This window comes from Nansenia antarctica (assembly GCF_963989245.1).
Source record: "Nansenia antarctica genome assembly, chromosome: 2".
NCBI lineage: Eukaryota > Metazoa > Chordata > Actinopteri > Argentiniformes > Microstomatidae > Nansenia > Nansenia antarctica.
In genome coordinates this window covers 27,830,992-27,975,170 of record NC_137675.1, presented here as the reverse complement: position 1 = coordinate 27,975,170, position 144,179 = coordinate 27,830,992, and the positions used below count along the sequence as shown (strand labels likewise).

Sequence of the window (144,179 nt, the reverse complement as noted above, 5' to 3'; positions counted from 1 at the left end):
TATTCATTAGCGAACCAGTAGAGGAGCTTCAGACCGTGTCTGGGCCAGGGACGACCAAACTTAGACTGTTTCAGCTCCCCAATAGTGTTTAGTGTTTGAACCATGGTACACCTGAGAAAGAGACAGAAAGACATTGATGGGAGATGAGAGGTGAGAGGTGAAATATACAAGTACAAATACACAGAGCAACAAATAAAAAAGGTTGATGCTTATGAAGCCTCCCCTGTATGGAAGCAAACTCCGACTCTGCTATGTGGTCGCTACTTTTATGGCACAGGAGGCCATCTAGGAACCCAGAACATCTAATCTCTCGATTGAGATTCTGAGAATGAAGGATGTCAAAGCATGAGTTAGCTGAAAAGAAACAGATAATGCTATTCATAGAATGGTCAAGCAGGTTTCTCCGCATTTTTATTCTACATTATGTTGGCAGCAAATCAAGAGTCAGATGAGAACAGTGTGATTGTCAGAGATAAGCTGACTTAAGTATCCAGGAAACTGAAACAGAAATAATCCAATGAATATGAGAACAGAGGGCAAAATTAATCATTTGTGGTGATAGAGTTTTGATAGATTGGTAATGATTTTTATATATTTGTATGTTTAGAAAAATCACCACAGAGAACGTTTATACATTCTGCGGAGTGTGGAAAGTTGAGAAAAATGTGTATCAACCAACAGCCAAGTATTGTAGTTTGGTTTCATCATACTATCATAGTATTCAGCCAAGAAAGGACCTTTGACGTTCCTGCTTCTGGACTAATTCTACAGAACTTTTAAGCGTAGAAACATTAGATCACTCACAAACACATATAAACATTAGATCACTCACAAACACATAGAAACATTAGATCACTCACAAACACATAGAAACATGAGATCACTCACAAACACTGCTTGCAAAGGTTACTGTACCACCAACATACACCCCAGCACCCCAGCACCCCAGCACCACATACACATACACCCCAACTTACCCACTGCCTACCTTCACCAGAACAACACCACACACAACCCACAGACTCCAGCCAAACCAGCCGTCTCTGCCAGCACCATCCGCACCAACACCACTGGGTCACAGGGAAGTACTGATCACCCGCCTGACACCAAAATGCACATTTCCACAAACCCTGCACCCCCTTCCTTCTCTCACTCTTCTATCCTTTCAGGCACAACGGTCAAATCCAGCTCTGACACCCACCCAGGCTTCCAGACCCAGGAGCAGAGCCCGGCTGTCACCATCACAACACCCCAGCACCAACCCCAGGTTCCAGCTCAGTGACCCCAAACCCCCAGTCCCGGGCCCCCACCCCCAGTTCCAGGCCCTAGGCGTGAGATCCTGCCCAACTCCAGGTCCCCAGCTCCAGGCCCAGTCCCCTACCCGCCAACACCCAGCCCGGAACAAGCTGAGAAGATGCAGGGAGTTTTTCCTGGATGCACTGTGTACAGGCTTTTCGCCCCTGCTTGCCTGCCGTGCGCTGGGCTCCCTGGGCCTCTCCTCAGGGGCCCCCGGCCGGCCTGCATGCTTGGTCTGCTCCGTCGCTGGGGCACCTGATCCGGCTAGCCTCGTGCGGGGCTACGGTAGTCTGAGCCTGGTGGACTGGGCCGGGTGCACCGGTGGTGGGGCGGCTGGGGTCCCCCGGGGGGAGTTGTGGGGGCCGCGGCTTTGCACTGTTGGGCAAACTGGTAGTAGTCGCTCTACGACTAGAGGGCTGCAGGGGAATTTTCCTGGATGCACAGTGAACAGGTTTTTTACCCTTGCCTCCTCCCGACACTGGAACCTGAACACTGAACACTTTACTTAGTTTAATGTAATGTTGGTTGTTGTTGAATGGAATGTTTGAAATGATTGTACACATGGTGTTGAGTTTTTATAAAAACCCAATAAAAACACCCAATCCCCCACCTATCCAATTATAGCCACCAAGACTTAACAGCCTGTTTGTAGTTTGCTGATGTAGTTTGTAGTTATGATGTATTTATAAACTCTATAAACTCTGTATTTATAAACACTTTCAGAAGTCATGTATCATAAGCTTCAAGCCTTTACTCAAAGTATATTGGTTTAAAGGGCATCATAATCAACCTCAAGCTAGGTAATCCGTTTTGTATGAGAGCATGGCAATACTCTTGGGGGGATTTTATAACATCTAACATTCATTATTCAGTTTTACAATCATAAATTGAGTTATGGAGACACCACAAAGCCAAAAGCAATGCACTTTCACAACAGTATCCAGCCTACTGCAATCTAGAAGATTTACTATACCTTTATTTGAAGCACTGATGTCATGATTAATGTCGGTAATGTATGCATGTTATTTAATTATCTTGTATCCACCTAAGGTGACTAAGAGTAGCCTGAGAACATTGGAATGCTTAGAAGTTAGTGACATTACATTAAATCCATGACAGGAGCCGATCAAAATCCTAAACTGCTTTCCAAAATGTGCATTTCATGGACAAATTCATGTTTGCAAAAAAACCAAACATGAAAATAAAATGTCCACATCATCTTCAATGCAAAAACAATAATTCCCACATAAAATGTCTAGGTGCATTGATAATGTATATTTGAAATCTTAATCTCAAAGACCAACGTTAAGAATATTAACCTTTTTTCCATGATGCATTGCTGTATTTTACCAGGACAAGCAACTAATCCTGCTGATTTGATCAAGACAATTTATTAGCTTAGTCTGTTGGGTCAAGCTGCCATAGGAGCTCTCCCCCTCCTACACCCCAGAGCCTCAACCTTGATATGAGCTCATCAAAACAAAAAACGCTGCAATACCTTGCCATCACAAGGACAGAACGTCCCCGCTCTACAGTCATGTGTGAGGAATAGAAAGCGACAAGGGATTTCCCCCTCTATCTATTGTTTTATTCAGCCCTACAAAGCTCAAACTTATTTGACAGCAGATGGAGATCTCAAAGCAGACATTTCTGATACAGATAATGAAACTTTGTATTGTACAACTGAAATGTGTTTAATGAAGAACTGGATGAATTAACATAACGAGGAACAATCCGTGTCATTTGCACACACACAAAAAACAAAGAAACATACAGAGACAGAAGACATTAGCAGCAACATTCCTGGTGGTGCCCCCCCAAAACACAGCACAAGCATTACCCTCTAAAAGTAAATGTCACAAAATGTACAAAAACCAACAAAAAACCCCACACAAAAACACTAAAAAAGCCAGTCTGTTAGCTTGAAGTTCACGCCCCACACGAAAGGAGACGCAACGTCATCTGCCTCTGCAACAACAGAAATAGCATTATTAATACAACATCATACAATAACCTTTCCTTGTTCCACACCCTGCTGGGCATGCTGTGAAAATTAAATGGTTGCCCGAATTAGGTACAGCTCCCCAATGCATTCAGTTATGCATAGAAATGATCAGTATGTCACTTAATTAGCACGGCATCTGTACATCTGACATTTGCATTGGCTCAAGTGTGCATCAACTTCACACTGGGATATTTAGTCACTCACATTTAAAGTCATAAAAGCATCTTTGGGTTTAAATTAATCACAGGCCCAGCTCACTAGAGTACCGACCTTTATCCCAGTCCTCCTCACATTTGGTGTTTGGTATCCAGGTGCTGACAGGGACGTGCCACTTGCTCTTCACCTCAGCACTGTCCACTATTAACCAAAGAACCTGGTTAGACTCACTACAAGGAGCAAATGGGTTTTATTGACAAAGATAGTGTCATTGAAGATACAACAACATTTAAATCTTACGGTATTCGCTATTCACAGATCTCCTGTCCTCACAGTTCAGGATGTGGTGTGATAGCTCATGTTTGGGCATCAGGTGGCGGGCATTGAAAGGGCAGGTTTTCAATTTATTGGCCAGTTCTGGGTGATTCTAAAAAGACGAAAAATATGCTTTACGAAAAAGAGCATATTTGAGAACATCTCATTTGAGATTTCAATGTCTGCAACGGCAGACTACTCCTACAACAGTTATTCCACGACAAGCACTACAGTTCTTACCTTACTGCACTTGATCAGATGGTATGGGAAGCGGCTGCCACGGATCTGGTGGTTCTTGTCATATGGACACTGAAGGAGTTTGTTTGGGTCACTGGCATCTTTTATTTCTATGAGCAATGGTAAGAGAAATGTGAATGAGAAATCAACATCACTCAATTCAAACGTTGGGTAAAGTGTGGTTCTTTTTAAATATACATATAGTATATAAGATAGGAATATGTGAAAAAGATAGGAAGGACATCCTAAGAAAATCTTTGTCTTTTTCAATATTTTAACATATGGACATTTGATTTTAATTTTAACAATATTGAGAGATGGTGGCAATATAACTAAACAAATAAAACTTGAAACATCTTCAGTCTTAAAATTCAGGCTATAGTTTTATGTAATAAAAATGAATAGTTTAAAAGATAAAGTTGAATTTCATCATGTGTGTTCCATTTCTGCATAGCAGTGACACCTTGTTAGTTCTAGATTCTATTGATATAAATTCCAGTAATTAGCATGTATATGTTAAGAGGTAAACCTTGATAACTTTTGAACCATACATGATTTTCTCATGCAATTCTCTATGTGATGGACATATTTATTTTAATCTAAAGTGAATGCAAAATTATTTGTGTGGACACCCTACATAGGGTGTCCTAACTTTTTCCTCAGTAGGAATTGGCATCTTTGTTCATATTTTGTTATACATGAGAGGTTACATTTTCATTGTTTTTGTTTAAATTACATCACCTTTATCTATAGATATTGTTTGAAAGATCAAATATTGATGTAGTGTTGATATGATGCGTTTTGTGTAACTATATGCAAATGCTGTGTGTCTATCGAATATAGCAATACTCATTGTTTGACCTTAAGCATACTTTAAGTGTGTCCACTCTCAGGACATAAACTGACCACTCTTAGTCAACATGCTTTTCTCTGTAACTGGACCTGAGCCAAATATAGAGACCACGGCTAGTGGGGACCAGTATAGGTTACCAGTGGTCAGCAGGGTAGAACAGCATGGACACAGGATGGAGACTTATATGGGAACTGATGTCAGTATGTTTGGGAACGGTCGGTCAGCTGACTGAGAGTCAGGTAACTGTTGCCGGGACGACTAAACCGTTATGGTATGGAAAAGAGGCGAAAGCCACATCTAACTTTAAACTGTTTCCTGTGTCAGCGGAAATCTAGGATATAAGCCCACTGCAAAATGTCATTCGGTGTGTGTCTCTCCTCTTGGCTTGCTGTGATGAGAGGACAGGACACCCAGCGCTGTATGGAATAAACTTATATCTTAATTGTCTACTTGAGCAAATCTATCATTAACTACTGAATGGGGAAAGCATCTCGGCCTGCCGCCCTCTTCTGAATATTCACCCACTATCAAGTGTCCTAATTTTTTCACACTGTAAGATCTTAAGGACTTTCAAGAGATGAGTGCAGGAATATTTCACAATGGTTTCTTAAAGCTCGTGTTTAGCCTACCAGTGTCTTCGAAGCGTTGCAGCTCCTCAATTGTAGCAGTGGTCTTCGTGGGAGTGCAAGTTGATCCCAATGTGAAGGCCATGCTGTTAGCCTTATTGCCCAATAAGAGAAGAAAATGAAATGAGCAGAAATTAGTGATGAATTCGTTAGCTGAAAAAAGAAAAAAGACATAATATGAAAGAGCTATGCTAGCAAGCTAGGCCTAGGATCAAATACAACACTTACTTTTATCCTAAAACGATCCCTGGCATTCATGCAGCAGCATTCAAATACTATTGTTTGGAATGTGCATCCAAACTGACATTGGTTATGGTTACGCTGATAGTTTTAAAAAAAAGTATATCAAGCGTTCTGCGTTTCTCCTTCCCCCAACCTTCTACTGCGTCACTCTCAGCTCCAGGTCCATGCATCCACGTGGCAAACGTTGAAATAATCTGAGTCAGTGCGTTAGCGAACTCTGCCGTTTTTGCTTTATACCAGGGGCGGATTTAGGATCGTAGGAGATCCGGGGCTTAGCCCAGAGAGAGAATATAATGTGCGCGCGGAGCGCTGCGAATTTTTTTGCCTTCAACCTTCAACTTACCACCACCTTAAAGCGGACAAAAGGCACTGGAGAACACATATACATTCACACCCTTTAATGAAGCAAACTAATTGTGGTGGTTCTGGGCACAGAGGGAGGTCAGCACACGTAGCTCCCCCTGTCAGTCACCATCATTTATATTTGTATAGAATTACATAATTGATGGGCTGAGGCTAGTTATGTTACAGTATGTATATCAGGGCAGACTCTGTGCTCACCACTTATATTGTATTTAGAGTCTTGTCCTGTGTTATATGACGATATATTACATGTATTGTTGGCCTGTGTATAGTACTGTGAAATCAAATCCCCCCTGGGACATTAAACAAACTTAGTTAGTTAGAGTTACATCTTAGGATAGATTTGAGTCATGTTCTGTATACATACATACTACCATAAGGGCATACTTAATGTGGTTACTCCATGTTTACTAGCTGTAACATTAACGTTACATCATTCTTTTTCACTTGTTACTCAGTCAACCAGAGTGCAGATATCAAAGACTATCAGCCTGTTATTCACTTTATTTGAATAAGTATTATAAGTATAATATTACTTTATTGGAATAAGTATTATCCTTTGTTTGATTTCTTACCATGTACCGTAACAGTACCTTGCTATGTTTCATTTTCATTATAACATAACGTTATGTTATGATAGCCAGCTAGCATTAGCAAACCGGAAAAGTAGTGTCAGTGAGTCAGTCACCTTTCTAATAAGATTCACAAACCTGAAACATCATCTATGTCATCACTGCTGGTGAAGTCATTGTTGTCAGCTGCTGATACGGCTGCTGCAACAGTTCTTGGCGCTTGTTTTGTTGAAAACAACTTTGGGATATCCATCCTTACAATTGTGCAAGTCAGGCACTGATTGAGATCACTTCTTCTTCAGGGCAGGGCAGGCTACGCAGTATGCAGGCTAATGTCGCGCAGCTGCTGCCTCTCTGTTGGACTCCGGTACTGCACGTTACTCACGAGAGTTTTTTTTTTTTTTTTTTTTTTAAGTAAAACATTCGGGGCTTTTCAGAAAACATCCGGGGCTTGAGCCCCAGTAGCCACCCCCTAGCGCCGCCCCTGCTTTATACTGTACCATACATCTATAAATCAGCAATGTGTTAATAACATCATCTCACCTTTACCGAAGTCCACCAGTCAGCGAGGTTTTAGAGAGTCAAATTGACTCTGACAAACATACGACTAATGAACGACTGATAATAAATGACAAACCGGACAGTAAAACCCAAAAGAACAATTCAAAATGGGTTGACTGAAGTCGAGCTTGGAACTGTCCTTAGAAATGCTGGTTCATAAATTAATTTAGCACACAAAATTATACTGTAGCTAAATTGTTATATTTCGTTATTATCAGGCTTAACCACGTGCAATACTGGTGTCTCTCGAGCTACGTTACGGGTTAATACAGGGTCAATTCAGGGTCGTTACGGGGTCAATTTAGACAATTATCCCATATAGTAGAGGCTGTTAACAACTTTTGACTTCAGTTCATGCAACAAATGTCCCCTTTGGCATGCAAGTAGGCCTACCTTATGTTCCCAGAGATCTCCAAAACCACAGACCAGTGACAACTGCAGCTGTGCTGGATGGTGCTGTACTTGTCCAAAAGCTTCGTCCTGGAAGTGCCGTGACCATTGGACACTACTTTACAGATGTGTTTGCACCTCATGGTTTGCTTAGGTTGCACCTGATTGGTCTAAATATAATGCTACTAAAGGACACATGTAACATTATGCAAGTAACTGGACCTCTTAAAACAATTTAAAATAAAATATTCGGAAAATCACCTTGATGACACTTAATTTCTAATGGAATTTGCATATTTTACCCCAGATTGTCATGCTAAGAAGAAAACTATTGGGTTTTCATCCTTGAAACCTATTTCATTGGATTCCCTGACCCCACAAATGTACAGTTTGACACCAAATGGTATATTTTAATTACTTGAAACACACACACATACCATGATATAAGGCTTTGTAAAAGTCTGACCTCTCCTTTGGGCCTGCAAGGGCATGTTCTCTAAACAATGGGGGTTTTATGACAGCCAAATGGCCAAACGCACACACAGACACGCACGCACACGCGCACACACACACACACACACACACACACACACACACACACACACACACACACACACACACACACTTTTTCTCAAAACACCCAGAGTTTTAGAGACACACATTGATCAGCTCCTTATTAGGGCAAAGGCTGAGGAGGAAGGGTCATCATTGGCCAGAGAACTATGAAACAAGCTTGACCAAATACTGTGTTGTGGTTGGCTCAAATGTGAGAGGAAACAGGTATAAAATCCTGGGAGGAAGCTACGTTCAGTCTCTTTGTTCCTGACCCACCCAGATGACCTGCGTTGACAACTATGCTGTGTAACCTGTCTTTTTTGAATAAATAGTCTTAACTTTGCTCAAGAACTTTTCCTCATTTTTGGCAATCACCAGAGAACAGATATATACCACAATAGCTATAACAGTTATGTTGTATTGTAAGTGTATTCATCCGCTGAACAGTTGTTTATTGGTTGCTAAGCAACGGTAAGAATGTAACTTTGATAACGGTAATATATACAAACGCGGAGTAATATGAAAAGACGTGTCAACATTCCATTTAGCCGTGCGTTCATGGATATTGGCACGGCTGGAACGCAAACTGACCAATAGAGATAATGGACCGGATCTATCCGTTGTATAAAGTATCTTATCGGATTGGACTAGCCCTATATGGTAAACATTTACACTCACATTTACACTCACTCAAATTCATACTTTTATCAAATAGATATTTCACTAACTGCATTGGAGTATTCACACCTAAATGATGACATGTCTTAAGGAGAAATCATGATTTGCCATGCATCTCTAGGCTATGTGGCAAGCCATAACTCCACCAGAATATATTACAGCAACAATTTTCGGGAGGGACATTTGTGGGAGGTGGGGGACCGTTGGGGTAAAGGGAGATTGGGAAGATTACTCATAGTAATTGCTGATTTTTAAATCCAAACTTTTGGAGCGTAGAGCCAAAAGAATAAAAGATGCTTCACTGTCCCATTACTTACGCAGTCCAACTATTGCATATACATGCAATAACATGCACTAATCGGTATGCTACTCCTGTAATAATTCCTCCAGAGATGCCATCATGTAACATGTAACAGTTGTTGAGGTGAGAAACCCTGGGTCTAGCCACTGTTGCTTCCCCACAGCCACGCCCCCCCCCTCTGCTGCCTTCTGGGAAAAAGTATCGATGCAAAAGGCATTTCTCTGATTAAATCTTACCAATCTTCCACATTGGTTGCTCGGAAAACCGACATGTTGCAACAATTTTTTAATTTTTTAAATGTAACCTTTATTTATACAGGTAAGAAACACATTGAGCCCCAAGGGCTCATTTTCAAGTGTGACCTGTTCAGGCATACAACATCCACCACAAACAAATACAATACAAAAACCTGGCCTACTTAGTCTAAAAACTACACTAAAACTACACAGTCTAAAACAAAAACTAGTCTAAAACAGTCTAAGATAATCTAAAACTAAGCTAAAACTACAAAAACCTAAAACTAGACAGTTAAAGATCTAGGGACAGGGAGGGGTCAGTAATGGGCAAAAGGGAGGGTCAACTTAATAGCAAGAACAGATCATGGACTCGCACTGTATGCCTCTCAGCAAGAGCTTGAAACTGGAGAGAGGGATCAGCTGAGACAGTTTCAGACTCTGCTGTAATGAATTCCAAGAGGAAGGGGCTGCAAATGAGAACGCCCTTTTGCCTTTCATGGTCCGGACCAAGGGGATGGAGTATGTGATGATGTCCTGTGTGCGAAGGCCGTAGACAGATTGCTTGCGTGACAGGTGGTTAGAAAGGTAGGAGGGGAGCAGACCAAGGATGGATTTGTAAATGAAAGTATACCAGTGAAGGGTTCGGCGGATAGAGAGAGATGACCAGTTAACCAGGGAGTATAGCACTGATAGGATGCGTTTTACATTGTGCTTAGGTAAACCCTGAATACTTTATCATTCGTGATTATCAGCAAGTTGTAACATCTGACTATTGAGAAGTGAGCCAACCTCTCTCGCTGTATCAGCACAAACTGCAAACAGGCTTTTCTGTAATTGGACCTGGGCCAGATTTAGAGAGCACGGGTAGTAAGACCAGTATAGGTTACCAGTGGTCAGCAAGACAGAACAGCATGGACACAGGATGGAGACTTATTTGGGAACTGTTGTCAGTATATTTGGGAACGAACGGTCAGCTGACTGAGAGTCAGGTAACTGTTGACCGGAACGAACAAACCGTTATGGTATTGGAAAGAGGCGAAAGCCACATCTAACTTTAGTGGCAAGGTACAGCTGTTTCCGGAGTCAGCGGAAATCTAGGATATAAGCCCGCTGCAAAGTGTCATTCGGTGTGGGTCTCTCACCGTTGCTTGCCGTGTGTTGAGAGGCTGCCCGGCGACAGTGAATAAACTTGTATCTTAATTGTCTACTTGAGCAATCTATTAATTATTCACTTAACGGGGAAGGAACAAATCTAGGTCGCCGCCCTCTTCTGAACATTCACCTACTATCAATTGGCGTCTTCGAACAGGATCAGCTTCAAAAGGTAGGAAATATCTAAACATATTGACTGCCTTCCCAGCTGAACAAAAAACCTGTAATTTTTTTCCTTGAATGAAGGAAAGGGGAATGAATTTGATGAAGGGGGGGCTAATGACTGAATTGGACTAAATATTAAAGTTTGAGTATTGCTGTGTGCATAAAGGTCATTTATTCACATATAGGATAAAACGTTATAAAAAGGACAGAGCTGCTAGGTGTCACTCTGGAGGAGATTAATACTGACACTGGATATTGATTAATTCATAGAAGAATTGATTAAACGGAATTGGGCATTCCGTGGGTTTTTATTTATGTATATCTGTAAGGTACAGAAATAAAGTATTGTGGTTATCTGTATGGTACAGAAATAAGGTATTGTGTCATAGCACAGGATTTGAAATAGATGCAGAAGTAGAATGTTGATTAAGATGGTTAAATGAATAAGGTATTGACACGAAAGTGGTTATGGTATGTAATTTGAAGTATGATTTAAAGAAAGTGTTTATAAGAGGTCTAGTAATGTGGGTATATTCTGTAGAGAAACAGGATAATGAAAGATAAAGATCAGCGGTAATAAGACAGTTGTAGGACGATAAGAATTTGAAAAGATATGGTATTTGTGTTAATGTTACAGCGCAACAGATTTGAGTGACAAGATTGATTTATTGAGACAGGAGAGAACAGATGAGACGTGGATTTAAATGACCTTGATGAGACGCAATGCAACAGACTGAATTAAAGTATATAGTAATAAAGTAATAAACACGAATTGGGTAACTATAACGCTCTAACGAGACAATTTAGATAGAATAATTCCTTTTTACTAACATTGTGTGCAGTATAATTAATCAAACATGGGTAATCAAACTTCTAGGACGGCAAATTGTGAGAAACGGATTATTAAGTATAAGTCGGTCAGGGACTTGCCAAGAGGGGAAAGACAAGACATTAAGAAACTATTGGAAATTGATCCACACATAATTGATATTCCGATAAAATACACTGATACAGTGACACCAAAAGGATGGATTTTACTTAAATTAGGACCATTCTATGCAGAACCATTTCTAACAAAGATTGCGGAATGGAGTGACGATAATTTCCCAAGTATCGGGAGTTTTGAAAAGAATAAACTAAAGATTATTGACGAATATTTGATATCAAACAAATCGATTGCAGATCCTATATGGGATATTGATTACATGAAAGAAGTCTATCAAGCATGGGTAATAATGTCTAATCAATGGCCTGGTAATATTGTCAGAAAGCAGGAACACAATAGGTCTAACCCTATACCCAAGACACAGGAGGTACAGAGCGTGTCCCCTCCTATAAGGGCGTCTCCTCCTGTACAGGCGGAACAGGCGGAGCAGGCTGTGACACGCAGCGTGATCCAGGTGCAAGCGCCACTGCTAACTATAGAGGAGAAAGTCCTGTATAAACCATTAACCCTGACTGAGGTATCTGCGATCATAGGTGACGCACCCAGACCCTTGATTAACCCAAAAGGATTCATAAATTGGTATAAAACAATGTTGCTACATGGTAATTTGAATGGCACGGATTTAAGATACATTCTGATCACGTTAATGCCAGATGTTGAAATTGATACTTTGATAAATGCTTGTGAAACTTTGAATGAAAATAATGATGGGCCATGTAGAGGTAAAACAATTACAGAACGATTCCCATGGTTTAATAAAGAACACAAAGTGACTCACATTGAACAATTAACCAAATTTCTAAACGAACATGCCAGCCAAAACCGTGATATCTCACAAATTCTGAACTGTAAACGTAAGCCTAATGAAACAATGTCTGACTTTGTAATCAGATTCCAAAATACCTGGAGAGAAAAGGCGAATTTGGAATTAGAGGACAAACCTAACGCATTCTTTACAAACATGATTCTAGATGGTATTGGAGACGATGCAAAGAACTTCAAATTATCAACACCAGACATTTTCTCAATGACACCAGCATTGATTGAAAAACGAATAAGGGAATTAGAAGCTTTGGGATTGTTTAATAAGCGACACCAACCACAAGTCTTGGAGCTTGCGCAATACACGGACCTAGAGGGATGGAATGAATACTAAGCATTATGGGTAATGAAGTCTTACGTGAAGCATGTAGAGTGATAGAGTTATAGGGAAATCATTGAGTTAAGTAATAATAATCCTTGTATTGATTAACATATTGTAAACAAATGATAAAGAGTGAAATGAATAACTATTGTATTTTCAGGACAAGCTAAATAGCTTAGCACCAACAGCAAAAAGCTGCACCAGAGACGACACTCGGAACCTACACTATTAATAGAACTGCCCTTGCAAACAAGACGCAGCTCGGTGACACAGAGACACAGACACGCAGAGAACACATAGAAGTGTTAGACATGAAAATGTAGTTGTCTCTTATTGTAATTATCATACAATTCTGCATTGACTCAGCAAACGTAACATTTGAATTTACTTAGTGAACAGAGATATAGACCATGCATTGATGACTAGTTGATGTTCACACAAGCAAAGAGGAATATGTGACATTTGATTGGAAGGTAGTCCCAAACAGACAGAACCAAGAACATTGTGACAACTCTTGCCAATTCTATCTCCTGACAGAACCAAGAAAATGCAGAGAAACTGAGCGACGGACTAAAAACGGGGGCGCTGCTGAGGGCCAATCTAACAGAAGTGGGGGCTGAAATGACAGTGAACGATTGACGGATGAGAGAAAGGGGAAACCACAAATGATAATTCTCTGTGTAACTGTAAATGAAAATGTTGTTTTTCTGTTTAAAAGCGGAAACATGATAATGACATGACAGACTACAGACTTTGATAAAGCAATTACACATACGAATATGACAGTACTTCACACAACCAACAGTGTTAATCGGCCAACAGCTGAATGCACGAGCATTACACATTAAAGCAACATTTATGATAGAAAACCATTCACACTGACTCAAGAATGTCTCTGATAAATCTACTAAAACCAACGGGTGATTGACTGAGAAATATTTGATTATAAGAGAGGGATAGAACATTTAAATGTTCACAGCAAATTTAAACCTTAATGCAAAATAAGCTTATAGTGTACATAGACCAACGGGGAAGTATTCAAGACATCAGTTATGATTATGATCAGAATTTTTTAACATACGGGTAGAATAGAACCTATCTACCTCATTAAAAGTATGCTTAGTGGAATTGACTCAGATTGCACATTGACAGTGAATAAACTAAGTATTGAAGACTGATTTGGATATTAAAGGGACGGTTCACGGGTTTTCACAACACACGTCCTAGTTTGATACCCATGGCATGAACCTCAAATGACAAATCCTTTTGTTTCCTCTAGGAGCATTGATGAAGGACGAGTTAACCATTTTGAGAGAAACTAAATGTCTGTCTACCTGTACTTAACGATTGTGCAATCCCTGTATCTAAAAATGTCTCAGCAGGCAAGTGCATAACTCACTAGATGGGGGGGACCACAGGGAGCCCAACCCACTCTCAACTCTGACGATGAGAACCAAGCAAAGGGGAAAACACGTATTATGACAAACGATTACTGATTCCAGTACCATAATGATGACTATCTCTGCTATTAACAATTATTCTTGATGTTGTTGTGAATTAAGATTGAAACTAGGACAAGAGATACCGGACAGACGATGCGTGCCGAGAGAAACCGTGTGATCCTGGCCTCGTTGTGCATAAGATGGATGGCCACAATTTTATCGGTTCTGTATACGCTCTGGGTGTTAACTAACGAAACAGACTTTACTTTAACTGAAGACTCTGACACTAATCTTGTTCGCATGCGTCGTGACATCCAGGGAGTTAAACCGAATAGCGCACTAGACTCAGTTGCAGGAGTTTGCCAGTTTGTTGACAATTGTTGTACGTATTCACCACAACAGGATTAAACCTTTAAGATCAGACAATGGGGACATAGAACAATAGGGGAGAGAAAAGTAGGGGGTAAGGATTTAGAGTTTCAATAACACTGTTAAAACATTTGAGAAAGCATCATGATGGTGAATGAAATAATTTCTACTGTGAGTCTCTCAATAACACAGCAACAATACAAGAGGACGACAAGGCGAAAGACAACAATGTTCCACCAGCATCTCAGATAGTGCCTCATTGCGACCGGAAAAGCATGATGGTCCCTCTGTTGAAGATCGACCTAGGATATCGAAGAACCAAGACACCTAAAGAAACTGATTGACGATATCCCTATTTGTTAAAAATGTATAATTATGTAACAAACTATGGAAAAACATGTGATTTGAATTAATGATGAAAATGATACCTACTTCATTTGTAATGAGTAGTTAGACATAGTAATGAGAAACCTATTTGGATATTTTCTCCTTTAAACAACAAAAGGTTTTTATCCAAAGAAGGTGATTATTCATCAGAGTAGTTTTAACCACAAAGTGACCTTTTACTCATGCCAAGTCAATTGTGGAATGAGATGTTTGTTCACTTTGTCAGGCCACATGACTGGGGACTTGCATTTGTCCATGGGAAAAGTCATTTAATGACGATTCCGGGGGAGGAATGCAGGATCTCAACCATGGGGAAAGAAAGAGAAATAATTAAAGTTACTGTCCATTAGAGGAGAAAAAAAAAGAGTGGGCTGATAGGATGCGTTTTACATTGTGCTTAGGTAAACCCTGAATACTTTATCATTCGTGATTATCAGCAAGTTGTAACATCTGACTATTGAGAAGTGAGCCAACCTCTCTCGCTGTATCAGCACAAACTGCAAACAGGCTTTTCTGTAATTGGACCTGGGCCAGATTTAGAGAGCACGGGTAGTAAGACCAGTATAGGTTACCAGTGGTCAGCAAGACAGAACAGCATGGACACAGGATGGAGACTTATTTGGGAACTGTTGTCAGTATATTTGGGAACGAACGGTCAGCTGACTGAGAGTCAGGTAACTGTTGACCGGAACGAACAAACCGTTATGGTATTGGAAAGAGGCGAAAGCCACATCTAACTTTAGTGGCAAGGTACAGCTGTTTCCGGAGTCAGCGGAAATCTAGGATATAAGCCCGCTGCAAAGTGTCATTCGGTGTGGGTCTCTCACCGTTGCTTGCCGTGTGTTGAGAGGCTGCCCGGCGACAGTGAATAAACTTGTATCTTAATTGTCTACTTGAGCAATCTATTAATTATTCACTTAACGGGGAAGGAACAAATCTAGGTCGCCGCCCTCTTCTGAACATTCACCTACTATCAAGCACACAGTGATGTATAAAGGGTTTACAGCCTGTAATGAATCTTAACGCGCCAATATTGTATCCCTCATAAAATAGTTGAAGTGTATCTGTGAGACAATGGGAAGTTCTCTGTGAGTCACAATGGGGAGGACACTGATGGTCTTTTCACATGACATCAGCTTCTGCGTGGAAAACACCGTACCAACTAGGAGGGTGCAGTGTTTTCCCAGCAACAAGCCTTGGATTACAAGTGACCTAAAGGCCCTCCTCAATGACAAGAAGAGGCCCTTCAGGTCTGGTGACAAAGAAGTGCGGGTGCAAAAGAAGATTAAGGAGAAGCTGAAGGAGAGGCGTTGGAGGAAGTTGGAGGACAGCCAGTAGATTAACACATTTTACATTTTTACATTTTGGGCGTTTAACAGACGCCATTTATCCAAAAGTAAGTGAATCATCTATCAGTCATCTGTCCCTCTAACATAAGAGGCGTGGAGCAGCGTGATGAGGAAGGAAATCTTCATTTACATTTTAGGCATTTAGCAGACGCCTTATTCCAAAGCACCTTACAATCAATACATTTGACTAAGCAAGTGAATCATCAATCCACCAGTCGTAGCAGGAAGAGTAATCCAGCTCAGGTCCGGGGCCAGTCTCTGTGATAGAAGGAAAAATCTTCTTCTATCACCTTCTTCTAAACCTAGACTTTCTTATTTCATTTTTTATATAAATGGTAATGGTAAATGGACTGCACTTATATAGCACCTTTTTTGCTGCTCCAAAGCTGCTCCAAAGTGCTTTACAACGGCCTCTCATTCACCCCATTCACACACACACACACACACCAATGGCGGCAAGCTGCCATGCAAGGCGCTGGCCCGCTCACTGGGAGCACTTTTGGGGTTCAGTGTCTTGCCCAAAGACACTTCGACATGTGACCAGCCGGGGCTCAAACCACTGATCTGCCAACCTTGTGATCATTAGACGGCGACTCTATCTCCTGCGCCACAGCCGCCCCAAACACTATAGACACTGGAGAAACAGAGAAACAGTACAAGGGGGGCAATAGAAGTTTTAGGGGACACGGTAAAGGGGAAAAGCGGGTGTCTTCAGGAGGAGCAGTGCTGGGGGGGCAGTAGATGTCTCAGGAGGGGCAGTTAAGGTGTAACCTGAAGAGATGGGTACAAGTGGGCTAGTGACCCGTGGGAAATGGACCGAAATGGAATGTTGTCTAACAGGTTTGACTTGGGGGGCTCGTTGTCTTCCTTCCCCTAACTCCACCAACCAAACTTTCCACCTTTATCTTTACTACCATTATCTCACTTTCTTTCAACTACCCAGCAAATCTATCTATCGGAACATCTTTAAACCTTTTCCACTAAGGCCTACTAAAATAACACTTAATAACACACAAGTCTCTAATGGAACTTGTTTCACCTCATATTTAATGAGAATTCATTTCAAACAACTTCAAGAATAAACTGGACTGCTACAACAGTGGATACCCAGCTAGCCTACTCCTCTAAAGCTCTGCATGGCTTTAAATAAATCAATAAATGCTAACTGCAATTGTAGTGGAATTTAAGGCTTTTCACAAGTCTTATACGATGGAAAATAGGGAGGAAAGAGAGCAGGATGGCAGAAAACCGTGAAGCCTAATTCCTCCAGAGATAACATCCCTGATGTAACAGTTGTTGAGGTGAGAAACCCTGGGTCTAGCCACTGTTGCTTCCCCACAACACCAGCTATCACACTTGAGGTGGTGGAATTGACATTTTCAATCGTCAGCACACAAAAACAAGTCTTGTGTCCTTCCAGGCTCCCCTATCTTTTGAATACCTTGCCATCAAGCTACCTAGGCCATGAAGAAGACGGGCTGGGAATGTGATGGAGGAAATATACAAGATGGAGAGGTTCACACACATATAGAGGGTGAGAGGGGAGGTGTTTGACTCGAAATGGGCAAAATGGATTGAGTACAAGAAGGAGGAACAAGTGTAACATTAAAAAGACACCATTAATATGGAACTCAGGTATGATAATGCTGAGTAAATGAGAGGAAGCCCACATGGCACAATATTATTATTTTATTATTATTTAGTTTGTCCTTTATCCTATAGTTTTTTCTGTGAATTGATGAGTGTTATTGTTGTTGTGAAGTTGTGATTTTTTTGTATTTGCAGAAAATAATAGAAAAAAGAAAGAAAAAAAAGACAGGCTGGGAAGGTCGCCAGAGACCTCAGACACGCTGTGTTGCCTCTGCTGCCTTCTGGGGAAAAGTACCAGAGCATCCAGAAGAACGAGATCCAGTTTCTATCACCATAATATATGACAATTGACCGCACCACGCAGAACATAACATAACTTATAAATAATAAGTCTCTTATCTCTCACTGAGGCATTTCGACGCATTATCGGCGTCCCCATCTCTTAGATTTAAATATTGTTTATGATGATGGTTCACCCCTAGAAAATGCTAAATTATTTAAATATCTTGGTCTCTGGGTTGACCCTGAACTCTGTTTCAAGCCACATATTGATAATCTTGTTAAAAAAGCCTATGGTTGCCTTGGTTCTTTATATCGTTCTATTGATTGCTTTACTTTTGAAATCAGGAAAAGATTAGTTTCTCAGCTTATTTTACCAATTATTGATTATGCGGATATTGTGTACCAGGGTACCTCTGAAACCTGTCTTCGTCCCCTAAATGTCTTGTTCAACTCCCTCTGTCGTTTTGTTCTCAGATGTCATTATTTTACACACCACTGTCTAATGTATGATTCACTCAACTGGTTTTCACTTGAAGACAGAAGGCAATCTCATTGGTTACAATTTATTTATAAATGTATTTACTTTAAATATCCCATGTATTTAAAAGTTTACTTGGTCCCCCGTAGTTCTCCCTATCCACTCAGACAACATCAAAACCTCTTTTTCTGTGTTCCCAGATACCGAAAAAAATTAGGTCGTAAATCATTTGCCTACAAGGCCCCTAGTGACTGGAACAATCTCCCTTCCCCTTTAAGGTCCCTCACATCCTTTCAATCCTTTAAATCATCTTTACTTTCCTATTTAAAAAAGCCCTGCTCATGTTATTAATTATGTGGGGGGTTTGGACCGGCTAGTTTTCAGGTTGTTTGTATTTGTATTTTCCTTTAATGTGCTTTCTGTTGTTGCCAAATTCGATTACTTGCTGATGTCTTCTGATAATTATATTATGTATGTATCTGACTGTTGCATCTATATATTGCGGCTGGGTTGTAGTGGTGGGTTGTGGAGTGATGACGGGCTGTGTGTGTGAGTGTGTGTGTAGGTGCTTTGTATTGTTATTTGTTATGTGTTACGATTATGTTTGTATCGTCATGTGAGGACCCCCTCGAAAATGAGAAGATTCTTCTCAAGGGGCTTACCTTAAATAAACAATCTCAAATCAAATTTCTCTGATTAAATCTTGTGGTTGTGCCACATCTTGTGCCAGACACATCCGGTCTGGTAACCCTAACCGGTAGATTGGCACCAATATCCTACCCCATTGGTTGAAATTCTTCCAACTGTAAGAAAATAGTTGTTGTTATCTATTACTAGTAAAAACTTGAAAAATAGAAGCTGAACCGTTCACAGGCGTGCACGCTCTTGCTGTCCCTATCTGGAACATACCCGTTGGCATTTTCTACTTCTGTGTTAATACTGTATTACTTTTGTTGTTATTAGTCATTACTGCTGCTACTTACACTACACTCTTATGGACTACTATTGACATATGTTAATCAATGATTTAATTTGATTTGATGAATATTATTGTTATACTAACCTTTGCATTTATGACATTCTTTAAAATGCATGAAAACACTTGGTAAGTTATAATAATAACAATAATAACGTATAACACTAACGACATGGCTATCAGATACAAAACTTAAAAAATAAGCCTGGATTTTTATTTAACGACATTGATGGAAAACCCCCCAGGTGAGCACAGACCCATCTCAAGCACGTGTGTATATTAATACAGTCGTGGCACTCCGCTCTCTCACACACAAAATGACAACATCATGGGTTTGCACTGTTTTATTCTCAACTTTGCATTGGACCATTTGGCAGAACGTGAGCGTTTTTCAAGAGCACAAAACATGTGAAAAATAACTACATTGTCTATAAATAAAGCACTTTGTGAAGCTTTCTTTAAACAACAGTCAAACAGTGGAGATTAGGAAACATGATCCTGTTGACTGTGGCAGTTTGCTCAAATTCCATCTCCAACAGCTGTGCTGCCACCTGATGGAATATCTTTGACATTACATCCCATAGATGGCTACATTCCTTGAAAAAAAAGATGTCTTCTCCCATCCCTTGTTCACTGCCATAACAGACCACAAAACAACATGAACGGTGAATATAAAAACATATATAAAAACATATACAAGCATAGAATGAATATAAAAGCAGGGGAAAACAGTAAAAAGAAAAGTTAAAGATAAAATACAATAACAAATAAATTTAAAAAGGGAAACAATGTACAACCTCTGCCTTCACGGTTAGTAACCGCTATCCATCTTCCGGCAGCGTCAGATCACAGTATTTTTAACCAACTGGATTTGTAGCCTAACTGTCATCTGTCAGGGAGCCTGTAGCCTATCCTGTTCAGCTTTAGTAGAGAATAGTAGAGAATTAGACCACAGCCTAGTAAGTAAGTCTACAGTATGGTACAGTATTTATCCCAGAAGCCATTGCTCTGTACATCAAAGCCATCAAGTACAGTGTCGGTGGGCCTTGACTCCATGTGGACGGGACTAGGGCTCTCGTCGCCATATCTGATTGCTCTATTCTGGGTGACATAGCCTGCCTGATTCAGGAAGTCCTCCAGCGATAGGTTGCGGATGGACATGAGCAGACCCCTGGTGATGCGGTAGGTGTGGTCTTCATCAAACCTTGTCAGATCCTCATGCTGGGTCACATAGACCTTTTCCACCTGCAGGTCCTGGCGCAGGCTGATGATGACACGATCCATATTGCTGCCATCCCTTTTGCTGCCAGTGTCGTCCTTCCTGACATATGCAGGGAGTTGATGGGATGCTCCATGGTGGAGGTTACCCACTTCATAGTAAGTGCCTTCTTCAGGGAGCAACTTGATACAGACCTCCTTGTTTTCACACTCCAATCTATTCATGAAGTGATGGAAGCCAAAGTCTCCAATATTTGGATGGTTCTCTATGTCCATCTGATTGTTGTTGTCAAAGTTGATGTATTCATTAGCGAACCAGTAGAGGAGCTTCAGACCGTGTCTGGGCCAGGGACGACCAAACTTAGACTGTTTCAGCTCCCCAATAGTGTTTAGTGTTTGAACCATGGTACACCTGAGAAAGAGACAGAAAGACATTGATGGGAGATGAGAGGTGAGAGGTGAAATATACAAGCACAAATACACAGAGCAACAAATACAAAAGGTTGATGCTTATGAAGCCTCCCCTGTATGGAAGCAAACTCCGACTCTGCTATGTGGTCGCTACTTTTATGGCACAGGAGGCCATCTAGGAACCCAGAACATCTAATCTCTCGATTGAGATTCTGAGAATGAAGGATGTCAAAGCATGAGTTAGCTGAAAATAAACAGATAATGCTATTCATAGAATGGTCAAGCAGGTTTCTCCGCATTTTTATTCTACATTATGTTGGCAGCAAATCAAGAGTCAGATGAGAACAGTGTGATTGTCAGAGATAAACTGACTTAAGTATCCAGGAAACTGAAACAGAAATAATCCAATGAATATGAGAACAGAGGGCAACATTAATCATTTGTGGTGATAGAGTTTTGATAGATTGGTAATGATTTTAATATATTTGTATGTTTAGAAAAATCACCACAGAGAACGTTTATACATTCTGCGGAGTGTGGAAAGTTGAGAAAAATGTGTATCAACCAACAGCCAAGTATTGTAGTTTGGTTTCATCATACTATCATAGTATTCAGCCAAGAAAGGACCTTTGACGTTCCTGCTTCTGAACTAATTCTACAGAACTTTTAAGCGTAGAAACATTAGATCACTCACAAACACATATAAACATTAGATCACTCACAAACACATATAAACATTAGATCACTCACAAACACATAGAAACATTAGATCACTCACAAACACATAGAAACATGAGATCACTCACAAACACTGCTTGCAAAGGTTACTGTACCACCAACATACACCCCAGCACCCCAGCACCCCAGCACCACATACACATACACCCCAACTTACCCACTGCCTACCTTCACCAGAACAACACCACACACAACCCACAGACTCCAGCCAAACCAGCCGTCTCTGCCAGCACCATCCGCACCAACACCACTGGGTCACAGGGAAGTACTGATCACCCGCCTGACACCAAAATGCACATTTCCACAAACCCTGCACCCCCTTCCTTCTCTCACTCTTCTATCCTTTCAGGCACAACGGTCAAATCCAGCTCTGACACCCACCCAGGCTTCCAGACCCAGGAGCAGAGCCCGGCTGTCACCATCACAACACCCCAGCACCAACCCCAGGTTCCAGCTCAGTGACCCCAAACCCCCAGTCCCGGGCCCCCACCCCCAGTTCCAGGCCCTAGGCGTGAGATCCTGCCCAACTCCAGGTCCCCAGCTCCAGGCCCAGTCCCCTACCCGCCAACACCCAGCCCGGAACAAGCTGAGAAGATGCAGGGAGTTTTTCCTGGATGCACTGTGTACAGGCTTTTCGCCCCTGCTTGCCTGCCGTGCGCTGGGCTCCCTGGGCCTCTCCTCAGGGGCCCCCGGCCGGCCTGCATGCTTGGTCTGCTCCGTCGCTGGGGCACCTGATCCGGCTAGCCTCGTGCGGGGCTACGGTAGTCTGAGCCTGGTGGACTGGGCCGGGTGCACCGGTGGTGGGGCGGCTGGGGTCCCCCGGGGGGAGTTGTGGGGGCCGCGGCTTTGCACTGTTGGGCAAACTGGTAGTAGTCGCTCTACGACTAGAGGGCTGCAGGGGAATTTTCCTGGATGCACAGTGAACAGGTTTTTTACCCTTGCCTCCTCCCGACACTGGAACCACTGAACACTTTACTTAGTTTAATGTAATGTTGGTTGTTGTTGAATGGAATGTTTGAAATGATTGTACACATGGTGTTGAGTTTTTATAAAAACCCAATAAAAACACCCAATCCCCCACCTATCCAATTATAGCCACCAAGACTTAACAGCCTGTTTGTAGTTTGCTGATGTAGTTTGTAGTTATGATGTATTTATAAACTCTATAAACTCTGTATTTATAAACACTTTCAGAAGTCATGTATCATAAGCTTCAAGCCTTTACTCAAAGTATATTGGTTTAAAGGGCATCATAATCAACCTCAAGCTAGGTAATCCGTTTTGTATGAGAGCATGGCAATACTCTTGGGGGGATTTTATAACATCTAACATTCATTATTCAGTTTTACAATCATAAATTGAGTTATGGAGACACCACAAAGCCAAAAGCAATGCACTTTCACAACAGTATCCAGCCTACTGCAATCTAGAAGATTTACTATACCTTTATTTGAAGCACTGATGTCATGATTAATGTCGGTAATGTATGCATGTTATTTAATTATCTTGTATCCACCTAAGGTGACTAAGAGTAGCCTGAGAACATTGGAATGCTTAGAAGTTAGTGACATTACATTAAATCCATGACAGGAGCCGATCAAAATCCTAAACTGCTTTCCAAAATGTGCATTTCATGGACAAATTCATGTTTGCAAAAAAAACAAACATGAAAATAAAATGTCCACATCATCTTCAATGCAAAAACAATAATTCCCACATAAAATGTCTAGGTGCATTGATAATGTATATTTGAAATCTTAATCTCAAAGACCAACGTTAAGAATATTAACCTTTTTTCCATGATGCATTGCTGTACACAACAAGCAGGAGATACTGGTGGCCTTCTACCGCGGCGCAGTGGAGAGCATCCTCACCTACGGCATCTGCAACTGGTTCTACAGCTGCACAACAGCGGAGAGAAACGCGCTACAGAGAGTCGTGAGAACAGCACAGAAGATCACCGGCGCCCCCCTCCCCTCTCTGGAAGAGCTGTACAACACACGCTGTCTCAGGAAGGCCTCCAAGATCTCCAGGGACCCGACCCACCCTGGGCACGTACACTTTATCAGGCTGCCCTCGAAAAGGAGGTACAGGACCCCGGCCGCTAAGACAAACAGACTTAAGAACTGCTTCTACCACAGGGCCGTCAAGGCCCTGAACACAGCAAAGGCCTAAGTTCTGGGCCCAGGACAGTCTGAACGGATTGTATGGCAGCTAGTGCTGAGGCACAAACATGTACATTTCAAGCCTGCAAACTGTGACACTTTAAATAACGTGAAAAAATACTTTTGTGCAATATGACAACCCTAGTTGACTATCTGTGCAGTATAGTACAGTGGATTGTGTACATAGCCTTTATTTATGTAAACCAGCTTTTTTTTTTCCTTTCCTAACACCAGGGGAGCCACCCCTCCTAAATTTCGTTGTTTGGTACCTGTACTGTAGCAATGACAATAAAGTCCATTCATTCATTCATTTTACCATGACAAGCAACTAATCCTGCTGATTTGATCAAGACAATTTATTAGCTTAGTCTGTTGGGTCAAGCTGCCATAGGAGCTCTCCCCCTCCTACACCCCAGAGCCTCAACCTTGATATGAGCTCATCAAAACAAAAAACGCTGCAATACCTTGCCATCACAAGGACAGAACGTCCCCGCTCTACAGTCATGTGTGAGGAATAGAAAGCGACAAGGGATTTCCCCCTCTATCTATTGTTTTATTCAGCCCTACAAAGCTCAAACTTATTTGACAGCAGATGGAGATCTCAAAGCAGACATTTCTGATACAGATAATGAAACTTTGTATTGTACAACTGAAATGTGTTTAATGAAGAACTGGATGAATTAACATAACGAGGAACAATCCGTGTCATTTGCACACACAAAAAAAACAAAGAAACATACAGAGACAGAAGACATTAGCAGCAACATTCCTGGTGGTGCCCCCCCCCAAAACACAGCACAAGCATTACCCTCTAAAAGTAAATGTCACAAAATGTACAAAAACCAACAAAAAAAAACACAAAAACACTAAAAAAGCCAGTCTGTTAGCTTGAAGTTCACGCCCCAGACGAAAGGAGACGCAACGTCATCTGCCTCTGCAACAACAGAAACAGCATTATTATTACAACATCATACAATAACCTTTCCTTGTTCCACACCCTGCTGGGCATGCTTTGAAAATTAAATGGTTGCCCGAATTAGGTACAGCTCCCCAATGCATTCAGTTATGCATAGAAATGATCAGTATGTCACTTAATTAGCACGGCATCTGTACATCTGAAATTTGCATTGGCTCAAGTGTGCATCAACTTCACACTGGGATATTTAGTCACTCACATTTAAAATCATAAAAGCATCTTTGGGCTTGAATTAATCACAGGCCCAGCTCACTAGAGTACCGACCTTTATCCCAGTCCTCCTCACATTTGGTGTTTGGTATCCAGGTGCTGACAGGGACGTGCCACTTGCTCTTCACCTCAGCACTGTCCACTGTTAACCAAAGAACCTGGTTAGACTCACTACAAGGAGCAAATGGGTTTTATTGACAAAGATAGTATCATTGAAGATACAACAACATTTAAATCTTACGGTATTCGCTATTCACAGATCTCCTGTCCTCACAGTTCAGGATGTGGTGTGATAGCTCATGTTTGGGCATCAGGTGGCGGGCATTGAAAGGGCAGGTTTTCAATTTATTGGCCAGTTCTGGGTGATTCTAAAAAGACGAAAAAGATGCTTTACGAAAAAGAGCATATTTGAGAACATCTCATTTGAGATTTCAATGTCTGCAACGGCAGACTACTCCTACAACAGTTATTCCACGACAAGCACTTCTTACCTTACTGCACTTGATCAGATGGTATGGGAAGCGGCTGCCACGGATCTGGTGGTTCTTGTCGCATGGACACTGAAGGAGTTTGTTTGGGTCACTGGCATCTTTTATTTCTATGAGCAATGGTAAGAGAAATGTGAATGAGAAATCAACATCACTCAATTCAAACGTTGGGTAAAGTGTGGTTCTTTTAAAATAATACATATAGTATATAAGATAGGAATATGTGAAAAAGATAGGAAGGACATCCTAAGAAAATCTTTTTCAATATTTTAACATATGGACATTTGATTTTAATTTTAACAATATTGAGAGATGGTGGCAATATAACTAAACAAATAAAACTTGAAACATCTTCAGTCTTAAAATTCAGATAGGCTATAGTTTTATGTAATACAAATGAAAAGTTTAAAAGATAAAGTTGAATTTCATCATGTGTTCCATTTCTGCATAGCAGTGACACCTTGTTAGTTCTAGATTCTATTGATATAAATTCCAGTAATTAGCATGTATATGTAAAGAGGTAAACCTTGATAACTTTTGAACCATACATGATTTTCTCATGCAATTCTCTATGTGATGGACATATTTATTTTAATCTAAAGTGAAAGCAAAATGATTTGTGTGGACACCCTACATAGGGTGTCCTAACTTTTTCCTCAGTAGGAATTGGCATCTTTGTTCATATTTTGTTATACATGAGGTTACATTTTCATTGTTTTTGTTTAAATTTCATTACCTTTATCTATAGATATTGTTTGAAAGATCAAATATTGATGTAGTGTCCTAATTTTTTCACACTGTAAGATCTTAAGGACTTTCAAGAGATGAGTGCAGGAATATTTCACAATGGTTTCTTAAAGCTCGTGTTTAGCCTACCAGTGTCTTCGAAGCGTTGCAGCTCCTCAATTGTAGCAGTGGTCTTCGTGGGAGTGCAAGTTGATCCCAATGTGAAGGCCATGCTGTTAGCCTTATTGCCCAATAAGAGAAGAAAATGAAATGAGCAGAAATTAGTGATGAATTCGTTAGCTGAAAAAAGAAAAAAGACATAAAATGAAAGAGCTATGCTAGCAAGCTAGGCCTAGGATCAAATACAACACTTACTTTTATCCTAAAACGATCACTGGCATTCATGCAGCAGCATTCAAATACTATTGTTTGGAATGTGCATCCAAACTGACATTGGTTATGGTTACGCTGATAGTTTTCAAAAAAGTATATCAAGCGTTATGCGTTTATCCTTCCCCAACCTTCTACTGCGTCACTCTCAGCTCCAGGTCCATGCATCCACGTGGCAAACGTTGAAATAATCTGAGTCAGTGCGTTAGCGAACTCTGCCGTTTTTGCTTTATACTGTACCATACCTGGAAGCATAAAGTCCTCCAGGACCGAACGGACAGAGTCAAGGATAGTGCACAATATATTCCATAGGAGAAACAGGGTTCTCATGACGCTAACAAGTACGAACAACTGACAAGGGAACAGGGAAAATGGACACACCTAAATACACATACAAACACTCACAGGTGACAATGATAATGCAATTAGTCCAGGGCTGGAGTAATGCACTTTGACCAGCAGGAGGCATCGGAGAGGTATCCTCGCTGACCCCCCTCGTAACAATACGGTACATGTGGGAAAACTAGGGTTAGGATTAGGGGTATGGTTAGGGTTAGGGTTAAGGTTACGGTTAGGGTTAGGGTTAGGGTTAGACATGCCAGCATGTACCAAGTCACCCTAGCACCTAACCCTAACCCTAGTTTTCCCACATGTACCGTATTCCCACATGTACCGTAAAATACATACTGTATTTTCTGTAGATTTACATACTGTTCATATGAAACACACAAATCTATGAATGCCCAATACTCTACAGTGATATATTCTGAGAACAGATACTGTAAGGTTTCTAAAAAATGTGCTTTGGTAGTTGTGAAAAAAAAGAACATTCTCACACACTGAACATTGTGTTTTCAGTTGTTTTGTTGTAGTCTGTAATGATGCGTATAGTGTTTACATTTTTGCAGGCTTTGAGCAGCTGTTTTGGTGTGAAAGTTTGAGTTTTGAAGAGAGAAGGTGTGGTTTTGATTATGTAGCTTTAGAAAAGTGTGTTGTGTTTAGAGTTTTGGGAAAATGGAGGAAAGTTTTGTGAAATGTGTTTTAGCAATTGAGAAAAACTGTAAATTAAATTGCCTTAAATTGCCATAGGCAGCGTCTTGCGCAGTGAGGATTTGTGTATTGATGTGAGGATGGAATCCTATTGATCATCAGATAGTGCCTGTCCCAAATCATGCTCCCAAGCCGCTTTAATGCTGTCCAGAGGTGGACATGTCAACATGGAATTGTTCCCACACAATGTGGACTGTGCACCTCTGGGTAGCGGGCCAAAAGAGAGAAATGTGTCATGATTAGCGTCAGGTTCTTCAGGAAAACACAGTAAAATAGAGCGCATAGTGTCTGACCTGTAAGTATTGAAACAAAGTCGTATTTCTCAGACAACTGGTCGAAATATAAAACAGTTATCTTTAAACGGGTCTTTAAGCCATCTGATGCCTTTCCTGAGCCAGTCTTGAAAGACTGAGTCGTGTCGGGAATCGCTAACCCAATCTCTAAGGAGTTTGAAATACGCTCATGGTCAGAAAGTCTCTTGTTAAAAAAAATGTACATTTAAAATGTTCAGTATGACACTCACAAGTCCAAGAAATTAACCCTATACAATGTTTCCTTGCATTACAGGTCTGACACAAAAGAACATGAGCAACAACAAAGGTGGGCTCTTTATTATTCATTTGGCACAACTCTATATTATTGGGTATTGTGTGTGGATTGATAGAAAATTATTAGATTATTATAATAATCCACTGTATGCTGTATGTATCTGCCCTACCCAGTGCAGTTCATTTAATTCTAATTGGTGTAAGATTACTGATTGAAGACATTGTTTTTAACACGGGATCGAGATGGAATCACATTACAAATCCAAGATCAAAGACATAAGGTACATTTCATTAACTGTGTGTATGTAGTGCCTCTACATACCAAAATCACAAGGAGTATGTCATGTCCTTTGATCCTGCTCATAACTGTAACAAAGTAACTGTGTTAATAATGATTGTATTTTTCTTTTTTACACTTTCTGACCACAGTTCCAAGTATGAAGCTTGCAAGGCTGAATACGCTTCCTTCAAGGAGAGGTACTGTATGTCATGTTGAACTACAACAAAATGGAATAAAAAGTTGTAATGTATCGGAGGTGGTTTGGAGACCACACCCATTTGACAAGTAGGTTGGCCCCTCACACTGACAGCTCGGCTTTAGCTTACACGTTTGTGCAGATAATGGGTGTTGAAGTGTAACATTCTAACAACATTAGCTAGTATTGTATGGCGATGACATTAGTGTGATGAGTATAACCTTGTATGATATCTGAATACATGCCTTGGCTAATACCTAGGCTTTAGCTTAGCAAGTTTATGCATATCTTCCATGTATGAGACATGGGTTTAAACCACGGTTGGACACATTAAGAAAATAGCGATACTGCATACAATGCATGAGACACTTATTCAGTACATTATGGTAACGTTTGTTGGTTCTTGTTTATGGTTGTCTGTATTTCTCTTCTCTCAAGAATGGCAAGTCAAATGTCCTCTGAGATACAGAGCAGAGGAGATTTGTCTGAAGACCTCACAGACCCCTGCAGAACTTCACAACTCAGACATTACTATGACATTCTGAGACTACAACAATGGCCAAAAATCAGGGATGAATTAAGGTCAAAGGCTGAATACCGCCACATTGCAACTTGGTTAATTCAGGTAACTCAAATGATAATTTTTAACAAGATAATTAATTACCTGTATGATAGCTGAAGTAAGAGGAGACCAGTGACACACACACCATATTGTACTTATTATGAGACGCTTTCTTACAAACATTCATATAGCAAAAACTAAAAAGTGAATTTGAAAAGCATCTCAGTATCCATCTTTTGGACATCATGAGTTTCAAGGCAAGGCAAGGCAAGTTTATTTGTATAGCACATTTCATACAACAGGGGCAATTCAAAGTGCTTTACATACATTAGTTAAAAATACAGCAAGAGGAGCATAGTAAGAAAATAAAAATGACAATGAAAAAAGACATTGATAGAAGTGTTTAATCATAACTGATGCAAAACATTAAGGTTTTTAGCTTAGATTTAAATATTTTAAGGGTTTGGGCCTGTTGATTTCTTTAGGGAGTTTGTTCCAGGAGCATGCAGCAGCGTGACTGAAAGCTGCTGCACCGTGTTTCAAAGCTAAATATTCAAGACATTGTTTGAGTTTTTCTAATAAAGTCACTAGATCATCTTGAATGTTTATATGATCTCTTGATAGAACATTTTTGAGGATGCAAGAGCTGAAATGGAGGAAAAGAAAAATATGATGAAACAATTTTTTCCACTCAGCACAGAACAGAACCCCAAAAAGGTAGGCCTTCACAATAACAATTTTGTTGGCTATTCACACTCAATTTAGCCCCTGCTGTTTTGGCATTTTGTTGTTTAAATGCGTTGAGAGGTATTCTTTTTGTATTATAGGTATCAGAGTATATGCAATTATCCATCCAAAATCTTCAAATCGCAATTTTTCACAGCCAGAAAGATGATAATGTTAAGGTAATGTATCCAAATAATACATTTTAATTGTGCATGAATATTGAATTGTTCAATATATTATTTGCCAAGACCATGACTTCTGTTTTACACGTTGTACCTCTGCTAAATACAGGTTCACCTCCGGAAATACCAGCATGAAACCTATCACGACCAGGACACTTATGGTCATCTAGCTGCTGAGTGCTTCTGGTTGGGTAGTTTGATGGCTCTGAACAACCCACCTCTACAACCTGACTGGAAGAACTGGGCTAAGAAACAATGTTTTCCACCAAACGTGACTGAGGCTAAGGTGGAGACTGAGCCAATGGAGCAACAAGATGTTGCATTTTACTAAAAAAAAAAATAGTAAAAAATGGAGATGACATAATTAATCATCCCTTGTGAAGAGCAGCATTACGTACAAACAATTATTAAATCATAGTGATTCATTCAATTATGCCAATAATCAATGTCAAAAGTAGTCAAGGGTTGTTATAGTACATAAAGGGGCCCATTCACAGTGGAGATACAGTAAAGGGAATTTAGTTAAACACTGTGCACCTCTCCTGTTCATTGGTAAATGTTTTTTAGACTTAAATGTTAAGTGTGAGTTGTGTGTGTAGGGTGGGGTTTGACTGAAATAGTGGTGTGTCCGAAGATGCTTGGAACAGTGACTTAGTTCAGTTTTGGCTATGTCGTCACTGCTTGTGGTCACTGCTTGCGATCCTGCCTTGTGGTGTTGTCTAGCGCAGTCTAGTGGTATGTTGAAAAATATTAAGTACAATATAGCTGCAGCTACAGTATACATAACTTCTTTATCTTGTCTTTTGTAATAATGAGAATGGGTCAACTCCAAATCAGGCACAACATGTATGATTAAGGCTGATCTTATCCAGGGACTATGGGGGTGTATATACGTTTCTCTGACACATTTACATTGATGTGATTTTTTTTTTTTTTTTTATGTGCACTGTCCCACTGACTCACTGTCAACTTAAGTGTTAAACAAATACATTAATCCAGCTGCTTAGAGCTAGCATAACGTTTGAAAGGTAAATTTGATTAGACATGTGAACATGATGTGTTAATGTGATGTGTTGATTTGTGTCCTTTTTAAATCTGTCTTGTTTTCACAGAGGGAAATACATAATTATTGGAATGTTCCCTTACAGTGCAGTATATACTGTCTGTCTATTCTTTGTAAAATATCAACAAATAAAGTATCTGAGACTCTGAAGAGGATCATTGTTTTTTAATCTAAAGATGCAAAAATATCCTCTTACACATACAAGGAGTGTATGTGGGTTATTTGTCTCAGTTGAACCTAGCCAGATATTATCCTATGCAAGTCTGATGGACTGCAAAGAGTCCAAGACTTTGTCCTGTAGGCTATCAAAATAAAAAGACAGTTTCAAATAAAATCCTTCTTTCACTCACTCTATAGTCTGGTGTCTGACCTGTAGAGGGACCAGGACTGTGGTGGAGAGAACCCTCTTTGAACCCAGCCCTGGGAAGAGAAAGAGGGGCAAGAGTGAAACCACAGGGCCTATATGGGCCCCTGCCAAGAGAAAAAACATTAAGTGTGAAGGAGACCTCCTGGGAGTCCAACAGAAACAAGGGATTGCCTTGTGATCCTGCCAAACAGAGAGCATTGTCAACACAGATCCCACACCTCTCAAAATGCAGTTTAACAGAAGCCAGTAAAGCTTTAGATCAGCAGGAAAGTCCAAATGTCCTACCTCATCACAATGAAAAGGATGTGAATTACTATCATTATAAACACATCACCCTGCAGTATCTTCAGTTGAATTAATGAATGGATTTAATCTAAACTATGTTTTTAGGGCATTTCTGCTTTATGGGATAGATACAGTAGAGATTGACAGGAAGGACGGGTGAGAGAGCGAATGAATGGATTTAATCTTATATGTATTATTAGACACAAAGCATCAGGCCAGTTAATCCCACCATTGTGAGTGACGTCATGTTACAGGCACTTTTAATCACACATCTAGTCTGCAATGGGTTTTAGATATTAGCTGTGGTTCACAGCAATTTTGCGATTGTTTTACTTTCAAGACATAATAAAGTTGTGTAGAACGGGCCAAAGTGATGTAATAGTTTGTTTTGTTATACACCACATGCATTTGTTGTAATATTCTATTCAAGTGTCCCAAGATGTGATTGTATATTTCTTACACAGTGGCACGTAGGTTTGGAATGACTAACTTGTTTAGCACATCTGTAGGTGATAGAAAGAAGAAATGAACCATGTCACACTTAACATTTAATTGAATGAATCGTTTAATCGTTTAATGACCAAGGTCGGTGGAATTTGTTGTCGGTACAGATGGAAAAAACTCAAACAGCAGTGTCAAATACATGAAACATACACACATTACACATGTTACACATGACAATCACAAAGGACAATGTACACACATAACCATAAGAAGAAATCATAGTCAATATTTACAACTATAAAGTGCAGTACATCTGGCAGGGTTCGTGCAGTGAGTCAGGTGTTGAGAGTCCTTATAGCAGAGGGGAAAAAATGGTTGCCCCATTGCCTAATCCTTGTGAGAAAAACATTGTTTTAACATGCTGTTACATAGTAAATGCTTTATGATTTGAAGCAGTTTAGAGGTTTGTTACTCAAATAATGACTCTTCCTTATTCCACAAAAATAACAAAGTGCATAGTGTATGTCATGGGCAATGACCATGTCGGTATGCATTCGAATCTGGCCCATGCCCTGCTGACATGGCCTCTTCTCCTTACTTATGTCTATCTTCAAAGGACAGCTCCCTTGACAATTACCTCCTGGGGATCAAGAGAGCAGAGCACTTTGCACTGATTTCCCCAAAAAACATCCTCATCCAGAAAGACCAGTTTCTCTGGAACATTGCTGGCATACTCCAGCCGTTAACTTAACCATGGAGTCGTTTTTCAGAGAAAAGATTGTTTGAGGGAAATCACGCATTGTGTCACCTCCCCCAGGGCTTCTCTCAGGGGGCTTCAGGGGGCTTCTCTCAGTCTATTAGGTTAGACTAGGTAGATGATTAGGCATCTTTTGGTTTCCAGAGACCTCCATGTAAAAAAGTGCACTTTCAAGTTTGTAACTTTTAAACATAGGTACTAGGTACCAAAACCAAATATCATAGCAATGGCAGTTAGACCTCTCTGCACATTTTAAAGTTGGATTGGTGTGAACGGCTTCAAAGTTGAAGGAGGCAGCTCATCATATGAGCCTATCTGGAATCTGTTGAGCTTGATATTGGAAAACAAAGGGTCGGAAACTGTAGTCTGTAATTATGGAATGAAAATATGGTTATGTAAATTGAAGGAAGTATGTAATATGTATTCATATAATGTATATGTGTTGTTTCCTTTTTTAAACTGATTTTACTACAGTATGAATAGTCTTATAGCTCAGTATTTCCTCAATGCCAAAAAAACTACACTAGTGGTACCTGTTTTCTGGTAATTAAAGGAAAAGTTGTATTTGTCATAAAAAGTGAATTAAGTAAAAAAAAACGTGTCTGTGTTTATTTTCGTTCTTTTTGAGAACTCTCATTTCATTATTTCAGTTTATGTTCAGTGTCCTGTCATCGTCCTGCTTATTGTTTTGTAAATACCTGTACAAAGTTGCCAGCTATATTTCTACCTATTTATAAAGTTCCACACCTTGGGCATGCACCTCAACATTGTTGTCCTCTTCCCCTCTGACACCACTGTAACAGTGTCTCCCTGACTAACACATTTTCTAGTTTATGCAATATACTGGCCATCAGGGCACACACAATAAAGTATTTTCACACTGCACTTCAAGACGTTTTCGACTAAAGGAAGTCGTGTCAATGCCACTATCTAAGTACCAGTTAGTGATCTGTGAGATACTATCATCACTGCTCAAAATAGGAATGTAATTTACTGATAAGACACATAGTTGTGTGGAGGATTGGCATTAAGGTATCTGTACAGAATGCTGTAGAGAAAAAGCATCCTCATCTTTGCAGTGGAAAATTCAGATTTGAACGTATTCCAAGTCTTTCATGTATCTCAAAATCGTAGATGTCTCTGATGAGGAAGATGAATTACATTTACATTACATTTTTGGCATTTAGCAGACGCCTTATTCCAAAGCGACTTACAATCGCTACATTTGACTAAGCAAGTGAACCATCTATTCATCAGTCGTAGCAGAAAGAGTAATCTAGCTCAGGCCAGGGGCCATTGGCAGTCATTGGGATAGAAGAATTATTATTATTATTATAATTATTATTATTATAATTATTATACATTTATTTTTTACACAAGAGAGACAGTACAAGGGGAGGAAGTAGAAATCTTAGGAGACACAGTATAGGGGGAAGCAGGTGTCTCAGGAGGCACAGGGGTAGTAGATGTCTCAAGAGGAGCAGTTAAGGTCTAACCTGAAGAGATGAGTCTTGTGGAACATGGGGAGTGACTGCAGTTCTGACAGCCGTGGGAAGCTCATTCCACCAGCGGGGAGGAGCCAGTATAGTGAAGAGAAGTGACCGGGCAGCGTGACTGCCGTGTTGGCATAGAGGTGGTGTAGCCAATCGGCCAGCCGAGGTGGAGGAGCGGAGTGAACGGGCTACTGTTTAGGGGGTGACCATTGCCCGCAGGTAGGCAGGAGCTATCCGTTTTGTTGCCTGGTAGGCAAGCACCAGGGTCTTGAATCTGATGCAAGCTGCTATCGGGAGCCAGTGCAGGGTGCGAAGGACATGAGAACATTTTGGGAGATTGAACACCAGACGGGCAGCAGCATTCTGGATGAGCTGCAGAGGTCTGATGGCAGAGGCGGGGAACCCGGCCAGGAGTGTGTTGCAGTATTCAAGGCGGGAGATGACCAGTGACTGGGTCAAAAGTTGCGCTGCTTCTCTGGTGAGGAATGGTCGTATCCTTCTGATGTTGTAAAGGAAGAATCTGCAGGAGCGTTCTATCACTGCGTTGTTCTCCGCACAGGATAGGCAGTTGTCCAGATCACGCCACGGTTCTTGGCTGTCTGGGAGGGGGTTAGTGATGGAGAAGTCTTGTTTACATTTTTTACATTTTTGGCATTTAGCAGACGCCTTATTCCAAAGCGACTTACAATCAATACATTTGAATACTAAGCATGTGAATCAGCAATCCACCATTCGTTGCAGGAAGGGTAATCTAGCTCGGGCCCGGGGCCACTGATAGAAGGAAAAACCTTCTCCCTATCGCCTTCTACTAAAACTTTCTTTTTTTTTTTCTTTTTTTTTTACTGGAGAAACTGAGAAACAGTACAAGGGGGGCAATAGAAGTTCTTAGGGACACAGTAGAGGGGAAAGTGGGTGTCTTTAGGAGACGTAGTGGTGAGGGTCAGAAGATTTCTCAGGAGGAGCAGTTAAGATGTAACCTAAAGAGATGGGTCTTCAGTCTACGACGGAAGATGGGTAGTGACTCTGCCGTTCTGACAGCCGTGGGGAGCTCATTCCACCAGCGGGGAGCCAGTGTTGTGAAGAGACGTGATCGGGCAGCCCGACTGCTGTGTAGAGGAGGTGGGGCCAGTCGGCCAGCCGAGGTGGAGGAGCGGAGTGAGCGGGCAGGGGTTTGGGGGGTTACCATTTCCTTCAGGTAGGCATGGGCTGTCCCTTTAGCTGCCTGGTATGCAAGCACCAGGGTCTTGAATCTGATGCGAGCTGCTATCGGGAGCCAGTGCAGGGTGCGAAGGAGAGGGGTGACATGCGAGTATTTGGGGAGGTTGAATACCAGCCGGGCAGCAGCATTCTGGATGAGCTGCAGAGGTCTAATGGCTGAAGCGGGGAGCCCAGCCAGGAGTACATTGCAGTAATCCAGGCGGGAGATGACCAGTGCCTGGGTCAAGAGTTGCGCTGCCTCTCTGGTAAGGAATGGTCGTATCCTTCTGATGTTGTAGAGGAAGAATCTGCAGGAGCGAGCCGTTGCTGCAATGTTCTCTGCACAGGATAGTCGGTTATCCAGGATCACTCCAAGGTTCTTGGCTGTCAGGGAGGGGGTTACAGTAGAGTTCTCCACTGTGATGGAGAAGTCTTGGAGAGGGCAGGCTTTCCCGGGGATGAAGAGGAGCTCGGTCTTGTTAAGATTGAGCTTGAGATGGGGGTCAGCCATCCAAGTTGAAATGTCAGCGAGACATGCTGAGATACGGGTTACCACGTGTACATCAGACGGGGGGAAGGACAGGAAGTGTTGAGTGTCGTCTGCGTAGCTGTGGTAGGAGAGCCCATGTGAAGAGATTACGGAGCCAAGAGACTTGGTGTAGAGGGAGAAAAGTAGGGGCCCTAGGACAGAGCCCTGTGGTACCCCAGTGATGAGGGTTCATGGAGAAGACAAAGATTGTCTCCGAGTCACCTGGTAGGAGTGACCCGCCAGGTAGGAAGCAAGCAAGGAAGCAAGTGTGTGGTGCCAGAGATGCCCAGTTCTGAGAGGATGGAGAGAAGGATCTGGTGGTTGCCTGTGTCGAAGGGAGCGGACAGGTCCAGGAGAATGAGAACAGAGGAGAGGGAGGAAGCTTGAGAACAGTGGAGGGCCTCTGTGACAGCAAGGAGAGCAGTTTCAGTGCAATGCCCAGCCTTGAAGCCGGATTGGTTGGGGTCCAGATGTTCCATCTTCCGGAGATAGTCAGTCAGTTGTTTAGATGCAGCACGTTGAAGGGTTTTGGAAGGGAAGGAGAGAAGGGATACCAGTCTGTAGTTGTGGACAGAGGACGGGTCACAGAAGGTTTCTTGAGGAGAGGCTTGACTCTGGCTATCATGAAGGCAACCGGGACAGATCCTGTGGATAAGGAGGAGTTGATTACAGTGGTAAGGTAAGAAAGGATGTCAGAGGAAATGGATTGAAGAAGAGAGGAGGGGATGGGATCGCGAGGGCAGGTGGTTGCCCGCTTGGATGTGATCAGTGTGAGAATCTCATCAGGGAGAGACTTTTTTTGGAAGTAGGTGACAAAGTCATGAATGTGCTGCTGGATGTAGTCTGATCCAGAAAGACAAGTTTCTCTCGAACATTGTTGGCATACTGCATAGATGCAAGGCATACTGCCTTGAGGACATCAGGAGCTGGATGAGCAGGACTTTCCTGAAGCTCAACGGCAGCAAAAACGAGGCCCTGCTCATCGGTTCCAAATCCATCCTCACCAACACCAGGGGCCTCATTTATAGAAAGTACTTTGGGGGTAGAAAACCACGTCAAAGTAGTGATTTATAAAATGTCAACGTGAGTCAATTTGACCGTGGAAACGATTGTAGCTCTACGTCAGGTATTGACTTGACATATGCACATTACCTACTGGTTATGCAGAGTTATTACAGGCATGTGAGCCGCACTGCCTACTGTAATTCATGCGAAGTGGCTCTTAATAAAATTAACGATGTTGTTATCAGCCGAGAAAATTTGTTTAATTCAAGATTTAAAGGGAACTGATGTTTATGATTGTATTTCAGTCTTCCTTTATATCCCTCCGGAGCTGTCAAGGCAACGCCATCTCCCCTTCAACATGCCTATAGTGTGCTCCACAACGGACCTTTCCCGGCCATGCGCTAAATTATACTGGATTTCCTCCGGTGTCTTGGGGTTCGCAAAGGGAGTGAGCAGCCATGTTTTCAATGTCACCTGAATAAGACCATTATATTATTATAGTATAAGCATTTGCCTGGTTAGTTGTCATGATCAAATGTGACAAATGCAACTTACAGAGAAGCCACCCTTCTCTGCCCTCTCCCGCTTCCAGACGAACGCCTACCCTATATTATAGCACTTGGCTTAATTCAGCCGCTATAATTGAGCCGCTATCACAGGGCGTAAATACAAAGCTCATTCACCTGTGTTCAATTTCAAGTATATTTGGTATTTATAGACGGAAGTACGTACGCAATTTTAAACAAGCGCAGCCCGTTTCATAAATAATCCATTTAGAAAAATGTGCTTACGTGCAAGTTAAAGATGACCTTGGTCATCTTTATAAATCACTACTTTGACGTGGTTTTCTACATACGACACAGATACGATCAAATTTGATCCAAAGTACTTTCTATAAATGAAAGCAGGGGACAAGTCCTACTTTAGAAGCAATTGCACGTGTCGTAGAAAGTGTCCATGAGTGAGTTCTTGAAGGCTGACTTGGAGGTGAGTTTGACCTGGGGCCTCATTTATAAAAAAAAGTACTTGAACATTTTACTTGAACACTTTAACTTGCATTATCAACATCACAGCACAATTGAAAAATATATGACACAAGAATTCACATTCAAAGGGAAAACGTTTAATTGTTGTTTATTTTGTTTGGTTATTTGCTGTGGAAAGAACACATTGGTATGTTTATGTACAACATTTACTGTATTAAGAGTACTTTGCTTTACTTTACTTTTATTTATTTGTATAGCACTTATCAAGACAGCAGTCACAAAGTGCTTCACAGTACATTTGGTAGTATACAGCATAACACAGCAAGTAAACAGGCAACAAATAAAATATATTTGTATAATTCATAAAATGTAAACAAGCACTTCACAAAAGCAATGAAACAAATGATCAAATGATCAAATCAATACAGATATCAAGAAGTAAAATGAGAAAACAACTTATATAAAATAATTGGGTTTTTAAATGTTTTTTTAAAAAGTGGTACAGACCCAGCTAAACTGACAGTGAGGGGGAGGCGATTCCATAATGTTGGAGCTACAACAGTAAAAGCTCGGCCACCCTTTGTTTTGAGCCTAGACCGTGGGACAATTAAAAGCCGTTGGTCAGACGATCTAAGTGATCTAGGTGCAATGTATTGTGTTAAAAGATCGGAAATATAGGAGTAAGTAAATTAAATCAATTAACAAATCTAAATGTATAACATTATAGTGCAATAACATTATACTGCATGAAACAATAAGATAATAAGCAAAAATCGAATGATGTTGTCTCACTGAATGTACCTACATTAAGGTGTTTCAGTAGATTAAGTCTCGTGGAAAGGAAAGATTGTCAATTTAGAAACTTAATGTGAATTTTGACATTATGATTTTCTCATGAAGTCAAGTTTGATATTCTCAGTTTTATTTGAAGTTATGTCAGTGGCTGTGGCTTTAATTTCTGTGCAGCCAAACTTGATTTCTAACCTGACTTTGCGGGCCTTGCCCCCAAGGATGTCAGGCATCGGAACAGTGAAGGAGCCAATCTGTTCTATTCCCCACTCATCTACATACTTGATAGATTTAGGATTGCGTCTATCTGTGCTGTAAAAGGTGAAGGTCATTCCTGTCTGATCTGTTTTTATGGGAGAGAAGCTGTGCTCCCTGACTTCATCACAACCCACTGACTGATCCATATAAACCAGTTTCTCAAATATGTCATTACACCACTCTCTGTCTTCATTTGTGAACTTCTTTGCAGGTTTGTGCGCGGATTCATCAAAGATGGCAGAAACAGCAATCCCATAAGTCAGGCCACTTACTCGTGCTGACATCACCTTAGGGTTTACCCCAAAAAGGACAGCTCCCTTGACAATGACCTCCTGGGGATCAAGAGGGCAGAGCACTTTGCACTGATTTCCAAACTTCTTCTTAATGTGACTCTGCATGATCTTACTTGAGGCATAACCTCCCACTAAGACAATGAATTCAATCTTGAAATCTTTTTTTTAGGATTTCCTTAAGACTATTAGTTATTCCTCTAAGGCTCTCCTCAAAGAAGGAACACAGTTTCTTACTTGTGATTTTGATTGACCCTTCATCCCAGGATGCTCCATTGACCTTCTTGAAGAAGCTTTCCATGTCTTGCCTTTTCTGAGCTAATGTTGCCAAGTTAAAAGGGCAGGGTACCTTCTATGTCATCATCTGTACGCTTAAGTACAGAGAATTCATACATTATCTTTTGCATCTCGCTGCAGAGTACCAACTAAGAAAATGCTCTTTAATGATAACTAATGACAGGGTGTTCATGTCAAGGTTCATTTGGGTCATGTAGGCTGTTTATAGACAAGGTAAACCTATAAACAGCCTACCGGTACATGATCCACCAGATAACAGTACCCAAAGACCCATTTACTTCATATCTTATGCACAAAACTGAATGACTCAACCTGACCACAAATCCTTCAGTGGCAAAAATCCAGTCCAAGCCATGCAAACGATTTATGTATTGGTTAAGACAATGGTAATCCTGCATGAACTGTCACTACTTCAGTGCATCCTAATCAACAGCTGAACTCCTTCTACGCCCGGTTCGACGAGGGGCGAACGGAGGTAACCACAACACAAACACCACTCTCTCCAGCTCTCAGCAGCCTCACCCTTACAGAGCATGAAGTGAGACGCGTGCTGAAGGCGGTGGACCCCAGGAAAGCCTCTGGGCCGGATGGCGTCCTGGGATGGGTGCTGAGGGACTGCGCCGACCAGCTGGCCGAGGTTTTCACCAACATCTTCAACCAGTCCCTGTCCCAGGCCACCATCCCACCCTGCCTGAAAACCTCAACTATCATCCCAGTCCCGAAGAAAAGCACGGTGAGCTGCCTAAACGACTACCGCCCGGTGGCACTCACATCAATCATCATGAAGTGCTTCGAGAAACTAGTCCGGGCCCACATACTCACACGCCTCCCGCCCAACCTGGATCCATACCAGTTCGCCTACAGAGCCCACAGGTCCACAGAGGACGCCATCGCGACGACTCTCCACGCCACTCTATCCCACCTGGAGAGGGGAAACAGCTACGCGAGACTGCTCTTTGAGGACTTCAGCTCTGCCTTCAACACCATCCTTCCAGACAGGCTAGTGACCAAACTACTAGACCTGGGACTATCACACTCTATATGTGCATGGATCAAGGACTTCCTGTCCGACCGCCCCCAGAGGGTGCGGGTGGGCTCCCACACCTCCACAGCCCTCAGACTCAGCACTGGGTCCCCCCAGGGCTGCGTGCTAAGCCCCATCCTCTACAACCTCTACACCTACGACTTCACCCCCGTCCACCCCAGCAACTCCATCGTAAAGTTTGCAGACGACACCACCGTGGTGGGCTGCATCTCGGGGGGGGACGAGGCGGCGTACAGGGATGAGGTAGAGCAGCTGAGCAAGCTGTGCAAGGTTAACAACCTGCTGCTGAACAAGTCAAAGACCCAGGAAATCATCGTGGACTTCAGGAGGAAAAAATCTGAGGTCCAGCCCCTGCTCATCGACGGAGAGAGCGTGGAGAGAGTCTCAACCCTCCGATTCCTGGGGGTGCACATACAGGATGACCTGTCCTGGAAGAACAACACAGCAGCCACCATCAAGAAGGCACAACAGCGGCTCTACTTCCTGAGAGTCCTCAGGAAGGAACACAACAAGCAGGAGATACTGGTGGCCTTCTACCGCGGCGCAGTGGAGAGCATCCTCACCTACGGCATCTGCAACTGGTTCTCCAGCTGCACAACCGCGGAGAGAAATGCGCTACAGAGAGTCGTGAGAACAGCCCAGAAGATCACCGGCGCCCCCCTCCCCTCTCTGGAAGAGCTGTACAACACACGCTGTCTCAGGAAGGCCTCCAAGATCTCCAGAGACCCAACCCACCCTGGGTACGAACACTTTGCCCGGCTGCCCTCGAAAAAGCGGTACAGGACCATGGCCGCAAGGACAAACAGACTGAAGCTCAGCTTCTACCCCAGGGCCATCCAGGCCCTGAACACAGCAAAGACCTAGGTTCTGGGCCCTGGACAGTCTGGACGGATTGATGGCAGTTGCTGGATTGAAAAAATCTGGTGTAGTGCTGAGGCACAAATGTGTACATTTCAAGCCTGCAAACTGCGACACTTTAAATGAATGTGCAATAACACTATGTGCAATATGACAACCCTAGTCGTCTTATCTGTACAGTATAGTATAGTGGATAGCGTACATAGCCTTTATTTATGTAAACCAGCTCCTTTCCCTTCTTGTTTTTTTTTGTTCTTTTTTTTTCTTTCCTAGCACCAGGGGAGCCACCCCTCCCAAATTTCGTTGTTTGGTACCTTTACTATAGCAATGACAATAAAGACCATTCATTCATTCATTCATAATCACACACCAGTGGTGTGACCAGGTATAACCCCAAAGCATTATATTACTCTCAGCAGGATTAATGGCAGTACTCACACAGAAATTAAGTACTGCAATTGCAGACCTAATAATAATAATAATAATAATAATAATAATAATATAATAATAATAATAATAATAATAATAATAATAATAATAATACTCACCCACGATTTGAGCATTGACCAATGGAATGACAGGGTACTCCGTTTAAAAAGGAGCCGCGAGCCTCACACGTAACCATAACAAAACAGCTCACCTGACGACGAACACGCAGCTTGAGGACAACGGTAAGATCATACGAACTAGTAGTTCATACTAGTATATATTATATAGTAGTATACCAAAGTCGTTGACACTACCCTTTCATTAACCCAAGAAATGATAGTCTGGCTAGCCAGCTTTTTCAGGGTTTGCTAGCTAACGTGTTAGCTTCTACCACACTAGTAAGCAGCCGTCTTGCTGGGTAGCTAGCTGGGTAGCCAGTCAGCCAACTACGAACTCTGGCTTGTTGATTTTCAACCTTTCTCTTTTCGAGAGCATTGATCATTAAGCAATATCACACGAGAGGGAGTGTGTTATACTGAATATCAGCACGACAATCACAGCCGTGATATTCAGTATAACAGCACGACCTCGAGTGTGATATTGCTTTTATACAACAGTTCTACAGCGCGATTTATTAGTTAACAGTAATAAGCGACAACAGATTATGATTTGTTTGTTTATTTAATCATAAAAATAAACAAAAAATAGTTCCGCAACTGAACTTCAAATGGACTGTTGCCTAGTAACCTGAAAACAAACAATGTAGTCTAATTAACGGTCATTTAGTAGAACACCTGTGCGGCGGAGTGATACATATAGTTAAAAGTCCCAGTGCTGTTATACTGTATCGTAACTCATGGAATGCCTCTCGTCCAATCAAATTACTTGGTCGGAACTAACTGTTGTATAATATGTAAATAACGGTAGTGAGCTTTTGTGGCTGCAACTGCTAGCGTTTGTCTGTCAGTGATGGATCTGTGGCTAGACAATCAATGTATTGCTATTGGGTAGAGTTACTGCACACAAAAAAAAAAAGTTAATATAGATATTAGCTTCAGCCAGCTCTGTCTCAAAACGTATAAATGTCACAGCTTAGAAAGTCACACCGTAGTAATCCTGGGAACCAGATGTACATCTGTATGTTTTGTGTACCTTAAAAGTTGTCGAAAATGGGTTTGAAATGGAAATTCCCAACTGCCAAGTGTGGAGTTTTGAACATTCCACCACTAGAACACACACCACTACATGAAATTCCCAACTGCCAAGTGTGGAGTTTTGAACATTCCACCACTAGAACACACACCACTACATGATTGAAAGCCTCATCGCGCAGAAACGGTCACTCTCTGCGTATGTGGCTGAACATGACCACTGCCCTCAGCTGCCGACTGTCTGCATGATCAGCCATCTCCTACCTTCCTCCCAGGTCTCCTTCAACAGTACATCCTCTTGATAATAGCACTTTTGGATTTGGAAAAAAAACATTTTAGCCATCAGAGATAGATAGAATAAATACTGAGAGGACATGATGCTCAGGACATATTACTTATTAAATTGGTCTTCATGTAAAACATCAGATTTGGGTTGTAGATTTATCATGCATCACACGTTTTGTTTTTACAAAGTAGTTTTTTGCTTGTTTTTTTGCAAGCTTTATAAATGAGGCCCCTGATGCCCATTAGAATACTCTGATACCCAATTCAGATTTGATCTGAGATTTATATTTACATTTCTGACATTCAGCAGACTCTTTTTTATTTATTTATTATGATCTGTAAAGGCAAGGAAGAGCTGGAGGCCATGCTGGAGTCCAAAGGCGACCAGGTGGACCTGTTCTCCCTCGCCCAGGAGGACGAAAGGTGGCACAGCTCAACAAGGCCCTGCTGGACTTTGACTCCCGGGTGGGGCCTGGCAAGCTGCACCCCAAGCACCGGCTCATCCCCGACTGTGGCCGCAGCACCAAGATGCCCATGTATCAGCTGTCACTGACCATCAAGATGCCCATGTATCAGCTGTCACTGACCATCAAGATGCCCATGTATCAGCTGTCACTGACCATCAAGATGCCCATTTATCAGCTGTCACTGACCATCAAGACGCCCGTGGTGTTTGACAAGCTACACTCAGAGGCGTGGAGCATCAGTGCCAAGCTGCACTGGTTCGTCTTTGGGCATGCGCCCCAGGACCCGCGGGAGAAGTTTTGAGATCTACTACAAGCTCTTGCCAAGCTGCAATCAATGTACACCTTCTCAGAGAGGACGTTTGAGAGCATTCAGTCAAGCCCTTTCTCCATCAACCTGGATAAGAGCACATCAAGCTCCAATAAGAAGGTGCTGTCAATCCTTGTTGGTTACTTTAATCAGGAGCTGAAGCATGTGGTCGTCGAGCACCTTGGCTCCATTGAAGTACTAAAGGGCACTGCTGAACATCTGGAAAAGGCCCTAGTGACCTTTTTCAAGGAACACACAATTCCATTTACTAACATGGTTAGCATGATGATGGACTCCTGCAACGTCATGCGAGGGAGTAAGTCCGGGCTGGAGACCAGGATAAGGTCCAAGTACTGTCAGAACCTCCTAGATGTTGATGGAGATTCCTGCCACCACATCCACAATGCCGGCAAAATTGGAGATATACAAGATCCACAGTGATATAGTGGAGATATACAAGGACCACAGTGTTGGTGAGCGGGCAAAGGCCAGGATACAATTTTTCCACCAGGACCCCCCAAAAAATTCTTTAAATTAATCTAATATTGTAAAGGGGAGCCTCAGCCGCCAACAATCTTATGTGATTAATCCTCTTGTATACTGTATGTAGCCCAAAATACATATTGTATTTAATCTCTCTCTTCCAGGAATGACGCAAGTTGGGAAGGACAGGAAAGAAAGGGTGTGGAAGAAGCTCTGGTTTGAGAGTCGCAACACAGACCTCCAGCTGAGCATTTACCTCGGCGTCCTTCCCATCATGAAGGAGTATGTTACGGTGTTCCAGGTGTGTGTTTTCACACTAATGAATTAGTGAATTATCAATCTCTGATAGATAAACTAAATAGGCCCATTCTCTCATCAGTTAGATTGTGATATAAACAGACCCTCAACTGCATGTCTGTGTATGGTAATAGAATTGTTGTAGCATTTTATAATAATGCCATTATTCACAGGGCAGCCAAACCCTTGTCCACAAGCTGCATGACAAGCAGCTTGAAGTTGTGAAAACCTTCATGGGGTGCTTTATCAAGGCTGAGAATCTGCATACCACCCCAAAGAATATCATGGAATTGGATTTCAACGCCAAAATGCTGCCTCTCTGTGAGCTGTATGTCGGACAGGTGGCGGAGAAACTGAAGGCAGGAAATCCACGTAATCAGGTTAGTAAATGTATTAAAAACGGCAAATCAAACATTTATAAATTTCTCCAGGTAAAATGATTTAATTGCAATCGTTTTAATGTTTTACAGAGTGTGCTGCAGTTTCTCGAAACAGCGAAGACTGCATACATGTCGACAGCAGCCTATATGCAGAAAAAGCTGCCACTGGACAGCAGGACCCTGCAGTCACTGTCTGCCTTGGACCCATTGGTGAGGGGACACTCAGAGACGGGCATCCTCCTGAAGTGGCTGGCAGGGATGATGAGCCACTTGGTGCCACACCCCAATTTGACGTGCCACTGGAAGTTGTCAAATTCAGCACAAATTCCACCCTTCCCCTGTACACTGATGGGGACAACATGGTTAACTGGTGGGCAAATGTCATTGACACTGGAAGGTACCCAGGCCTCAACCATGTGGTTCGAGCAGCGCTCTCCATTTTCCATGGACCAATGGTGGAGTCATCGTTCAGTGCCATGGGAGATATTATTGACTGCAAAAGCACCAGAATGAGCATGGACACCTTTAGGGACAACCAATCCAGACAACCAAGTATGCCCTCAGGTCCAGGGGTCAGACAGCAATACAGATGTTCAGGAGAGAGGATGTCAAGTTCTCAAAGGTAGACAAGGTCCTATGCAGGAACATCCACACTGCAGGCTCAAAAGACAAGGCTCGCAGACAACAGGCCCTGTTGAAGACAAAATGGAGGCAGGAAGAGTTTGGTTGCCAGCCAACAACCAGTGCTGCACAAAGCAGGAAGACTGCAGTGGAGGATGACAGGCAAGCCACAGTGAGGCACATGGCTGCTCAAAAAAGAAAAAAAAGCACTGGAAGTGCTGGTACAGGCAAAGAAGGCAAAAAAGCACAAGTGATGTCCTTGGTGGGATGGACTTCATCAGAATTGGTTTTATTTAAAAAATAAAAAATAAATGTTCAAAATATATTTACAGAGCATCTTCTCCTCTTTCATTTGGGAGAGTAAGTCACCAAGGATTAGCCAACAAGTTTTACAACTTCCATATAATGATGGTGGCTTAAACCTACCGAACCTTAACATTTACTTTCTGGCTGCCCAACTTACCCAGATTAGGCAGATCTAGCGCATGGTCAAGACTGGAATCTTATGACATTCTTCCATATGAACTGAGATACCTGCCTTATATTGGTTTACAACAGGTTAAAACAATCACAAATAATCCTATTATTATTAACAGTTTACTAATATGGAAGAACTCCCATAAACGTATGGGTCACAAGGAACACCTTTCGCCCTATACTCCTATCTGGAGAAACCTCAATTTTACATCTTGTTTTAATGATGACACCTTCAAGTCTTGGTACGACAAGGGGATAAGGGAAATAACACATCTTTACGACAGTGGTACATTTGTTTCTTTCCTTCAGTTAAAGTCAAAATATAATTTATCTTCCACACATTTATTTCGATTTTTTTTCAAATCCGCCATATGATACAGACAACTCAAGGCACTCTTGAAGAACCCAAGCCCTCCAAAATAGAAGGCCTTATCAATAAGGAGGTTCAAAGTTCTAAATGTATTTCTCAAGTTTATTTATCTCTGCTTGTATGCTTGTCTACAAGTACAGATGCTACGAGGTGTAAATGGGAAAATGATTTAGACATGGATATAAGTAAAGAGGACCGGTCTTTCTTTTGTCTTAAAGTTCATAAATGTTCTTACAATATGAGGCACAAACTCCTTCTTTTTAAAATTTTGCATAGAACTTATTATACACCTGCAAAACTTTATAAAATGAATAATGAAATGTCCTTTTTGTGCTGGCGCTGCAAAAAACAGAAAGGGGACTTTTACCATGTTTTGGTCATGTAATTTGTTGTTAACATTTTGGAACTTTGTAATTGACACGATAGCGCATCCCTAATGAATGTATTATTGTGTGTGTGTGTGTGTGTGTGTGTGTATGTAGGCATGTGTGTTTTGTCTTATTATTATTATATTTTTATTTTGTTGTCGTTGGGCTTTGCCGCACAATGGTGGGTGGGGGGGGGGGATACAAGGGGGCGGGGAAACAAGAAAAAATGTGTTCAATTATATTGTAAAAATGTTTGAATCTTTGAAAAAAAAAGAAAAAGAAAAGAAAGAAGAGGCGGCCCCAGGTCATCCAGGAGTTCCAGAGCCCCGCTCCTGACGGCCCCACGATCATGCTGCTGTCACTCAAAGCTGGCGGGGTGGGACTCAACCTGACAGCCGCCTCCCGTGTTTTCCTCATGGATCCAGCGTGGAACCCTGCAGCAGAGGACCAGTGTGTGGATCGCTGTCACCGCCTGGGCCAGAAGAGAGAAGTCTTCATCACCAAGTTCATCGTGAAGGACTCTGTGGAGGAGAACATGGTGAAGATTCAGAGGCAGAAGCAGGATCTGGTGGACAAGGCTTTCGGCTCCAAGAACCCCACCGACAAGAAGGCGTCACGCATTAATGAAATAAAAGCCCTCATGGAGCTGTAGACGTCCCTACGTATGGGAACCTTGTTAAGAAATTCCCATTTTGAAGTTTAGTTTTGATACTGTTTGTTGTGGAATGTTCTCTCAGCACATCTCGTTACATTCCCACTCACCACACTGCCCTTGGTTAACAAGTCTCATGATACATTTACATTTTTGGGCATTTAACAGATGCCTTTATCCAAAGCGACTTTTCTTTTTGGGGATTGATGTGTGCTTTCATGTATGTGGGAATAAATGTTTTAAGTGACAAACAAAAAAAACAAAAACAAAAACAAACAAAATATATTTACAAAATAAATACATCTTTCTTCTAATTCTAATAGATGCGTTTTCATTATTGTTACCGCTGCTTCATAGGTCTGAATAACACTGACAGGCTTTATATGTGTCCCTTGAACAGAGCTTGTATAGAAAAATTATAGCATGCATCATAGGAAGGTGCCTGGGCGCCGCGCAATGATAATATCCGTAGTTTTCAGTGAAAATAATTGTGTCACCTTTTTGGGCCAGCACCCCTGCATTCCCAAAAAATGTGATAGAAATTAGCCATTTAATTGTTGCACTCTCTCCAGCAATTCCCAGTTCCCGGTGTACCATTCTGTAAGTATTTTCTTCGTGGGGTAATAAAAAACCTAATAATGTTCTTCCATGAAAATTCTCTCCATTGTCCAGAGCTAGAGGTGGTGGATTGTATTTTACATATGTTCAACCATTCTTCCTCAGTTAGGACTATGTTTGCTTCCTTCTCCCACTTATCCCTAACATATAAGGTGGAGTGATTCTTGGTGGACTGTATACTCTTCTGTATAATACTTGACACCAGTTTCTTGTGATCCTTATACGCATCAATAAAAATGTTGACGAGACTCATTTCAGAAACCTCATTATTCTTTATATTCTTATAGAAGTAGTAATGCCTCAGTTGTAAATACCTGTAGAAATCTTGTTTCTCTAGGTTGTGATTATCAATAAGATATTGAAAGGCCTGTATTGGATGAAATTAGGTAGGGATGTCCCGATCCCATTTTTTCACTACCGATACCTGGGCTTCAGGTATCTGCGATACCGATATCAATCCGATATTTGTATTTATTGTTTTACTCCTGAATAATAACAAATACTTCCCCAGTATAGTCCACAACATTTGGCTATTAAAGACTGCCAGCCTTTATTCAAGCAACAAAAACAGTACTCACTGAGTCTGTTACTCACTACTCAGTGACCAACTGGTTTCAAGTTAAAACAATTTAAACAGCAGCATTCAGCATTGTAGAAAAAAATTAGTTACTGTCTGATTTCTAGTTGTAGTGCCTTCAGTTCTCTTTCATAGTATTTTTTTCGTATCTCACTATGGGGAACGCCCCCTGCGTGACCTCATCAGAAACTGAATTACACTGCGCCAGCCCATTGGCTGGCCCAGGCGACGCTTGTGTCACGAGGGACGGGACCCTCCGCCTATATAACACGTACACACGGCATTCAAAAGCCTTTGCGCTCTTCTCACTGGAGCTGACAACAACTGTGCGGGTGGCTAGAGCGAAACAGTCCACAGATACGAGCGACCACAACACACACACACACACACACACTGTATGGAAAGTTTGAGCGGCAGTGACGGCCGCGCGCTGCACTTAGTATTTATTCTTGATTATTTTGAACGTCTCGTTCAGCCCGTCAGTGACGGTGCAGTGTGTGTGTGTTAGCCCGTCAGTGACGGTGCAGTGTGTGTGTGTTAGCCCGTCAGTGACGGTGCTGAGCCGTGCTGTACATTAACAAACACGTTTGTACAGCTGTTCCTTTGTGTCGACCTCCCTCTGTGCCTAGAGACTCTTACACTAACGTTACCACCAGGTGCTAGCTAGCTACGGTAGCTAACGTTACCACCAGGTGCTGGCTAGCTACGGTAGCTAACGTTACCACCAGGTGCTAGCTAACTAAGGTAGCTAATGTTACCACCAGGTGCTAGCTAGCTACGGTAGCTAATGTTACCACCAGGTGCTAGCTAGCTACGGTAGCTAACGTTACCACCAGGTGCTGGCCAGCTACGGTAGCTAATGTTACCACCAGGTGCTGGCCAGCTACGGTAGCTAATGTTACCACCAGGTGCTAGCTAACTAAGTTAGCTAATGTTACCACCAGGTGCTAGCTAGCTACGGTAGCTAATGTTACCACCAGGTGCTAGCTAGCTACGGTAGCTAACGTTACCACCAGGTGCTGGCCAGCTACGGTAGCTAATGTTACCACCAGGTGCTAGCTAGCTACGGTAGCTAACGTTACCACCAGGTGCTAGCCAGCTACGGTAGCTAACTTTACCACCAGGTGCTAGCTAGCTAAGGTAGCTAACGTTACCGATACATCATCAGACAGAAATGAGCAACTGCGACTCCGCTGGCAGAAGGGTGAAAGAGGAGAAACGCTTTGAAATGGATACCATTTCCACCGACATAAGAAATATTGCCTCTCACGTAGGCTATTATGAAGGAGTGCACACAAAGGATACGTGCACACTGCACATATCGTATTCGTCCATGTCCTATACGCATCACACTATATACATATATATTTACTGTTCATATCATATTGATATTCATGCAAATATATTTACTTTTTACATTCATATTCATTGCACATATAGCGCGAGGTTGACCACCGTCCGCATTGACTTCACAGTAATGAATGAATGAATGAATGAATGGACTTTATTGTCATTGCTACAGTACAGGTACCAAACAACGAAATTTAATGTACGTCTTTGAATGAATGAATGAATGGTCTTTATTGTCATTGCTATAGTACAGGTACCAAACAACGACATTTAGGAGGGGTGGCTCCCCTGGTGCTAGGAAAGAAAAAAAAACTAAAAAAAACACAAGAAGGGAAGGAGCTGGTTTACATAAATAAAGGCTATGTACACTATCCACTATACTATACTGTACAGATAGACGACTAGGGTTGTCATATTGCACATAGTGTTATTGCACATTCATTTGAAGTGTCGCAGTTTGCAGGCTAGAAATGTACATATTTGTGCCTCTACTACTTTATAAGGGTAACATTCCTGATAAGTCCAATGATTGCAATATCCATACAGTGAAGAACATGAACAGGCCCACTGTAGACAATTGACTATCATCCCCAAGTAGGCCTGTATGCATGTTATTTAATTATCTTGTATCCACCTAAGGTAAGGTGACCAGATTTCTCAGATGCAATCTGGGGACATTTCCAACTTTTTAGGAAAAATTTATACATTTTATCATGATGAAATACAGAAACGGGGACAATTGCTGTTTCATTTATTTTGACCTTATTTTGACCAATGTATACACATTCAAGCAAGAATACTCAAGTGTAACAACTGGAATGTGCCTCTCAACATTAGTGTCAGTGTACTGTAAGTGGTATTAAAAGTAATTCTTAGAACTGTTCAGGTTGACGAGCCAACCAAAGCTGTTCTGGTTGCATTATGGATGATGTGGGCAGGACAACCCAAGCCAATCACCTCCCGCTGCAGAGAATCTTTTACTTTGGTGTGGACATTGACCCTCCCTGCCCTATTCAGGCCCCCAAAGTTTGTGTTTGTATTATCTGCAGAGAATGCCACCACTTTGTTCTGAAGAGTGTATTTCTCTATGACAACAAGGATCTCAGCTGCCAGTTGCTCTGCTGTTTCCCCCTTAAGCTCAACAAAATCAAGTAGCTTTGTTTCTACTGACAGGCTCCCATCATATATTTTGCAGTACCTGACTAGTACTGGCATCAGCTTAACATGTCCATGATTTGAAGCATCAGTTGAAATGGACACAAATTCAACTCTATCTAGGTCCTGTGTTACCATAGTGGTTGCCCAAGGTGCAAAAACATTCTGAACAATAGCATCACCTTTTGTCCTGGCACAGGTAAACTTCGGCTCATAAAGCTTCCTTGTCAGTTGAGCAGTGCAGTCGAGGGAGCGGTAACTATGATTGTGTTTCAATGTATGATATGCCAAGAGTTTCTTTTTGTTTTTCTCCCTAAGTTTTTCCCAGCCTCCCTTCCGTTTTAGTGTGCTTTTGCGCTCCATCTCTCTGTATCTATCTAGTAACTATCCAGGCTAACTAAATTTATTTTGCCGGCCGGCTCGGCCCAAAACTACCGCGAAACTGAGACGGAGGTCTGGTGCTGCGTGCGTGCGTGACCCCTGACCCCCCCCCCCTTATCTCTGTTGATTGGGCCAGCCCAGTGTCTGTATCGAAAATGGACCAATGGGCCGCTGTCCCTGATTTATGGGCCGTTCAATGGTAGCTTTCGATTTATGGGCCGTTCGATGGTAGCTTTCGGCCGGGCCGGCTGGTTAAAAAATAAACAGACAGACAGAGAGAGAGCGAGAGGGAGAGACAGACACAGACAGAGAGAGAGAGACAGACAGAGAGAGAGAGAGTGAGAGACAGAGAGAGAGAGAGAGAGATAGATAGAGAGACAGAGAGATAGAGAGAACATTCCAGAAGTCGTGGGAGGAATGTGCTCCACTACAGCAGAGTACACTCCTCCACACACACACACACACACACACACACGAATTTGGACGAATGACAAAGTTTATAGAATAAATGGGAAAATTGTATTACCACAAAGCCTCTACAAAACAGCGGCTCATTTGATACATGGTCTTTTGCCACGTATCAACAGCAGGGAATGATGATTGACAGGATTAATGCACATTTTCACGTATATAATTACACACAATTTTCAAAAAAAAATATATAGTGATAATGGCGCACATTTCGTGAACGAATTGATCAAACACGTGTCCAACAGGGGTGAAAGTGGTTTGAGTTTCTTACAGGAACTATAGGCTACTACCCCAACCTTCATCGTTTCATATTGTTCTCCTCCTGCCCCCAGCTTCATGCATCCCTGAACACACACATCGTGGTGTTGGTGTCGAAATTAGAAACACTTTAGGGCTGCCATGTTTCACCAAAAGTTTGGAGTGAGAGTTTTTGGTGGTGGAGCGACCCAAAACTGTGCACGTTTTGGTAGCGGCGGCCCCTCTCTCCCACACAATTATTTGTGCTAGTTTCCTGCAATTTTAAACCAGCACAAGAAATGAAAATAATTGGAACATTTGATAAAACAAGAGAAATTCAGATAATATATCTTAGGTCTTAATAAACAAATACAGTAGCCTACAGAGTCTAAAACAAAATTGGGCCTCATCAAGTGAACTCAACCCCTTGGTCAGCAGCAGAAAGACCCTTGGTCATCATCTTATATACAGTGCATAGATGGCTATCATGTTATACAGTACATACCAGGGTTTTTCCTGGGTCAGAATCAAGCCTTGGAGGTTGATGTTGTGCCAAATTTTCTTTGAGGGACCCCCAATTGTTGTATTTGTATTGTAAATTGTAATTATTATTATTATTAATAATAATAATAATAATATGATGCGAATTGAAAGTACCAGTACCAGATACGTATGCACATATTTTGCTACCAGGGTTGCCAGATGGAATTGACAATTTCCAGCCCAACCAGTCTAAAAGCTGCCGAATCCACCCGTCCAGTGTGACCAAAAGTAGCCCAATCTGGCAACACGGCTTGCTTATGGAAGCATATAGTGGACTAAATTCAAATGTTAATGCAATTTGAGATTGCATTTGCATGTTCCACTTTTGCATGCATTCTTTCAGACAATATTCAAATTCAAATGCAATTCTAATGAGCGGATGTGTTTCCTAGAACATATAAATGCAATTGCTAATCACATTATTGCATTACAATTTGAATATTGACTCAAATAACGCAGGCAAAAGTGGCAAATGAATATGCTATTTTGGGATTGCATAGTCATTTTCACATTAGAATGAAAATTTGAATTTTGTCAGCTACAAAGCAGATGTGTTTACTAGAACATGTAAATGCAATTGCGTATCACATTATTGCATTACAATTTGAATATTGACTCAAATAACGCAGGCAAAAGTGGCAAATGAATATGCTATTTTGGGATTGCATAGTAATTTTCACATTAGAATGATCTTTTGAATTTTGTCAGCTACAAAGCAGCGCATGACTTTGAAAATTAAATGTCAAATGGCTTTGCATTATCATTTTAATATTGACAGCGAATGTGCACATCAGGTACATGAAAATGAAAATGCAAATCATTAGAAATGCATTTGAATTTGAATATTGTCTGAAAGAATGCATGCAAAAGTGGAACATACAAATGCAATCTCAAATTGCATTAACATTTGAATAAAGTCCACTATATGCTTCCTTACGGCGCGACTGTAATCCCGGTCGGACTGTCTCAGTGCCCAGTGCTGCCCACCCAACCACGTCGCGTCGCGTCGGGTCTACTGTAAAGCGGGTTAACATGTCCTTTTCAAAGGTATTAAAATAGACGCAACGAAACATAACGTCAGCCATGTGTTTCCTTGTTGGAAATTATGGATCGTGAATCGTGATTGCTTCTGCACTCTGCAGCAATCGGATTTTGATTGACAGGCAGCTGCATCTCTTCCCCCAACGGCGTTCCGGCACAGAAAGTCTTGCCGGAACGCAGCACCGGACCGTTCCGGCCCACTTTCACCTATGGTGTCCAAGCACCTGGACATTGAACTAAAGAATCACTGTTCCTATCACCCTCAAAGTGCAGGGTTGATAGAGAGAATGAACGGCATTCAAAATGTCCTCTCGGTTTTGTTGCACTGTGCTGATGCTTGGACTCTGTGCTACCCAGTTCACTGGGTGCTGCCTGGTACTTCACTGGCCTCTCTGGGAATGTCCCATTTGGGAACGGTTGCCAGAAAACCTCCCAAAGCTCTGCATCTGTAGGTGTGTCTTGCTTGTACAGAACTGTGCCTGTGTAGTGCCAGATCTTGTATTTTTCTTCACCGTTTTCTTGACCGCCTCCTTGTTGATTTTTTTGCCTCTCGCTTCTTCTGATTCTTCAAAGCGGACTTTGACAGCTGCTTGTCACCTGTAATGCCAGATCTCATGTTCTGTGGCGGTTCCTCTTCATGCAGGGCAGGTGGCTGGTAGGCCTGGGCAGGCTTGGACTCTGTGCTACCCAGTTCACTGGGTGCTGCCTGGTACTTCACTGGCCTCTCTGGGAATGTCCCATTTGGGAACGGTTGCCAGAAAACCTCCCAAAGCTCTGCATCTGTAGGTGTGTCTTGCTTGTACAGAACTGTGCCTGTGTAGTGCCAGATCTTGTATTTTTCTTCACCGTTTTCTTGATCCCTAGCAACCATCCATAGTATTATTGTAAGGCTGTAAGGCTCCTAGCAACCAGAATCAGAATTGCTTTTATTACATCAATGTACGGGTACACAGAGTAACAGTCTTGTGACATTGGCATTGCAGCAGAATACACAATCAATAATAACATAAGCAGGATATAAAAACAACAAAATCAACAATCAACAAAACCAGCAGAATGCAAATCAACAATAATAGTACAAAGTAATAGCACCAGAATGCTAATCAACATATCAACATAATTAATGTAATCAACATTACAGGAAGTTAAAGAAATGCTGAGCATGTTGCAATGAGATGTGATACTATTACCACCAAACTGTTCATAACAACATTTAGTGCAGTTCTGAATATTCTCATGAATAGTCCAATGTCTCCAGCCTACAGAGTGGATCCTTCAGGACATCAGAGAGCATCTTCACACCTGACTCTCCTAGATCATTCCACCACAGCTCCAGCTCTCTCAGGTGGGAGGGGTTTGACCTCAGAGCTGAGGCCAGAGAAGCACAGCCTTCCTTTGTGACACGCATACTACCAATCTCAGTGTTTCCAGTTTGCAGTGTGGACTCCTCAGTCCAGCAGAGAGCAGCTTCACACCTGAGTCCTGCAGGTCATTCAGACTGAGGTTCAGCTCTGTCAGACTAGAGGAGTTGGAGCTGAGAGCTGAGGCCAGAGACTCACAGCATCCCTCAGTCAGCTCACACCTCTCCAACCTCAGTGTTTCCAGTTTGCAGTGTGGACTCCTCAGTCCAGCAGAGAGCAGCTTCACACCTGAGTCCTGCAGCGTATTACTACTGAGGTCCAGCCATGTCAGACTAGAGGAGTTGGAGCTGAGAGCTGAGGCCAGAGACTCACAGCATCCCTCAGTCAGCTCACACCCCTCCAACCCCAGTGTTTCCAGTTTGCAGTGTGGACTCCTCAGTCCAGCAGAGAGCAGCTTCACACCTGAGTCCTGCAGGTTATTGATGCTGAGGTGCAGCTCTGTCAGACTAGAGGAGTTGGAGCTGAGAGCTGAGGCCAGAGACTCACAGCATCCCTCAGTCAGCCAACACCCCCTCAACTTGGCTGTTCTGGAGACTTTGACCACTGGCATCAGCCTCAGAAGAGCCTCCTCTGATCCTCCTCTCCTCTGAGTATTTCTCCAGGTCAAACACATCCAGCTCCTCATCTGCTGTAGGGTTCACATTGAAGGTCACTTTGAATGGTCCTGCAAAATTGACTGCAAAATGGCCAGTCAGACTCAGAACAGGAGCAATGACTTGGCCTCCAGTCTGAGCTGTGTTGGTGGTACTGGTAGTAGTCTGAGGTGGGATGGAGGGAGCTGTTTCTCTCTGGGTGTCTGCTTCATGGACATGGGCTCCACCGTCCTCCTCATCCAGATTCCTGGCTGCAGACTCAGCCATGCTTGAATGGACTAAAGCAACTTAACCACTAAAGATGTTCAGAGTGCAACTAGGATTATGGACAATAAGTAGTGATGGCGAGATGAAGCCGACGCTTCGTAGCGTGTGTCGAGTAACAGAGGCAGATTTTTGTGGCGCGCCGGTTGTTGTCGAGTTTCAAAATGTCCTCTCGGTTTTGTTGCACTGTGCTGATGAGGACTCGGTACTTGCTCCGGATCTCTCTCCTTCGAGCCGGGTCATCATCATCATCCTTCATGTCTACGGGACTGCAGCCTGCCTCATCGTCATCACCACCTGTGTCTCCGCCCTTCTCCGCTCTCCCATTCTGTCTGGCCGTGGACTCTTTTTTTTTTAGACATTTAAGATTTAATGAGGCAATCTGTTTCAAACAACAACAAAGTGGTCACCCTGCCAACTGTTTTGGTAAACAATTGAGGGATGGGTCAGGGAAATGTAACTACTTAAATCAAAACATATTTACAATCGGCACAATCAAACTAAGACTTAAGAAAGCAATGGAAGAAACGGGGCGAAGGTGGGAAGAGTGTGTTTCTCTAATGGAAACACACATGTGAATTTTTTTATTTTATTTTGCCGGTCGGCTCGGCCCAAAACTACCGCGGCCCACCGGGCAAATGCCCGGTATGCCAGATGGCCAGTCCAGCCCTGTCTTGAACTAACATAGTTCCCACAGGTGATGAACACACATGAACGTGATGACGCAGGCATGCGTCCTATACCCTGCGCCTTAGCGCCTCTTGTGGCACAATCTTAACATTACACATTACACATTATATATCAACTGAGGACATATATCACACAACTCTTAACACCCCCACTTGTACTCAGGTTGTTGCAATCTGAACGAAAAGAACAAAAAAATACAGAATGAAAGTGGACCCCTGTCTTACAAATTTCAAACTCCAAAAATAATAGCTGCAAACTTCTTCAGTTTCAACTTAGTTACAGGTTTTGTCATTATATCAGCAACCATGTCATCTGTAGGACAATACATCAAAATAACTCTCCCCTCACTCACAGTAGATCTGATAAAGTGGTACTTTATGTCCACATGCTTACTCCTCTGTCTGTTTACAGGGTTTTTGGCAAGAGCAATTGTTCCCTGATTGTCCTCATACACTATTGTTTGTGTGTACATGTAGTTATCTATACCTCCTAGTAACTGCTCTAGGTATAGACACTCCTGTATGGTTGAAGCCAGTGCCATATATTCCGCCTCACAGGTGGAAAGTGCAACCGTAGGTTGTTTTCTAGTTTTCCATGAAACTAGAGAGCTGTTCTTACTAAGCCTCACACAGTACCCTGTGGTACTGCGCCTGTCTCTGACATCAGACGCCCAGTCAGCATCACTGTAGGCCTGTATACCTAGCTTCTCACTGTCGTTTTTGAAACTTAACCCTTTCTTAGAAGTGCCCTTGAGATACCTCAATGTGTGTTTCACAGTGACCCACTGCTCCTCTGTAGGCTCAGCAAAGTACTGTGATAGCCTGCTTACCACAAAACTTAAATCTGGTCTGGTACAAGTAGTTAGGTATATAAGGCTTCCTACAGCCTCCCTGTACATCCTGACATCATTCATCTTTACTGCATCCTCAGTATATTCCAGTTTCTGATCACAAGGCGTTTCTCTAATTCTACAATTTTGCATATTAAAACGCTATAATATCTTGTTAGTGTACCTTTCCTGTGACATCTTTACACATCCATCGGATTGGCTGAAATCGATACCCAGAAAATGTTTGAGACTGCCGAGATCTTTCATCTTAAACTTTCCTGCGAGCATCTCTTTCACCTCTCTCAAAACCTTCTCATTGCTGGCTGCAATGATCAAGTCATCGACCCATATGATTATGATCACCTTCTCGTCTTTTGACTCTTTGGCATAAACACAGTGGTCGGCTGGGTTTTGTGTGAACCCGTTTTCAGTTAAACAATCATGTAAGACTCTATTCCAATTTCGCCCCGATTGTTTAAGACCATAAAGTGATTTTTCTAGCTTATACACTAGATCATCCTCCTTCTCTTCATAACCCTCTGGTGGATTGATGTACAGGTGCTGGTCATATAATTTGAATATCATCAAAAAGTTGATTTATTTCAGTAATTCCATTCAAAAAGTGAAACTTGTATAATGTATACATTCATTCCACACAGACTGATATTTTTCAAGTGTTTATTGCTTTTAATTTTGATGATTATTACTGACAACTAATGAAAACCCCAAATTCAGTATCTCAGAAAATTAGAATATTACTTAAGACCAATACAAAACAAGTTTTTTTTAAAATGTTGGCCAACTGAAAAGTATGAACATGGAAAGTATAAGCATGTACAGCACTCAATACTTTCGGTTCCTCTTCATGCAGGGCAGGTGGCTGGTAGGCCTGGGCAGGCTTGGACTCTGTGCTACCCAGTTCACTGGGTGCTGCCTGGTACTTCACTGGCCTCTCTGGGAATGTCCCATTTGGGAACGGTTGCCAGAAAACCTCCCAAAGCTCTGCATCTGTAGGTGTGTCTTGCTTGTACAGAACTGTGCCTGTGTAGTGCCAGATCTTGTATTTTTCTTCACCGTTTTCTTGATCCCTAGCAACCATCCATAGTATTATTGTAAGGCTGTAAGGCTCCTAGCAACCAGAATCAGAATTGCTTTTATTACATCAATGTACGGGTACACAGAGTAACAGTCTTGTGACATTGGCATTGCAGCAGAATACACAATCAATAATAACATAAGCAGGATATAAAAACAACAAAATCAACAATCAACAAAACCAGCAGAATGCAAATCAACAATAATAGTACAAAGTAATAGCACCAGAATGCTAATCAACATATCAACATAATTAATGTAATCAACATTACAGGAAGTTAAAGAAATGCTGAGCATGTTGCAATGAGATGTGATACTATTACCACCAAACTGTTCATAACAACATTTAGTGCAGTTCTGAATATTCTCATGAATAGTCCAATGTCTCCAGCCTACAGAGTGGATCCTTCAGGACATCAGAGAGCATCTTCACACCTGACTCTCCTAGATCATTCCACCACAGCTCCAGCTCTCTCAGGTGGGAGGGGTTTGACCTCAGAGCTGAGGCCAGAGAAGCACAGCCTTCCTTTGTGACACGCATACTACCAATCTCAGTGTTTCCAGTTTGCAGTGTGGACTCCTCAGTCCAGCAGAGAGCAGCTTCACACCTGAGTCCTGCAGGTCATTCAGACTGAGGTTCAGCTCTGTCAGACTAGAGGAGTTGGAGCTGAGAGCTGAGGCCAGAGACTCACAGCATCCCTCAGTCAGCTCACACCTCTCCAACCTCAGTGTTTCCAGTTTGCAGTGTGGACTCCTCAGTCCAGCAGAGAGCAGCTTCACACCTGAGTCCTGCAGCGTATTACTACTGAGGTCCAGCCATGTCAGACTAGAGGAGTTGGAGCTGAGAGCTGAGGCCAGAGACTCACAGCATCCCTCAGTCAGCTCACACCCCTCCAACCCCAGTGTTTCCAGTTTGCAGTGTGGACTCCTCAGTCCAGCAGAGAGCAGCTTCACACCTGAGTCCTGCAGGTTATTGATGCTGAGGTGCAGCTCTGTCAGACTAGAGGAGTTGGAGCTGAGAGCTGAGGCCAGAGACTCACAGCATCCCTCAGTCAGCCAACACCCCCTCAACTTGGCTGTTCTGGAGACTTTGACCACTGGCATCAGCCTCAGAAGAGCCTCCTCTGATCCTCCTCTCCTCTGAGTATTTCTCCAGGTCAAACACATCCAGCTCCTCATCTGCTGTAGGGTTCACATTGAAGGTCACTTTGAATGGTCCTGCAAAATTGACTGCAAAATGGCCAGTCAGACTCAGAACAGGAGCAATGACTTGGCCTCCAGTCTGAGCTGTGTTGGTGGTACTGGTAGTAGTCTGAGGTGGGATGGAGGGAGCTGTTTCTCTCTGGGTGTCTGCTTCATGGACATGGGCTCCACCGTCCTCCTCATCCAGATTCCTGGCTGCAGACTCAGCCATGCTTGAATGGACTAAAGCAACTTAACCACTAAAGATGTTCAGAGTGCAACTAGGATTATGGACAATAAGTAGTGATGGCGAGATGAAGCCGACGCTTCGTAGCGTGTGTCGAGTAACAGAGGCAGATTTTTGTGGCGCGCCGGTTGTTGTCGAGTTTCAAAATGTCCTCTCGGTTTTGTTGCACTGTGCTGATGAGGACTCGGTACTTGCTCCGGATCTCTCTCCTTCGAGCCGGGTCATCATCATCATCCTTCATGTCTACGGGACTGCAGCCTGCCTCATCGTCATCACCACCTGTGTCTCCGCCCTTCTCCGCTCTCCCATTCTGTCTGGCCGTGGACTCTTTTTTTTTTAGACATTTAAGATTTAATGAGGCAATCTGTTTCAAACAACAACAAAGTGGTCACCCTGCCAACTGTTTTGGTAAACAATTGAGGGATGGGTCAGGGAAATGTAACTACTTAAATCAAAACATATTTACAATCGGCACAATCAAACTAAGACTTAAGAAAGCAATGGAAGAAACGGGGCGAAGGTGGGAAGAGTGTGTTTCTCTAATGGAAACACACATGTGAATTTTTTTATTTTATTTTGCCGGTCGGCTCGGCCCAAAACTACCGCGGCCCACCGGGCAAATGCCCGGTATGCCAGATGGCCAGTCCAGCCCTGTCTTGAACTAACATAGTTCCCACAGGTGATGAACACACATGAACGTGATGACGCAGGCATGCGTCCTATACCCTGCGCCTTAGCGCCTCTTGTGGCACAATCTTAACATTACACATTACACATTATATATCAACTGAGGACATATATCACACAACTCTTAACACCCCCACTTGTACTCAGGTTGTTGCAATCTGAACGAAAAGAACAAAAAAATACAGAATGAAAGTGGACCCCTGTCTTACACATTTCAAACTCCAAAAATAATAGCTGCAAACTTCTTCAGTTTCAACTTAGTTACAGGTTTTGTCATTATATCAGCAACCATGTCATCTGTAGGACAATACATCAAAATAACTCTCCCCTCACTCACAGTAGATCTGATAAAGTGGTACTTTATGTCCACATGCTTACTCCTCTGTCTGTTTACAGGGTTTTTGGCAAGAGCAATTGTTCCCTGATTGTCCTCATACACTATTGTTTGTGTGTACATGTAGTTATCTATACCTCCTAGTAACTGCTCTAGGTATAGACACTCCTGTATGGTTGAAGCCAGTGCCATATATTCCGCCTCACAGGTGGAAAGTGCAACCGTAGGTTGTTTTCTAGTTTTCCATGAAACTAGAGAGCTGTTCTTACTAAGCCTCACACAGTACCCTGTGGTACTGCGCCTGTCTCTGACATCAGACGCCCAGTCAGCATCACTGTAGGCCTGTATACCTAGCTTCTCACTGTCGTTTTTGAAACTTAACCCTTTCTTAGAAGTGCCCTTGAGATACCTCAATGTGTGTTTCACAGTGACCCACTGCTCCTCTGTAGGCTCAGCAAAGTACTGTGATAGCCTGCTTACCACAAAACTTAAATCTGGTCTGGTACAAGTAGTTAGGTATATAAGGCTTCCTACAGCCTCCCTGTACATCCTGACATCATTCATCTTTACTGCATCCTCAGTATATTCCAGTTTCTGATCACAAGGCGTTTCTCTAATTCTACAATTTTGCATATTAAAACGCTATAATATCTTGTTAGTGTACCTTTCCTGTGACATCTTTACACATCCATCGGATTGGCTGAAATCGATACCCAGAAAATGTTTGAGACTGCCGAGATCTTTCATCTTAAACTTTCCTGCGAGCATCTCTTTCACCTCTCTCAAAACCTTCTCATTGCTGGCTGCAATGATCAAGTCATCGACCCATATGATTATGATCACCTTCTCGTCTTTTGACTCTTTGGCATAAACACAGTGGTCGGCTGGGTTTTGTGTGAACCCGTTTTCAGTTAAACAATCATGTAAGACTCTATTCCAATTTCGCCCCGATTGTTTAAGACCATAAAGTGATTTTTCTAGCTTATACACTAGATCATCCTCCTTCTCTTCATAACCCTCTGGTGGATTGATGTACAGGTGCTGGTCATATAATTTGAATATCATCAAAAAGTTGATTTATTTCAGTAATTCCATTCAAAAAGTGAAACTTGTATAATGTATACATTCATTCCACACAGACTGATATTTTTCAAGTGTTTATTGCTTTTAATTTTGATGATTATTACTGACAACTAATGAAAACCCCAAATTCAGTATCTCAGAAAATTAGAATATTACTTAAGACCAATACAAAACAAGTTTTTTTTAAAATGTTGGCCAACTGAAAAGTATGAACATGGAAAGTATAAGCATGTACAGCACTCAATACTTTCGGTTCCTCTTCATGCAGGGCAGGTGGCTGGTAGGCCTGGGCAGGCTTGGACTCTGTGCTACCCAGTTCACTGGGTGCTGCCTGGTACTTCACTGGCCTCTCTGGGAATGTCCCATTTGGGAACGGTTGCCAGAAAACCTCCCAAAGCTCTGCATCTGTAGGTGTGTCTTGCTTGTACAGAACTGTGCCTGTGTAGTGCCAGATCTTGTATTTTTCTTCACCGTTTTCTTGATCCCTAGCAACCATCCATAGTATTATTGTAAGGCTGTAAGGCTCCTAGCAACCAGAATCAGAATTGCTTTTATTACATCAATGTACGGGTACACAGAGTAACAGTCTTGTGACATTGGCATTGCAGCAGAATACACAATCAATAATAACATAAGCAGGATATAAAAACAACAAAATCAACAATCAACAAAACCAGCAGAATGCAAATCAACAATAATAGTACAAAGTAATAGCACCAGAATGCTAATCAACATATCAACATAATTAATGTAATCAACATTACAGGAAGTTAAAGAAATGCTGAGCATGTTGCAATGAGATGTGATACTATTACCACCAAACTGTTCATAACAACATTTAGTGCAGTTCTGAATATTCTCATGAATAGTCCAATGTCTCCAGCCTACAGAGTGGATCCTTCAGGACATCAGAGAGCATCTTCACACCTGACTCTCCTAGATCATTCCACCACAGCTCCAGCTCTCTCAGGTGGGAGGGGTTTGACCTCAGAGCTGAGGCCAGAGAAGCACAGCCTTCCTTTGTGACACGCATACTACCAATCTCAGTGTTTCCAGTTTGCAGTGTGGACTCCTCAGTCCAGCAGAGAGCAGCTTCACACCTGAGTCCTGCAGGTCATTCAGACTGAGGTTCAGCTCTGTCAGACTAGAGGAGTTGGAGCTGAGAGCTGAGGCCAGAGACTCACAGCATCCCTCAGTCAGCTCACACCTCTCCAACCTCAGTGTTTCCAGTTTGCAGTGTGGACTCCTCAGTCCAGCAGAGAGCAGCTTCACACCTGAGTCCTGCAGCGTATTACTACTGAGGTCCAGCCATGTCAGACTAGAGGAGTTGGAGCTGAGAGCTGAGGCCAGAGACTCACAGCATCCCTCAGTCAGCTCACACCCCTCCAACCCCAGTGTTTCCAGTTTGCAGTGTGGACTCCTCAGTCCAGCAGAGAGCAGCTTCACACCTGAGTCCTGCAGGTTATTGATGCTGAGGTGCAGCTCTGTCAGACTAGAGGAGTTGGAGCTGAGAGCTGAGGCCAGAGACTCACAGCATCCCTCAGTCAGCCAACACCCCCTCAACTTGGCTGTTCTGGAGACTTTGACCACTGGCATCAGCCTCAGAAGAGCCTCCTCTGATCCTCCTCTCCTCTGAGTATTTCTCCAGGTCAAACACATCCAGCTCCTCATCTGCTGTAGGGTTCACATTGAAGGTCACTTTGAATGGTCCTGCAAAATTGACTGCAAAATGGCCAGTCAGACTCAGAACAGGAGCAATGACTTGGCCTCCAGTCTGAGCTGTGTTGGTGGTACTGGTAGTAGTCTGAGGTGGGATGGAGGGAGCTGTTTCTCTCTGGGTGTCTGCTTCATGGACATGGGCTCCACCGTCCTCCTCATCCAGATTCCTGGCTGCAGACTCAGCCATGCTTGAATGGACTAAAGCAACTTAACCACTAAAGATGTTCAGAGTGCAACTAGGATTATGGACAATAAGTAGTGATGGCGAGATGAAGCCGACGCTTCGTAGCGTGTGTCGAGTAACAGAGGCAGATTTTTGTGGCGCGCCGGTTGTTGTCGAGTTTCAAAATGTCCTCTCGGTTTTGTTGCACTGTGCTGATGAGGACTCGGTACTTGCTCCGGATCTCTCTCCTTCGAGCCGGGTCATCATCATCATCCTTCATGTCTACGGGACTGCAGCCTGCCTCATCGTCATCACCACCTGTGTCTCCGCCCTTCTCCGCTCTCCCATTCTGTCTGGCCGTGGACTCTTTTTTTTTTAGACATTTAAGATTTAATGAGGCAATCTGTTTCAAACAACAACAAAGTGGTCACCCTGCCAACTGTTTTGGTAAACAATTGAGGGATGGGTCAGGGAAATGTAACTACTTAAATCAAAACATATTTACAATCGGCACAATCAAACTAAGACTTAAGAAAGCAATGGAAGAAACGGGGCGAAGGTGGGAAGAGTGTGTTTCTCTAATGGAAACACACATGTGAATTTTTTTATTTTATTTTGCCGGTCGGCTCGGCCCAAAACTACCGCGGCCCACCGGGCAAATGCCCGGTATGCCAGATGGCCAGTCCAGCCCTGTCTTGAACTAACATAGTTCCCACAGGTGATGAACACACATGAACGTGATGACGCAGGCATGCGTCCTATACCCTGCGCCTTAGCGCCTCTTGTGGCACAATCTTAACATTACACATTACACATTATATATCAACTGAGGACATATATCACACAACTCTTAACACCCCCACTTGTACTCAGGTTGTTGCAATCTGAACGAAAAGAACAAAAAAATACAGAATGAAAGTGGACCCCTGTCTTACACATTTCAAACTCCAAAAATAATAGCTGCAAACTTCTTCAGTTTCAACTTAGTTACAGGTTTTGTCATTATATCAGCAACCATGTCATCTGTAGGACAATACATCAAAATAACTCTCCCCTCACTCACAGTAGATCTGATAAAGTGGTACTTTATGTCCACATGCTTACTCCTCTGTCTGTTTACAGGGTTTTTGGCAAGAGCAATTGTTCCCTGATTGTCCTCATACACTATTGTTTGTGTGTACATGTAGTTATCTATACCTCCTAGTAACTGCTCTAGGTATAGACACTCCTGTATGGTTGAAGCCAGTGCCATATATTCCGCCTCACAGGTGGAAAGTGCAACCGTAGGTTGTTTTCTAGTTTTCCATGAAACTAGAGAGCTGTTCTTACTAAGCCTCACACAGTACCCTGTGGTACTGCGCCTGTCTCTGACATCAGACGCCCAGTCAGCATCACTGTAGGCCTGTATACCTAGCTTCTCACTGTCGTTTTTGAAACTTAACCCTTTCTTAGAAGTGCCCTTGAGATACCTCAATGTGTGTTTCACAGTGACCCACTGCTCCTCTGTAGGCTCAGCAAAGTACTGTGATAGCCTGCTTACCACAAAACTTAAATCTGGTCTGGTACAAGTAGTTAGGTATATAAGGCTTCCTACAGCCTCCCTGTACATCCTGACATCATTCATCTTTACTGCATCCTCAGTATATTCCAGTTTCTGATCACAAGGCGTTTCTCTAATTCTACAATTTTGCATATTAAAACGCTATAATATCTTGTTAGTGTACCTTTCCTGTGACATCTTTACACATCCATCGGATTGGCTGAAATCGATACCCAGAAAATGTTTGAGACTGCCGAGATCTTTCATCTTAAACTTTCCTGCGAGCATCTCTTTCACCTCTCTCAAAACCTTCTCATTGCTGGCTGCAATGATCAAGTCATCGACCCATATGATTATGATCACCTTCTCGTCTTTTGACTCTTTGGCATAAACACAGTGGTCGGCTGGGTTTTGTGTGAACCGGTTTTCAGTTAAACAATCATGTAAGACTCTATTCCAATTTCGCCCCGATTGTTTAAGACCATAAAGTGATTTTTCTAGCTTATACACTAGATCATCCTCCTTCTCTTCATAACCCTCTGGTGGATTGATGTACAGGTGCTGGTCATATAATTTGAATATCATCAAAAAGTTGATTTATTTCAGTAATTCCATTCAAAAAGTGAAACTTGTATAATGTATACATTCATTCCACACAGACTGATATTTTTCAAGTGTTTATTGCTTTTAATTTTGATGATTATTACTGACAACTAATGAAAACCCCAAATTCAGTATCTCAGAAAATTAGAATATTACTTAAGACCAATACAAAACAAGTTTTTTTAAAAATGTTGGCCAACTGAAAAGTATGAACATGGAAAGTATAAGCATGTACAGCACTCAATACTTTCGGTTCCTCTTCATGCAGGGCAGGTGGCTGGTAGGCCTGGGCAGGCTTGGACTCTGTGCTACCCAGTTCACTGGGTGCTGCCTGGTACTTCACTGGCCTCTCTGGGAATGTCCCATTTGGGAACGGTTGCCAGAAAACCTCCCAAAGCTCTGCATCTGTAGGTGTGTCTTGCTTGTACAGAACTGTGCCTGTGTAGTGCCAGATCTTGTATTTTTCTTCACCGTTTTCTTGATCCCTAGCAACCATCCATAGTATTATTGTAAGGCTGTAAGGCTCCTAGCAACCAGAATCAGAATTGCTTTTATTACATCAATGTACGGGTACACAGAGTAACAGTCTTGTGACATTGGCATTGCAGCAGAATACACAATCAATAATAACATAAGCAGGATATAAAAACAACAAAATCAACAATCAACAAAACCAGCAGAATGCAAATCAACAATAATAGTACAAAGTAATAGCACCAGAATGCTAATCAACATATCAACATAATTAATGTAATCAACATTACAGGAAGTTAAAGAAATGCTGAGCATGTTGCAATGAGATGTGATACTATTACCACCAAACTGTTCATAACAACATTTAGTGCAGTTCTGAATATTCTCATGAATAGTCCAATGTCTCCAGCCTACAGAGTGGATCCTTCAGGACATCAGAGAGCATCTTCACACCTGACTCTCCTAGATCATTCCACCACAGCTCCAGCTCTCTCAGGTGGGAGGGGTTTGACCTCAGAGCTGAGGCCAGAGAAGCACAGCCTTCCTTTGTGACACGCATACTACCAATCTCAGTGTTTCCAGTTTGCAGTGTGGACTCCTCAGTCCAGCAGAGAGCAGCTTCACACCTGAGTCCTGCAGGTCATTCAGACTGAGGTTCAGCTCTGTCAGACTAGAGGAGTTGGAGCTGAGAGCTGAGGCCAGAGACTCACAGCATCCCTCAGTCAGCTCACACCTCTCCAACCTCAGTGTTTCCAGTTTGCAGTGTGGACTCCTCAGTCCAGCAGAGAGCAGCTTCACACCTGAGTCCTGCAGCGTATTACTACTGAGGTCCAGCCATGTCAGACTAGAGGAGTTGGAGCTGAGAGCTGAGGCCAGAGACTCACAGCATCCCTCAGTCAGCTCACACCCCTCCAACCCCAGTGTTTCCAGTTTGCAGTGTGGACTCCTCAGTCCAGCAGAGAGCATCTTCACACCTGAGTCCTGCAGGTTATTGATGCTGAGGTGCAGCTCTGTCAGACTAGAGGAGTTGGAGCTGAGAGCTGAGGCCAGAGACTCACAGCATCCCTCAGTCAGCCAACACCCCCTCAACTTGGCTGTTCTGGAGACTTTGACCACTGGCATCAGCCTCAGAAGAGCCTCCTCTGATCCTCCTCTCCTCTGAGTATTTCTCCAGGTCAAACACATCCAGCTCCTCATCTGCTGTAGGGTTCACATTGAAGGTCACTTTGAATGGTCCTGCAAAATTGACTGCAAAATGGCCAGTCAGACTCAGAACAGGAGCAATGACTTGGCCTCCAGTCTGAGCTGTGTTGGTGGTACTGGTAGTAGTCTGAGGTGGGATGGAGGGAGCTGTTTCTCTCTGGGTGTCTGCTTCATGGACATGGGCTCCACCGTCCTCCTCATCCAGATTCCTGGCTGCAGACTCAGCCATGCTTGAATGGACTAAAGCAACTTAACCACTAAAGATGTTCAGAGTGCAACTAGGATTATGGACAATAAGTAGTGATGGCGAGATGAAGCCGACGCTTCGTAGCGTGTGTCGAGTAACAGAGGCAGATTTTTGTGGCGCGCCGGTTGTTGTCGAGTTTCAAAATGTCCTCTCGGTTTTGTTGCACTGTGCTGATGAGGACTCGGTACTTGCTCCGGATCTCTCTCCTTCGAGCCGGGTCATCATCATCATCCTTCATGTCTACGGGACTGCAGCCTGCCTCATCGTCATCACCACCTGTGTCTCCGCCCTTCTCCGCTCTCCCATTCTGTCTGGCCGTGGACTCTTTTTTTTTTAGACATTTAAGATTTAATGAGGCAATCTGTTTCAAACAACAACAAAGTGGTCACCCTGCCAACTGTTTTGGTAAACAATTGAGGGATGGGTCAGGGAAATGTAACTACTTAAATCAAAACATATTTACAATCGGCACAATCAAACTAAGACTTAAGAAAGCAATGGAAGAAACGGGGCGAAGGTGGGAAGAGTGTGTTTCTCTAATGGAAACACACATGTGAATTTTTTTATTTTATTTTGCCGGTCGGCTCGGCCCAAAACTACCGCGGCCCACCGGGCAAATGCCCGGTATGCCAGATGGCCAGTCCAGCCCTGTCTTGAACTAACATAGTTCCCACAGGTGATGAACACACATGAACGTGATGACGCAGGCATGCGTCCTATACCCTGCGCCTTAGCGCCTCTTGTGGCACAATCTTAACATTACACATTACACATTATATATCAACTGAGGACATATATCACACAACTCTTAACACCCCCACTTGTACTCAGGTTGTTGCAATCTGAACGAAAAGAACAAAAAAATACAGAATGAAAGTGGACCCCTGTCTTACACATTTCAAACTCCAAAAATAATAGCTGCAAACTTCTTCAGTTTCAACTTAGTTACAGGTTTTGTCATTATATCAGCAACCATGTCATCTGTAGGACAATACATCAAAATAACTCTCCCCTCACTCACAGTAGATCTGATAAAGTGGTACTTTATGTCCACATGCTTACTCCTCTGTCTGTTTACAGGGTTTTTGGCAAGAGCAATTGTTCCCTGATTGTCCTCATACACTATTGTTTGTGTGTACATGTAGTTATCTATACCTCCTAGTAACTGCTCTAGGTATAGACACTCCTGTATGGTTGAAGCCAGTGCCATATATTCCGCCTCACAGGTGGAAAGTGCAACCGTAGGTTGTTTTCTAGTTTTCCATGAAACTAGAGAGCTGTTCTTACTAAGCCTCACACAGTACCCTGTGGTACTGCGCCTGTCTCTGACATCAGACGCCCAGTCAGCATCACTGTAGGCCTGTATACCTAGCTTCTCACTGTCGTTTTTGAAACTTAACCCTTTCTTAGAAGTGCCCTTGAGATACCTCAATGTGTGTTTCACAGTGACCCACTGCTCCTCTGTAGGCTCAGCAAAGTACTGTGATAGCCTGCTTACCACAAAACTTAAATCTGGTCTGGTACAAGTAGTTAGGTATATAAGGCTTCCTACAGCCTCCCTGTACATCCTGACATCATTCATCTTTACTGCATCCTCAGTATATTCCAGTTTCTGATCACAAGGCGTTTCTCTAATTCTACAATTTTGCATATTAAAACGCTATAATATCTTGTTAGTGTACCTTTCCTGTGACATCTTTACACATCCATCGGATTGGCTGAAATCGATACCCAGAAAATGTTTGAGACTGCCGAGATCTTTCATCTTAAACTTTCCTGCGAGCATCTCTTTCACCTCTCTCAAAACCTTCTCATTGCTGGCTGCAATGATCAAGTCATCGACCCATATGATTATGATCACCTTCTCGTCTTTTGACTCTTTGGCATAAACACAGTGGTCGGCTGGGTTTTGTGTGAACCCGTTTTCAGTTAAACAATCATGTAAGACTCTATTCCAATTTCGCCCCGATTGTTTAAGACCATAAAGTGATTTTTCTAGCTTATACACTAGATCATCCTCCTTCTCTTCATAACCCTCTGGTGGATTGATGTACAGGTGCTGGTCATATAATTTGAATATCATCAAAAAGTTGATTTATTTCAGTAATTCCATTCAAAAAGTGAAACTTGTATAATGTATACATTCATTCCACACAGACTGATATTTTTCAAGTGTTTATTGCTTTTAATTTTGATGATTATTACTGACAACTAATGAAAACCCCAAATTCAGTATCTCAGAAAATTAGAATATTACTTAAGACCAATACAAAACAAGTTTTTTTTAAAATGTTGGCCAACTGAAAAGTATGAACATGGAAAGTATAAGCATGTACAGCACTCAATACTTCCGGTTCCTCTTCATGCAGGGCAGGTGGCTGGTAGGCCTGGGCAGGCTTGGACTCTGTGCTACCCAGTTCACTGGGTGCTGCCTGGTACTTCACTGGCCTCTCTGGGAATGTCCCATTTGGGAACGGTTGCCAGAAAACCTCCCAAAGCTCTGCATCTGTAGGTGTGTCTTGCTTGTACAGAACTGTGCCTGTGTAGTGCCAGATCTTGTATTTTTCTTCACCGTTTTCTTGATCCCTAGCAACCATCCATAGTATTATTGTAAGGCTGTAAGGCTCCTAGCAACCAGAATCAGAATTGCTTTTATTACATCAATGTACGGGTACACAGAGTAACTGTAACCAGGGAGTAGCTAAAGGACTGTAGAATTTAGGAAGGGCTGGTTATCTAACTAACTCGGAGCTAAATCGGCAGTGTAGGAGGATAGAGGCAGGGGGCGCCAGCAACCCTTTAGACTAGCATTACTAGCATTAGCATTAACATTAGCTAACAGACGACTAAACACACAGCAATGTAGCAAATATGAACAAACACATTTATTTATACAAATGATATATACATCCCCATACAGTGTTTCCTCCAGGAATTTTTACCATGGTGGCGGGTAGTGCTGACCGCATGAAACGCACGCGCGCTCAAAACAACGACGTCATTTCAGCCAAAACTCGAAAATAAAATGTTTTCCTGTAAATTAAAAACAAGGGTAGTCCGTCCGTCCGTCCCTCTCTGGAATGGAATGGAATGGACTTTATTTGTCATTGCTACAGTACAGGTACCAGACAACGAAATGGTCCATTAAATAAAATGACACGGTTCAAATGTTCACGCCGGCAGTCCGGCTCTCACACATACTGGCAGCGTCCCGGTCTGACTTAGCTCTCGTTTGTGCACGGCTTTCTTTCTTTCCTTCCTTCCTTCCTTCCTTTATGTGAAGTGGCCGGTCCCGGGCACAGCTGCCTCGCATCCGCTCAACGAGCCCGGCGGTTCGGTGCTGCGCTGATTAGCGGATGCGGGACAGCTGTGTGAGCGGATCGCTCCATCTCTCATCTTGATGAAGATGAATGATCTTTATTGTCATTGTAACAGGTACAACGTAATTTAAATGAGGAATCACAAAACAGTTTTGCAAGCGCGTCGCTTCGCGCTTGTGGGTGTGTCTAGCGCTGTGAAGGTCTGAAAAGCGGCCTAATTTTTTATTTTTTTTTGGGTTGAGAAATCTGCATGGTGGCGGAGGAAATTCCATCGTGGCGGACCGCCACGATGAAATGCATGTAGAGGAAACACTGCCATATATACTCCCTCCCCGCCGGCCACACACACACACTCAATCACTCACTCACACACAGTACCTGGCCTGAAAAGGCTTAGAGTCCCGGACTGAAAGGAGCGCGTTGAGGCCTGGTTGGAGCTCGCATGTGCTTCGAGGAAGGCAGCAGACAAAGGGGGGGGAGTGACGTTGCAACTCGAAGGGAAAGGGGCTTCTTCGTAGTCAACGACGAGGTGTGAATGGCTCAGGTCCGGTGGTCCACGGTCAGCTCCGGTGGAGTCAGCGGTCGGTCGCAATCCACCTCGTGGAGGCGACGGCTCTGTCCAGCTTGGGTCTCGCTATGCGCCAACGTTAGCAGCCGGCGGCTAGCAAGGCTGGCTAACGGTGACACAGCTAAAACTGGGCTAGCGCTGTTAACTCAACAAACTCCGAACTCCCGCGGTGCTGCGGGTAGCCCGTGATTCACTACTAACAGTCAATGTTAAAGGCAGGTCTCTAAATGACTCGTGTTGTCTTCGGTCTCAGCACCGTGTGCGTTTACTGATCCACCATCTTTGTCTCACATTCGGTTCCTTCTGCTTCTCCTTCTCACTCTCGTCACTCTAACGCACAGACCACTTCCGTCGCTATATATATCAACCGAACATACATCCGGTCACGTACGCCAATCATACATCCGGTCACGTACGCCACTCAAAACCACGCCCACTAATCCGGCGCTTGCACAATACTAAACAAATCTAAGACAGAACTTATACAATTACAATAACAATACATACACCTTCATGAGAAACGTACATGAATAGTATGGAAAATAATAAAGGAAATAACAGGGGCAAAATAGGGCTGCTTTGGGGAAACTAACTGGCTCTAAATTGTGGGCCTTCATAACAGCCGCCCCATGAAACCCTCGGTTTCATTTAACTATGGAAGGCACACTGGCTAGGCTGCTCTAGCAGCGTGAGGTATGAGGTGATAGTGTCCTTTGTAATTTGAGGGAGCTCAATCAGGCGTGCCACAGGTCGGGTGTAAGTGCGACCACCAACGTCCACGATGGCCGTCCGCACCCTTCCATCCGGACCCGGCAGGACCTTGGTCACTCTGCCTGTCTGCCAGGCGGCGCGTGGAAGGGACTGGTCGATCACCAGTACCACGGCACCTTCGGACAAGTTGTCTCTCTCCCTCGTCCACTTCTGCCTGACTTGCAGGGTCGGCAGGTAGTGCAGTATGAACTGCCTCCAAAACTGGTCCGCGAGCACCTGGCTGTGCCTCCACCATCTTCTTCCGGTGAGCTCTGCAGGGTCGTAGACTACCTGAGGCAGTGCAGAGTCTCGCCGCCCCATCAGCAAGAAGTTGGGCGTAATGGGATCCAGATCTGCTACATCACTGGAGGTATAGCCTAGGGGCCGGGAGTTCAAGATGCCCTCAATCTCTGCCAGTACAGTCTCGAGCACCTCATCGGTAGGCACCTTCTGTCCGAGAATGGTACGTAGGACGTTCTTTACTGAGCGAATCTCCCGCTCCCAGGCTCCCCCGAAGTGTGGAGCATTTGGGGGGTTGAACTCAAACTTCACTTGCTGGGAGGCGAGTCTGTCACGGGCCTCCTCAGTCATCGCAGCGTAGCTCGCCCTCAGCTCGGCCTCACCACCGACGAAGTTGGTGCCTCTGTCCGACCGGAGGGTCTTAGGGGTCCCTCGCCTGGAGGTGAACCTCTTGAAGGACATGAGGAAGCTGTCGCTTGTGAGCTGGTGCAGAACTTCAAGGTGCATTGCTCTCGTCGTCAGGCACGTGTAGATGATGCCCCACCGCTTTTCGGAGGCTCGCCGGTTTCGGACTAGGAGTGGCCCGAAACAGTCGACCCCAGTAGAGTGGAACGGAGCCTGTCTCAGTCGCAGCCGGTCCTCGGGCAGATCGGACATCATGGGCTGCGGCGGCGTGGCTCGCCACCTCTGGCAGTCCGAGCAGGACCTTTGATATCTCCGTACCGCCTCCCGTCCATGGAGTATCCAGAATCTCCGTCGTACCTCCGCGAAGACACGCTCTCCACCCGCGTGCTGCACTTTGTCATCATGGTGCTTGATGACCAATCTGGTGACCTGATGCTTAGTGGGAAGCACGATGGGATGCTTCGTGTCTAGGTCTAGATCTTGAGCGCGGCGCAGTCTGCCACCCACGCGAATGAGAACACCGTCGAGCTCTGGAGCTAAGCCGCGGAGTCTACTGTCCGAGGGGATCGGCTTCCCTTTCTCGAGACACTCCAGCTCTCGGGAGAAGGCATCCTGTTGGGCACTCTGCAGCACCAGGAGCTCCGCCGCGGTGTAATCTTCGGCGCTGAGCGTAGTATCTAGGGGTAGACCGGCCTTGGAGCAGAACATCCTCTTCTGCAGCTCTTCGAGCGTCTCACACTCCTCTCCCGGAGTAGTCTCAGGGTCTACGACCTGGGTGGCTCCGCAGAACAACGTCTTACGCAGCTCTTTGTCCTCTCTGTCTTCTGCTAACGCCGGCGTGGCTGGCCACTCTGACTCCCGCTCCTGTAGGAAGTCTGGTCCCGTGTGATACAGGTGGGGCTCAGCCAGATCCTGGAGAGTTGCCCCTCTCGTGATGACGTCAGCAGGGTTCCTCTTGGTGTCTACATAACGCCAGCAGTTCACCTCAGTCAACTCCAGAATCTCTGCGACTCGGGTGCCCACGAACACCTTATACCGACATGAGCTGGACTTCAACCACTGGAGGACGGTAGTTGAGTCTGACCACATGGTGACGCTCATCAGAGGTAGCTGGAGCTCGTCGAGCAGGAACCTTCCCAGTTGCGCGCCGTTCAGGGCAGCACACAGCTCCAGTCTTGGGATGGACTGTTGCTTTTTCGGCGCCACTCGGGAACGTGCCAGGACAAACGAGACGTGGACTTCACCTCCAAGCTCTGCCGCTCTGACGTATGCCACGGACCCGTACGCCATCTCCGAGGCGTCGCAGAATACATGTAGCGTGATGACACTCCTCTCTAGGTCCGTGGAGTGAGGGAAGTAGCTCCGCTGCAGCTTGATGTGCTGGAGAGTGGGAAGTTCCTGCTCCCAGGCCTTCCACTTCTCTTCTAGGTGACGAGGCAGAGGATCGTCCCATCCTCGTTCTTGGGCCCACAACTCCCGGACAAGCACCTTGGCCATCGTCGTGAAGGGAGCGATATATCCCAGTGGGTCGTACTGGCTCGCTAGAGTGCTGTATATCGTTCTCATCGTGACGCGTTGGGGCTTGGCAGGCTTATTGCGATAGCGTAGAGTGTCGGTCTGGAACTGCCAGATAAGTCCGAGCGTCATCTCCTGAGCATCATCTGGTGAGTGAGAGACCCAAGCCTCGCTGCTGGTCGAGGTGGCCTCCTTCGGGAGGTCTCTGATGACTTGCGGGTCGTTGCTGGCCCACTGGCAGATCTCAAATCCACCCTCCTGGAGATGAGCACGCAGGTCCTGGACTAGCTGACGGGCTTCCGTGGCTGTCTTCGAACTGTGGAGGCAGTTGTCCACGTAAAAGCTCTTATGGACGGCGTCAAACACTCCAGGAGGTGCCGTCTCCTGCGCGGCGTGAGTCTGTAGCGCATAGGTAGCGCAACAGGGGCTGCAGGTTGTCCCGAAGGGTAGCACCTCCCACTGGTAGATAGAGGGGTCGGGGTCGCTCGGGTCCTCTCTCCAGAGAAACCTCATGAGTGGCTTGTCTTCCTCCAACATCCTGACCTGGTGAAACATTCGCTTAATGTCACCACTGACTGCGATCGGCTGCTGACGGAATCGCACCAGAACTCCCAAGAGGGCTGGGGTCAAGGTTGGACCAGGGAGAAGATAGTGGTTGAGGTTGAGCTTCCCCACCTGGTAGCTACAGTTGAAGACCACTCGGTTCTTCCCGTTATGGTGAACATTGTGGTGCGGGAGGTACCAAGACTCGGCACTCTGGTTCGCCTCGGCTGGCTCAAGCTTCTTCACCAGACCGGACTCCGTCAGTTTCTTCATCTCAGTTCTGTAAGAAGCAGCAAGGACCTCGTCCTTCCTCATACGCTTCTCAGTGCTGGTCAGACACTGTAGGACGGTTCGAGGGGATACTCGAAACTCTGGCATGGGTTCTCTTCGGAGTAGTGGTGTGACGTATCTCTTCACGCCCTGGACTTCGATACGCACTGTCTTTGCTTTAAGGAGGTCTATGGCGTAGACGTCCTCCTTTGACCGTACGTAGAGCTTCTCATTCTTGTAGGGCGCAACGTCTAGCGTCCACAGCTTCTGGACGTTGTCTAGTAGCGCCGCATTCATGGAGTCCACACTGGTGTGAAGGCAGTTGATGGTCTGCACTTCTTCGGTTCGGACATGGAGGGAGGACGTAGCTCTCCCGTCTCTATCTCTCCACTCGGTAGCGCCTTGGAGGGCCCACCCAAGCGCAGTCTTAACAGCCATCGGGCAGCCTCGTGGTCCTCTCAGCGGAGGACGGAGCGACACGATCAGTGCAGCGTTGTCCGAGCCGATGAGAAGGGTTGGCTCCGCTCCTTCTATCGGATGTAGGTCTACTCGCCGTAGGTGGGAATATCTTGCGCGTAATCTCTCCAGGGGGTAGTCGTAGCGGGAGAGCGCTAGCTGGTCCGCGGTGAAGACATTCTGAAGCCGATATCTGTCCGACGGCCGCCCCGCCGGGGAGATAGAGAAGTTGATTCTCGCCCCGGTGACCTCTTTAAGGTCGCGACGTATCGTGCGCAGAGTCAGCTTCTCCTCAGTCCCTTGGAGCCCCAACTGGCGCACTGCCTCCTGGAGAAGGATGGTCCGTTCCGACCCGTCGTCTAGAACGGCGTACGTGTCGTACACAGCGTTGTTGTGGTGAAGTCGGACCTTCACCACCTTCAGTAGGACCTTGGAGCCGCTGCTCTGGGTTGGGTCTAGATAGTAGACAGGTGTTTCCTCTTCCGGTGCGCTACCGGACCTAGGGCTTCTGGTGCCCTCCGTGGACCTGGCGAGGGAGACCTCGTGTAGGATGTTGAGGTGGACCTCCTCACAGCGGTTGCACTTTCTCCTCAAGGTGCAGTTCTTAGCCAGATGGTCGCGCCCACAGTTCCAGCACCTCTTGTTCTCCTCGAGCCACCTCTGCTTGGCCTCGGTACTCAGGTTGTTGAAGTCACTGCACTCATTGAACCAGTGCTCGCTGGTGCAGTACGGACATGGCGGTGGACCTCTCCGTCCCTTTTGAGGGGGTTGAGAGGAATCCTTTCCCTCAGGTCGGGCTTTCCTCTCTCTCCGAGGCTCCTCCTCCGTGTGCAGCACTCCTACTGGGCGTCCTCTGTTCGAGCTCGGCCTGTCCCAGCGGTCTCCCTTCTCCCTCTCCTTCTTCGGCTCAGCGTAACCCATGGCGTCTACGTTGGTGTCATGCACTTCCTCCAGTAGGAACTCCGCGAAGGCAGCCATGCTCAGACCCAACTTCCCGGGGTTACGAACGCGCTGCTGTCGCCGGAACCTCTCCTGCCGGAAGCGTGGGATCTTGCGGAGCAGCCGCTCTACGTTGGAGGTGCTGTTGATCTCGCTGGCGCCAGCTGGGCCCTGCGTCTTCAGCATTCCAACCAAGGTGTGCACGCGGAGCGCGAAGTCATCCAGCGCCCGTTCATCCTTGATGGGGGCCTGCTGTTCGAGGGCTTGCAGTTCAGCAAGGGCGTGGTTCCAGGGACGACCGTAGCGGGCATCCAAGTCGGCGAGCGCTCTGGTGTAAGGTGTCGGTGCGGAGGCATGGGCCAGAACCATGTTGTGGGCTCTGGGGTTCCTCACATGCTGAAGGAGAATCGCATATTTGTAGGACTCTGAGCAGGAGTCGTCCAAGAGCGTGTCTAGGCAGATGCGTAGTTCCACATACTGGCTCCTGTCCTCGTCCTTGAAGAAGGGGAACTTGGGTCCCTCCACCTGGGGAAACATCCTGTAGTGGATGATCGGGGCTGGAGTGACGGTCTGGGTGTCCGGCCTGCATGCATTTTGGTTCACTGGAGGACCTAGGGGTGTGCTACGCTCTTGGGGAATGGCTCCCCTCCCGGGCAGCGACGCTGGCTCCCTCTGGGCCGCGTAGCGGTCGGGTCCCTGGTCCTCTTCCTTCAAGGTGGTCAGCTGGGCCTGTAGTTGGACAGTCATGGCGGGGGTCATGGAGCCATCGGCGGGGGGTTCAGGAGATGGCACTCGAGAGGGCCGTGCGGATGATGCTCTGGAGCTACGGGCCGACGGAGCTCTGCTGATGCACACGTCGCGCATGGTCTGCATCACTTCCTCCATCTTCTCCGCGTGCAGTTGCTCTCTCGCCATCTGCCTCTCCGCCGCGCGTTCCGCCCCCTCCATCTGGAGGCGCTCGCGCTCGAAATGGATGCGTTCCCTCTCTAACGCCTCCTGGCGCTGTCTCTCCGCCGCACGTTCCGCTCCTTCCATCTGGAGGCGTTCACGCTCGAACTGGAGGCGTTCCCGCTCTAACGCCATCTCGGCCTGTTGGCGCATACATTCTGACAGCGCGGCACTACTCCCTCTGGAGTGCATGCTATCCGCCCCAGAGGCAGAACTGCCCACGGAAACCCTGGACCGGGAGGAAGCCACTGAACGGCCGGAGCTAGGTCTCGAGCGCGCCGTACTGGGAGGCAGATCGTTAAGGCTGAGGCCCTCCCTCTTCCGCCCGCAGGCGCTGTCAGACCGGGCCTCTCCTTCCTGCTCTTCCGTTTCTACGGCAAAACCCTGCTGTTCTGCCATCTCATCCTCAGGCTGGTGCTCTTTGATGGCTGTCTCGGTGCTAGCCACCCGCGCGCCGGCGGACACCTCGGCCTCTCCGACCACTGTATCCCGTGGAGTGCGCTCCTCACTACTACTCAGTGAGCTTTCGAGCTCAAGCTCATACTCTTGTAACCTCTGAGGCAACCGCGGGACTCTCTGTGGTCGTGGCTCTGGCTCAGGGGGCGGAGAAGGGGGGGTAACTGTCTTGTCTGGTTGGCTGCGCTCAGCCATGCTATCACTACACAACCTATCCGGCTCGAAGGACCAATTGTAACCAGGGAGTAGCTAAAGGACTGTAGAATTTAGGAAGGGCTGGTTATCTAACTAACTCGGAGCTAAATCAGCAGTGTAGGAGGATAGAGGCAGGGGGCGCCAGCAACCCTTTAGACTAGCATTACTAGCATTAGCATTAACATTAGCTAACAGACGACTAAACACACAGCAATGTAGCAAATATGAACAAACACATTTATTTATACAAATGATATATACATCCCCATATATACTCCCTCCCCGCCGGCCACACACACACACTCAATCACTCACTCACACACAGTACCTGGCCTGAAAAGGCTTAGAGTCCCGGACTGAAAGGAGCGCGTTGAGGCCTGGTTGGAGCTCGCATGTGCTTCGAGGAAGGCAGCAGACAAAGGGGGGGGAGTGACGTTGCAACTCGAAGGGAAAGGGGCTTCTTCGTAGTCAACGACGAGGTGTGAATGGCTCAGGTCCGGTGGTCCACGGTCAGCTCCGGTGGAGTCAGCGGTCGGTCGCAATCCACCTCGTGGAGGCGACGGCTCTGTCCAGCTTGGGTCTCGCTATGCGCCAACGTTAGCAGCCGGCGGCTAGCAAGGCTGGCTAACGGTGACACAGCTAAAACTGGGCTAGCGCTGTTAACTCAACAAACTCCGAACTCCCGCGGTGCTGCGGGTAGCCCGTGATTCACTACTAACAGTCAATGTTAAAGGCAGGTCTCTAAATGACTCGTGTTGTCTTCGGTCTCAGCACCGTGTGCGTTTACTGATCCACCATCTTTGTCTCACATTCGGTTCCTTCTGCTTCTCCTTCTCACTCTCGTCACTCTAACGCACAGACCACTTCCGTCGCTATATATATCAACCGAACATACATCCGGTCACGTACGCCAATCATACATCCGGTCACGTACGCCACTCAAAACCACGCCCACTAATCCGGCGCTTGCACAATACTAAACAAATCTAAGACAGAACTTATACAATTACAATAACAATACATACACCTTCATGAGAAACGTACATGAATAGTATGGAAAATAATAAAGGAAATAACAGGGGCAAAATAGGGCTGCTTTGGGGAAACTAACTGGCTCTAAATTGTGGGCCTTCATAACAGTAACAGTCTTGTGACATTGGCATTGCAGCAGAATACACAATCAATAATAACATAAGCAGGATATAAAAACAACAAAATCAACAATCAACAAAACCATCAGAATGCAAATCAACAATAATAGTACAAAGTAATAGCACCAGAATGCTAATCAACATATCAACATAATTAATGTAATCAACATTACAGGAAGTTAAAGAAATGCTGAGCATGTTGCAATGAGATGTGATACTATTACCACCAAACTGTTCATAACAACATTTAGTGCAGTTCTGAATATTCTCATGAATAGTCCAATGTCTCCAGCCTACAGAGTGGATCCTTCAGGACATCAGAGAGCATCTTCACACCTGACTCTCCTAGATCATTCCACCACAGCTCCAGCTCTCTCAGGTGGGAGGGGTTTGACCTCAGAGCTGAGGCCAGAGAAGCACAGCCTTCCTTTGTGACACGCATACTACCAATCTCAGTGTTTCCAGTTTGCAGTGTGGACTCCTCAGTCCAGCAGAGAGCAGCTTCACACCTGAGTCCTGCAGGTCATTCAGACTGAGGTTCAGCTCTGTCAGACTAGAGGAGTTGGAGCTGAGAGCTGAGGCCAGAGACTCACAGCATCCCTCAGTCAGCTCACACCTCTCCAACCTCAGTGTTTCCAGTTTGCAGTGTGGACTCCTCAGTCCAGCAGAGAGCAGCTTCACACCTGAGTCCTGCAGCGTATTACTACTGAGGTCCAGCCATGTCAGACTAGAGGAGTTGGAGCTGAGAGCTGAGGCCAGAGACTCACAGCATCCCTCAGTCAGCTCACACCCCTCCAACCCCAGTGTTTCCAGTTTGCAGTGTGGACTCCTCAGTCCAGCAGAGAGCAGCTTCACACCTGAGTCCTGCAGGTTATTGATGCTGAGGTGCAGCTCTGTCAGACTAGAGGAGTTGGAGCTGAGAGCTGAGGCCAGAGACTCACAGCATCCCTCAGTCAGCCAACACCCCCTCAACTTGGCTGTTCTGGAGACTTTGACCACTGGCATCAGCCTCAGAAGAGCCTCCTCTGATCCTCCTCTCCTCTGAGTATTTCTCCAGGTCAAACACATCCAGCTCCTCATCTGCTGTAGGGTTCACATTGAAGGTCACTTTGAATGGTCCTGCAAAATTGACTGCAAAATGGCCAGTCAGACTCAGAACAGGAGCAATGACTTGGCCTCCAGTCTGAGCTGTGTTGGTGGTACTGGTAGTAGTCTGAGGTGGGATGGAGGGAGCTGTTTCTCTCTGGGTGTCTGCTTCATGGACATGGGCTCCACCGTCCTCCTCATCCAGATTCCTGGCTGCAGACTCAGCCATGCTTGAATGGACTAAAGCAACTTAACCACTAAAGATGTTCAGAGTGCAACTAGGATTATGGACAATAAGTAGTGATGGCGAGATGAAGCCGACGCTTCGTAGCGTGTGTCGAGTAACAGAGGCAGATTTTTGTGGCGCGCCGGTTGTTGTCGAGTTTCAAAATGTCCTCTCGGTTTTGTTGCACTGTGCTGATGAGGACTCGGTACTTGCTCCGGATCTCTCTCCTTCGAGCCGGGTCATCATCATCATCCTTCATGTCTACGGGACTGCAGCCTGCCTCATCGTCATCACCACCTGTGTCTCCGCCCTTCTCCGCTCTCCCATTCTGTCTGGCCGTGGACTCTTTTTTTTTTAGACATTTAAGATTTAATGAGGCAATCTGTTTCAAACAACAACAAAGTGGTCACCCTGCCAACTGTTTTGGTAAACAATTGAGGGATGGGTCAGGGAAATGTAACTACTTAAATCAAAACATATTTACAATCGGCACAATCAAACTAAGACTTAAGAAAGCAATGGAAGAAACGGGGCGAAGGTGGGAAGAGTGTGTTTCTCTAATGGAAACACACATGTGAATTTTTTTATTTTATTTTGCCGGTCGGCTCGGCCCAAAACTACCGCGGCCCACCGGGCAAATGCCCGGTATGCCAGATGGCCAGTCCAGCCCTGTCTTGAACTAACATAGTTCCCACAGGTGATGAACACACATGAACGTGATGACGCAGGCATGCGTCCTATACCCTGCGCCTTAGCGCCTCTTGTGGCACAATCTTAACATTACACATTACACATCAACTGAGGACATATATCACACAACTCTTAACACCCCCACTTGTACTCAGGTTGTTGCAATCTGAACGAAAAGAACAAAAAAATACAGAATGAAAGTGGACCCCTGTCTTACACATTTCAAACTCCAAAAATAATAGCTGCAAACTTCTTCAGTTTCAACTTAGTTACAGGTTTTGTCATTATATCAGCAACCATGTCATCTGTAGGACAATACATCAAAATAACTCTCCCCTCACTCACAGTAGATCTGATAAAGTGGTACTTTATGTCCACATGCTTACTCCTCTGTCTGTTTACAGGGTTTTTGGCAAGAGCAATTGTTCCCTGATTGTCCTCATACACTATTGTTTGTGTGTACATGTAGTTATCTATACCTCCTAGTAACTGCTCTAGGTATAGACACTCCTGTATGGTTGAAGCCAGTGCCATATATTCCGCCTCACAGGTGGAAAGTGCAACCGTAGGTTGTTTTCTAGTTTTCCATGAAACTAGAGAGCTGTTCTTACTAAGCCTCACACAGTACCCTGTGGTACTGCGCCTGTCTCTGACATCAGACGCCCAGTCAGCATCACTGTAGGCCTGTATACCTAGCTTCTCACTGTCGTTTTTGAAACTTAACCCTTTCTTAGAAGTGCCCTTGAGATACCTCAATGTGTGTTTCACAGTGACCCACTGCTCCTCTGTAGGCTCAGCAAAGTACTGTGATAGCCTGCTTACCACAAAACTTAAATCTGGTCTGGTACAAGTAGTTAGGTATATAAGGCTTCCTACAGCCTCCCTGTACATCCTGACATCATTCATCTTTACTGCATCCTCAGTATATTCCAGTTTCTGATCACAAGGCGTTTCTCTAATTCTACAATTTTGCATATTAAAACGCTATAATATCTTGTTAGTGTACCTTTCCTGTGACATCTTTACACATCCATCGGATTGGCTGAAATCGATACCCAGAAAATGTTTGAGACTGCCGAGATCTTTCATCTTAAACTTTCCTGCGAGCATCTCTTTCACCTCTCTCAAAACCTTCTCATTGCTGGCTGCAATGATCAAGTCATCGACCCATATGATTATGATCACCTTCTCGTCTTTTGACTCTTTGGCATAAACACAGTGGTCGGCTGGGTTTTGTGTGAACCGGTTTTCAGTTAAACAATCATGTAAGACTCTATTCCAATTTCGCCCCGATTGTTTAAGACCATAAAGTGATTTTTCTAGCTTATACACTAGATCATCCTCCTTCTCTTCATAACCCTCTGGTGGATTGATGTACAGGTGCTGGTCATATAATTTGAATATCATCAAAAAGTTGATTTATTTCAGTAATTCCATTCAAAAAGTGAAACTTGTATAATGTATACATTCATTCCACACAGACTGATATTTTTCAAGTGTTTATTGCTTTTAATTTTGATGATTATTACTGACAACTAATGAAAACCCCAAATTCAGTATCTCAGAAAATTAGAATATTACTTAAGACCAATACAAAACAAGTTTTTTTTAAAATGTTGGCCAACTGAAAAGTATGAACATGGAAAGTATAAGCATGTACAGCACTCAATACTTTCGGTTCCTCTTCATGCAGGGCAGGTGGCTGGTAGGCCTGGGCAGGCTTGGACTCTGTGCTACCCAGTTCACTGGGTGCTGCCTGGTACTTCACTGGCCTCTCTGGGAATGTCCCATTTGGGAACGGTTGCCAGAAAACCTCCCAAAGCTCTGCATCTGTAGGTGTGTCTTGCTTGTACAGAACTGTGCCTGTGTAGTGCCAGATCTTGTATTTTTCTTCACCGTTTTCTTGATCCCTAGCAACCATCCATAGTATTATTGTAAGGCTGTAAGGCTCCTAGCAACCAGAATCAGAATTGCTTTTATTACATCAATGTACGGGTACACAGAGTAACAGTCTTGTGACATTGGCATTGCAGCAGAATACACAATCAATAATAACATAAGCAGGATATAAAAACAACAAAATCAACAATCAACAAAACCAGCAGAATGCAAATCAACAATAATAGTACAAAGTAATAGCACCAGAATGCTAATCAACATATCAACATAATTAATGTAATCAACATTACAGGAAGTTAAAGAAATGCTGAGCATGTTGCAATGAGATGTGATACTATTACCACCAAACTGTTCATAACAACATTTAGTGCAGTTCTGAATATTCTCATGAATAGTCCAATGTCTCCAGCCTACAGAGTGGATCCTTCAGGACATCAGAGAGCATCTTCACACCTGACTCTCCTAGATCATTCCACCACAGCTCCAGCTCTCTCAGGTGGGAGGGGTTTGACCTCAGAGCTGAGGCCAGAGAAGCACAGCCTTCCTTTGTGACACGCATACTACCAATCTCAGTGTTTCCAGTTTGCAGTGTGGACTCCTCAGTCCAGCAGAGAGCAGCTTCACACCTGAGTCCTGCAGGTCATTCAGACTGAGGTTCAGCTCTGTCAGACTAGAGGAGTTGGAGCTGAGAGCTGAGGCCAGAGACTCACAGCATCCCTCAGTCAGCTCACACCTCTCCAACCTCAGTGTTTCCAGTTTGCAGTGTGGACTCCTCAGTCCAGCAGAGAGCAGCTTCACACCTGAGTCCTGCAGCGTATTACTACTGAGGTCCAGCCATGTCAGACTAGAGGAGTTGGAGCTGAGAGCTGAGGCCAGAGACTCACAGCATCCCTCAGTCAGCTCACACCCCTCCAACCCCAGTGTTTCCAGTTTGCAGTGTGGACTCCTCAGTCCAGCAGAGAGCATCTTCACACCTGAGTCCTGCAGGTTATTGATGCTGAGGTGCAGCTCTGTCAGACTAGAGGAGTTGGAGCTGAGAGCTGAGGCCAGAGACTCACAGCATCCCTCAGTCAGCCAACACCCCCTCAACTTGGCTGTTCTGGAGACTTTGACCACTGGCATCAGCCTCAGAAGAGCCTCCTCTGATCCTCCTCTCCTCTGAGTATTTCTCCAGGTCAAACACATCCAGCTCCTCATCTGCTGTAGGGTTCACATTGAAGGTCACTTTGAATGGTCCTGCAAAATTGACTGCAAAATGGCCAGTCAGACTCAGAACAGGAGCAATGACTTGGCCTCCAGTCTGAGCTGTGTTGGTGGTACTGGTAGTAGTCTGAGGTGGGATGGAGGGAGCTGTTTCTCTCTGGGTGTCTGCTTCATGGACATGGGCTCCACCGTCCTCCTCATCCAGATTCCTGGCTGCAGACTCAGCCATGCTTGAATGGACTAAAGCAACTTAACCACTAAAGATGTTCAGAGTGCAACTAGGATTATGGACAATAAGTAGTGATGGCGAGATGAAGCCGACGCTTCGTAGCGTGTGTCGAGTAACAGAGGCAGATTTTTGTGGCGCGCCGGTTGTTGTCGAGTTTCAAAATGTCCTCTCGGTTTTGTTGCACTGTGCTGATGAGGACTCGGTACTTGCTCCGGATCTCTCTCCTTCGAGCCGGGTCATCATCATCATCCTTCATGTCTACGGGACTGCAGCCTGCCTCATCGTCATCACCACCTGTGTCTCCGCCCTTCTCCGCTCTCCCATTCTGTCTGGCCGTGGACTCTTTTTTTTTTTAGACATTTAAGATTTAATGAGGCAATCTGTTTCAAACAACAACAAAGTGGTCACCCTGCCAACTGTTTTGGTAAACAATTGAGGGATGGGTCAGGGAAATGTAACTACTTAAATCAAAACATATTTACAATCGGCACAATCAAACTAAGACTTAAGAAAGCAATGGAAGAAACGGGGCGAAGGTGGGAAGAGTGTGTTTCTCTAATGGAAACACACATGTGAATTTTTTTATTTTATTTTGCCGGTCGGCTCGGCCCAAAACTACCGCGGCCCACCGGGCAAATGCCCGGTATGCCAGATGGCCAGTCCAGCCCTGTCTTGAACTAACATAGTTCCCACAGGTGATGAACACACATGAACGTGATGACGCAGGCATGCGTCCTATACCCTGCGCCTTAGCGCCTCTTGTGGCACAATCTTAACATTACACATTACACATTATATATCAACTGAGGACATATATCACACAACTCTTAACACCCCCACTTGTACTCAGGTTGTTGCAATCTGAACGAAAAGAACAAAAAAATACAGAATGAAAGTGGACCCCTGTCTTACACATTTCAAACTCCAAAAATAATAGCTGCAAACTTCTTCAGTTTCAACTTAGTTACAGGTTTTGTCATTATATCAGCAACCATGTCATCTGTAGGACAATACATCAAAATAACTCTCCCCTCACTCACAGTAGATCTGATAAAGTGGTACTTTATGTCCACATGCTTACTCCTCTGTCTGTTTACAGGGTTTTTGGCAAGAGCAATTGTTCCCTGATTGTCCTCATACACTATTGTTTGTGTGTACATGTAGTTATCTATACCTCCTAGTAACTGCTCTAGGTATAGACACTCCTGTATGGTTGAAGCCAGTGCCATATATTCCGCCTCACAGGTGGAAAGTGCAACCGTAGGTTGTTTTCTAGTTTTCCATGAAACTAGAGAGCTGTTCTTACTAAGCCTCACACAGTACCCTGTGGTACTGCGCCTGTCTCTGACATCAGACGCCCAGTCAGCATCACTGTAGGCCTGTATACCTAGCTTCTCACTGTCGTTTTTGAAACTTAACCCTTTCTTAGAAGTGCCCTTGAGATACCTCAATGTGTGTTTCACAGTGACCCACTGCTCCTCTGTAGGCTCAGCAAAGTACTGTGATAGCCTGCTTACCACAAAACTTAAATCTGGTCTGGTACAAGTAGTTAGGTATATAAGGCTTCCTACAGCCTCCCTGTACATCCTGACATCATTCATCTTTACTGCATCCTCAGTATATTCCAGTTTCTGATCACAAGGCGTTTCTCTAATTCTACAATTTTGCATATTAAAACGCTATAATATCTTGTTAGTGTACCTTTCCTGTGACATCTTTACACATCCATCGGATTGGCTGAAATCGATACCCAGAAAATGTTTGAGACTGCCGAGATCTTTCATCTTAAACTTTCCTGCGAGCATCTCTTTCACCTCTCTCAAAACCTTCTCATTGCTGGCTGCAATGATCAAGTCATCGACCCATATGATTATGATCACCTTCTCGTCTTTTGACTCTTTGGCATAAACACAGTGGTCGGCTGGGTTTTGTGTGAACCCGTTTTCAGTTAAACAATCATGTAAGACTCTATTCCAATTTCGCCCCGATTGTTTAAGACCATAAAGTGATTTTTCTAGCTTATACACTAGATCATCCTCCTTCTCTTCATAACCCTCTGGTGGATTGATGTACAGGTGCTGGTCATATAATTTGAATATCATCAAAAAGTTGATTTATTTCAGTAATTCCATTCAAAAAGTGAAACTTGTATAATGTATACATTCATTCCACACAGACTGATATTTTTCAAGTGTTTATTGCTTTTAATTTTGATGATTATTACTGACAACTAATGAAAACCCCAAATTCAGTATCTCAGAAAATTAGAATATTACTTAAGACCAATACAAAACAAGTTTTTTTTAAAATGTTGGCCAACTGAAAAGTATGAACATGGAAAGTATAAGCATGTACAGCACTCAATACTTTCGGTTCCTCTTCATGCAGGGCAGGTGGCTGGTAGGCCTGGGCAGGCTTGGACTCTGTGCTACCCAGTTCACTGGGTGCTGCCTGGTACTTCACTGGCCTCTCTGGGAATGTCCCATTTGGGAACGGTTGCCAGAAAACCTCCCAAAGCTCTGCATCTGTAGGTGTGTCTTGCTTGTACAGAACTGTGCCTGTGTAGTGCCAGATCTTGTATTTTTCTTCACCGTTTTCTTGATCCCTAGCAACCATCCATAGTATTATTGTAAGGCTGTAAGGCTCCTAGCAACCAGAATCAGAATTGCTTTTATTACATCAATGTACGGGTACACAGAGTAACAGTCTTGTGACATTGGCATTGCAGCAGAATACACAATCAATAATAACATAAGCAGGATATAAAAACAACAAAATCAACAATCAACAAAACCAGCAGAATGCAAATCAACAATAATAGTACAAAGTAATAGCACCAGAATGCTAATCAACATATCAACATAATTAATGTAATCAACATTACAGGAAGTTAAAGAAATGCTGAGCATGTTGCAATGAGATGTGATACTATTACCACCAAACTGTTCATAACAACATTTAGTGCAGTTCTGAATATTCTCATGAATAGTCCAATGTCTCCAGCCTACAGAGTGGATCCTTCAGGACATCAGAGAGCATCTTCACACCTGACTCTCCTAGATCATTCCACCACAGCTCCAGCTCTCTCAGGTGGGAGGGGTTTGACCTCAGAGCTGAGGCCAGAGAAGCACAGCCTTCCTTTGTGACACGCATACTACCAATCTCAGTGTTTCCAGTTTGCAGTGTGGACTCCTCAGTCCAGCAGAGAGCAGCTTCACACCTGAGTCCTGCAGGTCATTCAGACTGAGGTTCAGCTCTGTCAGACTAGAGGAGTTGGAGCTGAGAGCTGAGGCCAGAGACTCACAGCATCCCTCAGTCAGCTCACACCTCTCCAACCTCAGTGTTTCCAGTTTGCAGTGTGGACTCCTCAGTCCAGCAGAGAGCAGCTTCACACCTGAGTCCTGCAGCGTATTACTACTGAGGTCCAGCCATGTCAGACTAGAGGAGTTGGAGCTGAGAGCTGAGGCCAGAGACTCACAGCATCCCTCAGTCAGCTCACACCCCTCCAACCCCAGTGTTTCCAGTTTGCAGTGTGGACTCCTCAGTCCAGCAGAGAGCATCTTCACACCTGAGTCCTGCAGGTTATTGATGCTGAGGTGCAGCTCTGTCAGACTAGAGGAGTTGGAGCTGAGAGCTGAGGCCAGAGACTCACAGCATCCCTCAGTCAGCCAACACCCCCTCAACTTGGCTGTTCTGGAGACTTTGACCACTGGCATCAGCCTCAGAAGAGCCTCCTCTGATCCTCCTCTCCTCTGAGTATTTCTCCAGGTCAAACACATCCAGCTCCTCATCTGCTGTAGGGTTCACATTGAAGGTCACTTTGAATGGTCCTGCAAAATTGACTGCAAAATGGCCAGTCAGACTCAGAACAGGAGCAATGACTTGGCCTCCAGTCTGAGCTGTGTTGGTGGTACTGGTAGTAGTCTGAGGTGGGATGGAGGGAGCTGTTTCTCTCTGGGTGTCTGCTTCATGGACATGGGCTCCACCGTCCTCCTCATCCAGATTCCTGGCTGCAGACTCAGCCATGCTTGAATGGACTAAAGCAACTTAACCACTAAAGATGTTCAGAGTGCAACTAGGATTATGGACAATAAGTAGTGATGGCGAGATGAAGCCGACGCTTCGTAGCGTGTGTCGAGTAACAGAGGCAGATTTTTGTGGCGCGCCGGTTGTTGTCGAGTTTCAAAATGTCCTCTCGGTTTTGTTGCACTGTGCTGATGAGGACTCGGTACTTGCTCCGGATCTCTCTCCTTCGAGCCGGGTCATCATCATCATCCTTCATGTCTACGGGACTGCAGCCTGCCTCATCGTCATCACCACCTGTGTCTCCGCCCTTCTCCGCTCTCCCATTCTGTCTGGCCGTGGACTCTTTTTTTTTTTAGACATTTAAGATTTAATGAGGCAATCTGTTTCAAACAACAACAAAGTGGTCACCCTGCCAACTGTTTTGGTAAACAATTGAGGGATGGGTCAGGGAAATGTAACTACTTAAATCAAAACATATTTACAATCGGCACAATCAAACTAAGACTTAAGAAAGCAATGGAAGAAACGGGGCGAAGGTGGGAAGAGTGTGTTTCTCTAATGGAAACACACATGTGAATTTTTTTATTTTATTTTGCCGGTCGGCTCGGCCCAAAACTACCGCGGCCCACCGGGCAAATGCCCGGTATGCCAGATGGCCAGTCCAGCCCTGTCTTGAACTAACATAGTTCCCACAGGTGATGAACACACATGAACGTGATGACGCAGGCATGCGTCCTATACCCTGCGCCTTAGCGCCTCTTGTGGCACAATCTTAACATTACACATTACACATTATATATCAACTGAGGACATATATCACACAACTCTTAACACCCCCACTTGTACTCAGGTTGTTGCAATCTGAACGAAAAGAACAAAAAAATACAGAATGAAAGTGGACCCCTGTCTTACACATTTCAAACTCCAAAAATAATAGCTGCAAACTTCTTCAGTTTCAACTTAGTTACAGGTTTTGTCATTATATCAGCAACCATGTCATCTGTAGGACAATACATCAAAATAACTCTCCCCTCACTCACAGTAGATCTGATAAAGTGGTACTTTATGTCCACATGCTTACTCCTCTGTCTGTTTACAGGGTTTTTGGCAAGAGCAATTGTTCCCTGATTGTCCTCATACACTATTGTTTGTGTGTACATGTAGTTATCTATACCTCCTAGTAACTGCTCTAGGTATAGACACTCCTGTATGGTTGAAGCCAGTGCCATATATTCCGCCTCACAGGTGGAAAGTGCAACCGTAGGTTGTTTTCTAGTTTTCCATGAAACTAGAGAGCTGTTCTTACTAAGCCTCACACAGTACCCTGTGGTACTGCGCCTGTCTCTGACATCAGACGCCCAGTCAGCATCACTGTAGGCCTGTATACCTAGCTTCTCACTGTCGTTTTTGAAACTTAACCCTTTCTTAGAAGTGCCCTTGAGATACCTCAATGTGTGTTTCACAGTGACCCACTGCTCCTCTGTAGGCTCAGCAAAGTACTGTGATAGCCTGCTTACCACAAAACTTAAATCTGGTCTGGTACAAGTAGTTAGGTATATAAGGCTTCCTACAGCCTCCCTGTACATCCTGACATCATTCATCTTTACTGCATCCTCAGTATATTCCAGTTTCTGATCACAAGGCGTTTCTCTAATTCTACAATTTTGCATATTAAAACGCTATAATATCTTGTTAGTGTACCTTTCCTGTGACATCTTTACACATCCATCGGATTGGCTGAAATCGATACCCAGAAAATGTTTGAGACTGCCGAGATCTTTCATCTTAAACTTTCCTGCGAGCATCTCTTTCACCTCTCTCAAAACCTTCTCATTGCTGGCTGCAATGATCAAGTCATCGACCCATATGATTATGATCACCTTCTCGTCTTTTGACTCTTTGGCATAAACACAGTGGTCGGCTGGGTTTTGTGTGAACCCGTTTTCAGTTAAACAATCATGTAAGACTCTATTCCAATTTCGCCCCGATTGTTTAAGACCATAAAGTGATTTTTCTAGCTTATACACTAGATCATCCTCCTTCTCTTCATAACCCTCTGGTGGATTGATGTACAGGTGCTGGTCATATAATTTGAATATCATCAAAAAGTTGATTTATTTCAGTAATTCCATTCAAAAAGTGAAACTTGTATAATGTATACATTCATTCCACACAGACTGATATTTTTCAAGTGTTTATTGCTTTTAATTTTGATGATTATTACTGACAACTAATGAAAACCCCAAATTCAGTATCTCAGACAATTAGAATATTACTTAAGACCAATACAAAACAAGTTTTTTTTAAAATGTTGGCCAACTGAAAAGTATGAACATGGAAAGTATAAGCATGTACAGCACTCAATACTTTCGGTTCCTCTTCATGCAGGGCAGGTGGCTGGTAGGCCTGGGCAGGCTTGGACTCTGTGCTACCCAGTTCACTGGGTGCTGCCTGGTACTTCACTGGCCTCTCTGGGAATGTCCCATTTGGGAACGGTTGCCAGAAAACCTCCCAAAGCTCTGCATCTGTAGGTGTGTCTTGCTTGTACAGAACTGTGCCTGTGTAGTGCCAGATCTTGTATTTTTCTTCACCGTTTTCTTGATCCCTAGCAACCATCCATAGTATTATTGTAAGGCTGTAAGGCTCCTAGCAACCAGAATCAGAATTGCTTTTATTACATCAATGTACGGGTACACAGAGTAACAGTCTTGTGACATTGGCATTGCAGCAGAATACACAATCAATAATAACATAAGCAGGATATAAAAACAACAAAATCAACAATCAACAAAACCAGCAGAATGCAAATCAACAATAATAGTACAAAGTAATAGCACCAGAATGCTAATCAACATATCAACATAATTAATGTAATCAACATTACAGGAAGTTAAAGAAATGCTGAGCATGTTGCAATGAGATGTGATACTATTACCACCAAACTGTTCATAACAACATTTAGTGCAGTTCTGAATATTCTCATGAATAGTCCAATGTCTCCAGCCTACAGAGTGGATCCTTCAGGACATCAGAGAGCATCTTCACACCTGACTCTCCTAGATCATTCCACCACAGCTCCAGCTCTCTCAGGTGGGAGGGGTTTGACCTCAGAGCTGAGGCCAGAGAAGCACAGCCTTCCTTTGTGACACGCATACTACCAATCTCAGTGTTTCCAGTTTGCAGTGTGGACTCCTCAGTCCAGCAGAGAGCAGCTTCACACCTGAGTCCTGCAGGTCATTCAGACTGAGGTTCAGCTCTGTCAGACTAGAGGAGTTGGAGCTGAGAGCTGAGGCCAGAGACTCACAGCATCCCTCAGTCAGCTCACACCTCTCCAACCTCAGTGTTTCCAGTTTGCAGTGTGGACTCCTCAGTCCAGCAGAGAGCAGCTTCACACCTGAGTCCTGCAGCGTATTACTACTGAGGTCCAGCCATGTCAGACTAGAGGAGTTGGAGCTGAGAGCTGAGGCCAGAGACTCACAGCATCCCTCAGTCAGCTCACACCCCTCCAACCCCAGTGTTTCCAGTTTGCAGTGTGGACTCCTCAGTCCAGCAGAGAGCAGCTTCACACCTGAGTCCTGCAGGTTATTGATGCTGAGGTGCAGCTCTGTCAGACTAGAGGAGTTGGAGCTGAGAGCTGAGGCCAGAGACTCACAGCATCCCTCAGTCAGCCAACACCCCCTCAACTTGGCTGTTCTGGAGACTTTGACCACTGGCATCAGCCTCAGAAGAGCCTCCTCTGATCCTCCTCTCCTCTGAGTATTTCTCCAGGTCAAACACATCCAGCTCCTCATCTGCTGTAGGGTTCACATTGAAGGTCACTTTGAATGGTCCTGCAAAATTGACTGCAAAATGGCCAGTCAGACTCAGAACAGGAGCAATGACTTGGCCTCCAGTCTGAGCTGTGTTGGTGGTACTGGTAGTAGTCTGAGGTGGGATGGAGGGAGCTGTTTCTCTCTGGGTGTCTGCTTCATGGACATGGGCTCCACCGTCCTCCTCATCCAGATTCCTGGCTGCAGACTCAGCCATGCTTGAATGGACTAAAGCAACTTAACCACTAAAGATGTTCAGAGTGCAACTAGGATTATGGACAATAAGTAGTGATGGCGAGATGAAGCCGACGCTTCGTAGCGTGTGTCGAGTAACAGAGGCAGATTTTTGTGGCGCGCCGGTTGTTGTCGAGTTTCAAAATGTCCTCTCGGTTTTGTTGCACTGTGCTGATGAGGACTCGGTACTTGCTCCGGATCTCTCTCCTTCGAGCCGGGTCATCATCATCATCCTTCATGTCTACGGGACTGCAGCCTGCCTCATCGTCATCACCACCTGTGTCTCCGCCCTTCTCCGCTCTCCCATTCTGTCTGGCCGTGGACTCTTTTTTTTTTAGACATTTAAGATTTAATGAGGCAATCTGTTTCAAACAACAACAAAGTGGTCACCCTGCCAACTGTTTTGGTAAACAATTGAGGGATGGGTCAGGGAAATGTAACTACTTAAATCAAAACATATTTACAATCGGCACAATCAAACTAAGACTTAAGAAAGCAATGGAAGAAACGGGGCGAAGGTGGGAAGAGTGTGTTTCTCTAATGGAAACACACATGTGAATTTTTTTATTTTATTTTGCCGGTCGGCTCGGCCCAAAACTACCGCGGCCCACCGGGCAAATGCCCGGTATGCCAGATGGCCAGTCCAGCCCTGTCTTGAACTAACATAGTTCCCACAGGTGATGAACACACATGAACGTGATGACGCAGGCATGCGTCCTATACCCTGCGCCTTAGCGCCTCTTGTGGCACAATCTTAACATTACACATTACACATTATATATCAACTGAGGACATATATCACACAACTCTTAACACCCCCACTTGTACTCAGGTTGTTGCAATCTGAACGAAAAGAACAAAAAAATACAGAATGAAAGTGGACCCCTGTCTTACACATTTCAAACTCCAAAAATAATAGCTGCAAACTTCTTCAGTTTCAACTTAGTTACAGGTTTTGTCATTATATCAGCAACCATGTCATCTGTAGGACAATACATCAAAATAACTCTCCCCTCACTCACAGTAGATCTGATAAAGTGGTACTTTATGTCCACATGCTTACTCCTCTGTCTGTTTACAGGGTTTTTGGCAAGAGCAATTGTTCCCTGATTGTCCTCATACACTATTGTTTGTGTGTACATGTAGTTATCTATACCTCCTAGTAACTGCTCTAGGTATAGACACTCCTGTATGGTTGAAGCCAGTGCCATATATTCCGCCTCACAGGTGGAAAGTGCAACCGTAGGTTGTTTTCTAGTTTTCCATGAAACTAGAGAGCTGTTCTTACTAAGCCTCACACAGTACCCTGTGGTACTGCGCCTGTCTCTGACATCAGACGCCCAGTCAGCATCACTGTAGGCCTGTATACCTAGCTTCTCACTGTCGTTTTTGAAACTTAACCCTTTCTTAGAAGTGCCCTTGAGATACCTCAATGTGTGTTTCACAGTGACCCACTGCTCCTCTGTAGGCTCAGCAAAGTACTGTGATAGCCTGCTTACCACAAAACTTAAATCTGGTCTGGTACAAGTAGTTAGGTATATAAGGCTTCCTACAGCCTCCCTGTACATCCTGACATCATTCATCTTTACTGCATCCTCAGTATATTCCAGTTTCTGATCACAAGGCGTTTCTCTAATTCTACAATTTTGCATATTAAAACGCTATAATATCTTGTTAGTGTACCTTTCCTGTGACATCTTTACACATCCATCGGATTGGCTGAAATCGATACCCAGAAAATGTTTGAGACTGCCGAGATCTTTCATCTTAAACTTTCCTGCGAGCATCTCTTTCACCTCTCTCAAAACCTTCTCATTGCTGGCTGCAATGATCAAGTCATCGACCCATATGATTATGATCACCTTCTCGTCTTTTGACTCTTTGGCATAAACACAGTGGTCGGCTGGGTTTTGTGTGAACCCGTTTTCAGTTAAACAATCATGTAAGACTCTATTCCAATTTCGCCCCGATTGTTTAAGACCATAAAGTGATTTTTCTAGCTTATACACTAGATCATCCTCCTTCTCTTCATAACCCTCTGGTGGATTGATGTACAGGTGCTGGTCATATAATTTGAATATCATCAAAAAGTTGATTTATTTCAGTAATTCCATTCAAAAAGTGAAACTTGTATAATGTATACATTCATTCCACACAGACTGATATTTTTCAAGTGTTTATTGCTTTTAATTTTGATGATTATTACTGACAACTAATGAAAACCCCAAATTCAGTATCTCAGAAAATTAGAATATTACTTAAGACCAATACAAAACAAGTTTTTTTTAAAATGTTGGCCAACTGAAAAGTATGAACATGGAAAGTATAAGCATGTACAGCACTCAATACTTCCGGTTCCTCTTCATGCAGGGCAGGTGGCTGGTAGGCCTGGGCAGGCTTGGACTCTGTGCTACCCAGTTCACTGGGTGCTGCCTGGTACTTCACTGGCCTCTCTGGGAATGTCCCATTTGGGAACGGTTGCCAGAAAACCTCCCAAAGCTCTGCATCTGTAGGTGTGTCTTGCTTGTACAGAACTGTGCCTGTGTAGTGCCAGATCTTGTATTTTTCTTCACCGTTTTCTTGATCCCTAGCAACCATCCATAGTATTATTGTAAGGCTGTAAGGCTCCTAGCAACCAGAATCAGAATTGCTTTTATTACATCAATGTACGGGTACACAGAGTAACAGTCTTGTGACATTGGCATTGCAGCAGAATACACAATCAATAATAACATAAGCAGGATATAAAAACAACAAAATCAACAATCAACAAAACCAGCAGAATGCAAATCAACAATAATAGTACAAAGTAATAGCACCAGAATGCTAATCAACATATCAACATAATTAATGTAATCAACATTACAGGAAGTTAAAGAAATGCTGAGCATGTTGCAATGAGATGTGATACTATTACCACCAAACTGTTCATAACAACATTTAGTGCAGTTCTGAATATTCTCATGAATAGTCCAATGTCTCCAGCCTACAGAGTGGATCCTTCAGGACATCAGAGAGCATCTTCACACCTGACTCTCCTAGATCATTCCACCACAGCTCCAGCTCTCTCAGGTGGGAGGGGTTTGACCTCAGAGCTGAGGCCAGAGAAGCACAGCCTTCCTTTGTGACACGCATACTACCAATCTCAGTGTTTCCAGTTTGCAGTGTGGACTCCTCAGTCCAGCAGAGAGCAGCTTCACACCTGAGTCCTGCAGGTCATTCAGACTGAGGTTCAGCTCTGTCAGACTAGAGGAGTTGGAGCTGAGAGCTGAGGCCAGAGACTCACAGCATCCCTCAGTCAGCTCACACCTCTCCAACCTCAGTGTTTCCAGTTTGCAGTGTGGACTCCTCAGTCCAGCAGAGAGCAGCTTCACACCTGAGTCCTGCAGCGTATTACTACTGAGGTCCAGCCATGTCAGACTAGAGGAGTTGGAGCTGAGAGCTGAGGCCAGAGACTCACAGCATCCCTCAGTCAGCTCACACCCCTCCAACCCCAGTGTTTCCAGTTTGCAGTGTGGACTCCTCAGTCCAGCAGAGAGCAGCTTCACACCTGAGTCCTGCAGGTTATTGATGCTGAGGTGCAGCTCTGTCAGACTAGAGGAGTTGGAGCTGAGAGCTGAGGCCAGAGACTCACAGCATCCCTCAGTCAGCCAACACCCCCTCAACTTGGCTGTTCTGGAGACTTTGACCACTGGCATCAGCCTCAGAAGAGCCTCCTCTGATCCTCCTCTCCTCTGAGTATTTCTCCAGGTCAAACACATCCAGCTCCTCATCTGCTGTAGGGTTCACATTGAAGGTCACTTTGAATGGTCCTGCAAAATTGACTGCAAAATGGCCAGTCAGACTCAGAACAGGAGCAATGACTTGGCCTCCAGTCTGAGCTGTGTTGGTGGTACTGGTAGTAGTCTGAGGTGGGATGGAGGGAGCTGTTTCTCTCTGGGTGTCTGCTTCATGGACATGGGCTCCACCGTCCTCCTCATCCAGATTCCTGGCTGCAGACTCAGCCATGCTTGAATGGACTAAAGCAACTTAACCACTAAAGATGTTCAGAGTGCAACTAGGATTATGGACAATAAGTAGTGATGGCGAGATGAAGCCGACGCTTCGTAGCGTGTGTCGAGTAACAGAGGCAGATTTTTGTGGCGCGCCGGTTGTTGTCGAGTTTCAAAATGTCCTCTCGGTTTTGTTGCACTGTGCTGATGAGGACTCGGTACTTGCTCCGGATCTCTCTCCTTCGAGCCGGGTCATCATCATCATCCTTCATGTCTACGGGACTGCAGCCTGCCTCATCGTCATCACCACCTGTGTCTCCGCCCTTCTCCGCTCTCCCATTCTGTCTGGCCGTGGACTCTTTTTTTTTTAGACATTTAAGATTTAATGAGGCAATCTGTTTCAAACAACAACAAAGTGGTCACCCTGCCAACTGTTTTGGTAAACAATTGAGGGATGGGTCAGGGAAATGTAACTACTTAAATCAAAACATATTTACAATCGGCACAATCAAACTAAGACTTAAGAAAGCAATGGAAGAAACGGGGCGAAGGTGGGAAGAGTGTGTTTCTCTAATGGAAACACACATGTGAATTTTTTTATTTTATTTTGCCGGTCGGCTCGGCCCAAAACTACCGCGGCCCACCGGGCAAATGCCCGGTATGCCAGATGGCCAGTCCAGCCCTGTCTTGAACTAACATAGTTCCCACAGGTGATGAACACACATGAACGTGATGACGCAGGCATGCGTCCTATACCCTGCGCCTTAGCGCCTCTTGTGGCACAATCTTAACATTACACATTACACATTATATATCAACTGAGGACATATATCACACAACTCTTAACACCCCCACTTGTACTCAGGTTGTTGCAATCTGAACGAAAAGAACAAAAAAATACAGAATGAAAGTGGACCCCTGTCTTACACATTTCAAACTCCAAAAATAATAGCTGCAAACTTCTTCAGTTTCAACTTAGTTACAGGTTTTGTCATTATATCAGCAACCATGTCATCTGTAGGACAATACATCAAAATAACTCTCCCCTCACTCACAGTAGATCTGATAAAGTGGTACTTTATGTCCACATGCTTACTCCTCTGTCTGTTTACAGGGTTTTTGGCAAGAGCAATTGTTCCCTGATTGTCCTCATACACTATTGTTTGTGTGTACATGTAGTTATCTATACCTCCTAGTAACTGCTCTAGGTATAGACACTCCTGTATGGTTGAAGCCAGTGCCATATATTCCGCCTCACAGGTGGAAAGTGCAACCGTAGGTTGTTTTCTAGTTTTCCATGAAACTAGAGAGCTGTTCTTACTAAGCCTCACACAGTACCCTGTGGTACTGCGCCTGTCTCTGACATCAGACGCCCAGTCAGCATCACTGTAGGCCTGTATACCTAGCTTCTCACTGTCGTTTTTGAAACTTAACCCTTTCTTAGAAGTGCCCTTGAGATACCTCAATGTGTGTTTCACAGTGACCCACTGCTCCTCTGTAGGCTCAGCAAAGTACTGTGATAGCCTGCTTACCACAAAACTTAAATCTGGTCTGGTACAAGTAGTTAGGTATATAAGGCTTCCTACAGCCTCCCTGTACATCCTGACATCATTCATCTTTACTGCATCCTCAGTATATTCCAGTTTCTGATCACAAGGCGTTTCTCTAATTCTACAATTTTGCATATTAAAACGCTATAATATCTTGTTAGTGTACCTTTCCTGTGACATCTTTACACATCCATCGGATTGGCTGAAATCGATACCCAGAAAATGTTTGAGACTGCCGAGATCTTTCATCTTAAACTTTCCTGCGAGCATCTCTTTCACCTCTCTCAAAACCTTCTCATTGCTGGCTGCAATGATCAAGTCATCGACCCATATGATTATGATCACCTTCTCGTCTTTTGACTCTTTGGCATAAACACAGTGGTCGGCTGGGTTTTGTGTGAACCCGTTTTCAGTTAAACAATCATGTAAGACTCTATTCCAATTTCGCCCCGATTGTTTAAGACCATAAAGTGATTTTTCTAGCTTATACACTAGATCATCCTCCTTCTCTTCATAACCCTCTGGTGGATTGATGTACAGGTGCTGGTCATATAATTTGAATATCATCAAAAAGTTGATTTATTTCAGTAATTCCATTCAAAAAGTGAAACTTGTATAATGTATACATTCATTCCACACAGACTGATATTTTTCAAGTGTTTATTGCTTTTAATTTTGATGATTATTACTGACAACTAATGAAAACCCCAAATTCAGTATCTCAGAAAATTAGAATATTACTTAAGACCAATACAAAACAAGTTTTTTTTTAAATGTTGGCCAACTGAAAAGTATGAACATGGAAAGTATAAGCATGTACAGCACTCAATACTTAGTTGGGGCTCCTTATGCCTGAATTACTGCAGCAATGCGGCGTGGCATGGAGTCCATCAGTCTGTGGCACTGCTCAGGTGTTATGAGAGCCCAGGTTGCTCTGATAGTGGCCTTCAGCTCTTCTGCATTGTTGGGTCTGGCGCATCGCATCTTCCTCTTCACAATACCCCATAGATTTTCTATGGGGCTAAGGTCAGGCGAGTTTGCTGGCCAATTAAGAACAGGGATACCATGGTCCTTAAACCAGGTACTGGTATCTTTGGCACTGTGTGCAGGTGCCAAGTCCTGTTGGAAAATGAAATCTGCATCTCCATAAAGTTGGTCAGCAGCAGGAAGCATGAAGTGCTCTAAAACTTCCTGGTAGACGGCTGCGTTGACCCTGGACCTCAGAAAACACAGTGGACCAACACCAGCAGATGACATGGCACCCCAAACCATCACTGACGGTGGAAACTTTACACTGGACTTCATGCAACGTGGATTCTGTGCCTCTCCTCTCTTCCTCCAGACTCTGGGACCTTGATTTCCAAAGGAAATGCAAAATGTACTTTCATCAGAGAACATAACTTTGGACCACTCAGCAGCAGTCCAGTCCTTTTTGTCTTTAGCCCAGGCGAGACGCTTCTGACGCTGTCTCTTGTTCAAGAGTGGCTTGACACAAGGAATGCGACAGCTGAAACCCATGTCTTGCATACGTCTGTGTGTGGTGGTTCTTGAAGCACTGACTCCAGCTGCAGTCCACTCTTTGTGAATCTCCCCCACATTTTTTAATCGGCTTTGTTTCACAATCCTCTCCAGGGTGCGGTTATCCCTATTGCTTGTACACTGTTTTCTACCACATCTTTTCCTTCCCTTCTCCTCTCTATTAATTTGCTTGGACACAGAGCTCTGTGAACAGCCAGCCTCTTTAGCAATGACCTTTTGTGTCTTGCCCTCCTTGTGCAAGGTGTCAATGGTCGTCTTTTGGACAACTGTCAGGTCAGCAGTCTTCCCCATGATTGTGTAGCCTACAGAACTGGACTGAGGGACCATTTAAAGGCGTTTGCAGGTGTTTTTAGTTAATTAACTGATTAGAGTGTGGCACCAGGGGTCTTCAATATTGAACCTTTTCACAATATTCTAATTTTCTGAGATACTAAATTTGGGGTTTTCATTAGTTGTCAGTAATAATCATCAAAATTAAAAGCAATAAACACTTGAAATATATCAGTCTGTGTGGAATGAATGTATACATTATACAAGTTTCACTTTTTGAATGGAATTACTGAAATAAATCAACTTTTTGATGATATTCTAATTATATGACCAGCACCTGTATATGTCATAATCTATGGGAGCGTGCAAATACGCTGTTTTCACGTCCATCTGGTGTAGGAGTAGGTTCTCCTGTGCTGCTTTTTGTAACACCACCCTTACACTCGTCAGGTTTGCTGTGGGTGAAAACGTCTCCCCATAGTCTATCCCCATTACCTGGCTGTAACCCTTGGCCACAAACCGTGCTTTGTACTTGTCTCTTCCATTTATATCACTCTTGATAGAGTAAACCCATCTACCCCCCACTGTTTTCTTGCCTATTGGCAGGGTTGTCAGGGTAAATGTCTTGTTCTCTTCTAACGACTGGACCTCCTCATCCATGGCTTTTACTCACTCTTTTGAGTTATCTGACCTCATAGCCTCTCCAAAAGTCTGTGGAACACCACATACCGCCCTGTAGCAGTAGTCTACTGTGGTATGAACCCCATCACTATCACTGTCTTCATCTACAAAATCCTCTAAGTGACTCGGTTTCTTCCTTTCTCTGGTTGGATACCTCCTATTCTCAGGTTCATCACCTGTCACACTCTGTTGTGTTTGGTTATGGTCATTAGGCCTCACCACTGCACCTGGATTACCACTATGTGTACTTCTACTCTGTTCACTTGGCTCTTCAGCATTTTCTGTTCTCCTATTGGCCTCCTGTGTGGTCTCGCTAGTCCTTGGTTGTCCCATACTGTTATAGTCATCATTTGAGACACATGTCTGTGTCTGTTTTTCTACAGCTGCCCTGCTCACAAACTTCACTAGCCTGTGTTTCTGTACTTTGTTTGTATCTGAATGATATACCAAATATGCCGGGCTGTTCTTGTCATATCCCACAAAACACCCCTGGTCACACCTGGTATCTAGTTTTCCCTTGTCCTGTTTGTACGTGTAGCATACAGACCCAAACTTCTGCATTTTAGATACATTTGCTTTCTTGCCTGTCAGCAGCTGGTAAGGAGTTTGCCCTGTACGTCTGTTAAAGCATCTGTTACGTACCATCGCTGCTGTTTGTACTGCGTAGTGCCATAGTTGTTTTGGAAGCTTGCTTTCAACTATCATGCACCTACCCATCTCAAAAAGAGTACGCCAACCCCTCTCTGCAGTCCCGTTCTGGTGTGGGAAATACGGAGCTGACGTTTCATGTCTAATTTTGTTTTTCCTTAACAGTGTTTGAAAATCATTGCATGTATACTCAGTTCGATTATCGGATCTGATGGATTTTACTTTCCCGTACGGGGATACATCTGCTAGGATCTTTTCCGTAGCTTGTACTGTGTCGCTTTTCTTTTTCAGAAAATATACAAACACTGCGCTCGAGTAATCGTCTGTGAACGACTGCACATATTTGTAGCCCTCTATTGAGTCTGTGGCTATAGGACCTGCAAGGTCTGTGTGTACCATCTGTAAGGGAGCCTCCGCTCTAGTATCAGGGTCTCTATTTCTGGTTTGTGCAAACTTCCCCTGAATACACACCTCGCACTCTTGCTCGGGTCTACCTGTTTTGCCCTTGATCTGCATACCCTCAACCACATTCTGCAACTTTAGAACATCGTCATAATTACAGTGGCCTAATATCTCATGCCATGTCTGTATGTCGTGACATGCATTACACTTATCATTAGATTCACCTTCAGTATGCAAATAATACAACTTGCCATATACATGAATGTCAAATCTGTTACCGTCTCTGGTTATCAGTGCATCTTTCTCTTCTTTGAAAACGACTGTGGCCCCGCTGTTAGTCGCCGCCTTCACCGAGAAGATGTTCTGGGGGTATGACGGTATGAACAAAGCGTCTCTCAGCGTCGCCTTGTGCCGTCGTCCACTGCTGTCGATCAGAGAAACCTCAGCAGATCAGATCAGAACCTCAGCAGATCAGATCAGATCAGAACCTCAGCAGATCAGAGAAACCTCACCCCTTCTCTGATTTTTTATTTTATTTTTTTAGACATTTAAGATTTAATGAGGCAATCTGTTTCAAACAACAACAAAGTGGTCACCCTGCCAACTGTTTTGGTAAACAATTGAGGGATGGGTCAGGGAAATGTAACTACTTAAATCAAAACATATTTACAGAATATTTATAATATAACAGAATATTTCTTTGTCTAGACTAGATAACATGGTATATATGTGACAGCAGCTGGTGAAACCGGGACTGACGGACCGTTCATACTTTTATTCCGAAAATGTTTAATATGTAATTGAATGTCATTGTTTTTTGCTTTGAATATGGCAAGAGCACTGACGCTGTTGCAATCCCTTTGATGATGTCTATATTCCAAGCAAACAGGGGGAAAATAATATTTGAAAAACAGGATGCACCAATCCAATATCCATTTCAGATACATATTTCCCCTGGTCTGATTTTACGTATTGTGAATAATTGTGTTCGGCTCTGTCTTTTGTATTATGATATTATATTATGATATATTATTATTATGAGAAATGCTGTCTTTAATTCAATGACAAACTCATAATATAAGATGGGTGTGGTGGGGTCATCAGCAAAGTAGCTTCGCAAGTATCCCAGAATCCTCTCTACCTCCTTCTCAGTTGCCTCCTGGTGGGATTCTTCGTGTTCCTCCAACTGCATGGGCATGGTCCTCTCGGCGTCCTTGCCAGGCACCTTCCTCTGCCTCTCTCTCCGCTGCCGTGGTGGCGGCGGCTCTGCCAGGAACGAGCCCAGCATGTAGTGGAAGGTCGGGGCTGTCTTGAAGCAGCACTCTGCTCTCTTAGCCAATTTCTGCCAGGCGTCAGCGGGTAGGTAGCCGCCGGTTGCGCCATCCTTCTCTTCCTCCTCCTCCTCCTCCTCCTCCTCCTCCTCCTCCTCCTCCAATCGATTCAGCCCCATGAAGGAGAGAAGGTTCTCAGTAAAGGCAGCCGGGTCAAAAGTAGATCCCCCAGCAGGCAGTTGGCTGGCCTTCTCTTTGCCAAGGTCTGCTGCCAGAACGAGGAGCTGGGCATCCAGCACTGCCTCCGGGGCCTGACGAACTTCTTTATGAAGTATGTTGGTCTCCTCCAAAACCTCAGTGAGTTTGTTGTTGTCGAGTTTCAAAATGTCCTCTCGGTTTTGTTGCACTGTGCTGATGCTTGGACTCTGTGCTGCCCAGTTCACTGGGTGCTGCCTGGTACTTCACTGGCCTCTCTGGGAATGTCCCATTTGGGAACGGTTGCCAGAAAACCTCCCAAAGCTCTGCATCTGTAGGTGTGTCTTGCTTGTACAGAACTGTGCCTGTGTAGTGCCAGATCTTGTATTTTTCTTCACCGTTTTCTTGACCGCCTCCTTGTTGATTTTTTTGCCTCTCGCTTCTTCTGATTCTTCAAAGCGGACTTTGACAGCTGCTTGTCACCTGTAATGCCAGATCTCATGTTCTGTGGCGGTTCCTCTTCATGCAGGGCAGGTGGCTGGTAGGCCTGGGCAGGCTTGGACTCTGTGCTACCCAGTTCACTGGGTGCTGCCTGGTACTTCACTGGCCTCTCTGGGAATGTCCCATTTGGGAACGGTTGCCAGAAAACCTCCCAAAGCTCTGCATCTGTAGGTGTGTCTTGCTTGTACAGAACTGTGCCTGTGTAGTGCCAGATCTTGTATTCTTCTTCACCGTTTTCTTGACCGCCTCCTTGTTGATTTTTTTGCCTCTCGCTTCTTCTGATTCTTCAAAGCGGACTTTGACAGCTGCTTGTCACCTGTAATGCCAGATCTCATGTTCTGTGGCGGTTCCTCTTCATGCAGGGCAGGTGGCTGGTAGGCCTGGGCAGGCTTGGACTCTGTGCTACCCAGTTCACTGGGTGCTGCCTGGTACTTCACTGGCCTCTCTGGGAATGTCCCATTTGGGAACGGTTGCCAGAAAACCTCCCAAAGCTCTGCATCTGTAGGTGTGTCTTGCTTGTACAGAACTGTGCCTGTGTAGTGCCAGATCTTGTATTTTTCTTCACCGTTTTCTTGATCCCTAGCAACCATCCATAGTATTATTGTAAGGCTGTAAGGCTCCTAGCAACCAGAATCAGAATTGCTTTTATTACATCAATGTACGGGTACACAGAGTAACAGTCTTGTGACATTGGCATTGCAGCAGAATACACAATCAATAATAACATAAGCAGGATATAAAAACAACAAAATCAACAATCAACAAAACCAGCAGAATGCAAATCAACAATAATAGTACAAAGTAATAGCACCAGAATGCTAATCAACATATCAACATAATTAATGTAATCAACATTACAGGAAGTTAAAGAAATGCTGAGCATGTTGCAATGAGATGTGATACTATTACCACCAAACTGTTCATAACAACATTTAGTGCAGTTCTGAATATTCTCATGAATAGTCCAATGTCTCCAGCCTACAGAGTGGATCCTTCAGGACATCAGAGAGCATCTTCACACCTGACTCTCCTAGATCATTCCACCACAGCTCCAGCTCTCTCAGGTGGGAGGGGTTTGACCTCAGAGCTGAGGCCAGAGAAGCACAGCCTTCCTTTGTGACACCGCATACTACCAATCTCAGTGTTTCCAGTTTGCAGTGTGGACTCCTCAGTCCAGCAGAGAGCAGCTTCACACCTGAGTCCTGCAGGTCATTCAGACTGAGGTTCAGCTCTGTCAGACTAGAGGAGTTGGAGCTGAGAGCTGAGGCCAGAGACTCACAGCATCCCTCAGTCAGCTCACACCCCTCCAACCCCAGTGTTTCCAGTTTGCAGTGTGGACTCCTCAGTCCAGCAGAGAGCAGCTTCACACCTGAGTCCTGCAGGTTATTGATGCTGAGGTGCAGCTCTGTCAGACTAGAGGAGTTGGAGCTGAGAGCTGAGGCCAGAGACTCACAGCATCCCTCAGTTAGCCAACACCCCCTCAACTTGGCTGTTCTGGAGACTTTGACCACTGGCATCAGCCTCAGAAGAGCCTCCTCTGATCCTCCTCTCCTCTGAGTATTTCTCCAGGTCAAACACATCCAGCTCCTCTTCATCTGCTGTAGGGTTCACATTGAAGGTCACTTTGAATGGTCCTGCAAAATTGACTGCAAACTGGCCAGTCAGACTCAGAACAGGAGCAATGACTTGGCCTCCAGTCTGAGCTGTGTTGGTGGTACTGGTAGTAGTCTGAGGTGGGATGGAGGGAGCTGTTTCTCTCTGGGTGTCTGCTTCATGGACATGGGCTCCACCGTCCTCCTCATCCAGATTCCTGGCTGCAGACTCAGCCATGCTAAAGCAACTTAACCACTAAAGATGTTCAGAGTGCAACTAGGATTATGGACAATAAGTAGTGATGGCGAGATGAAGCCGACGCTTCGTAGCGTGTGTCGAGTAACATTTGCTCTTTGTTGCTCTCAATCTGAGACACGTCATAAGAACAGACACTGATGTTCATTACGACCCACCAGTGGGTTGAGGTCCTCTGACTGCGGCTCCTCCACGTTCTGCAAGTCACTCATCTCCATCTCCAGTCTCCGGAACTTATCCTTAGCTTTCTGCCTGTCATCATAGGCCCTCTTTAGGAGTCCCTGGTTCTGCCTGACGTCCTCATCCACCCGCTTCATCTGCTGCTTGAAGCCATCTATGTGGGCAACCTGGTTCTCTATTTCCCCCCTCAGGTGCCTGATTTCTTCCTCGACGTCTCTGCTGAGGTAGGAGGCCCTCGTCTGACCAGAGGAATAGAAGCGTTTGTTGTAGATCTGATCTCCGTACTTCGAGAAGGCCTTACTGCAGTTCCTAGGAGGCTGTCTGCTCTGCATCACCTTGCGAGCCTCTGCTCTATTCTTGATCAGCAGGACGGTCTCTATGCTCCTCTGGTCGATGAGGCAGTTGGCCACTACTGGGTCCTCTATCTCCAGGGCCTGCAGTACTGAAGGGTAGTCTGGGTGGTAGACTTCCCTCCTGCTGGTGTCGTGTTGCTTGGGCAAGAAATGGCTGGTGATGATGACAGGCTTCCTGCCTGCGGGGTTGGTCCGGGGGGGCAGGATGTCCACTCCTTCTCTGCCACGCTCAAGGAGTTCCATAATGAGGATTGCTCATCTGTCCACCAGGCTTTTTTTGTTCTCCTCTTTTTGTTTGTGCGACCCGGTTGGATAATAATGTCCTTGTGGGGTATCTGTTCTCGCATCTCATGTTTTACAATGTCACAAAACTGAGCATACACCGAGTCCACAGTAAACTGGTTGGCTGCTGAGGCCTCTAACTGGGCTATACAGCCCCTCCGTGCATCTTGGCAGCTGTCACTAGACAGGAAGTGGTCGGGGATAGTGGACAGATCAAAGGCAGTGAAAGAGACCCTGTCCTCGTTCCTCTGTTTGGAAGATTGAGGTAGGGAAGGTACTGCTGGTACTGCTAGGGCAGTGATTGGCTCCTGTCTCAGACCTTCCCCGAGGTGATTGGTTGGAGTGACTAGCACTCTGCATGTGACCTCTACAGTGAGCTTCCTCCCACTTTTTTGGTACTTCAAAAGATATTTATTACGAGAACGAAAACTTTGAGATCTGAACTTTGAAGCTGCGATAGAGAGGTCCCTCTCAAACCGTGAACAACCGTTTGTTAATCTTCTGCCATTTGCTCTTTGTTGCTCTCAATCTGAGACACGTCATAAGAACAGACACTGATGTTCATTACGACCCACCAGTGGGTTGAGGTCCTCTGACTGCGGCTCCTCCACGTTCTGCAAGTCACTCATCTCCAGTCTCCGGAACTTATCCTTAGCTTTCTGCCTGTCATCATAGGCCCTGTAGCAGTCTCTAGGCACAGAGGGAGGTTGACACAGAGGAATGGTACAGAATAATAGTTTTATTTCAGTGGCGCACAGCTCAGCACCGTCACTGACGTGCTGAGCGAGTCTTTTCCCCCCCCCTGAGTTGCTTCTCCCTTTCGGGACCCGCTCCGTCCGCTCCTGGCAGAGCCCTCGCTCTCGCCCCGCTATTCCGCTCCTGGCAGAGCCTCGCTCTCGCCCCGCTATTCCTCCCTTTCGGGACCCGCTCCGTCCGCTCCTGGCAGAGCCCTCGCTCTCGCCCCGCTATTCCGCTCCTGGCAGAGCCCTCGCTCTCGCCCCGCTATTCCTCCCTTTCGGGACCCGCTCCGTCCGCCCGGCTCCCTGCACCTCACCCCCTTTCGGGGTCTCGTGCGTCCTCGCCGCGGCTCTCTCTCTCTCGGTCTCCCAGTGTCTCCGTGCGGCAGGTGCCCTACTCATCTCCCGAGGGAACAAACACACACAGGTTAAATAGACCAGTGGGACAATGAGTCTGATCACTGACACCTGTCCGTAATCAGCCCATCATTCCCCTCCAACGGCAGTCTAGCTCCCTCTGCAGGCCAGAACGCGCCATGTTCCCCACAGGCCCTCTTTAGGAGTTCCCTAAGTGTTCGTGACATAAAGTTAGTGCCTTGGTCGGTGAGGATCTCTTTCGGGATCCCCACCCGGGAGATGACCTGGAATAACGCCTGTGCTACGCTCTTGGCAGAGATAGTACGAAGCGGTATTGCCTCGGGGTATCGAGTCGCGTAGTCTATGAGGACTAACACGAACCGATAGCCCTGTGAGCAACGTTCAAATGGCCCGAATATATCCATCCCAATCCGGTCGAATGGTGCCTCTACCAGGGGGAGGGGGCACAACGGTGCCCTGGACACGGCCGGGGGATTGACTAATTGGCACTCGCGGCAGGATGCGCACCACAGATGCACCTCTGCCCGAATCCCTGGCCAATAAAATCGAGCCATTATCCGGTTGTGTTTTGTCGTATCCTAGGTGGCCTGCCATCGGGTTATAATGCGCCGCCTGAAATATAGCTTTCCGGCGGCTCCTAGGTACCAACAACTGGGTCGTTTCCTCGTCCCTGCGAGTGTCACGACTCACTCTATACAGTCTGTCCCTAATCAATACAAAATACGGGTGGGCGCGCACAGCGTCTGGCCGTACCAGCACACCATCAATACTGATCACCTGGTCATAGGCGGAGCGTAGAGTGGCGTCGCGAGACTGCTCGAGGGGGAAGTCGGCTACTGGAGGGAACGCAGGCGGCGGATCTGCGGGTGCCGGACCCACCGCCTCCTCCGGCTCCTCGGCAGCGTCGGACGCCCTCGCATCAGCGCAGAGCACTGCGCACGCCTCACATTTCCCTGTCGGTCGTGCACGCACCCCCGTGGTTTCCCCTAATACCTGCGGAAACCCAGCCCAATCTAAACCCAAAATTAGGGGGTGCATGAGGCTCGGACTAACCGCCGCCTTGACACTATACTTTTCCCCCCATAACGAATGTCCATCTGCAGCTCCTCCACCCCTCCCTCTGAGAGAGGAGACTCCACCTTGCATTCTGGACACGGGATGACGTTGTCCACCTCCAGGGAGTGAAGACAGCCCGTGCAGAAGATGTGGCCACACAGGAGGGCACGTGGCAGGTTCCCAACGGCCTCGTCCTCAGGTAGGTTGTAGGCTTCGCCACAGATGTCACAGACCAGAGAGTTTGGCTGTTCTGCTCTGCCCGACATGCTGCTGCAGTAACGACGATCTCCACACCCCCGACTAGCTGCACTCGCACCTGCACCTCACCCCCTTTCGGGACCCGCTCCGTCCGCTCCTGGCAGAGCCCTCGCTCTCGCCCCGCTATTCCGCTCCTGGCAGAGCCTCGCTCTCGCCCCGCTATTCCTCCCTTTCGGGACCCGCTCCGTCCGCTCCTGGCAGAGCCCTCGCTCTCGCCCCGCTATTCCGCTCCTGGCAGAGCCCTCGCTCTCGCCCCGGTATTCCTCCCTTTCGGGACCCGCTCCGTCCGCCCGGCTCCCTGCACCTCACCCCCTTTCGGGGTCTCGTGCGTCCTCGCCAAGGCTCTCTCTCTCTCGGTCTCCCAGTGTCTCCGTGCGGCAGGTACTTCCTGCCCTACTCATCTCCCGAGGGAACAAACACACACAGGTTAAATAGACCAGTGGGACAATGAGTCTGATCACTGACACCTGTCCGTAATCAGCCCATCATTCCCCTCCAACGGCAGTCTAGCTCCCTCTGCAGGCCAGAACGCGCCATGTTCCCCACAGGCCCTCTTTAGGAGTCCCTGGTTCTGCCTGACGTCCTCATCCACCCGCTTCATCTGCTGCTTGAAGCCATCTATGTGGGCAACCTGGTTCTCTATTTCCCCCCTCAGGTGCCTGATTTCTTCCTCGACGTCTCTGCTGAGGTAGGAGGCCCTCGTCTGACCAGAGGAATAGAAGCGTTTGTTGTAGATCTGATCTCCGTACTTCGAGAAGGCCTTACTGCAGTTCCTAGGAGGCTGTCTGCTCTGCATCACCTTGCGAGCCTCTGCTCTATTCTTGATCAGCAGGACGGTCTCTATGCTCCTCTGGTCGATGAGGCAGTTGGCCACTACTGGGTCCTCTATCTCCAGGGCCTGCAGTACTGAAGGGTAGTCTGGGTGGTAGACTTCCCTCCTGCTGGTGTCGTGTTGCTTGGGCAAGAAATGGCTGGTGATGATGACAGGCTTCCTGCCTGCGGGGTTGGTCCGGGGGGGCAGGATGTCCACTCCTTCTCTGCCACGCTCAAGGAGTTCCATAATGAGGATTGCTCATCTGTCCACCAGGCTTTTTTTGTTCTCCTCTTTTTGTTTGTGCGACCCGGTTGGATAATAATGTCCTTGTGGGGTATCTGTTCTCGCATCTCATGTTTTACAATGTCACAAAACTGAGCATACACCGAGTCCACAGTAAACTGGTTGGCTGCTGAGGCCTCTAACTGGGCTATACAGCCCCTCCGTGCATCTTGGCAGCTGTCACTAGACAGGAAGTGGTCGGGGATAGTGGACAGATCAAAGGCAGTGAAAGAGACCCTGTCCTTGTTCCTCTGTTTGGAAGATTGAGGTAGGAAATGTTAGGATATGTATAGCATAGCATAGAGTACAGCACAGTGTTTTATTTGTATAGTATAGTATAGTGGATAGTGTACATAGCCTTTATTTATGGAAACCAGCTCTTTTCCCTTCTTGTTTTTAGTTTTTTTCTTTTTTTTCTTTTTTTTCCTAGCACCAGGGGAGCCCCCCCTCCCAAATTTCGTTGTATGGTACCTGTACTATATCAATGACAATAAAGACCATTCATTCATTCATCATTCATTCATTCATTCATTCAGTAGTTTAAAAAAATAATAGAAAGCTATACCACTAATCAGAGGGTTAACTAAAGCAGATGTATGCTTTATGTACATTACCAAATGTAATGGAAGGTAGTAGACCAAATTAGAGATTCCAATGCCATACTATATTTTTGACCCCAATCCCCGCAGAATAACCATAACCCACCCCGAACTCAGAACTAGCGCCGCATTGCCCAAACCCCCCCACCCCCCCCGGGCCTACCTCACGAGAACACCACATACACATACACCCATACACATACACCCATACACCCAGCATCACCAACATACAACCCAGCACCACATACACATACACCACATACACATACACCCCAACTTACCCACTGCCTACCTTCACCAGAACAACACCACACACAACCCACAGACTCCAGCCAAACCAGCCGTCTCTGCCAGCACCATCCGCACCAACACCACTGGGTCACAGGGAAGTACTGATCATCCGCCTGACACCAAAATGCACATTTCCACAAACCCTGCACCCCCTTCCTTCTCTCGCTCTTCTATCCTTTCAGGCACAACGGTCAAATCCAGCTCTGACACCCACCCAGGCTTCCAGACCCAGGAGCAGAGCCCGGCTGTCACCATCACAACACCCCAGCACCAACCCCAGGTTCCAGCTCAGTGACCCCAAACCCCCAGTCCCGGGCCCCCACCCCCAGTTCCAGGCCCTAGGCCTGAGATCCTGCCCAACTCCAGGTCCCCAGCTCCAGGCCCAGTCCCCTACCCGCCAACACCCAGCCCGGAACAAGCTGAGAAGATGCAGGGAGTTTTTCCTGGATGCACTGTGTACAGGCTTTTCGCCCCTGCTTGCCTGCCGTGCGCTGGGCTCCCTGGGCCTCTCCTCAGGGGCCCCCGGACGGCCTGCATGCTTGGTCTGCTCCGTCGCTGGGGCACCTGATCCGGCTAGCCTCGTGCGGGGCTACGGTAGTCTGAGCCTGGTGGACTGGGCCGGGTGCACCGGTGGTGGGGCGGCTGGGGTCCCCCGGGGGGAGTTGTGGGGGCCGCGGCTTTGCACTGTTGGGCAAACTGGTAGTAGTCGCTCTACGAAACAGGTTTTTTACCCTTGCCTCCTCCCGACACTGGAACCTGAACACTGAACACTTTACTTAGTTTAATGTAATGTTGGTTGTTGTTGAATGGAATGTTTGAAATGATTGTACACATGGTGTTGAGTTTTTATAAAAACCCAATAAAAACACCCAATCCCCCACCTATCCAACTATAGCCACCAAGACTTAACAGCCTGTTTGTAGTTTGCTGATGTAGTTTGTAGTTATGATGTATTTATAAACTCTATAAACTCTGTATTTATAAACACTTTCAGAAGTCATGTATCATAAGCTTCAAGCCTTTACTCAAAGTATATTGGTTTAAAGGGCATCATAATCAACCTCAAGCTAGGTAATCCGTTTTGTATGAGAGCATGGCAATACTCTTGGGGGGATTTTATAACATCTAACATTCATTATTCAGTTTTACAATCATAAATTGAGAACACAACAGTATCCAGCCTACTGCAATCTAGAAGATTTACTATACCTTTATTTGAAGCACTGATGTCATGATTAATGTAGGTAATGTATGCATGTTATTTAATTATCTTGTATCCACCTAAGGTGACTAAGAGTAGCCTGAGAACATTGGAATGCTTAGAAGTTAGTGACATTACATTAATTCCATGACAGGAGCCGATCAAAATCCTAAACTGCTTTCCAAAATGTGCATTTCATGGACAAATTCATGTTTGCAAAAAAACCAAACATGAAAATAAAATGTCCACATCATCTTCAATGCAAAAACAATAATTCCCACATAAAATGTCTAGGTGCATTGATAATGTATATTTGAAATCTTGATCTCAAAGACCAACGTTAAGAATATTAACCTTTTTTCCATGATGCATTGCTGTATTTTACCATGACAAGCAACTAATCCTGCTGATTTGATCAATTTATTAGCTTAGTCTGTTGGGTCAAGCTGCCATAGGAGCTCTCCCCCTCCTACACCCCAGAGCCTCAACCTTGATATGAGCTCATCAAAACAAAAAACGCTGCAATACCTTGCCATCACAAGGACAGAACGTCCCCGCTCTACAGTCATGTGTGAGGAATAGAAAGCGACAAGGGATTTCCCCCTCTATCTATTGTTTTATTCAGCCCTACAAAGCTCAAACTTATTTGACAGCAGATGGAGATCTCAAAGCAGACATTTCTGATACAGATAATGAAACGTTGTATTGTACAACTGAAATGTGTTTAATGAAACATACAGAGACAGAAGACATTAGCAGCAACATTCCTGGTGGTGCCCCCCCAAAACACAGCACAAGCATTACCGTCTAAAAGTAAATGTCACAAAATATACAAAAACCAACAAAAAAACCCACACAAAAACACTAAAAAAGCCAGTCTGTTAGCTTGAAGTTCTTCTTTTATGCTGAATGTCGAACCATCTCGGCTCGTCCTCCTACAAAAGTTATCGGGGGGGGGGGGGGGGGGGGGGGGGGCATATTTAAGGGCACAGGGTTTAAATCAAAGAAGTACAGCAACATATATTTTTATTTTTTAGCACTTTACATTTTGCTTCAGTAACCAAACTGGCTGACAGTAAAATATTACTTACACATTTTCCAGGGAAGGGTCTTTGGAGCACGGGGTCCAGGGATAAGGTTGTTAGTAGTGCTCAACTCGGGCCTGTAAAGGAGGATCAGTTTGTTAGGATAGAAGGAAGGTGTTCTCAGCCCTGTAAAGGAGGATAGAAGGAAGGTGTTCTCCGGTTTGACATTAAATCAACTGCTCCAGTTTGAACAGTTCACATGATAAATACCCTATGAAGTATGCATCCTGTGGAGGAGAAAGAGAATAAGACATTGTATTGTGTGGTGTTCTGATCGATCAGGTGTGTGGACACGCCCCACACGAAAGGAGACGCAACGTCATCTGCCTCTGCAACAACAGAAACAGCATTATTATTACAACATCATACAATAACCTTTCCTTGTTCCACACCCTGCTGGGCATGCTTTGAAAATTAAATGGTTGCCCGAATTAGGTACAGCTCCCCAATGCATTCAGTTATGCATAGAAATGATCAGTATGTCACTTAATTAGCACGGCATCTGTACATCTGAAATTTGCATTGGCTCAAGTGTCACCTGGAAGTGTCACCTCTCAGAGCAAATTTACGAACGCACTTTACACTGTGGCAGTTGATGCACCAGTGTTTTCGTTTGAAAACGTGGGATCTGAGTTGCGTTGCCTCTTATTGACTTTCACTAATGTTTTTCCACAAATAACCCATATTACACAATGATTTGACTGAATGATAGGAAGCACAAAAAACTACTACATGGACTTAAACTTTGGAAGGACCAGTCACTGAAACATTGGTAAAGCTGGGAAGGCAGCAACAAGATGCTCACCTCCACAGAGATGGGTTTACTGGAATGTTTGAGGAGTTGTCAGGTCCCCCAACCGTCTTAATGAAGGCCCTGTTTTGGCTGAGGAGACTGATGCCCTACTGGGCTACCAAGTGAGGCACTACTCCCTCTTGCTGTTGGCCAGCCGTCTTGTTTCGTGAACACATTCCCCCCCCCCCAACCTTCAAGATGGGCCTGTTCTTTTCCCCGTTTGATAACCTCCTGTGCATTCTCTTGGGCCTCTCCTTTACGTTGTGGTTCACTCTGCTGCTGGTCTTCATCATTGTGCCTGCCATCTTTGGGGTGTCTTTTGGCATCCGTGGGCTCTACATGAAAACACTACTAAAGATCTTTGAGGTAAGTGGAAGCTAATTCAATGATTGCAGGAGATTGCTCATGTGGTCTTGAGAGGATATCATGGTGCACAGCGTTATGCGTATGTAGTTTATTTGTACTTAAAACACACATGGTGTGGGCCTGTGCTACTGAAGATGGGGGTTGTATGACGATCACATGCTCAGGACACTGACTGTCCTTCTATGGTCAGCTGAGGAATGACTTCCTGGAATGATTGTAGGCCATAGTGACATCACAGGTGACTGCCCCTTCTCACCCCTTGACCAGCTCTAGGGAAGGTGGGGCAAGCATCTGTAGTGGCTGTGATAGGATCACTGGTAGATATTTGCATAAGAAAAGGGGAACAAAAAGGGCAAGACAAGAGCAGAGGGCCCTCTTTAACCACCCCCAGCCCCACAGAGCAGAGCAGACCAGAAATCCAGCTGTGGTAACTGTATACTTTTGTACTTTAAATAAATCGTCTTAAACTCAATAACTGTTCTTTGATTCATAACCAATAAGGTAAAATATACAACATAAGTGGCGAGCCAGCCAGGAGTCAGATATAACCATCTTTTCACAGTCATTTTGCAACTCTTCAATTCAACAAAGGTAGGTTTCTGCAGAGACCCCTCCCCCGTTGATTGGTGTGTGCAAAGTTGACTGTGGATCTCAGATAAGTTATAGTCAAAAGAATCTTGTGTAAAGTTAATCTTGTTGGAATAGAAACAAACCTTTCATAATCTTTAAGCTGGGGTGGGTGAGGGCCGGACTTTGAAGCCCGTTTTTTGTAAATATAGTGTTTGATGGTAAGGTATGTGATTTGTTTGTATGGTATTATGAAATATCGTGAGTGTGTGTGTAAAATTGTGTTTATGGAATGAGTATTCCTAATTTGATAAAGTGTAAGTAGACTGTGAAGTCTGTTTTGTAAGAAAGAGCATTATTGTAAAAGATTAAGAAATCAAATCTTCAGAACTGTGGCCACAGTCTTTGTCTGTGAGAAAGGACACGCCCAGACACGCGGGCACAAAGAGGCCTTTAGGATCTCTTGGAAGAGACCGTGGAAAAAGCATATACATTTGAAGTATTTGAATGAGATTTAGTTTGGTAACTAATAGTTAAATTGCATTGAAAGATAATCTTGAAATTGTTGTGTCGTGGAAAATAACATTATTGTTTGTGAAAGCAAAATATATGGTGTAAAGTTTAATCCCACAGGGACGGTTTTCCCCCAGAGGACAAAGGCAAAGCAGCCCCCACCTTTTTTCTCTCCTCTCCATTTTCAAATAGAAAAGGGGGGCTGCGGGTGATTGTTTCACTTCCCATCTCATAAGATAAGATACATTCATTCACATAGATTGTAGTATTTTAAAGATAGAGATAAAGTGAATTGATCATCGGGGTATTTTAAATAGTTTAAAGGTACGGTTACAGAGGAGTTTACACGGGGAACGCGCGCATGCGCAAACCTTACACACACGGAGACTCAATTCATTTTCACACACAGCAGTGAGCGCGGAGCTCACTTTCGAACCCTTTCTTTCATTTTTCATTTTGTGATAAGGTTGTGATCGCAGAATCACGAAAGTTAAGCATAGTTTGTTAAAAGTAAAATAATAGATTGTGACTTTAGGTTAGATTCAAAGCATATGAGGCAACTTGTGCGTGAGCATAGACAGGGCTGCTCTCCCTGAGCAAAGTCACAACAGTGCCTCCAGCACAGATATTTATGACCCCCAATAAAACGGCTCTGTGACTCTCTGCCTGCTTGCATAGAATGTTGACGAGAGATCTGTAGAGATCATTCATAGATTGATGTTTGTAAATGATTGTTCTATATTACATTACTTTAATTAATTTAATTAATTACTAATTGGTTGAATTAATTATTCAGATCATTCATTATCTGTTTCACAAAACTTTGATCAATTGTTTTGTGATAATCTAATGATAATCATTCCTTTTTTGATATTTTGATAAATAGCTGAATGACTTCACAGGTTTGCATCAATGAAGTATACGATTGTACAATGACTAAGTCTAACTAATCATTCATTCATTTCAAATAACAAGTCGATTTCTTTACAGGTTGTAATTAATAACTAATCATTCATTCCTTTCATTTAACAGTTGATTTATTTACAGGTTGTAATTAATATTTGTAATTTACATCTTTTATTTTAGTTAGAGGGTCCACAGCTTTTGATTAGGAATAGCAGAATAGTTCGTATTGATAGTTGAGCAGTAAAAGGGTTTTTGTAGATCAGTGAATACTTAGGTGTTGACCAGCCTTTGTTGTTTAATAATTGTGTTGACCAGAACTGTAATTAGTATTGAATGAGTAATTAAGTGACATATATTCATAAACAATTAGGAAAAACATTTAAGTATAAAGTACTTACACAGAGATTAGGCAGGGGATTAGGCACCCCGAACCTAGTCTCTAACAGGCGGCGGTGGAATTGCAAAGTTCCGAGGGCACGTTAAAGACTGTATATAGTGCTGGGGAGAGGACTGAAGGCCCCCGTGTCTGATGAAGTATGAATGAACATACTACCGTGGTACCGTCTAGTCGGTACAGCTGTCGCATCTAGGTGTGTGGGCAGTGCGTGGTACGTGGGCGACAGCCCACACCTAGCGGGATGTGAGGGGAAGTCACACCCGTGAACAGGCAAGGCTGGTGTAAACGGTCAAAGTTTCTAGACCCATAGCGAAGTGGGCTAGGGATCAGACCGTCGGTTCCCAACTGGGCGGCCAATCACCGCTACAGGGTTGGTGTTTAGACACTGACTGGGGATCGCTATCGACTGGGTCACCGGCCGGTTGGGTCGCAAAGCCTTAAGCCATAGGAAAATGGTGGCTGCGCTCAGCTCAATGTACAGTCAGGCCACTGTAAGCTGAAACCGAATGCGTTAGTAAGCGAGCAGTGCTTTCCGTGATCAGAGCTCTGAAAAGGAGACGTCTGGGAAGCGGAAGGGGTGGAGGTAGACTGACTCTGACCCAAGAAGGGGTTGGAGGGCAGTAAACCTCCATCGGAAAGGGTTCCAGCCTGAGACTGCGCCCTGGGAAGAGGGGAGGTCTGAAGGAACAAAGTGTAGATTTAAGGTAATACTGCACTGACATACACAAGAGGCAAATCTGTTATTCTGAGTTGTAGGGTTCTGTGTGGACAGTTAATACAGTTAAATTGGACTAGCATTTGTTTAGCAAACAAGGCAATAAGGAGGTGGGTTGTAAGAAAAGTACACCTTATAGAATATTTTCAGCATATTGAGCAGTATAAATCAATCAGCTTAAGATGGGGTCAAATTCAACGAAGATGTTAAAAGATATTAGTGAGGATAGTGGAATTTTGGCAACTTTATCCCCTATGGCTATAGTAGAAAAAATGAATCCTCTTGTTAAGGTAATTAGCAAAATGTCAACGAAATGGAATAGCCGTTGGGCAGACATTGAACAGCCGTGGCCGAAAGAGGGCACCTTCGACTTACGAGTTATTGCAACTTTAGAGGTACTTATTAAAACCTATAAAGCAAACCAGAAAAAGGGAAAGATTAGATCAGAGAAACGCAGGTTAGAGTTAGCTATTTTAGATCTATTTAAGGTAGAGGAGCAGAAAATAGCATTAGCTTGGAATGAGAAAACAGCAAAAATGGGAACGGAAAAGAAAAATGAATTGGCCAGAACACTGGAACAGAAATTGAACATTCCATTCACAAACATGTGTCCAGTCTCCAGTCCCCCTCCATATGCTAAGGCACTGGAGGACCATTCCCAGAAGAAGAAGAAGAAGGAGCCACGGGGAAAAGGGGACGACAGGAGTGACAAGGAAGATGACAGCGAAGATGGCAGTGAAGACTCAAGTGATGACGACAATGCAGATGGAGGCTACAACGCTCAGGTCAGGAAGATTATAGCCACAGCCGAAAAGAAAGGTGGGAGAAGACGCCGGGAGAAAGCGGAAAGAGAGGAAGGAAGACACCACAGATGGCTGAAGGAGCAACGAGAAAGGGAGGAAGAGGAAGATTGTCATCAAATGTCATCAAATACATTAAAGTACTGTCCAGTGCTGATTCGGGGTAACAAGATGGAATATCATCCTTGGAATCATACAGATCTGTCTGAAGTGATAGAAAAGCTCCCAGTCCTGGAAGATGGTGGACACGCGTGGACGACAGAGGTAGACGTGAGACTGACAGGAACGCAAGCAGCGATGGGAGACCTGAAAAGACTCTTAGCTTTTATTGCAGGATTGGATACAATGCAGGAAATATTGATGAAGGCAGGACTTCATAGATATATCAATACATCAGTTTATGATCCAGAGCTCTTCGCAGCAAACAGAGGCAGGCTGTGGAAGGCAATCAGAGAGACTTACCCTACTCACATTCACCCAGACAATATCATTGTGAAGCCACTGGGGGGAGATGAGAATCCCAGGGGTTTTGTTGCCCGTGTGCACTCTCAATGGAGAAGTGTGACAGGGAAGGACGCTGAAGATAACCCCTTAGAAAAATCCATAATCAGGGAAAAAATACAACAAGGTCTTCCTACCCCAGTTAAGGATAAGCTAGCAGAAGTGGTGGGGCTACGACACATGAACAAAGCTGTTTATATAGACCACGTAGCTCATCAAGTAGAGTTATATCGAAAGAATATTCAGATACAGAAGACACAAGACGAAGAGTCACTCAGAATATTGACTCATGTGCAATTGACTGAAAGCAAGAGGAACATAGAGGGAGTGCAGGCTTTAGCTCCACAGCAACAGCCACCTGGGGTGCAGACTGCTACTTACCAGTCATACCCACAGGGGCCACAAGGGGGGTATCCATACCCACAGGGGCCACCAGGGGTGCAAGTGGTTCCATACCAGCCATACAACCAGCCTGGCCAAGGACCACCACAAGGGGGATGGACAGCAGCAGGGAAGAAGATGCTAGGACCATGTTACCAATGCGGCCAGAATGGACATCTAGCCTGTACCTGCTACAACAGGCCCCAAGGGGGCGCAGGGGGGAGCCAAGGAGGAGGATATTGGCCCCCTGCTACACCTGCTCCAGGAGGGATGAACCTCTACGAAGGCCCAGCAGCTGGCCTATAGGGGTGCCCGGAAGATCCGAGTGGGAGGTGCCAGCTGGTGGTGACAAAGAAGCCTGAAGACGCCACGCACCTTCCTATGTCTGGAGAATATGTGAAGACAATCGGATTTGAGGGAATTAAACAGCTGATTCCTACAACTGAGCTTGTAGACTTAGAGTACAAGGGACAGAGAGCAACTCTGTCAATACTTGTGTCAGAACACACGCCAACAGGGCTGCTAGGGAGAGATGCTCTATGCCAATTGAACTGTACAGTAAAATGCACACCTGACGGCTGTCAGGTGACGGTGCCATCCGGTGCTCAGATTCCATCGACAGCCAGAGTGATTAAGCATAGAACAGACCTACAAGCTTTGCCTTTAAAGGGAGCTGATATAGAATATTGGGTTGATGGGTCTTGTTACCGGGTAGGAGAAACTTTGTGCGCTGGGTATTCCTTAGTTAAAGCACAGAATTCAGAGTTTATTGTGGAACAGGCTGAGGCAGTTCCTCAGCCTTGCTCAGCTCAGTTGGCTGAGTTGATTGCCCTCACAGAAGCATGCAACTTGGGAACCGGACGGAGAGTGACAGTGTACACCAACTCTGCCTATGCACATAATGTTTGTCATTTTAATGGAGCTGTATGGAGGGGGCGGGGTTTTAAGAGAACTGATGGTACGCCTATACAGCACCACGCACAGATCATGAAGCTGTTACAGGCCATGATGAAGCCAAAGGAATTAGCCATAGTGAAGTGTGCCACACACAGGTCTGACTCATCACATGTCACACAAGGTAACAGGGCTGCAGAGGATGCAGCCAAAGCCATTACAGGAGCAGACAAGGCAGGTAAAGGTCTTCTGGTCGCACATGAAATGCAATTACAGGGCATGGTCACACTTGAGGATTTATTGATGTTACAGAGCAAAGCAACTACGTTAGACAAGAACGTTTGGCTAGCAAGGGGGAGAAGTCAGGATGACACAGGTCTGTGGAGGAATCATGAGGGGTTGGTTGTAGCACCCTCAGATTTATTAGGCATGTTAATACAGGAAGCTCATGGATTAGCACATGTGGCAAGGGGGGAGGTAAGACGCAAGATCAACAAGGAATATGGGTTTTGGAGTCCATATTTGATGGAACAGATTGACCATGCTTTAGGTCAATGTGGGGTCTGTTGGAGAAACAACATCAGAGTGGGTACACCAGTGGTGTCTGGGCATATCCCTACCCCAATTGGGCCACGGGTGGTGGACAGGGGGGTGGATGTACAGAGTAGGCAGGATGTTGTGCCAACAGGTGCCGAGGTTCCCAGAGAACCTGAGAAGGAGGAGCTACGAGGAGATGCTGTGGTGTTGCCAGAGCCAGTGACATTACCGGCAATGCCTGAAGCCGAGGGGACAGTGGAAAGCTGTCCAGATGCCAATGAACCAGAAACCAACGAAGCAGAGAGTGTTGACAGTCTGGAGGTCCAGCCTGGGAGTGTCCAAAGCCTGGACACCTGTGCTACTGGGGATGCTGACGAGTGCCTGCATCATGCTTCAGATGATGCTGAGGGCGACTCCCCAGACCTTGATCAGCGTGGGAGGGGACCAGACGACTGCCTGAACCTGAATGACACTGACAGACGACGACCAGTTAAGAAGAGATTAAAGACTACGCATAGGGTAGTGAAGCAGCAGATCAAAGGGAACGACGGGAATGGACAGCAGATGATAGCATGGCTGGAAACAGTCTTAGGGGCATGGGAAACTTATTTTGCTAAGATAGGAGCACCTATTATAGCAGACATGATTTTTGACTTTCTTAGGAGACAGGGCCTCATTGACTGTTTTTGGAAAATCAGCCACTCAGTCCACGTTGATGAACTTTTCAGAAGACTAGTCCTCATCTGAGGTGAAGATCTATGCATTAATGCATTCCCTTTGTCCTATGCTTACTGTTGGAGAATTATGTGTTATGATAACTGAATGTCATTATTTGTGTATTGTTTGTTTGTTTCTATATCGTATGTGATTGAGGTCAGTTGAGAAGTGATGTGGTGGTTATACAAAGATAGGAAAGAAGTTCTGTTCCTAGCGCAACGAAGAAAAAGCTCCTGACTAGGAAAGGTTATCAATCTGAGAGAGCGGTAAAGGTTGTTCTGAAGATGCAAGAAACAGGACGACGTCGGTCGTTGGAAGTTTTTGTGTTGAAATATGTATGATGTACTGTGTTTAGATTAATTTGTATTGTTATTTTTAGGATTCTTTTTTATTGTTGATTGTTTTGTATTTGGTTTATATGATATTTTTGGTTGCTGGTACTGGTGCTGGGTTGGTCTGTGTTATTATGTTTCTTGTGTTGTGTGTTGGTGTAGTTTTCTGTCTGTTGTTGTTTATTTTCTAAAAAAAAAATGTTTTTCTTTGGTTTCTTAGTTGCAGTATGTGGGGTTTGTGTTTTTGTTTTGTTTTATGTGGTCGTTTAGTTTCGGAAGGAATATGTAGTTTATTTGTACTTAAAACACACATGGTGTGGGCCTGTGCTACTGAAGATGGGGGTTGTATGACGATCACATGCTCAGGACACTGACTGTCCTTCTATGGTCAGCTGAGGAATGACTTCCTGGAATGATTGTAGGCCATAGTGACATCACAGGTGACTGCCCCTTCTCACCCCTTGACCAGCTCTAGGGAAGGTGGGGCAAGCATCTGTAGTGGCTGTGATAGGATCACTGGTAGATATTTGCATAAGAAAAGGGGAACAAAAAGGGCAAGACAAGAGCAGAGGGCCCTCTTTAACCACCCCCAGCCCCACAGAGCAGAGCAGACCAGAAATCCAGCTGTGGTAACTGTATACTTTTGTACTTTAAATAAATCGTCTTAAACTCAATAACTGTTCTTTGATTCATAACCAATAAGGTAAAATATACAACACGTACATATTGTGTTTTGGAGACTTTCAGTTGTAAGTTGGTTATTTGCTTTGTGCTGTTATGTGACTGCCCTGTCGTCTTGGGTTATCATTAAAAACTGATAACCTTCACATTTTCTACGGTACGAGAGCAGTCTTATCTCGTCTTTTATCTGCTTTTTATTAAAATTGGCAACATGATTTGGTATTTGGCTGATATTAAATGGGAAAATGGAATTCTTATGGCCTGGTGTGGGCCAGTGGTCTAGCACCATGGCCTACAGTGCACACGCATATGCCCATGTTAGCATGGGGTTGACAACTGTCAACTGTCAACAATAAGTATAAAAAATTAACTTGAACATGAACTTTTAGTAGAGAAAGGCAGGAAAGTAAGGAAGAGAGGCTAGCTGCATTAACCAGCTAACAGTAGCCTAATACAGGCATACTTATAAAAAATATATTTTTATATGCGACAAATGACAGTGGAGCAGGTAGAACGTTGACGGTGACGCAACGCTCAGGTGGAGCATGGACAACGGGAAGTTGACGCAACGCCGATGGCGAGGTGACGCAACGCAGTAGGTGGAGCTTGGGCGTTACCTGGCAAGGGAGATACCTTGAACATAAAGGAGGTTCACCCAAGGTGAGGCTTGGCAAGCACTCTGGCTATGCTGAACACTGAGAATTCCCCAAATGTGGGAATCTCGATCGCATAATTTGTGGTAGTGGGGGACTGTGTTCGCCTTCTCCCCTGATCAACACTCTTATGGGCGGCAGGTAGCTTAGGGGTTAGAGAGGCTGGCCAGCAATTGGTCCCTGGTTCGATCCCCACCCTAGGAGAGAGCTGGACGTAAGCTGGTGACTGGAGGGCTGCTGGCATCATATCTAAAGTGCCTACCACTGCCGTTGTGCCCTTAAGATTAAGGCACTTAACTCTTAACTGCTCCAGGGGTGCTGAAGATGGTTGATCCTGTGAGCCCAGAGCTCTGTTCTCCCTGGGGGGAAGTCGTGTGCACAAACTACATTTCGTTGTCTCAGTACTTGTGCTCTGTTCACTGACAATAAGGTTGAATCTTATCTTGACTTATCTTTACAATAAACATGAGGCAAGTTTCTCAGTAACTATAACTAGCTATCTACCGTACCTGCTAACATGACATGGAAAGAAACATGAAAGCTGGCCAAGTGGCTTGATACATCTAACTATTGTATTGATTAGCCTATGGTCAAATTTATGTGTAAAAGCCAATGTATTCTTTTTATTTTTTTTACTTTTATTTCAGTTTCAGCAACTTGTAGAATCATGTCCACAATTTTGTCTACTGTTTTTTCCTATTGTTTTAGCTGTACATATATGGTTTAGGAATAATTTAAAGAAAAATACACAAAGCAAAAGCAAATGATCAACAAAAACAGCTACAATTAAAAAAGAAAAAAAGGGTAGTGGGGATTGGGGTCGGGGGGTTGTGTGTGAGTGAGTGTAATGGTAAAAGTGTGTGTGTAGTCCTATAGTGATATAAGGTCAGTTGGGGATACAGAGATATATGAATCAGAATGTGTGGAAGAGTTCACTATATTAATATAGACATGACAGGGCATATATGTTTTTGGAGTCTCAGAGTATGTTATTTGTTCCATCTGGTAGATTTCCCATATTTTCTCAGTCCGCATATTGTATGTAAGGGGACTGGGTTTTAACCACTTAATTGTAATGCATTTAATTGCTGCCGTTAGTAATATTTGTAATATCTTTTTTTGCTCTTCCATCAATGCCTTCCTGTACTTCTCCCAGTAGTGCTATCTTTGGATCTTTTGTGAAATTCCAATGTATTGTTGCCCATATTAATATATTTTAAATGTCACAAAATAACCACAGTGTTTTTTGTGACAAATCAAACGTTCACACAGCCTTGTGATGCTTAGGCCTAATGATACAGTAACGACCTATAGCTCAGCCTCAGGTCATCATTGAATATTCAGTGTGACCTACTTTAGTCACCTGCTACCTCCCAGTTCAGTCCCTTGCAACCTTCATCAAAGCTCTATTGTGTGATGGCCGGACAGGCCTCTATTTACACTAGCTCTGTGCGTCATTTCCTTCCCATTTAGTCAACATAAATCTTTTAATCATAATTGTAATCAAATGCATAATACAGGTGGTAGCATTCGTATCTCTGAATTAAGTAGGTTATCAATATGATGTGCAAAGGAAGAGGCTTGACAAGCGTTGCTGGCTGGCCTCTATAAGCTAGTTGCTATAGTGGCACTGTCCACTTCTGTATCACTACGCCACAGCATTGTATTCAGTGGTGGGTTGGTGGAGATTTCATCATGGCTAGGAGCCTTCAGGTTTCCCCTTTATTATAAGTAACTGGGGAAAGGAGAGAGTACAGACCTGGGGGGGGGGGCAGATTTTTATCTGTAAACTCAGTTGGTCTTTAAGTCATGAACGTGACTCTGTGGGATGTAGACTGAGCTGAACTGTACTTGATCAACCATTCTGGCCTTGTTTACTGATTGATTTGCTACCAGTGAAGACAGCAGCCTAATTGTGCATGTCAGAGGTTGAATAGGCTGGTCTGTTCACCTCTCACTCTGAGAACCTTGTCTAAAACTGAGCCTCAGATGAAACCAGAGAAGGTTACTAGACTTTCTTTAGTGTCGACAGTAAGGCTGTCAGCAGTTTCCAGCCAATCCCTTTGAGAGGGAGCTCTTGAGCCAGAAATAAATGGGCCAGCTAGGGAGATAGGACTCAAGATACGAGAGGGATCTTTGCTCACACCACAAGTGCCTACCAGAATCTTTTTAATTATAAGGTCAAAGCTGTTTTAAGCGAGTTGATGGTATGAGATTGTTTTTGTTGAGCGTACATACGGTGTTTTTGTTGAGCATATAGACTGTGATCTCATGGGAATTGATCTAACAGGTAGTGCAGAAGTTCAGCTACGTCCTCTTCTGCTGCCTGGTAACCTGAGTCACTAATGTCCCTCCTGACATGGATGTGTGCTTGGTATGTGAACATGAACACTTTCTCTCTATGGTTAGGCCAAGTCTCGTACAGGGATGATCAGTCACATATAAGAAAGACCCCATCTGCGATGTTGAAAATGAGAGCAAGAGAAGGCACCCCTCAAACACCTACTCTATGTAGGTCAGACTTTAGAGGTGTTGGGAGACAAAGCTCTCTTTTTGGGTAGTATTATGTAAGAGCCCCTGCTACCACAGTCTTCTAACCCACGTGCTGTGCTTGCTTTGCCCTGATCCACTGATCAAGCTTACTGATTCGACTCTGAGCAGCATGATTGATGTGCTGCTCCTCTACTCAAGCAAATCAGTTATTAGTGTTCACTTGAGCACAAGTCGAACAACGTGTCACAGCAGGCTTTTACGACCAACTGTAACTGCTGCTCAGGGTGTTACCTGTGGTGGAGGAAAGCAAAACAGTGTTGTTGTTGTTGTTGTTGTTGTTGTTGTTGTTGTTTTAAAGGCTGTATGTGTTCCAGTATGTATAAGAGAAATATAAGTATAGTAGTATAAGTGTCTACTACTCTAATGAGAAAGTGGACCAGGCCCTTGCACACAGGGTCTGTTGTCTTTCTAAGGTCGTTCAGTCAGTTCCAGTGCGGTTAGGAATGATGAGCATTTTATCATATGAACTGCTGCCGCTGGCCAAGACCAAGGCCTATTGCCCAACATGACCCTTTAGAATGTAATTCACATTCTCTGCATTTGTTTGAGCGAGCTAGGTGCCCCTGAACTGTCTTTTTACTCAAAGGATTGTGTCTGCACTGTATTGTATTTGAACCTTATCATGAATATCTAAGCTTTCTGCTTGACCGATGCTTTATTGGTATTTATGGGCTGAATTCAGGTCTTTTATGCTGTTGTCTCTGCACATCAAGATTGTATAGAGATCTGCTGTGACGTGCTCTCAGCTTCCTGCCTGGGTTGGGAGTGAAAGATTCTGAACACAAGATCCCCTCCCACTTCCTCCCTGCTCTGCCTGTTGTTGCTAAGGCAAGGGGAACACTCTGTCCTTTTTCCTGCCTCCTACCGTTCCTATTTGTTTTAGTTTAGGTGTGCGTGCACCGCACACAGTATATCTGTTTAGCTTAGAGTGAATATGTTATTAGGACATAAACAAATATGTAAAAAATATATATAATTACCGGTATATATTCTAATGTCAAGATGTTCTCACAGCAGCACACATGATAGGCTATATGGGTAAAAAGAAACCAAGTTGACTTGTATTGTCATTCAATCTGTTCCTGGAGGAGCCACACCTGTAATTCATTGGGTTAGTACCTGTTTCACTTAAAATTCTGTACTGTTTATTACTTATTTATGTATCTCTGTTTGGCAGATAATGCAGTCACACTAAACTTGCAGTATTTTGGTGTAATTTAGCAGATGTTTATAGAATGTGCCAATATTGTGAGATAGTATTGTGTTTCTGTGCTCGTGGGCACAATGTTGTTAGCATTAGGCAATTACCATCAAGTGGCAAGGCCCTTTTGGTCTCTGCTCCAATGGTCTAACCGTTGGGCTACACACCGTCCAGTATTCAATTTTCATGAGCATGTGATTTGGTAAAACTTAAATTACTATAAATGTAACAAAATACCATAAGTTAACTGTTAATTCATTCTCATTACTGTATTAACTAATACCTTAGTTGACATGGACATTAGTAAAAACAAAAGGGCGACATTGGATAATCTCCTGTTTTGTGCTATATGTCTGGAGATCTACACTTTAGCTTTTCCTATTCCACTCACTAACTCTACATGACGATAACATGCATCATGAGGGTGTAAGACATTATGTAACCGTTTCTAGGTTCAGCCCTCTGGAAATTGCTTCGACACTACGGCATACCAGAAAAGCTTGTCAACATCATGAGGAACTCCTATGAAGGAATGACCTGCAGAGTCATACACAGCGGGCAGCTCACACGAAGCTTCCAAGTGAAGACCGGAGTAAGGCAAGGCGGTATACTGTCCCCCTTCCTCTTCCTCCTGGCCATCGACTGGATATTGAAGACCACAACGGCACAGAGGAGAAACGGGATCCAGTGGACACTCACAACACAACTGGACGACCTAGACTTCGCAGACGACCTTGCCCTACTATCCCGCAGTCGACAACAGATGCAGGAGAAGACGAACATACTGGCAGACACCTCAACACAACTAGGCCTCAACATCCACCAAGCAAAGACCAAAATACTAAAGATCAACACAAACAACGAAGACCCAGTAAACCTGGAGGGAACAGCACTCGAGGAAGTAGAATCCTTCACCTACCTAGGTAGCATCATAGACAAGAAGGGTGGCACGGAGGCAGACGTCAGAGCAAGAATCAGCAAGGCAAGGGCCTCATACATCCAACTAAAGAACATCTGGAGCTCCAAGGTAATCAGTCAGTGGACAAAGATCAGACTCTTCAAATCCAACATCAAGCCAGTACTCCTATACGGATCAGAGACGTGGAGGACAACCAAGATCACAATGACTAGAGTGCAGTCATTCATCAACAGATGCCTGAGGCGGATCCTGAACATCCACTGGCCAGATACCATCAGTAACAACGATCTCTGGCAGAGAACGGGCGAACAACCAGTGGAAGAACAAATCAAGAGAAGAAGGTGGGGATGGATCGGCCACACACTACGCAAACCAAACACCAGCACCACCAGACAGGCCCTTAGATGGAACCCCCAAGGCAAAAGGAAGAGAGGCCGGCCCAAGAACACCTGGCGCAGGGACTTGGAGACTGACATCACACAGAGTGGACTAACATGGAAACAGCTGGAAAGCAAAGCACAGGACAGAGGACCCTGGCGAACTGTTGTCGACGGCCTATGCTCCTCCAAAAGGAGCGATAGGCGTAAGTAAGTAAGTTCTAGGTTCAGTAGTTGAACCTAGTAGTTGAATCTGAAGTAGTTTGAATCTAGTATCATGTGCTACTCTCAGTGATAGTTTTGTTTTCAATTCTACAGATTGCCTGTGTAACGATGGTCAAACAGCCAAACTTCTTTCATTCAATTCTTTTATTTGACCTGCAGAGAAGACATATAGAACACAATTCTTCTCTGGTCTGCTTGTGAATCCATTAAGATGGCGGCCATGTTCTGCCCACCGTCTATGTACATTTCACATCAGGACAATTTGTTCACAGAAAGAACACAAACTTCCCTCAAACATTACAAATAACAATTACAAACAACATGTGGAGCGACATACCTGCAGAGAAGACATATAGAACACAATTCTTCTCTGGTCTGCTTGTGAATCTGCACGTTCAAAACAACATACAATAAATGTTCTGTTTCACATCATCACAATACATCACATCATCACAATACATGTAAAAACAAACAGCACAGTACTACACCAACACCTTCACCCTACATTACAAGATTCTCCATACAAACAACAAAACACGAGGAGCATTTCACATCACGCACATACCCATTAAGATGGCGGCCATGTTCTGGCACCACCGCAAGTACGGCAACAAGAGAAGGACAAAAGAACGTGCAGACCTGCAGTACACCCAAACTCCAAAGGGGGGCTCCAACAACAACCAGGGCTGCTCAAAGCACGGCGAAACTCATCTACATTCACCACAACTAAACATACATTCCCAACTCTGTTACACCCACCTCCCCTGAATTTCGCCAACCTTGAGCAGCAACTATACATTTAAACACTACTTTTTACTTTTTACACTATTACATAGGGCCGCCAAAGGACAGGACAGCCAACTTGAAAAGTATCCTATAAGGATGAAGTGGAAAGAGAGGTAACCTATCTCTCCAACCAACTACTGGCGGTAGGATGCGTTCTACACCCCACAAGACCCTTTTTTTTTTTTCACTGTGTATTACTAGCCTTCAAGAGGCCACAACCTCTTATGAAACAATCAGAATAACGAACAAACCTATATGTCATAGGATGTCAGTGTGCACAGTGTATACATGCACTGAACTGAGCTTCGGCTTATCTAACTGTGGAAATCCTGAAACACTGACCTACAAACAGCTCGAATGTTTGACTTAGTGTCTTGGATAATGTCTTGTCCTGACATAGTATAAATCAATCTGTCAACTGGTTTGATAAGGCGACCAAACTTGGACTTGACCTGTGTGACTGTACTAGGATGTTCACACTGTGTAACAGAAGCTAGAGTGTCAGTACGCTGTGTGTCACTAGCATCATCTATCTGATTCGTGTTACCAGAAACATCAGTACAATCATCAGCGCTAACCACAAATCTAGAATCAGAGTTAATGGACTGATCTACCATTTGCTCCTCAGCCATCTGCTCGGGAACCCTCTGAGGGGCAAACGAGACTGAAGACACTACAGTGTTAGTAGCCTCTGTCCGTGAGTGGTCAGGGAATGGTAACTGGGTGACCCACTCCAGGGTTCTTCCCTTGGGATCCTTGGGCTCTGGAACAGTCAAGGGAACATCCCTCTCCCGAACAGCTCTACCCCCATACTCCATGTCTTCAACCTCCCCTCCCTCACTCCCAGGACAGGAATCCACTCTCTCCGACTCGAACGCGGTTCCTCTACTCACTTCCCCAGGCAAGGAATCCTGTTCCACTTCCGACACGGACATGTCACTTGGCTCATTTGATGTATGAACAGCAGACAGGGATGAAACTGGGTCAGAGATCACACTCGTATCATACACCGGCAGAAAGTTCACCAACAACAATAGATTACGGTGGACTACCTTCTCTCGTCCAGTGACAGTGTCTTGTATCCTATATGTGTGAGTCTCAGAGTTCCTATCCACCACAGTATATACAGTAGACTCCCAACGGTCAGCCACCTTTCTCTTTCCTCTCTCTCTCTTGTTCGCCAACAGCACACGGTCTCCGACGTCAATGGTGGGCCCTTTCACTCGTCTGTTGTAGAGCTCTGTGTGACGGTGCTGTTCTTTTATGACATGTTCCTGGGCTATGACCATAGCTTCTCTCAGATCCTTCGTGAGAGACATCACATACTTGTCGTAGCTGACCACAGCTGGATCATTCAGGACTGTCCGGAAGAGTATATCGACAGGGAGACGAGGAGTACGCCCAAACATCAGATAGAAAGGTGCATAGCCAGTTGACTCATGCGCTGTGCTATTGTACATGAACGTCAGAGTTTGCAAACGCCTCGGCCAGTTGATTTTTGCCTCTGGTTCAAGCGCTCGGATCATGTTACCGAGAGTTCTATTAAAACGTTCCACACTACCGTTACCCATCGGGTGATACGGGGTTGTGTGCGACTTTCTGACACCGGAGACTCTGAGCAGCTCACTCACTAGTTGACTCTCGAAGCTAGCTCCCTGGTCGCTGTGGATACGTTCTGGGAACCCAAAGACGCAGAAGAACTTGTCCCATAGAACTCTCGCCACCTGTTTGGCTGACTGATCTTTGCAGGGGAATGCCTGGGCCATTCTTGTAAAATGGTCAGTAACAACTAACACATCAACTGACTTGTTCCTTGAGTCCTCCGCTGACCAGAAATCAATGCAAACCAGCTGAAGTGGCCTGGTTGATGTGATACTCTGCAAAGGCGCCCTCGCAGCAGGTTCAACAGTCTTACTGACAATACACCGCTGGCAGTTACGGACGTAGTCTCTTACGTCTCTGTCGAGGTTGAGCCAGAAGAACCTCTGTCTGGCCAAGCCAAGACTCCTGAACTGACCTTGATGGCCGGCATGGTCATGAACACCTCTCAGAACTTCAACTTTCTTAGACTCAGGAACCACATACTGGCGGCGTTTTGACTTCACGACTTGATCCCTCGAGACTCTGTAGAGTATCCCATTGCTCACAACAAGTTTCTCCCAGTGCTTCAGGTACCTCATGACTGTGACTGATTCCTTATCTCTCTCTCTCCTGGAGGGTCTCCGATGTCTCTCCACATAGTACAAGACTCGAGAGAGAGTTCTGTCTCTGAGCTGTTCATCCCGGAGTTCCTTCTCACTGTAAGCAGGAAGTGAGTCCTGACCACCTGGGACTAACTGAGGCAAATGGTGCAAGACTGCTACAGCACGCGTTCTTGCTCCGACCTCCCACAGATCGTCATATGACTGTAGAACAACAGACACTTCATCCATCTCCATAGACTGAGCGTGGACATGCAGAGGTGATGGGACACTTTGAGCGTAACTCTCTGCCTGGCGTGGAGTGTCACCACTATCATTGGACGACCGGAAGGCGTCCTGTACAGAAGCACTCGACACATCCTGGACTTCGGAGAGGAGATTCTTGTAGGGCTCTTCAAGTAATCTGTGACTGACTCTCTGCTTGACGAAAGGCACACGACTCAAGGCATCAGCGACAACATTCTGTGGGCCTGGCACGTACTTGATGTCGAAGTTATAGCTCGCTAACTTAGCCACCCATCGTTGCTCGCAGCAGTCCAGCTTGGGCTTCGTCATGATATGAGTCAATGGATTATTGTCCGTCCAAACAGTGAAATCATGCCCCTTCAACCAATGGCTAAACTTGTCACAGACACTCCACTTCAAGGCTAGGAATTCCAACCGATGGGCTGGGTAGTTTCTCTGAGACTGAGAGAGGGACTTGCTGGCGAATGCGATTGGCCTCGCTCGGTCTTCACCCTCTTGGATCTGCGACAGGACAGCACCGATGCCATCAAGGGACGCGTCCGTTGACAGCATGAAGGGACGGCTGAAATCAGGGTGAGCCAGGACAGCCGTCTCAACCAGCGCCGTTTTCAGCTTCTGGAAAGCCTGCTCCGTTTCGGGGGTCCAGTCAGTAACCTTCAACTTCCTGCTTTGTGACCTTTGTTTGGACTGTTTCACCTTCCCTTTTCTCTTCTGGCCCGTCAACAGAGAGAAGAGAGGCTTTGCAATAGCGGAGAAGCTAGGCACAAAGTGCTGGTAATAATTGATCATCCCCAAGAAAGATCTGATTCGTTTCTGTGAGGGGGTTACACCGTCCGCTTCCATCAGGTCAGCACTTGTCATCTTTGCGATGCTCTCAACTTTGCTGGGATCAGTCAACACACCGTTGTCATTAATTATGTGGCCGAGGAATTTGACGGATTTCCGGAGAAAAAAACACTTCTTGGGGGCCAATTTCAGGTTATGACCACGCAGTCTACTGAACACCATCTCCAAGCGTTCCAGAGCTGTCCTCTCATCAGGGGCGTACACCAATAAATCATCCAGATAAACCAGTAAGCTCAGATAGTTCTGGTCTCCGAAAATGCTAGTCATCATACGCATGAAGCTCCCAGGACTATTACAGAGGCCCTGCGGGAGGCGATTATACTCATACAAGCCCATAGGTGTTGTAAAGGCAGAGTACTTTCTGTCATCCTCGTGTAGTGGCATGTTATAAAACCCTGAGGTTAGATCCATAGTACTAAACAAGGAGTTACCTCCAAGTGCAGCTAAGCAGTCGGCCTGGTGAGGGAGAGGGTGAGCATCCTTCAGGGTCCTCTTGTTCAGCCAGCGAAAGTCTGTACAGATACGGAGATCTCCGTTCTTTTTCCATACAAGAACCAACGGAGATGCATATTCACTGGTTGACTTCCTGATTATATCTTTCTCCTCCATCTCACTCAGTACTTGGCGCAACTTCTGATACTGACTGGGGGGCACTCGTCTGAATGGGAGCCGGAATGGCCTGTGATCTGAGAGGTGAATGCGATGTATGAAGCCCTTTGCCTCTCCACAATCCAGGTGATGGCGTGAGAAGATGTCCTTGTAGCGCACAACCAGGTCAGCCATCTTGCTTCTACACTGTTCAGACACGTCACAGGAGTGTATGTCGAGCCCACTCAATCCCATGTACTTCAGTTCCTCATCAACAGTGCGGGCCGCATTTTCACTGGACGGGGTTACTTGACAGCAACTGAGTAGTGGGACCTCAGCAGGTCCGGTCTCATCCATGTCCTCGAGCGCAATGCAGGAGAAGACGTCGGCCAATTTAGCATTGCGTCTTACCAAGACGGGCCTGTCGGACGAGTTGATCAGCTTCAATGGAACCCATCCGTCTCCCCACAAAGGAGTAACAACTCTGGCCACCAGAACCCCTCTTGGAGCTGAGCGACACGATGTGGGCTCTGTCATCACAGCGCTACCAGGAGACACAATAGTGGACTTGGGTAGCTTGCCCCACATCAGGTACTCCCGACCAGGCTCAAGACACACGGCTGAGTTGCACCTGACTGTGCCTATCTTGTCAGGTATGACGTCACCTCGCCAACGGTTCAGACCAGCGAGCATCGAGAGAAACTGTTCAGATTCTGGATCGCCAGCAGGACAGGGCGTAGACACAGCCTTCCAGTAGCCATCACATTGCTTATACTGCCGGAGGATATATTTAATAACATTGGTGCCTAGTATCAACTCATCATGCTGGCCTTCAACTACCAGAGTGGGAACCATAATCCTACAGCCATACACCTCCATTTCCACGTTGAAAGCTGACTCAGGCTTGACACGGCGACCACCACAGCCAACAAGCACCACATTTGAACTGAACTGGTTATGCTCTGTAGCAACTCCAACCTCTCTAAGCTTTCCCTCTGCCGTCTTACTCATTGTACAAGCCATAGACCCACTGTCTAGCATAGCATTTAGAGTCACTGTATTACCAACTGTCACAGGTGTGTAGAAAAGGCTGTCACTACCACTAATTGTATGCGTATTCTGATAAACAATATCTTCAGAGTTATCACTTGAGCTTTTGAGAGCTATATACACTGTCTCAGCACTAGATTCGTCCTCACAATGGGAGTTTACTTGGCGACCTATACTTTCTCCCTCTGAATACAGGCCACCTAGTTTCCCTGAGGCTGAGGTGCTCGGGACGACCTGGTGGGACACTCAACTTTTGTGTGACCTGGGGCTAAACAGACAAAGCACAGCCTCTCTGACATGCAGTGTGAGATGGTAGTGTGTCTACTGTCATCACAGACTCGGCAGGCCTTCTCACGGGCGCCACCCTGGTATCTTCCGCCACGAGGAGCACTGTCACGCTGCTGCACTTTCCCCATCATCTGCTCCAGCCTCTCCATAATGCGAGCAAGAATCCTGTCTTCAGATTGCTGAGTGTTCTGGGCCACAGCAGTCGCGGAGGAGGGGCACGGAAGCTGGCCTAAAGCATGGTCCTGGGAAGGAATGAGGGTAGAAGGCAGACACTGTGTGTGGTACACTGGACTATGGGCAGGAGCAGGGGGGTACTGGGTGGAACACTGCTCAGACACAGACTGAATCGAAGGCTCTGGATGAGACTGCACAGTGTGGAGGGCGGTGGCATGGCTCTTCAATGGCACAGAACTACCGGTCCTGCCAGAGGCTCTCAGCTCTCTCTGGTAATTATCAATCTTCAACTGTATGTCTCGTGAGCTCCACTCCTCAATAGCCTTGCATTCCAGAATACGGGATAGTCCAGAGTCCGGGCAATGCCTGACAAACATCCGTGCTACCTCTTCACCTATGTTCTCCATCCTCCTACCTTGTCTGCGAAGGCCCTCACCAGCTACATCAGCTGCTTTGTTGATCCTCAACCAGTAGTCTACAGGGTTCTCATTGGGTCTGGGTAGAGTGGCATAGAAATCTGACAACGGGAGGCATGATGACACATCACTGAAGTACTTGAGAAGGATATCATAGATGAGATCAGGGTTCTGCTTCACATCAAGTGTCTGATCGCTACGCAAACCAACCCTCACGACATCCTTTGCCTTACCCATCAGCCTTGCCAGTATCTCCTCAGCCTGTTCATGCATTGGACATTTCTGCTTTCTCAGATAAGCTTTAGACATGTCAATCCAGTCCTGGACTGAACACTTATCAGAACTATCACCTCGGAACATTGGTGGTTCCCTGTCTGATTTTACATTCACAGTAACGCGCGGAACCTCCTGTCTAACAACATTAGGATCAGTTACAGGATCTGGAGGCGATGTGCAGTTGAGGTGTGCACTGCTCATACTACTTGAGTGAACTACACCAGCTGAAATTAACTTGGTTACAATGGACTCGCCAATCTGAGCACCTAGCTGACCCATCATGTCTGAAAGGTGATGAAGAGCTTCAGTGTCATTAACACTGGGTGTGGATGTGGGAGGAGCCTCCCCTGTAAACTGTCCGACAGCAGCACAACCTGGGTCCTGACCTGACCCTGTGCCTCTACCACTGTCAGTAAACAACTGGGAACACCCCACCTCCCTACTATTGACAGCACTGTCAATGTCAATGTCACTGTCACTGTCAATGTCTATGACAGCACTGTCTGCTCTGCTCTGACATGCCCCCCATGCACCCCTCCCCATAGGCAACACTGGACTGGCAAAAATCTCATCATTAAAACCTGGCCTCTGAGCCATAGTGGTACAGACTTGCGTTGTGTAATATTACTGAATGAAAAAAATAATAATAATAATAATGTTTAAAAAAAATATATAAAGTTACAGCAGGACATAAAAACCAAAACAATCAAAGCACTTTTTAAACTGATATAATCACAGACCTCAGACTGAATGACCATTTACTATAATACTCTGACCACACTTGATCTATCACACTAAGACCTGGCATCCACGCAGCATCCACGGAGATCGGCGTTCAGCTGATCTTGAGATCGACGTGTCACGGCACCAGTGTAACGATGGTCAAACAGCCAAACTTCTTTCATTCAATTCTTTTATTTGACCTGCAGAGAAGACATATAGAACACAATTCTTCTCTGGTCTGCTTGTGAATCCATTAAGATGGCGGCCATGTTCTGCCCACCGTCTATGTACATTTCACATCAGGACAATTTGTTCACAGAAAGAACACAAACTTCCCTCAAACATTACAAATAACAATTACAAACAACATGTGGAGCGACATACCTGCAGAGAAGACATATAGAACACAATTCTTCTCTGGTCTGCTTGTGAATCTGCACGTTCAAAACAACATACAATAAATGTTCTGTTTCACATCATCACAATACATCACATCATCACAATACATGTAAAAACAAACAGCACAGTACTACACCAACACCTTCACCCTACATTACAAGATTCTCCATACAAACAACAAAACACGAGGAGCATTTCACATCACGCACATACCCATTAAGATGGCGGCCATGTTCTGGCACCACCGCAAGTACGGCAACAAGAGAAGGACAAAAGAACGTGCAGACCTGCAGTACACCCAAACTCCAAAGGGGGGCTCCAACAACAACCAGGGCTGCTCAAAGCACGGCGAAACTCATCTACATTCACCACAACTAAACATACATTCCCAACTCTGTTACACCTGCTCTGTGTGCATGAGGTGGTTCCACTCAGAGTGTCTGAGTATGACTCAGGAAGAATTCAATGAGGCCAAGCGAGCTCCAGTCTGGAAGTGCCGTCTTTGCTGTGACAGTAAAAAGGGTAAACTCAGGTACATAGGAATGTATCACCTTAAAGCCCATTGACACAAGGAAAAACACCTTACTATCAATGACTGAATTGTAACACATTTCCATCCCAAATAAGACTATCACCACCCATTCTATGGACTGGTGGCATTGTTTTCTGAACACCACAGCCTAATGTGTCAGAATATATGGAGAAGTAAAGAGAGAATGTCTTTGAATTATATGTCAGTAAATATTATGTAGAAAGAAAGAGAGAATGGGTTTGAATTAAATGCAAGGAAATGTCCCAGTCCAAAAGCGTTACGCCAGGGTTCAGGCTATGTGGCCTGTCTACGCATTGACCCTTCTCTCCCTCTCTCTCGCTCTTCCTCCATTCCACAGGGCCCATTGAGCAGCTCAGTGACTACACCAGAATGCGCAGTGCCCTGTTCTAACTAACGACTTAGACGCCTCACCCCTCCCCACCAGTGTTGTTCTGTGCGTCATATCAGCTGTTTGTTCTCCTCCTCTCCATCACTCCTCCATCACTCCTCCCTCTCTCCTCTCTGTTCCAGCTGGTTAGGAGAGATAGTTTTATAATAGTTTCTTTTTTGTGCCAATATTTTTTTTAAATAAACATTTTGTGTCCATTTTGCTGAGTCTGAGAAAATCTGCTCCTCGACTGAAATAAGTACACCTACTGATAGCCTAAGCCTTGTATTGTTGTGCTACAGTGATTACAGCAGATTCTGCTGTCACCTCCCCGATAGTAATCTGCAATTGGTTTGAGCTGCTTTGGCCCAATATTGGCAGTTATTGATCAGGACAGCCATATCTCCATAGGGTTTTTGAGTTCTTGAATTTTAATAAATTCCTAATCAATTGATTGGGAAAAACAAAGGTTGCCATTTTTGTATGGGCACTCCCAGAACAATCTGCAATTGGTTTGAGGTGCATTGGCCCAATATTGGCAGAGTTATTGATCAGGAAAGCCAAATCTCCATAGGGTTTTTGAGTTCTTGAATTTTAATAAATTCCTAATCAATTGATTGCGAAATCCAAAGGTTGCCATGTTTTGATGGGCACTCCCAGAACAATTTACAATTGGTTTGAGGTGTTTTGACCCAATATTGGCAGAGTTATTGATCAGGAAAGCCAAATCTCCATAGGGTTTTTGAGTTCTTGAATTTTAATAAATTCCTAATCAATTGATTGCGAAATCCAAAGGTTGCCATTTTTTGATGGGCACTCCCAGAACAATTTACAATTGGTTTGAGGTGTTTTGACCCAATATTGGCAGAGTTATTGATCAGGAAAGCCAAATCTCCATAGGGTTTTTGAGTTCTTGAATTTTAATAAATTCCTAATCAATTGATTGCGAAATCCAAAGGTTGCCATTTTTGGATGGGCACTCCCAGAACAATCTGCAATTGGTTTGAGGTGTTTTCGCCCAATATTGGTAGAGTTATTGATCAGGAAAGCCATATCTCCATAGGGTTTTTGAGTTCTTGAATTGTAATAAATGCCTAATCAATTGATTGCGAAATCCAAAGATTGCCGTTTTTGGATGGGCACTCCCAGAACAATCTGCAATTGGTTTGAGGTGCATTGGCCCAATATTGGCAGAGTTATTGATCAGGACAGCCATATCTCCATTGGGTTTTTCACTACTTTTACCACGGTCCCTAAAATGCCGAATGTGAATGTCTGTTGAATGTCGAATATAAAAACAACTTTACCACGGTCGTCTACGGAATGATTGACACACCGGTCAGAGGTGCTCGTGTGACGTACGAAGCTTCGTTCGAGTAGTCACGTGGTTTTTGCCAATTTGACACAAGCATCGATACATTTGTATCGACGCACATTGTGTCGGAAGATCGACGCTGTGTCGTGACTACGATAGTTATGGAGATAGACTCCAGTTCTATGAGTGGAGCGGAGCCCCATAGGGGAGCTCTGCTCCTATTGGTTTACCCCGCTACCTAAAGTAGCCAATGACTGAATTTTTCAATGCCTGCGCCCGCCTGGGGTGCTATATAAAGGGGCGTCCTTCGCTCCATCATTCTCCCAAACATACAAAACAGCCGGGTTTGAACAAGTCGAAGTGGGCCAGCAGCCCTATGGGGCTCCGCTCCACTCATAGAACTGGAGTCTATCTCCATAACTATCGTTCTATATCGTGGAGCTCCGCCCCATAGGGGAGCTCTGCTCCTATTGGTTTAGGCGGAGCGAGCGAGGCCAAATACCCCCACTGAGACTATTAGTCCGAAAACAATCTCAGCGGCACCCGGAGCTGACCACTGATGTTGGTTCAAGACAACCTTAAAAAGTTGGCCCTACCCACACCGAGTCTGCTCCACTGATCTAGCCCTTACGTGAGCACGTAGGGTTGTTGATCTAACGGAACATGTCCTGGAGGAGGGTCCCCTCCCCAGGCACATCCGTATTCATCCTGACAGCACTTGAATAGAATCCCCATGACCAGGGTAATCCAAGTGCCTTCCCCACTACATCAGTCATCAGCAAAACTGAGGACAGAATGAGAAAAGGATGAGGAAGAAATATCACTGATCTAGCCCTTACGTGAGCACGTAGGGTTGTTGATCTAACGGAACATGTCCTGGAGGAGGGTCCCCTCCCCAGGCACATCCGTATTCATCCTGACAGCACTTGAATAGAATCCCCATGACCAGGGTAATCCAAGTGCCTTCCCCTCTACATCAGTCATCACCAAAACTGAGGACAGAATGAGAAAAGGATGAGGAAGAAATATCTTTCAAGTAATACCGTACAAAAGGTGATGGCGACGACCAAGACGCCGCCTCACATATCTCCTCCACTCCCACTCCCCTGAGAATGGCCACTGATGTGGCCATGCCCCTGGTGGAATGAGCCCGAATGCCAGTCGGCACAGGCTGCCCCTTCGATTCGTATGCGAGACTGATCGCCTCGCAAATCCAATGGGACAGCCTCTGCTTCGAGAGTGGTGCCCCGGCTTTCTGTCCGCCATAGCAGATCAGAAGTTGGGGAGAAGATCTCAGTCCTGCTGTGCGCTTCACACATTGTGCCAACGCGCGCACCGGACATAGACAATGTAAACGCCTCTCCCTCCCACGATTAACCTTAGGGATAAAAGCCGGGTTAGGGCGTAACACAGCTTTTGTTTCGTCATCAGATATGATCAAACAATCTGCCTGTGTCGAGAGAGCGCATAAATCACTCACTCGCTTAGCCGTAGTCAAGGCGAGGAGTAGACTCGTCTTGAGAGACAATAAACGCAACGACACAGTGTCAATGGGTTCGAATGGGGGCACGCACAGAGCCTCTAGCACAATCGACAGGTCCCATTTTGGCATTAGTGTCCTATGAGGGCGTCTAAGCCTACACACTCCGGTCAAAAAACGCTTAACCAGCGAATGACTGAACAGTGTCGTTGTCGCAAAACCCTCATGGCAAGCTGAGATGGCAGCCGCGTAAACTTTAATAGTTCCCGCCGCCAATCCCTTGTCAAACAGCGACTGTAAGAAGCACAAGAACGTTTCGACCCGACAGCAGACTGGGTCAACGTCCTGTCCCTCACACCACTGTGTAAACACTCGCCAGTGCGCCGCATATCCCTTTGCAGTGGATTGCGCGCGCGCACTCTTAATGGTCTGAATGACCGCGTCTGTCAGACCCCTGCGTTCTAACAAGTCCCTCTCAGTAACCAGGCCATGAGGGGGCCCCCCATCATAGGTGGCCCCCTCACCAAGCCTCTGGCTTGAGAGAGTGCATCTTGTCGATGAGGTATGGGCCATGGGCCTTCTACCAACATCTCCATCAGTTACGGAAACCACGGGGCTCCGGGGCGGTCTGGGGCTACAAGAATTAACTCTAGCCTCTCTGACCTCACTCGTGCCAACAGTGGGAGGATAGATGTCAGGGGTGGGAACGCGTATAACAGGACCCTCGGCCATGGGTGGTGTGCGAATGCATCGACTCCCAATGGCGGGTTGTCCTGTTCGCGCAGGGAGAACCAAAGGCGACACTGCGCATTCATCCGTGACGCAAACAGATCCACTTCTGCTTGCCCGAACCGTGCCCAAATCAGAGGCACAATGGAGGGTGCTAACCTCCAGTCGTCGTCCCTCGGGCCTCCCCGTGATAACAGATCTGCTCCTTCGTTGAGCAGACCTGGAATGTGGAGAGCTTTTAGCGAACTCAGGTGTGTGACAGCCCACAGCCATACATCTGTCGCTAGGCGATGAAGTGACGCTGAGCGTACTCCCCCTTGACGATTGATGTATGCTACTGTTGTCCTGTTGTCGGATCTGACTAACACGTCCAGATCCTTTAACACCGGGGCAAAATGAAGTAGCGTTAACTTCACCGCCTCGAGTTCCAGCAGGTTGATGTGACGCGTCTCCAACGGTCCCCATCTTCCTGCCACCGAACCTGCCTGACACACTCCTCCCCACCCAGTCAACGACGCGTCCGTGAAGACTGGGTAGTGGGATGCCGGTCTGCCCATGGCGACTCCGCGCGGGTCTCTCCAGTAGCTCAGGTCGGTTTTGACCGATCTCGGTATTACAATCAACTTGCGACGGTGTCTCACTGGATCCAGTCGCAGTCGTGCGAACCACCTCTGCAGTCTGCGCATGTGTAATAGGCCTAAGGGGACCACTACATGGGCTGCAGATATCAGTCCTAGTAAGGACATCATTGATAGAGCGGTGATTGTATTTGTCACTCGACACACCCGGAGAGCTGACGTCAGTGTCGCTCTCCGTGGTGCCGATAGACTGGCCCTCATCTTGGCAGTATCCAACTGAATGCCTAGATAGGAAAACTGTTGAGCCGGCCACGGAGCACTCTTTGTCCAGTTGACAGCTAACCCCAGCTGAGCGAGGTGCTGCACCAGTGAGGTTGCGTCCCGAATGGCTCGATTTGGGCATTGGGCCAAGACCAGTAGGTTGTCGAGATATGCTAATATGCGTATCCCGTTTCGCCTCAGTGTTTCGAGTGCTGTCTGCACGCATTTGGAGAAAGTTCGAGGAGCAAGCGCGTACCCGAAGGGCAGGCGCGTGTACTCGTAAACCTTCCCTTGGAAGGCAAAACGTAGAAATTTCCTGTGCCTCTCTGTGATTGGCACATGAAAATACGCGTCCCTCAGGTCTATGCTGATTCCGTAGTCGCCCTTCTGTATACAAGACAAGAGGCGCCTCGTCGTCAACATACGAAAGGGGCGTTTCGCCACTCTCTCGTTGAGGACCCTTAAATCTAGTATGGGTCTCATGCCTCCCGATTTCTTTGGGACAAGGAAATACGGGGAGTACCACCCCATGTCCCACTGGTCCCTCGGAACCATTGTCACTGCGCCCTTTATTAGGAGATTCGTAATCTCCTCCTGGAGCGCACGTGTTTTTATCGGGCAGGACAAAACAGTCTCTCTCACGCCCCTGAAGGGCGGAGGAGGCTGAATGAACTGTAGTGCATATCCCCTCCTCAATGTCCTGTCTAGCCAGCCCGACAGAATACCTGCCCCTTCTAGCCATTCTGCATAACGCAACGACAGAGGCTGGGCCGTCTGTTGTGGTGCAGTCGACAGAAAAAGCTTGAATTTCTGTATGACCCCAGCCGCCGCTGCACACCGAGGAGGTGGCACAGCCCAAGGTGGGGTCATTTCGAAAGGGATGGGCTGCCGTCTGTAAAGAGTTGTTTTGTGTAACAATGCCCTTTATTGACGCAGGTTTATTATGCCTGATAATCAAAGAACCGGCCGCACGCTCATGAGCTGGGCCAGATCCTGATAGACATGGAGGGGTTTTTGATGTAAATAACGGTCCCTCTATACGGCTACAGACAGGGGTGTTTAACCCCCTTTGTG

At 44.9% G+C, this 144,179-nt stretch overlaps 1 protein-coding gene and 2 pseudogenes across 3 annotated transcripts; all 3 read right to left on the bottom strand.

Moving 5' to 3' along the window:
- Positions 1–60,115: 60,115 nt before the first annotated feature.
- On the bottom strand, positions 60,116–68,902 carry LOC308150059 (annotated as a pseudogene). The gene is made up of 4 exons: positions 68,195–68,902; positions 64,382–64,795; positions 61,347–61,504; positions 60,116–60,930 (listed from the first exon to the last, which is right to left on the bottom strand). The product of its transcript is annotated as an uncharacterized misc_RNA (transcript).
- A 16,370-nt stretch (positions 68,903–85,272) lies between these two features.
- Positions 85,273–98,086, bottom strand: LOC308150058 (annotated as a pseudogene). Its single transcript has 4 exons — positions 97,379–98,086; positions 93,504–93,979; positions 89,305–90,113; positions 85,273–86,087 (listed from the first exon to the last, which is right to left on the bottom strand). The product of its transcript is annotated as an uncharacterized misc_RNA (transcript).
- A 1,058-nt stretch (positions 98,087–99,144) lies between these two features.
- Positions 99,145–106,027, bottom strand: LOC308150057 (non-structural maintenance of chromosomes element 4 homolog A-like; the record flags this gene model as incomplete). Its single annotated transcript, XM_080522926.1, has 4 exons — positions 99,145–99,153; positions 104,537–105,171; positions 105,420–105,548; positions 105,754–106,027. 4 exons carry the CDS (start codon positions 106,025–106,027, stop codon positions 99,145–99,147), a joined length of 1,047 nt encoding a protein of 348 aa, XP_080379052.1.
- Between the last annotated feature and the right edge of the window lie 38,152 nt (positions 106,028–144,179).